This window comes from Metarhizium robertsii (assembly GCF_000187425.2).
Source record: "Metarhizium robertsii ARSEF 23 chromosome Unknown MAA_Scf_1, whole genome shotgun sequence".
NCBI lineage: Eukaryota > Fungi > Ascomycota > Sordariomycetes > Hypocreales > Clavicipitaceae > Metarhizium > Metarhizium robertsii.
Window position 1 is genome coordinate 1,818,623 of NW_011942149.1, and position 137,468 is coordinate 1,956,090.

The 137,468-nt window shown below is 52.3% G+C and overlaps 33 protein-coding genes across 33 annotated transcripts; 15 read left to right on the forward strand and 18 right to left on the reverse strand.

The window, feature by feature from the left end:
• Positions 1–440: 440 nt before the first annotated feature.
• On the forward strand, positions 441–2,473 carry MAA_04843 (Basic-leucine zipper (bZIP) transcription factor; the record flags this gene model as incomplete). Its single annotated transcript, XM_007822939.1, has 4 exons — positions 441–783; positions 947–1,513; positions 1,584–2,245; positions 2,312–2,473. 4 exons carry the CDS (start codon positions 441–443, stop codon positions 2,471–2,473), a joined length of 1,734 nt encoding a protein of 577 aa, XP_007821130.1.
• Positions 2,474–4,161: 1,688 nt separating this feature from the next.
• Positions 4,162–5,301, forward strand: MAA_04842 (Amt4; the record flags this gene model as incomplete). Its single annotated transcript, XM_007822938.2, has 2 exons — positions 4,162–4,429; positions 4,568–5,301. 2 exons carry the CDS (start codon positions 4,162–4,164, stop codon positions 5,299–5,301), a joined length of 1,002 nt encoding a protein of 333 aa, XP_007821129.2.
• Positions 5,302–9,385: 4,084 nt separating this feature from the next.
• On the forward strand, positions 9,386–10,041 carry MAA_04841 (uncharacterized protein; the record flags this gene model as incomplete). Its single annotated transcript, XM_007822937.2, has 2 exons — positions 9,386–9,902; positions 9,965–10,041. 2 exons carry the CDS (start codon positions 9,386–9,388, stop codon positions 10,039–10,041), a joined length of 594 nt encoding a protein of 197 aa, XP_007821128.2.
• Positions 10,042–10,357: 316 nt separating this feature from the next.
• Positions 10,358–11,355, reverse strand: MAA_04840 (uncharacterized protein; the record flags this gene model as incomplete). Its single annotated transcript, XM_007822936.1, has 2 exons — positions 10,358–11,105; positions 11,222–11,355. 2 exons carry the CDS (start codon positions 11,353–11,355, stop codon positions 10,358–10,360), a joined length of 882 nt encoding a protein of 293 aa, XP_007821127.1.
• A 695-nt stretch (positions 11,356–12,050) lies between these two features.
• On the forward strand, positions 12,051–12,962 carry MAA_04839 (Cadmium resistance transporter; the record flags this gene model as incomplete). The annotated part of the gene is made up of 1 exon (XM_007822935.1): positions 12,051–12,962. The coding sequence occupies one exon, from the start codon at positions 12,051–12,053 to the stop codon at positions 12,960–12,962; it is 912 nt and encodes a 303-aa protein (XP_007821126.1).
• Positions 12,963–13,042: 80 nt separating this feature from the next.
• On the reverse strand, positions 13,043–14,083 carry MAA_10645 (uncharacterized protein; the record flags this gene model as incomplete). Its single annotated transcript, XM_011412363.1, has 3 exons — positions 13,043–13,503; positions 13,569–13,656; positions 13,724–14,083. 3 exons carry the CDS (start codon positions 14,081–14,083, stop codon positions 13,043–13,045), a joined length of 909 nt encoding a protein of 302 aa, XP_011410665.1.
• A 569-nt stretch (positions 14,084–14,652) lies between these two features.
• Positions 14,653–19,023, reverse strand: MAA_04838 (non-repetitive nucleoporin; the record flags this gene model as incomplete). Its single annotated transcript, XM_007822934.1, has 3 exons — positions 14,653–15,360; positions 15,418–18,578; positions 18,633–19,023. The coding sequence occupies 3 exons, from the start codon at positions 19,021–19,023 to the stop codon at positions 14,653–14,655; spliced, it is 4,260 nt and encodes a 1,419-aa protein (XP_007821125.1).
• A 692-nt stretch (positions 19,024–19,715) lies between these two features.
• On the reverse strand, positions 19,716–21,447 carry MAA_04837 (histidyl-tRNA synthetase, mitochondrial precursor; the record flags this gene model as incomplete). The annotated part of the gene is made up of 3 exons (XM_007822933.1): positions 19,716–20,974; positions 21,031–21,116; positions 21,194–21,447. The coding sequence occupies 3 exons, from the start codon at positions 21,445–21,447 to the stop codon at positions 19,716–19,718; spliced, it is 1,599 nt and encodes a 532-aa protein (XP_007821124.1).
• Positions 21,448–22,017: 570 nt separating this feature from the next.
• MAA_04836 (uncharacterized protein) lies at positions 22,018–23,122 on the reverse strand (the record flags this gene model as incomplete). The annotated part of the gene is made up of 2 exons (XM_007822932.1): positions 22,018–22,878; positions 22,943–23,122. 2 exons carry the CDS (start codon positions 23,120–23,122, stop codon positions 22,018–22,020), a joined length of 1,041 nt encoding a protein of 346 aa, XP_007821123.1.
• Positions 23,123–24,009: 887 nt separating this feature from the next.
• Positions 24,010–24,589, forward strand: MAA_04835 (transmembrane domain-containing protein; the record flags this gene model as incomplete). The annotated part of the gene is made up of 2 exons (XM_007822931.1): positions 24,010–24,072; positions 24,140–24,589. The coding sequence occupies 2 exons, from the start codon at positions 24,010–24,012 to the stop codon at positions 24,587–24,589; spliced, it is 513 nt and encodes a 170-aa protein (XP_007821122.1).
• Positions 24,590–25,602: 1,013 nt separating this feature from the next.
• MAA_04834 (transcriptional adaptor-like protein) lies at positions 25,603–27,268 on the forward strand (the record flags this gene model as incomplete). Its single annotated transcript, XM_007822930.2, has 2 exons — positions 25,603–25,692; positions 25,799–27,268. 2 exons carry the CDS (start codon positions 25,603–25,605, stop codon positions 27,266–27,268), a joined length of 1,560 nt encoding a protein of 519 aa, XP_007821121.2.
• Positions 27,269–27,872: 604 nt separating this feature from the next.
• Positions 27,873–28,427, forward strand: MAA_04833 (Rhodanese-like protein; the record flags this gene model as incomplete). Its single annotated transcript, XM_007822929.1, has 2 exons — positions 27,873–27,987; positions 28,102–28,427. 2 exons carry the CDS (start codon positions 27,873–27,875, stop codon positions 28,425–28,427), a joined length of 441 nt encoding a protein of 146 aa, XP_007821120.1.
• Positions 28,428–32,292: 3,865 nt separating this feature from the next.
• Positions 32,293–33,239, forward strand: MAA_04832 (HD domain-containing protein; the record flags this gene model as incomplete). Its single annotated transcript, XM_007822928.1, has 3 exons — positions 32,293–32,341; positions 32,393–32,570; positions 32,663–33,239. The coding sequence occupies 3 exons, from the start codon at positions 32,293–32,295 to the stop codon at positions 33,237–33,239; spliced, it is 804 nt and encodes a 267-aa protein (XP_007821119.1).
• A 1,638-nt stretch (positions 33,240–34,877) lies between these two features.
• MAA_04831 (uncharacterized protein) lies at positions 34,878–36,350 on the forward strand (the record flags this gene model as incomplete). Its single annotated transcript, XM_007822927.1, has 1 exon — positions 34,878–36,350. The coding sequence occupies one exon, from the start codon at positions 34,878–34,880 to the stop codon at positions 36,348–36,350; it is 1,473 nt and encodes a 490-aa protein (XP_007821118.1).
• An 831-nt stretch (positions 36,351–37,181) lies between these two features.
• Positions 37,182–38,623, reverse strand: MAA_10646 (uncharacterized protein; the record flags this gene model as incomplete). The annotated part of the gene is made up of 3 exons (XM_011412364.1): positions 37,182–37,794; positions 37,864–38,342; positions 38,432–38,623. 3 exons carry the CDS (start codon positions 38,621–38,623, stop codon positions 37,182–37,184), a joined length of 1,284 nt encoding a protein of 427 aa, XP_011410666.1.
• A 3,077-nt stretch (positions 38,624–41,700) lies between these two features.
• On the reverse strand, positions 41,701–44,146 carry MAA_04829 (inorganic phosphate transporter; the record flags this gene model as incomplete). The annotated part of the gene is made up of 6 exons (XM_007822925.1): positions 41,701–42,762; positions 42,823–43,309; positions 43,362–43,411; positions 43,473–43,605; positions 43,655–43,886; positions 43,966–44,146. The coding sequence occupies 6 exons, from the start codon at positions 44,144–44,146 to the stop codon at positions 41,701–41,703; spliced, it is 2,145 nt and encodes a 714-aa protein (XP_007821116.1).
• A 4,191-nt stretch (positions 44,147–48,337) lies between these two features.
• MAA_04828 (homoserine o-acetyltransferase) lies at positions 48,338–50,116 on the reverse strand (the record flags this gene model as incomplete). The annotated part of the gene is made up of 3 exons (XM_007822924.1): positions 48,338–49,385; positions 49,493–49,835; positions 50,071–50,116. 3 exons carry the CDS (start codon positions 50,114–50,116, stop codon positions 48,338–48,340), a joined length of 1,437 nt encoding a protein of 478 aa, XP_007821115.1.
• A 1,008-nt stretch (positions 50,117–51,124) lies between these two features.
• On the forward strand, positions 51,125–58,481 carry MAA_04827 (tho2 protein; the record flags this gene model as incomplete). The annotated part of the gene is made up of 4 exons (XM_007822923.2): positions 51,125–54,718; positions 54,778–55,926; positions 55,981–56,066; positions 56,123–58,481. 4 exons carry the CDS (start codon positions 51,125–51,127, stop codon positions 58,479–58,481), a joined length of 7,188 nt encoding a protein of 2,395 aa, XP_007821114.2.
• A 4,517-nt stretch (positions 58,482–62,998) lies between these two features.
• Positions 62,999–64,869, forward strand: MAA_04826 (uncharacterized protein; the record flags this gene model as incomplete). The annotated part of the gene is made up of 4 exons (XM_007822922.1): positions 62,999–63,038; positions 63,182–63,338; positions 63,396–63,822; positions 63,883–64,869. The coding sequence occupies 4 exons, from the start codon at positions 62,999–63,001 to the stop codon at positions 64,867–64,869; spliced, it is 1,611 nt and encodes a 536-aa protein (XP_007821113.1).
• Positions 64,870–65,071: 202 nt separating this feature from the next.
• On the reverse strand, positions 65,072–67,125 carry MAA_04825 (Fungal transcriptional regulatory protein; the record flags this gene model as incomplete). The annotated part of the gene is made up of 5 exons (XM_007822921.2): positions 65,072–65,742; positions 65,847–66,124; positions 66,191–66,424; positions 66,508–67,002; positions 67,073–67,125. 5 exons carry the CDS (start codon positions 67,123–67,125, stop codon positions 65,072–65,074), a joined length of 1,731 nt encoding a protein of 576 aa, XP_007821112.2.
• A 4,657-nt stretch (positions 67,126–71,782) lies between these two features.
• MAA_04824 (non-ribosomal peptide synthetase) lies at positions 71,783–75,149 on the reverse strand (the record flags this gene model as incomplete). Its single annotated transcript, XM_007822920.2, has 6 exons — positions 71,783–73,498; positions 73,582–73,675; positions 73,744–74,132; positions 74,214–74,296; positions 74,377–74,511; positions 74,585–75,149. 6 exons carry the CDS (start codon positions 75,147–75,149, stop codon positions 71,783–71,785), a joined length of 2,982 nt encoding a protein of 993 aa, XP_007821111.2.
• A 3,982-nt stretch (positions 75,150–79,131) lies between these two features.
• Positions 79,132–80,583, forward strand: MAA_04823 (Crotonase, core; the record flags this gene model as incomplete). Its single annotated transcript, XM_007822919.2, has 6 exons — positions 79,132–79,324; positions 79,455–79,585; positions 79,705–79,734; positions 79,858–79,974; positions 80,118–80,295; positions 80,471–80,583. 6 exons carry the CDS (start codon positions 79,132–79,134, stop codon positions 80,581–80,583), a joined length of 762 nt encoding a protein of 253 aa, XP_007821110.2.
• Positions 80,584–86,846: 6,263 nt separating this feature from the next.
• Positions 86,847–88,729, reverse strand: MAA_04822 (Regulator of G protein signaling superfamily; the record flags this gene model as incomplete). Its single annotated transcript, XM_007822918.1, has 5 exons — positions 86,847–87,648; positions 87,703–87,786; positions 87,854–87,979; positions 88,048–88,172; positions 88,238–88,729. The coding sequence occupies 5 exons, from the start codon at positions 88,727–88,729 to the stop codon at positions 86,847–86,849; spliced, it is 1,629 nt and encodes a 542-aa protein (XP_007821109.1).
• A 5,259-nt stretch (positions 88,730–93,988) lies between these two features.
• MAA_04821 (uncharacterized protein) lies at positions 93,989–94,591 on the reverse strand (the record flags this gene model as incomplete). Its single annotated transcript, XM_007822917.1, has 1 exon — positions 93,989–94,591. One exon carries the CDS (start codon positions 94,589–94,591, stop codon positions 93,989–93,991), a length of 603 nt encoding a protein of 200 aa, XP_007821108.1.
• A 1,966-nt stretch (positions 94,592–96,557) lies between these two features.
• MAA_04820 (nuc153) lies at positions 96,558–98,663 on the reverse strand (the record flags this gene model as incomplete). The annotated part of the gene is made up of 1 exon (XM_007822916.1): positions 96,558–98,663. The coding sequence occupies one exon, from the start codon at positions 98,661–98,663 to the stop codon at positions 96,558–96,560; it is 2,106 nt and encodes a 701-aa protein (XP_007821107.1).
• A 4,399-nt stretch (positions 98,664–103,062) lies between these two features.
• Positions 103,063–103,848, forward strand: MAA_04819 (Zn(2)-C6 fungal-type DNA-binding domain protein; the record flags this gene model as incomplete). Its single annotated transcript, XM_007822915.1, has 2 exons — positions 103,063–103,182; positions 103,264–103,848. 2 exons carry the CDS (start codon positions 103,063–103,065, stop codon positions 103,846–103,848), a joined length of 705 nt encoding a protein of 234 aa, XP_007821106.1.
• Positions 103,849–104,074: 226 nt separating this feature from the next.
• Positions 104,075–107,104, reverse strand: MAA_04818 (uncharacterized protein; the record flags this gene model as incomplete). The annotated part of the gene is made up of 1 exon (XM_007822914.1): positions 104,075–107,104. One exon carries the CDS (start codon positions 107,102–107,104, stop codon positions 104,075–104,077), a length of 3,030 nt encoding a protein of 1,009 aa, XP_007821105.1.
• Positions 107,105–107,952: 848 nt separating this feature from the next.
• On the reverse strand, positions 107,953–109,624 carry MAA_04817 (Aminoglycoside phosphotransferase; the record flags this gene model as incomplete). Its single annotated transcript, XM_007822913.1, has 2 exons — positions 107,953–109,038; positions 109,112–109,624. The coding sequence occupies 2 exons, from the start codon at positions 109,622–109,624 to the stop codon at positions 107,953–107,955; spliced, it is 1,599 nt and encodes a 532-aa protein (XP_007821104.1).
• Positions 109,625–116,418: 6,794 nt separating this feature from the next.
• On the reverse strand, positions 116,419–119,640 carry MAA_04816 (cation transporting ATPase; the record flags this gene model as incomplete). Its single annotated transcript, XM_007822912.1, has 3 exons — positions 116,419–117,177; positions 117,235–119,125; positions 119,222–119,640. 3 exons carry the CDS (start codon positions 119,638–119,640, stop codon positions 116,419–116,421), a joined length of 3,069 nt encoding a protein of 1,022 aa, XP_007821103.1.
• Positions 119,641–122,105: 2,465 nt separating this feature from the next.
• Positions 122,106–125,597, reverse strand: MAA_04815 (mRNA cleavage and polyadenylation factor IA/II complex; the record flags this gene model as incomplete). The annotated part of the gene is made up of 5 exons (XM_007822911.2): positions 122,106–122,368; positions 122,532–122,798; positions 122,857–123,646; positions 124,439–125,414; positions 125,530–125,597. 5 exons carry the CDS (start codon positions 125,595–125,597, stop codon positions 122,106–122,108), a joined length of 2,364 nt encoding a protein of 787 aa, XP_007821102.2.
• A 2,849-nt stretch (positions 125,598–128,446) lies between these two features.
• On the forward strand, positions 128,447–130,074 carry MAA_04814 (Argonaute complex, subunit Arb1; the record flags this gene model as incomplete). The annotated part of the gene is made up of 4 exons (XM_007822910.2): positions 128,447–128,699; positions 128,761–128,827; positions 128,901–128,918; positions 128,973–130,074. The coding sequence occupies 4 exons, from the start codon at positions 128,447–128,449 to the stop codon at positions 130,072–130,074; spliced, it is 1,440 nt and encodes a 479-aa protein (XP_007821101.2).
• A 350-nt stretch (positions 130,075–130,424) lies between these two features.
• MAA_04813 (stress response RCI peptide) lies at positions 130,425–131,010 on the reverse strand (the record flags this gene model as incomplete). Its single annotated transcript, XM_007822909.1, has 2 exons — positions 130,425–130,849; positions 130,953–131,010. 2 exons carry the CDS (start codon positions 131,008–131,010, stop codon positions 130,425–130,427), a joined length of 483 nt encoding a protein of 160 aa, XP_007821100.1.
• A 2,348-nt stretch (positions 131,011–133,358) lies between these two features.
• Positions 133,359–136,949, forward strand: MAA_04812 (ATP-dependent RNA helicase DHX8; the record flags this gene model as incomplete). The annotated part of the gene is made up of 1 exon (XM_007822908.1): positions 133,359–136,949. One exon carries the CDS (start codon positions 133,359–133,361, stop codon positions 136,947–136,949), a length of 3,591 nt encoding a protein of 1,196 aa, XP_007821099.1.
• Positions 136,950–137,468: the final 519 nt, after the last annotated feature.

Below are 137,468 nucleotides of genomic sequence, written 5' to 3' on the forward strand. Positions count from 1 at the left end.
TACACCTGGGCCATGTAAAGGAGACCTCTCAAGAGTACCGAGTACTTCCCACCATGTTCGATATCCAAGTGAGAGGTCACGGAGATACTGCTTTGTACGTACCGAGTACTTCGTACAGCGTGACCAAACAAGAAACCGGGGTAGGCTCGAGACCACTACGGCCAGCTCGGCTTTGCCTCATACCAGGGTTCTGACTGGTTTACAGATATATACATATAGCACAGTCACAAAGACATCTCCAACGAGGCGCTTTCCTTTTATCTTCACCATCCTTGAATTCCTCAGACTTGGTCTACAGGCGTGGCTTCCCTGTTATATAATACAATCAATGAGTTTGAGGCGCCGGATATCAGGAATATCCTGTTGATTGGTCCCTTGGCCTACCTGACCTCCCTCTGCGGCCTCCCACCGATCACTCACATTGTCCAATTTAAAGAGCAATGTCTGTATTGACAGAGACGTGTTGGAATTATCCAGCTGGCTCCGCAACACTGTCCGGAAACGCGGTGGCATTTACACCCATCTCTTTCCCAGCCTCGCCAAGTTCGACATCTCCTCCAGCAGCTTCACCCCCGCCACCAACTTCCTTGTCGACAACCCATACAGGCGTGCCATATCCGCCCATCAACCGCATTCGAAATCGCCGAAATAGCTCTAGGATGCCTTCGACCTCGTCATCGTTACCCAATCCCAAGGATCTTAGTATCGAAGATGATTGGACTAGAGTCAAGGACCCAAAGGAAAAGAAGAGAATACAGAATCGGGTGGCGCAGAGGACATATCGTAAGTTGCTCATCATGCATGGCTACACGACTTCGCCTTGGTAATTTCAGATACTAGAAAGTGGGCGTGGCGTAGTGTTTCTGATTAGGTGCTCCAAGGGCCCTCTGGTGTCTGGTATTGAAACCTTCCCAGAAGGCCAGCTCGCTAACAACTTATGATTTAGGCCATCGAATGAAGGCAAGACTTGGGGAGCTTCAAGCCCGATTAGATAGCCACGAGAGACAGAGAATCCATGCAGTTTCCCACGGTGGGAATGAGATGGCACATGGGGTGACTGGCGTGCCCCTTGGGTATAACCCCAATGCTCTCACCACAAATAGCCATTCCAACGTCAACAGCCTCGCTAGTCTCAACTCGATCTTGGCGCCATCTCATGGTGGAGAGACGTCCCAATCGCGCTTGGGCAACGACCAGCACCCGCCTGCAATACGAATGCTCCAGGCCAATATATACGACCAAATTGCAGAAGAGTCAGATCCTTCGTTATTCTCGCACAATACGCAATTTCTGAGTAGCCCACCGAACTCTCACACATCTCCTCAGAATCAGAACGGATTGCCTTCTCCCCCTGGGAGACCAGATCCTGAGAAGCCAAACAAGGCATCTCAAGATTTTGTCCTGGACTGTCTCCATTTTCAGACGCGGCTCTTGAACAGACTCAATACCCTTGAACAGGACTCTGGCTGTTCGAGTCAAGGCACTTACAGTCAGGCTGATGGACTTTCACATTGTATGTTCACACGTCAATCTTTTAGACACAGGGAATTTGTAAATTCCTGTGCTAATCAAGTATGTGATAGATGGTATGAGCCAAGATCAACTTGCCTGCATGAGGACTTTTACCCCAACTCACACAGAAAGCGTGGAATTTGCGTTTGAGAGTGCAAACGATGGTTGGAAAGCTGATGGCTTTCCCCACAAGCTTCGCCAACCTTCTTCAACCGGATCCATAAGCTATTCTCCAATGTTGGAGGCACCAGGGTCAGGAGTTGAAACCGAAATTGGTCAAAATACTCACCATGGTACCAGCACCCCCCAAGCACCAACCGGAAGCGGTCCGATTCCAGCGCGGGATGCAGCCACGGATGAACGCGCGGAAAGCATAATACGGCATTTGCAGTCAATTGGCTTCGAGAGCTTCGACGACCTGGCGACGGCTTATTATAGCAGGACGTTCAGTGATCTGTCACCAATGACAGCTGGACAACACATCAGCAGAGACAGGCGGCTAGCGAAAGTAATCCTTAATGTTTTGCAGGCAGCTGATAACTGGACACACTGGGAGCGCCGTGGCTTCCACGAGGAGATTCTGAGAGTTGCCGAGTCAGTGGTGACTCCAGAGATATCAGCCACGGGCGATTCCCTCGTGTCTCAAATCAGGTCTCTTATAGAGACGCTGGATTTCCAAGATTTGAGCAAAGCAGAGTCTTTGGAGTCTATGAGGGACTTGATTCAACACGAGGTAAGCAGGCTCAAATATGACGCTGACAAGCCATGGACGAATTGCTAAGTACTTTGGGTGTGATAGATGCCAAACAGCTGGTCCTTGAACATGACCCTTGCCAGCGGGAAGGGGTCTATGCGGCACAACAATCCGTCGAACATTGCGCTAGCAACCACACTGCTCCAGAAGTTTGCTGGGAGACTACCAAAGCACGAATTAATGCAGTTTGTTGAAGCTTGCCTGTGAGGAAAGTCTTGAGCGTGGTTGGATGCCCCCTAGTGTCCGCATGGATGGGCATTACGGCAAGAGACACACGTCAGCTGCACTTTCCTTCTCTGTATCTCACTTTAGGTTTGTTTTGATTCTCGGGGAACGGCAGGGGAGTTATAAGTGGACATTGGATTACTCTTTTGTAGTGCATCTTTTGGGATATTGTCGGCCTAGGCTTTTATGGGAGTGGTGATGACAAGCCAGGGGTTTTTCTTCTTTGGCAGCGTATAGTAGGAGCTTGACTCATGTAGGATATTGACCGATGCTTCAGCAGCCGAGGCATACTTGGCCATACCTGTTACCAGGGCTTGCATTGGTGGAGCTGTTCGCCTGGTGATGGCGGCGATTGGAGTATAGCACGCGGCTGGCGTTATGGACACGGGACCGCCAAGCTTTTTGTTTCAAGCACAATTTATCATGTTGGGCAATTTTGAGTCGTTTGTTATTGAACTTGTAAATATGCAATATTTGGCCATGTTCAAATGGCATGTATCATGGGTGCGCACTGACATGAATCTGACCGGGGGGTTGGGAGGTAGAAAGGGTCATTCATTATGTGCCGGGGAGAAGAAGAAGAAAATATATCGAGTCGGCAGAGCAATGCAGCGAGTTACGGAGTACTGGGAGGCTCACATGAGCAAAAGTAGATGTAAGATGACGCGAGGAGGCTGGAGATGAAGCTTGAGCCTTACAAATTACACTTGAGTGAGTGAGACATGTTTGGTCTGGAATTGCGAGGGCGGCGGCGATGGCCAGCGGTGAATAATAGAACGCATGCCTGCCGCGGCCCATGTCCATGTCCACGTCAAGCGGGGAAATTTGGAGTAGTACCACCATGAAATGGCAATGTCGATGTCGATATCGATGCCGGTGATGCCAATTTGGAAATTGGATGATGGGGGCCCAAGTCGGGCGATGGACTGTGAATAAATTTAATTGGATTGTGGGGCTGGAAACAGCACGGAGCTCGAAGCGGGCAACTTGGCAAGGAAGGAACGGAAGTGAGGGGTCGCGCAGGCGAGAACCGCAGGCCATCTTCGGGATGGCCATCGACCTTGACACCTCCGCATACGCGATATTTGACGCTCGGCACTCGTGACTCGGCCTTGGACATCTTCAAGCACTTGCGCTCACATTGATTGTCCCTTTGTGTCGTGCATCCCGGGCCACCGTTGTTGTTGGGGGCGTACGGTTTAACGCCGCTGCCGTGTGTCGGACCCCCCTTTGGGACGCCCTTTGGCCTCCTCGCCTCTGCCTGCCGGATTTGCATCTCTGATCGCTGAGAAAAAGGGACGGGCCACGGCACCCTGGTTAGCCTGATGCCTGTTTTGGCATTGTGTTGAAGCCGTCTATTGTCCTTTGCTCCACGCGACGCCGCGGCACTCGAGCCGGGGCACGCCACCGACGAACAATCGTTGCCACGGGTATAAAGCACAGATCTCGCTGTTGGTTCCGGCGGCGGCATCTAGATCTTTCAGGACACCGAAGAGGGAACTCGGTAAACGAGAATACTACTGTGCATCGAGGCCTTGCATTTCTGGGCATTGGGTCCCCCCTTCCCCCAAGGCCTTTGTCCGCCCTCGTCTCCCGCATCGGACCCTCCGTCGCGAACCTCTTCGTTACCAGGCGTTCACCTTCACCAAGCAAGGGGCCCATCACGAACAATGTTCCCGGGTGGCCCGAACCCGACCCAAGTACAGTTCGTACCTCCCGGCAAGGCTCACAACTCGCCTCTGCCGCTCGTCTTGATTCACGATGGAGGCGGTACGACCTTTAGTTACTTTGTCTTGGGGAGCTTAGAACGCGATGTATGGGCCGTTCACAACCCCAACTACTTTGAAGGTTTGCCGTGGGAAGGAGGCATGGATGAAATGGCAAAGAAGTATCTTGATTTTATTGCGGGGGAGTTGGTTGGTCCCATAATGTTGGGAGGTAAGTCCTTTTTTTTTTTCCTTTCTTTGCCCGCTCCTCAATGGCCTTGCCGCAACAGCTTAGTCCGGGCCACCAAAGGGGGAGTATAATTTGCGGCAAGGAAATGAGGGCTAATTCTTTTTGTCCATTGTTGGACAGGATGGTCCCTTGGGGGGTATCTGTCTCTCGCCATGGCACGAGCCATTGCCGCCAACCCAGGGGCGTATCCCATCTCAGTGGCAGGGCTTCTCATCATAGACTCGCCGTATCATATTGCCAGGAGCAAGATCACGGTGCCGACGTCCAAGCCTGAGCTGGCCGGCATACCGCCGTTGGTGCAGAAGTCATTCGACAACTGCGACGTTATGCTTCAGCATTGGGACCTGCCTTGGTGGGATGCCTCGGACAGTGACGCCAGCACGGATGTCAAGTTCACCGTCGCAGGTGAGACATTCGCCGTCCGAAAAGGGGAGGTCCTCCACAAGCCCGTCGGCTCCGATGGCAAGTGGCAGACGACTACCGTGAAGACCTATGTCAAAGACGCACAAACCGACATATCGGGGCCCGTTGCAGGTGGCAGCCCGCCGCCAGCTGTGCTGCTACGCTGCATCAAACCTGCGAAACCAGCACCGAGCCATGTGAGCAGTGGCAAGAGTCAAGATGCCGCGCCTCCTTGTTTGGTTGATCTTTTCCGGGATGAGAAACTGCTTGGTTGGGAAGCGCGGTATCCCTCATTCATCAAGGCGGTTATTGATGTCGATGCGAACCATTACAACCTCTTTGATAGGAACAATACTGTGGGGGTGGAAACGGTCACGGCGCAGTTGGTACAGGGGCTGGAAGTTTTGGATGCCTTGCATGAAGAGAGGAAGAAATGTGTGGGGGGGCTTTAGTGGTGAGTGTCCCGGGATATAGACTGCATAAGAATATAGCGTGATAGACGACGTGGTAGAGTCCTTGGCTAGAATATTGTCATTAGATGAGATGAAATGAGACCAAAATGTATGTCGGAAGCCGGTCTTGATGCTCCCGGACGTCTCGACACTGAAAGAGAGACACCTCGTCGACAGTTTCTCGTTCCGCGACGAATTGATTGCCGACTCAGACAACCTCGGCCAACCTCTCCATTGTGTCTGCCTAGGGATCTGCACATTGTTTGCGCGGCGCCGTCAACCGTCTTGGTGGACCTCGGCGATTGTCTCATGCACACTCGGCCGAGTTGACCGCAAAGCGGAGGACGGTGTGTTGTATGTTTTGATAAAAATCTTGGCCAAGTCCTGATTGTCTGTTCAACCAATCAAAGAGATGTATTCTCCAGCTTTCTGTTCAATGGTCTGTTTCTGTATTGTATTTCGCGGTTGCTATTTTTGGAAGTTTTCACGTCGAGTAGACCACAAGATGCCGCGGGGATGTGCGCCCCAAAGCAGGCCATTATATGAAGCTGCATCCTGTGCGCGTCCAGTGCTTGAATGGCTACAGTGAAGATGTTGGGCGTGGTTCCATGAGAAAGATGAAGGTGCCCATCGGCGACTGATGGAGACATACATACGCGACCATTCACCATTCAAGCTGACATGGTGGGTTGGGCATATAACTTGGCATAACACGTTTGTTCAAAGCCCAGCTGCGCTGGCACACATTGTTCCCGAGTACTCTGCACCGAGGGATATGCCGTCCAATCTCTAGAGATAACGGCACATGCAGGCATTCGCCGTCTGCCTCGCGGGAACCGGCGGGCCGGAGAAATCGAGGACCTGTTACGCCAAAAGTATTCATCAAAGACAAGTGTTTGACAATACTACTCCGTACTCTGTACATGGAGTGGAAGCAAGTCTGGCTCGTTTTGGGCCATGCTCTGCCCCGTCCGGGCCTTGCAATTGCAATCCCCTCCCTCCAAAGCACGCCACCGTGACACGATGATGTATGACAGATCAGGCCGCAACAGACACCAATATCGGAGAATCCGCTCAGCCAGCTAATAGCCATGGACTGCGCCCTCGAGCCCTAAACCGATCTCATTGTAGCACGACCCCCCCCCCCCCCCCCCCTTCCTCCATGTCCCGTGCAGACGGGCATGGCAGCGGTGCCGAAACCACCATCCAATCTTTCTACTGGAGCAACGGCAACCATCATACGGAGTACATGGAAAGATTGGCGGCTGAAAGGCCATGTCCCCCTCCCACAAGAAATGTCAGGGACAGGGATGCCGTCGCTTGACGCCTTGCCAGGCGGCTGCAAGGCGGCCACACTCCAGGTCTTGCGCGAGGGTGGTTTTTTGGAAAATTACCACGGCCATGCTCTGTACTCTTGAAAACGCATAGCTTTTCGCGCAGGGCATGGCGGCGTACATTTGGCACAAAATATGCAAACAGTTTGGTGTGCAATGTCGCTCTTCTGCCTCGAGATACCGGGGGGTTTACGACTTGGCAATCACCTTATTCTCTGAGTGACGGCGTACTGCTCCGTGAGCGAGCACCTCATAGTTGGGGGTGGTTCAGCCATGGCATGCACGATCATGAGCTTCGACTTGGTTTCCAGCGATCCTGGACATGAGGCGGGGAAAGTCGTTACACGGCGTCGACGCACTAGCCGCGCTGCCTGGTAATTTTCTCCCATGGCATGTGATGCCAAAGGCTCAAATCATGGTTAAAAAGTCGGGAGCCTTTCAAAACAGCAATCCGGATGGAAAGCTGAAAGGAGAGCCACGATTCTGAAAGCCCGTGTGCGAGACTGACTGTACGCCGATACTTTGGGGCCCAAGGGGGGCACGTCTTCTGCCAGAAGCTGTCGAAAGAAACATGGAATCTCGCTTGCAGGGAGCACACTCGAGGAAGAGGGCTCCCAATGTCCCCGGGAGGTGGTTGTCGCGCGGCCATGTCTCTGGGCACCGAAGACGGGAGGACGGCACACGTCCCAGAAAGGGGGATTTGCCTCAGCGCGCACAAGAACGCCACTTTTGCTGCCTTTGCCTTCTCTCGATGGCAATAGTACCGGTACGGAGTGCTTATTTGGGTGAATCAGTTGCGTCCACGGGTCCGGCTTCCCGGCTTGCCATTGTTGATGCCAAATTCTCCGGTCGGGTATATGCATGTACATCACCTGCTGGGTTTCGACATACATATGCCCTCCAGGGCAAGGTCTCAGGGGAGCAAGCTGGGATATCATGGATGACGCTTTGAAAAGACTTGTCATTAGAAATGGCCTCATAGTTTCTGCATGATTCACATTGAAGCAGGGGCCAGCGGCTCGTGTAGGCCGTACAGTAGAAAACTGCATGATTCGTCATCTCGCACCGCAGGTTGGGTTTGTCTTGGTTGAATTTTCTATGTTTAAGAGCCTTGATGGGCATCTTGGTCATTTCAGGCTTCTATGCAGGTGTAGTTTGTGCACTTGGTAGAGCATGTATGGTTGGAAAGGGGTGGTATTCCGTCTGACTTTTGCCGGCATATTGGGTACGTGTAAGGTTGTAAGTCGATGTGAAGACACCAATAGCAAATTTGATGAAGCTGGCTGGGCCGCCGTCTTTTCCAGCGTTGAATACTCGACTCTGAGACGGGTTTATTCTGTTCTGGGGAAACCCATCTTGCTGTCGTGAACCAAACAGCCGCATCTATGAGATGGCGTGCCAAAAGGACGAATGCTTCTCAAGTTCCTGTTGCGCAGAGAATTATTACAACACCCCGTGAGAGGCTTCTCAGTCCTGACTGGTGTTTATATCTCGTGAAGGAGTCTGTAATCAAAACCTGACTGGCTAACAATAGCCAATGACAGTCTAGTTTGAGGGCCGGATTCTCGCAAGGTTCGTCCAATGGTATACCATTCTCAAGACAGTTATTCTATCACCAGAGACTGTTGACCGGCCGCTGCATCAGGAAAATTAAGGAACAAAGGCCGAGGCTTGTACATGTGTAGGGCAGCGTCAAGGAAACCCGTGAACAACTTTCCTTTGGGGGCGCTGAATTCTTTCCTTTCTTCCCACCAGTCGAGTTCCCATTGCCGGCCTTCTCCAGCTCCTTCGTTCCCACCGTTATCGCTTCCTCCAAAACTCCCCCCCGACTTGGCCGTGTAGGGGCCTGCCTTGTCACCAACAAGTTAGCCAGCAACGGCCGCCGGCGCACTCGTCTGTTCGTCTGCGCCAGTCTTGCCGTCAGAGGTCCCTCGAGTCCACGCTCGACGAGTTTGTTCACGCGAGTCTTCCACTTGGAGTCTCCGTTTGTCTAGGAGGCTCAGCAGCCGAGTTTCCCCACGAGACGAGGCCTATTTGAGGAGAAGGATGCGTCTGCACAATCGCATTGTTGTAGCTGGCGTCAGGAGGTGTAGGACCAGTAGTCGATGAGGAATTGCCACACGGTATACCGCCACCATCGCATACACGCCGAATCGATTGAGAAAGCTGGCTGCGCCGCGACTTATTCTGTTATCGACATGCCCGTGTGAAAAGGGAGTGTGTGGCGCATGCTGAAAGAACCTCGGTGACTGGATGTAAGTGTCTCCCAGAAAAAAGGGGGAGAATGAGAGAAATGAACGAATGACGGGACAGGTCCCAACGACGTGGGAGCCGTGTCTTGGGCGAGGAAGATGTAAAAGACAGAGTTTGAGAATGCGGCTGCAGTCAGGAATAAATCGACCTTGCCAGCCAAGGTAAAGGCTGGAGTGAGTGGTGTTGCGTCAATGTAAATGCAAGCTCCAGATCCCTCAGCGGCATCTTAACCACGTTATATGTCATGGTTTCTGTGCGCCATGAATTCTCAACAGCGTAACTTTTCGGCTGAAATCATGACATGTGCGTGAGCATCCAACTTGACTGAACATTTGAAAACCAAGGTTGGTGCAGATTGCAGAAGCGCCATTCGAGATGCAGCGTCCGTCGCCGCCCCACACTCTGCATCTCGCAACTCCATCTCTGCCCCATCTGCATTGCCGAGTTGGCAATACCAATTCAACACACAACCAGCCCCCTATACAGGCCAAGCCAGAATGTCGTCCGGAATTCGCGATAAACTCTACCTACCAGTTGTCGGCACCCAGCTCGTGGGCATGCTAAGTACACACCCCCAGCAAAATCCAGCTAGGCAGGGTACAACCAACACCAAGCTAACATCACCAGTCCTCGACCTCGTCCCCTTCTACCCCAAGTTCCTCTGGCAAAGTCCCTCGTCCCTTCTCCATCCCCTGGTCTCCCTCCGCAAATGGTGGACAATCCAATCCGGCGACCCTTATTTTGCGTCCTGCACCCACGAGCCCTGGTTCGAAGCCTTTCTTTACGTCGAGCTGCTGGTGCAGCTCCCACTGACGGCGTATCTTGCCTACAAGCTTGGCTCGATGAAGCCCACCTCTGGCGCCACTGAATTGGCCGCTTTGGCCTACGCGTGCGTGACGTTTATGGGAGCCACGGCATGTGCCTATGATATCTGGCACATGGGCGCGGACAAGGTCAGTGTCGAGCATAAACCACGGCTGTTTTGGGGCACATATCTCCCCTTTGCGGTTATTCGTAAGTTGCCATTTTATTCAGTATCTTGTCCCTGACACAGTAGGCTGACCTGTCTCTCCTAGCCGCGTTGATGGCCGTGGACATGTATCTCAGGCTGCTGGCGAGGGTCCAAGATTCGCGTCCAACCAAAAAGATCTAAGATGACGCGTGTAGGAATAGGCCTGGCCGCACCCAAATCAGTGTACGGCCCTAAACAAACAGAGGACCAACGTCTATTTGTATTAAACAAGTGAAAAAAAAAACCGTCATGGCTACAAGCCAACCGGAAATCCTCGTTAGACATGATACAAAAGTCATTCGACACCAGCCACCAGCCCAACTCCCCCATAACAAATAACAGTCGGCCAAAGAAACGCCAGGTATCCCACCCGTCATGTCATGTATGCAGAATGTACAACAACGAATAAGAACAAGAACAAGAAAAAAAAAGAAACCCGTCCAGCACATACACTCACTCAATCCTTCTTGGTATAACCCCAGCCGTTGCCAATGCCTCCGCTGCTGAGCCCGTACCCCAAGGGCGTGGCGCCGCCCATCGACCTCCCCTTCAATCTTCTCGGCAGCACGACGCCAAGAGTATACATGCCCGCGACGACAACACCGGCGCCAAACGACACGATGCTGTAAAACACAGTGGTCGCGTAGATGTGGCCCCCGAGGCCCCTCCACTCGACACGTCCCTCGGTCTTGGGCAGCGCGGGCGTGGGGAACCACCGCACAGAGAACGTGAGCGGCAGCGGCTCGCCGGGAATGATGCGCGCCGTCTCGGTGCCCTCCATGTGGCTCAGCGGGCTGGTGCTGTAGGCAATGGCCGAGTCGAGGACGCCGCTGTCGTGCGGCCGCTGGTGGTGCTTGGGCATGCTGTGCAGCAGGACGTTCATGTGCGTGCTGATGTGCATGTGGCTCATCTGCAGCGTGCCCGCCAGCGCAAACACCAGCGGCACGTACTCCTGCGCCGGCGGCTTCTCGCCGACGATTTCCACGTGCGCCGGCGGCCTGGCCGGGAGGCGGCACGACATGGGCGCGTCGCTGTGGATGTAGAACTCGAGCAGGTGGAAGAAGGGGTCCGAGATGAAGTCGAGCGTGCAGTTGAGCTCGCCCTCGTAGCCGTAGTGGAATTCGAGCGGCTTGCCCGTCTCGTTGCACACGGGGAACGGGACCCATTGTATCTCGTCGTTCTTCTCAATGTGCTCGCCGGTTTCTCTGCAGCATTTCCTTGTTAGCACCAAGCATATGCTGCACACTGCGCAAGTATGGGGGTGTTTTTTTTTTTCGTTTTCTCGTTTTTTCCCGGCCCAAAGATGTATCGCAAGACTCACGAGCTTCGGTTCATGCACTCGACCTTGATTGGCGCATTGTAATGATACGCTGGCAGTCCGTCGAGGTGCTCCTTGGCGGCGGCAACGCTGGCGGCGGCGATTGCGCCGAGCAGCGCAGCTGGTAGGGCTAGCATCTCGACCGTGTGCGAGGAGGTGATGTGCAAGTTTATAGTGCACGCTGCGGCTTGCTGTCGTTGAATCCGGCCGGCGTCGCGTGCGGTATGTCAACTGCAATAAGGGGTAACCTGAGATAGGTTTTCTGGGCGGCATGGTGTTGAAGCCATCTTGAAATCCGTTGTCCTGGACCAATCAGGCGCGGCTGTGACGTCTCTTCAACAGGGGTCTGGTCCCATTCCAGGGGCACATGCATTGGGCCAGATGGCTAGTGGTTTGGCAAAAGTCAAATGGCAAATCGGCATCTCAGGAGCAAGACAAATAAAAAAAATTAATGGCAAAGATGCTACTCATCAATCAAACCAAGTACTACTACCCTCCAACTTCTATTGTGCCGTTTTAGACGAGAATCCGGGTCGGGATCTGGTCCTGGCAACGCGACGCTGACGCCGCACTAAGGCGCATGCATGCGCACTGCCACAGCCGCAGCTCAATCAAACCAGTCTCACAAGGGATGACTTCCTCGACAGAATTCCTTCTGGCCAAAAGCCCATCATGGGACGGCTCGTTCTCCCTGTCGGGTCGGGCTCAGGACGCCCAACGTTGATTCTGCTCATCAACTAGGTCGCCAAACACGGCCCTTCCTTGGCCCAGAATCCCGTCTCATGAACCTCGACACATCGACGTCTGCGGCCACAGACACAACCCCAGCGCGATGCAGTTTGGCAAGGCCATCGGGACGGCATGCAGCTCCTTCGCCATCACCAACATCGACGACATCTTCGTCCTCGTCACCTTCATGGCCGAGGCGTCCACCACCAAAGTCCTCACGCCCTTCAAAGTCACCATTGGCCAATATGTCGGCTTCACCGTCATCATCGCCGTAAGCATGATTGGCTTTGGCATCTCGCTCGTGCTCCCCTCGGAGCCTATTGGATTCCTCGGCCTGCTCCCAATCCTCCTGGGGCTATGGAACGTGCTTGGTCTTTTCTTCCCCGACCATGAAGAAGAATCCGAGGGCTCGAGAATCGCGTCCATGAAGAGCATCTTCAAAGTGGCTCTGGTGACGGTCATGAATGGCGGCGATAACATCAGCACGTACATACCCCTGTTCTCGCAAACAAAGGGGGCAGAAATCGCCGTGTATGTTGTCGTGTATTACATCCTGGTTGGAGTGTGGTGTCTCGTCGCGTTCCTAGTCATGAGACAGAAGCATGTTTTGAGAGTGGCGGAGAAGTACGCCCATTACGTGGTGCCGTTCTTGTACGTGGGACTCGGCATATACATCATTGTCAAGTCGAATTGCTATCCGTGGACGATTCGCCGCATTGATGCCGAGAGGGGAGGGCATCCGGGGAGCATCATCATGGGCGTGGTGACGACGGGGCTGTTGCTGATGTGCATTGCGGCCATGCTTTGGGCGAGGATGCGAAAGAAGAGACGGTCGACGGCCGTGGACGCGGCAGGGACGGTGCTTGAGGAGGTGCCGGCTCCCTCGGCGCGGCAGTCAACGGAATCACAGCAGGCCCGTGAAGCTGCTGAGGCGGCTGGAGAGAAGAAGAGTGATGCGACGCCGAATGTGCAACGGCACGATACGCCGCAAGCAGGAGCCTCGGCAACGACTTGAATGGTGTAGATTCATACAATAATCTCAATTTACTGAACACCGAGAAACGTCATAAACACGTCCATGTACACCGAATAAACTCACTTTCTCACCAACCCCGTCATAGAAATAATCTCCCACTCAACATCCCACCCCTTGCCCTCATACTTGCTCTCCACAAACTCCTCAACCCCCTTTCTTACCACATCAACCGGATGCTCCCTCCTCAACTCCTCGCTCCACCACGTATTCATAATAAACGGGATCATCATCCCGAAAAACTGGACAAACTCGGCGGCATTCTCAACATGGTACCGCCCCGAAGTCACGGTAACTTGAACATCCCCAAACCCCTCCTCTTCAAGATGCCGCCTAATCCACTCACAATCATACCACCTCCCCGAATCATGAGTCTGCATGGGCAGTTCCTCCGGAAAGGGGGCGTCAAACGGCAACGACGCAAAAGCAGCACGCATATCCGGAATCCAAAACTTGGAGCCATTCCCACGCGGAAACGTGGTCGCGCCAAAGACTCCGCCGTCTTTGAGTATTCTCCAGCAGTCTACGCACAGAAATCCATCAGTCATCCCACCCCCACGTCAAAAGCATCGAGGAATAGACTCTTACCCTTGAGCACTTTATCCGGCTCGGGAATCAAGTGCAGCCCCAGCGCAACAGCAACATGGCTCAGCGAACTCTCCTCCAAGCCCGTATCCTGCCCAAAACATCAGCTCAGCCGTCTCGCGCACATCCGTCCATCCATCCACGGGGCAGACACGTACCCTGGCGTCCAGCACCTCGGCCTGGGTATTCACCCATGCCTCGTCTTGGATCCTGCCCGCAACCACATCCACCAACACCCGCGAGCTATCCGCACATATAAAGGTGCTCTTGTCAAGTACGTCTCTGGCCAGCATACCCTGCACCTCCTGCGTCACCACGCCCGTTCCGCATGCGCTATCGAGGAATTGAACGGGGGCAGTACGAGCACGGCTCATCCCCATCTGTTTCAGAAGCGGGGCGGCAGCATGCTTCATGAGTTTTTTAGAAGCTAGAATCATGGAGGCTTGCGACGAGGGGGCTTCGGCGTGTGCAGAGAGCACGGATGCACCGCCCGAGAGGTTGACGCTCGAGTTGGTCATCTCGGCCGTTTTTTTCTTTTCTTTTCCGAAAAAACAGACAAATAAAGGGACGATATTCCAAAAGTGCACTTTGGTAAAGAGGAACCACGCGTCGTTATTTGTCTATATGTATATATATCTATTTCCAGAAAGTTTCCGAAAAGTCGCCGTTTGCCGACACTACTCTCCACGCTGGCCATTCTCACCCACCAAGTATACGAAATCGCGGCAAGAAAAGAGTCCGCTCGAATACTACAATCAAGATGATTCGTAGACCAGCCAATTTCAAGCATACAACGCACACTCGCTCACTGGTCGGATGCCTCGCATTTACAACCTTGATGGTTCGATCGCGCCCTACAACATTGTAGTCCCGCCGCTCAACCACTATATCATTCTTACCAAGGAACTAGTAATCTATCATCCCACGTAATAAAAAAAAATTATGCTACATTGTTGGAAAAATTTCTTCTTGTACAACATGACCCTGTCATTTGAGCGCCCATAGCAACCATGCATTTCTTTGCTGCCCAGTGAACTATCAAGTTTGACAACACCTAAATTCCGCCTTGCGTCCCCGTCCCATTCAATCACATAAACCTCAAGCTCCCCGTGGGGACTCTCTCAATCAATCCTGAAATTTCTCTCCTCAACGCCCTCAATACCCTTCTAATGTCTGCCAAGTCCATGCCTCCGTTGTTGTTGCCCTGTCCTGGCGGAGGGAGAGCAGATTCGCATCGGCTGACAAGGTCGGCCACGGAGGGTCCAATAGAACCACCCTTACCGGCACCGCCTCGTCGACGGACGTCCGCCACCCAATCGTTAACCACGTACGCTATGATTTCGATGATGCGGTTGCGGGCCATGCCGCTGAAGCCGTAGTCCTGGGTGTCGAATATGTTCTCGAGGACTCGCACAATCATATCGTGCGATACGCCGAGGGTGAGGAATAATTGCACGGGCCAAGTAGGGTCGGCGCCAATGGTGGCGTCCTGCTGGTAGGCCACTGCATAGCGACACAGCTCGGGAATAAGGGTTTGGATGGGGAACACAAAGCTGTCGAGGGAGGTGTGGTGGGCAATATTCTGGATCTTGCTGGTGACTGCTTCGTACGGTAAGGGGGGCGTCGGCATGCCTGGCTCGGGGTTCTCTTGCCTCGCCATGACTTCGTCGTGTGTCTGCTGGATCAGATTGCTCCACGTTCCAGCAATGGTGGTGGGATTACGATAGTTGGCTGTGTGATAGATTAACAAGCATAAATCGTAATAGCCTGCTTGATCCGCGTAGTCATTGAACAACTAAGACTTGTTAGCACAGGAATCGACACATTCGCGACAAGACGAGTGAGAGCGTACCTCTGAGAGCCCCTGAATCTTACCGTCCAGGGCGAGTTCAATCTCGGCCTTTCGCTCGGGGTCAATTCTATCATCCGCCTTGAGCCGCTGCAGTAGGTCATCTTGAATGTTTGCTACGTCTAGGAGGTCGGTAACTTCGTGGTTGACCTGCTGCTGCTGCTGCCGGCTGACGCCAACCGTCGCAACGTTGGCATTAGCCTTGGCAAGAGACAGCAATTTGATGCGGTCCTTGATGCCAATTGGGAAATCAGAGTTGGCTAGCTGTGCTTGAACTTCTGCGGCATCGAAGAAACGACTGCGGTTGGTGTAGAAGCGGCAGAGGAGATCGGCATGCTCGACATTGGTACCCGCCAGGCGCTCCAAAAAGGTGATGACGTGAGGAGAGTCAATGGCCAAGATACGGTCAGTCCACCCTTGTTGAATGTACCACTCGTATAGATCAAAGTGGAAAACTTCATCATCTGACCCGTTCACCACATCATAGGCCTCCAGTCTCTTGGTGGCAATCAAAGTGAGCTTGCCGTCAACCATTTCTGGCTCAGTGCTCGACGCAGCATCCAAATGGCGAAGCACGTCGTGAATCATATCGTAGCATCGCTTTCGGTCATTGAACGCGTTTGCTCGAGGGTCGCCGGATGGCTTGCCGTCATTGACCCAAACAAGAGCCGTATTACCACGATCCTTCTCGCGAGCAACAACAAGACATAGTTGAATAGCCCCAGCGTAATATTTCATCTCAACATACTGTGTGACCGCAGCTTGCAAGTTGGCAAAGGTCAGACTTCCAGCAACCTTTTCGAAAAGCTTTAAACTTTCGTGTAAAAGATTTCTAAATTGGTTCGTATTCAGAGGCTGCTCTGAGGCTCGCTTGAGCTGCTCCTGGGCCTTGAAGATGACGACGTCGTCGGGGCTGCAGAAGCTGCCGCACCGTCTTCGTAGTGCGTCAGCCACAGTCTCAACGTTAGAGCCGCTCTCGATATTTCTGTTAACAATTGCCTTGACCAGGAGCTTGGCGAGATCCTTCCCATCGGCCTGTGAGAACAATTTCTCGTAGCTAAGCTCCTTCAGTTGTTGTCGCGAGACTTCATCTAGTCTGGTGAAAATATCAGCAACGCGCTCATCGAAGAGCATCAGCACAAAGGAGATGCCCTCTGAAATGCTTTCCATAATCTTCTGAAGAGCATGCAATGCTTGGTGTTCAGCCTGCAGCGCAACCTCTTCTTGCCTTGTAGACACTCTTTGGAGATCAGACGGGCCAGACATTCCCTGTATCAGACCACGGTTGGTCTCGATGAACCTCCTCAGCCTCTCCAAATTTTCTTGAGTGATGTTAAGCTTAGACAAAGGAACCGCAGAATCGACTGTGATGCCACCGGTAGGTGAAACCCCGGTTCTGATGACGGGGGATTTCCATAGCTTACGAATGAGACGAGATAGATACAGAGCGAGGGCGTCATGTCGAGAGGAGAGCTTGACAGATTCGGTGGTTAGTGCTGTACCATCGGTCTCGGCCATAGTAGGTTGGCCACCAAAGTCAACAAACAGAGCGCGAGCTCTATCCTCCGTCGCCTGATCGATGGCACGTGCAGCACCTGGCCTTCCATCTCCACCATGGCCACAGGCAATGGCAAGGGCTGTCGAGATGGTCTCAACCCGGCCATATAATTGAATCAACCGGCGGGTAATGCTATCCAAAACTTCATCGCCAGGAGCGTCGCGGATTGCAGCAGCAAAGGTGTCCACAAATCGGCGTCGGCGAATGACGTGAATTCCAGTATTCGTAAGAACAGCAAACTCGCTTGGGGGCTCGTCGAATTGCACCGCTAGTTCGTTGCCAAATCCGAGGGGCTGCGCGGCGGCAGCAAACGGCTTGGTGATAAGTCCAACGGCTTCCGCTCTGCTACCAATGTTAATCCAGCTCCCTTGCTCAAAGTATCGTAAAGGTGCCGTAGGTGATACGCGCTTAATTCGTCCTGTCTCCGGTCCAGAAACGAAAAGAGTATCTATGCTGGCATTGTTTCCGCTGCTCACAAAGTCCAAGAAGAAACCGGGAGCAAAGCGGATACCTTGTCGGCTTGCCGTGAGCATGGTAGATTCCAGATCGACCGCCGACTCTCCGGGCTGACCAGTCTGAGAAAACAGTCCCGACCGTCTCGAGGCCTGGCTCGGCGGGAATTTGATGAATTGTACTTGCATGCTTTGGGGTGCCAGGTTGGATTGTGATCCGTAGAGATATGATGACGCATTTGTAGCACTGAAGAACAGTCGGCAGCCGGAGTCGGTAAGAGCCATAAGGTGAAGTTTGGATGCTTCTTGCTTCGTAATCGGACTGATGGATACTATTCTCAATTTATCGGTGAGCAGTTTGGATTGTGTAATCATGTGAGCAATGTCACGCAGACAGTGAATCTTTTCCTTCTCAATGACCTTGTTCAAGCGGTCAGGAGCATCCATGTGATATGTTCGGATAGTCGACTTGCTTGATAGTGTATAAACAAGCTTTCTTGAGTCATCGATAACAATATCAACCAAGTGTTCAGGCTCCTTGTGAGACCAGAAAGTAGACTGCAATGAGACTACTGATGCCCATCCCGGGTTGGTGTGATTGATTCTGCCGCATCGGTTCGAAAACCACTTCTCTTCAGACTGATAGTATAACTCGTTGATATCGATGTCGCTGCTGCCGCCACAGAAGATGCGGCCATCAGCCGACCCGGAAATCACGCGGACGTCATTGCCACGCAGAGGTAAGTTCATCTTGGTTTGATACAATGCGACAGACTTGGTACCAGCAGGCGTATCCGTAGCTGAAAGACCCAGCAAAATCATCTCCGATGACGTAGCGACGACAAGAATGTGCGTGATCGTCTTGACGAAAATGCCGGGTTTCGGGGGGACCAACGCGACTGCGTGAATGGTATGTGGTTGTTCTTCGAATCCGATCAGCTCGGGGTCGGCGTGAGTGTAGTCCCATAGGTACAAGGAGTTGTCGATAACAACCCAGGCGTGGTTAATCTCAGCAAACAATCCCATCAAGGTTTGAAGCTCTCCCGCATTGTAGTGATCGAATACTTGGTTCGGAATCGGATACATGTGCGTCTTGTGGAAAGGGGCCCAAGATGAATCAGACCTCGAAAGCTCATAATCGGAAGAAGCGCCCTCTAATTTCTTTGAATTAGCATGTCTTTATCCACAAGGTTGGTCTAGTGTCTTACGCCTGCAATAAGAATCCAGGTCCGGGAAACTCTCATCCATTTGCAAAAAAGCATTGATGGCCTTTGCGGCCTTGACAACTGGAGGCACATTCTCAAGCCGCGGCGTCGGCAACGGATTGGCAGCAACCAAGCCAGCGTCACCAGTATTCACCGCCGTTAAGGCCGTTGAGGATCTGGATGAAGCCAAACCACCTCCCTGTGTCGCCGTTGTGCCCAAGCCACCAGAGGCTAAATTTCCACCAACCTGGCTGCCGGGTTGGTTATTGGAAGAAGCCGGGAAAAGCTGTCGTCGCACCGGATCAGAGCCAGACTGAAATCGCGAAGCCACCGCCGGCGTGTTCAGGAAGGCGCCTGGCACCGGCCGTAAAGGCGTGGTCTGAGGAAACGACATGTCGAGCAACAATCAACAGCTTCACCATGAGCTGAATCCTGCGCAAGACCAGCGATAAGGCTCCACCAATCGTCCAGTGTTGGTTTGGCTGGGTTGAGGAGCGATGCGAGAAAATGGGCTCGACGCGATATTATACCATTAAAAGATGTTGACGAGCTCGGTTCGCGCCAGCGTCTGGTGGGAGTCGCGTCGCACTCGCGTTCTTTTGGAATTGACAAGGTCTATCGATCGAAGGGCAAGCCCAGTAATGTCCTACGAGCGGAGTAGAGGAAGTAATGTGTGGTGGTCGGCGACGGTAGATACGTCCAAGTAGTTTCGAGGAACGACGGAAGGCAGAGCTGCGGAGGCTGGCAATTGAAGCTTGGATTTTTCGCGACAAGGGTGATTGTGGCGCTAGACCCAATAAGGTCGCACGCAGCCACAGCTCCCAGGCCAACACTGTGTTCGATGCAGATGCCCAATCTCCTTTGTTCAACCAGGCGGCCAGCCGTTGGTTGCTGTACAAAAGTATTGGTCTCGTAAGGTCTATAAACTTCTCACCGTGAATGATACTCTTTGTTCTTCACAGATTCATAGTTCCCGCTATACCGTGTGCATTACAACGCAAAAGGCACGTAATGCAACTTCTGCATACCACGTCTATCTTTTATGTTTATCTTATTTACTTTTACTTTTCTACTTCATCACGTCCCCTAGACAAGTAATCTTTTGACTTCATCGGCCAATTCGTCCAGTGATACCAGCTTTCCATCATCCTTTTCCGCAGGCTTATCATCCCCCTTGTTCTCTCCTTGTCCCAGGAGTTTGACTCGGACCTGGCCGGCATCGAGCTCCGTCTGACCCAAAATGACACCCAGAGGTACACCTTCGGCAGCCTTAAACTGCTGGGGCAGCTTAGGTTTGACCTTGGGGGAGAACTCTGCGCGGATTCCGGCGCTCCATAATCTCTGGGCCACTGACATGCGCTCAAGAAGGAGACCGTTGGACGACTTGTCTCCAAAAGCCATGACATACACGTCCACGTCTCGCCTTTGCTTGAGACCGTCCTTTCTGCGTCGTGCTTCCAAGATGGTGAAGATGCGGTCAACACCAAAAGAAATACCCACGCATGGGATCTGTCGCTTGCCGTACATGCCAACCAGGTTGTCGTAGCGGCCGCCAGCAGCAATGCTGCCAACTTGGCTGGCAGGATCGTCCTTCTTTGACTTCTTGCCGGAAGCCTGGCCCTCTTCAGCCTTGGGAGGCAGATTAATGACTTCGTAGATTAAGCCAGTGTAATAGTCGAGGCCGCGGGCAAGAGAGAGATCAAAGGAGATTTTATCGGCAATGCCGAAAGCCTCAACATATGAAGCAAGCAGGGTCATGTCATCGAGACCACGCTTGACTTGCTCATTAGCGACCAGCTCTTCTCTGGACTTGAGGAGCTGTAGCGTTTCGGAGATTGTTCCCGCATGACGGACATACTCGCCAATTCGGTCAGCAACCTCGCTAGCAAGGCCCTTCTCTTCCACCATCTCCTTCTTTACATCTTCCCAGGACATCTTGTCCAACTTGTCGACAGCCGAGCTAATTGTTCTAATCTTCTCGGGGGTCACGCCTGCCACGGCGAACATGCCGTCAAGAACTTGTCTGTGGTTGAGCTTGATAGTGACCCCAAGCTCCAGAGCTTCAAACACCTCAACGATAATCCGCAGCACCTCAGCATCGGGAATCATGGGATCGTACACGCCAGCGATATCGAAATCGCACTGGTGGAACTCGCGATATCGTCCCCGGGCAATGGCGGGCTGGTCTCTTCTGTAGACCTTGGCAATGTGGTAGCGCTTTACAGCTTGGATGTTGTTCATGGCGAGCCAACGGGCAAAGGGAACTGTCAGGTCGTATCGAAGAGAGCAGAGCTCGCCGCCCTGGTCTTGCAGGTCGTAGATGAGCTTGGAATCCTCGCCATATTCTACAGATGGTTAGACATTTCCCATTGCACAACGTAGATGCTCCAGGGTAACTCACTGCCAGCAAGAATCTCTTTCAGCTCAAATACAGGAGTATCCAGAGGAGTGCCACCATGCTTCTTGAAAACATCAGTGATCATTTTGCTAAAGCGTTCGGTTAGCCACCGCGCCTTGCTCCAATTCCTGTCAGAAGAAACCCAGGTCCTGATGACAGCACGTACAAGACTTCCTCACGCAGCAACATATCCTGCCCGCTCCAGTCCCGCGTACCCTTAGGGGTCTTCAGCGTAACCGCCGAGGCTTTCGGCACCTTGCCGTCTGGGGTCGCCATGTCGTCTTCGTCGTGCGCAGAGGCTGCGGCAAATCGTCGAGGGAGAGGGGACGCCGTAAAACTGCGAAGGAGCAATGTGCCAAGTGGATGGCCCGTTCGCACAACTGGTATTCGGTATATGCGTCTGTTCAGCGCAGGTAGCATGCCGGAGCCAACACACTTGTATAAGAGTGAAAAGAGTGTCTAGTGTGCGGTTTGTGGCTCCTTGAGTCATCCATCTGCAGCCAAACGCCGCTTGAGTGGGGTGGGGAGCAGTTGGGTCGCGACAAGGAATGGATTGAGCAGTTATGGCGGGCAATGCGGGCAGCTTTTTTTTTTTTTTTTCTCAGGCTCAGTCTGCGAAGTCGGCTCCAGGGTTAATCCGGATTCACTGTTCAGTATCACAACGCAATGCCTCACAAAAATACGGACTATTCACATGGGAGGCATTAAGACTTGATCAAAAGCGAATTGTTGATTGCGTGAACGATTAAGTTTACTATAGAAACATTCACTCGTATCTTCAGCTACCTTCCAATCCATCACCCATCCGTTTTAGCTCCATCTTGTCCGTGCCCAATCCACTGTTACATGAGACCTATACTGCCCATCCATTGCAATTACTCGCCTCAATACTATTTGTGTGCATTTTCCATGCACTTTCCCATCCCGTCGTGTATGCCAGAATCCCCAAAGCTGGCAGGTTTACCAACTTTAAGCCCAGTCATAAAGCATCTACTGCTTCTTAGCCTCGCGCGCCTGCTTGCGGAGGGCCCGTCTCCGAATATCCAAGTGCATTTTCTTGTTGTACCAGATAGTGACGGGACTGTTGACGCCGGGAACGTTCTCAATCAACCACAGCATGAAAGAGTGGCTCCACCAAGGAGTGTAAGTGTTGGGGGCAGTCTGATAACCACCAAGGCCAACCTTGCCAAGAGCAGCCTTGACAAAATTACGGGCATTGGGAATCAGGAGGCTAGGGCGGCGGACCTTGCTCATGGCAGTAGTAACTAGGTGGCTGAGAACCAGATAGACGTCCACGTGGTCATCAGCAAGTTCAGACGAAAGAGCATTGCTCCATTGCTGCAGGAAGGCCTTGCTGCCAGAGTAGGTAGCCAGGTAAGGAGTAGGTGTCCAGCCACCGAAGGAGCCCATGGTCAATATCAACCCATGCTTGCGCTGCTTGAGAATAGGGGCAACAATCTGAGTGACCTTTAGAGTACCCAGGCAATTGATTATAACAATGTTCTGCAGCTCGTCCTTGGGTGTCTCGAGGAAAGAGACGGGCATGCTGTGGCTCTGCCCGACATTGTTTATCAGGATAGCAACGTCGAGGCCACGAACGACCTCGGCAAGCTTCTCATAATCAGCATCGTCGTCCTTTGCGAAGTCCATGGCGTGAATCTTGATATCAAGGTCCTTGCCATGGTATTTCTCTTGTAGTTCCTTGGCGAGTGACTCGAGCTTGGATTTGGTTCGGGAAACGAGGACGAGATTGAAGCCCTTGGCAGCGAGTTGGGAAGCATACTCCTTACCAAGACCATCCGAGGCACCAGTGACGACGGCCCATGATCCAGCGCGGCCATACTTGCGAAGCTGCGACAACAAAAAAAAGTAAGTCAGGAGCCAGGGAACTGTCAAAGCTCTACGGGCGACTTACATTGTGACCGGAGAAGACGAATGCACTCAGGACGAGCTGGAGATAGCTAAAGAGCTTGTATGTGAGCCAAAGTGCGCCAACGCCAGCAAAGGCACCTAGCACAGGCTGGGGAATCGGGCCCAGCTGCTCGACGTGCGACTTGATGCCTGCCACGTAAGGATTCACCAAAATCTTATCCATGATGATGGAATTGTCGAGGCAATGCTTAGGCGGACGAGATTGTGTCTGTGGGAAGAAGCAGAAGCGTCAGATGGGTCAGCGTGCCGAGATGCGAAGGCCCGCGGTTCTCAAATATCAAGGTACCAGACGCAGGTGCTCCGTACTGTGGCGTAACGGAACGCGACAATCGTTGACCCCTTGCGGCCCTAGCAACTGAATGTACTACTACCTGGCCAGACGCCAAAAAAACAACGCCAAGGATAAATGGAAGTCCGTTTCTAGACAAGATGCACGAGACGTGATTCTGCGACTAGAATAGTTCTCGCAAGGGAGAAAATTTGACATGTAGCCATCCAATCTGCTGAATTAGTACGGAGTAAGAAGGAGAAAATTATTTCAACAAGTCTGGTCTGCCCGCATCTGCCGGCAGAGGCGCCGGGTAGAGCATGTGCCACCGAATTTGTTGAGCTATCCTCCACTCAAATCATTCAATGTTTAATCAGCCAACATTGAACCTTGGCTAAACGCAATGCCAACGGGATCTAGACTTGTGGATGTGCTCCAATAGAATACGCAGGATGTGCCTCCAGTCTGGTCTCTAAGCTCTCGACTCTTCATTCTACTTCCTAATGCAGCTATAGTTATTTCTTTGTGTGATGACTTCTAGTCTGATGTCTTGGATGTCAATTAGTATGTACATGTACGTATCGAAGATTGGACCTGCGCACAATCACAAAGGGATCACCACCCCTGGTGGGGCAGCCTGACCAAGCTGCTGGGGTGTCGTCTCCTTAATTGTGCGTCGTCCCTAAATTTGACTTCCCGCACATTTACTAGCTTCCACACCTTGCCAAGATCCCCGCCGTCATCAACAATCATCTAATTCTCCTCCAAGAGTTTGCTTCGTAATGGATTTCGTCAAGTCGTTCCTCCCAGAGGGCAAGGGTGTCCTGCCTTACTACATGCTCGTCGTATGTTCCCCTCTGCGCGAATATAAGCACCTGAAAGACAAAGCCTAATAACACCCGTCATCTACAGCTCTCCGTCGTCTCTATTGGCAACTGCTTACAGACATACTCAACCCTCCACTTCACAAGACGTGTGTACAATGGGCGCTTCATCCGAAACACCAGACTGCCTCCCGAAACAGCCGTCTTCAACCCTGAGGACTCGGTCGACAAGCTCGTGTCTGCCCAGAATGATCCGAAAGCAACTGATCAGGTAACCCCGCTGGCAGGTCGACTGTTTGGCACATGGACCCTCATCACGTCTATTGTCCGCTGCTACGCAGCTTACAACTTGCACATCGGGCCCGTGTACAACATGGCCTACTGGACGTACATTGTGGCCTTTGGCCATTTCGCTAGCGAGAAGTTTATGTTTAAGAGCATGACTTTTGGCCTCCCTCAGGTGTTTCCCTTTGCGCTTGCGACTTGTGCCTTGATTTGGATGCCTCTTGTTCGTGATCACTATGTCGAGATCAACTAGATCTCATTGTGTCGGTGAGAGCTCAACAGACAAATTTGAGAATGGAATGCGATGGATTGAACAGCTGGATGCTCGATCACATTCCGACTTTACGGAGTCCGCGCAGGCAATCAAATAACTACCTAGGTAGACTAGATAACTTACGCTAGTAGAGGGAGCGCTAGAGTTTTTTTAAGGAATATTACTCCGTACATGTATGGCGGAATCAAGGGTCAAGGTTATATTTACGTATATGCAGGAATAATCAGGACTTGATATTATAAAAAACAGATAATGAATAGTATTAGCATTTGACCCCTAGTATAAATATTTAATATCTCTTATACTTATTATACACTATTAGTAGGCCGGACGGCTTAATCCGTGGCGGACCTTCCAGCTCGGGCCAGTCTCCCGGCGTGGCCAAGACGTTTTGGTTCGGCTATCTGAGGCGTGGGTGGTAGACTGACTGTACAACTTACTCCATGCCGTGCAGCCAATTACGGCTCGCCAACACCGCAGCACCCCAATTGCCAACGTTGGACTGGATCTGCTCCACAGTGCATCAGGTGGGGCGCTGGTGATTGAGGTGGAGTCTCCACCAGGAGTAAACTGCACCCGCCACGACAGCGTTCTGCAGCTGGTATCACGTGATGTTTACGGCTCGGACGCTGACTAACACGGGCCTTTGGTTGTTGCGTTGCTCCTCACCGTCTGCAACTCAACCCATGCTCTCCCACCAAGGACTGGCCTGGCGCAATTGTAGGGATCCACGTCGCATCGCGACATCCACCCAATATCCAAACCTCACTCTCGCAGCGTGCATACAACAATTTCATCAAAGCGGCCGCGCATCGAACCAAATTTATCCAAATACACATCTTAGCAGGAAAAACGACACTTGATATCATTGATACTTTGTTTCTGGCGTCATCGGTGCTCTTCAACAACCGAAATTCGCTACGGAGTCACATCCATGGTTGCAGACGGGCACTCCGGAGAGTTTCTTGAATGCGCTATAGCTACGGTGACAAATGGGTGTCATTCGTAAGAAGACAGTCACTAGGGGAGAGGGTGGCGTGAAATATGTTTGCGACGTTTGCTCATCAGATATCACGTCTACGGTATGTAATTTCCACACCTAGTCAGCCAAGTGACATACGTCATCACGGTTTTGCGACTTCCACAATAAGATTTCCTTACTAACGCATATGCGTTTGCTTCGAATAGGTTCGCATTAGGTGTGCAGACCAATCATGCTCCGATTTCGACTTATGCGTCTCCTGCTTCGCCAAAGGAGAGTCTCGTAATAACCACGACCCCGGGACCCACGAGTTCCGGGTAATCGAACAGAACTCGTTTCCCATTTTCGAACGCGAATGGGGGGCCGACGAAGAACTCTTGCTGTTGGAAGGCGCCGAAATATACGGTCTCGGGTCCTGGGCAGACATTGCCGACCACATCGGCGGGTTCCGCGAGAAGGACGAGGTTCGCGATCACTATCTTGAGACCTACGTCAACTCCGCGAATTTCCCTCTTCCAAAACGATGCAGACCACATGATTGCGAACTCGCAAATCAAGTGCCCCGAGAAGAGTTTCAGGCGCAAAAGAAGCGAAGGATCGAGGAGCGGCGTGAAAAGTCCAAGAGTGCGCCAGCTTTGCAACCCAAAACCAAGCCGACTGCCAGTGTTCCTAGCTGTCACGAAATCCAGGGTTTCATGCCGGGTCGTCTTGAATTCGAAACTGAGTATGCCAACGAGGCCGAAGAGGCGGTCCAGCACATGCAGTTTGACCCTGGCGATGGCATAAACCCGCGCACCGGCGAACTCGAGCCGGAAATGGAGCTCAAGCTCACTGTCATGGATATTTACAATTGTCGGCTGACTCAACGTGTGGATCGCAAAAAGGTTATATTTGAACACGATTTATTAGAGTACAGGGAAAACACCAAGATTGAGAAGAAGCGATCAAAAGACGAGAAAGACATGTTACAAAAGGCCAAGCCTTTCGCCAGGATAATGAATCACAAAGACTTTGAAGACTTCAACCAGGGCATTATCGATGAGCAGAACCTGCGACAAGCTATCGCCCAGCTACAAGAATGGCGAAGCTTGAAGATCGGGGACCTAAGGAGCGGCGAGAAGTACGAAACAGAAAAGGCTGCCCGAATACAAAAGGCCATTCCTATGGGCTCGATGGACAGAGAGAGGCTCGCCAGTAGCCAGCGATCGAAGCAACAAGCCGCGCCGGAACCACCCAGTGGCGCGTCGCTTCTCGTTGCCCCGGAACTCGTCATTCGTCCAGCCCAGGCCAATGGCGAGGCCGTCAATGGTGATAGCAAGCCGCTTGTCAATGGCCAAGCGAACGGTGTGAACGGGATCAACGGAGTGAACGGTCACGCCTCGGCTAGACCAAAATACACGCCACAGCCTATTTCTGGCGTACAACCCCTTCAACTAAATCAAGATACCGCGGCGGACCTGCACCTGCTGACGCCTGATGAAGCCAAGTTGTGTGAGATTATTCGACTACAGCCCAAGCCCTATTTAATGATCAAGGAGCAGATTCTCAAGGAGGCGCTCAAGACCAACGGAACCCTGAAGAAGAAACAAGCTAAGGAGATTTGCCGACTCGACTCACAAAAAGGGGCTAGAATATTTGACTTTTTTATCAATGCCGGATGGCTAGGGAAAGCATGAGCTATCAGGTCGGTCTTGGGCTGCATCTTGTTGTCTTTTTGGCTACATTCTCGTAGGGTTGCGGGGCGTTGTACGTTATGACATGGTTATGATGCTTGGTTAGGTGATTTGTATTATATGTGTGCATTTGTGGAGTTTGGAGGAGCGTATGATATCCATTATACAAGAAACATATATTTGGAAACTTTTTCTTCGAGTATCAAGCGCATGGGCATCTCCAGTACCATGTGGAGGCGGGATGCTGTGACTGAGTCAACCTGCGTCTTGACACTATTCCCAGGCTGAGAAGAAGCAAAGCCTTGATCACTTGTCATAAACTTGGCTGGATAGTGAACTATATGAATCGCGGCAGTAGTGACACAATAGCCTATTGCGATGCTCGTAGATGTTTTCGAATGTTCCCAAATTGAACTCACTCGGAGCCCAAGTGGACCCCTGACACTCGCTGCCAATGGCCAACTCCATCTCCAAACTTCAAACTTACTACACCTCTTACTTGACATCTCAAGCAGCAACCACACTTTCTTTTGCGCCCCGTCACTGGATGAATTTTTCCAGATTCGCCATCCAGCCGCTATCACCGTCACTATCATTCATTCATACCATGACCACGATTGCCAGTCTGCGGCGCATGTCCGCCAAGTCTCTCTCCGAGAAGATCCTGGCCGAGAAGGACGCTGCCAACACCTCTTTTGCCATCATTGACGTACGAGATGACGGTACGTAAGCCCCAAGCAAGACCAGATGTCCCCCGGATCGCCACTCCTAGCATGCACCATGTATAATCATACATGTCTGGTCGGACAGACATTTGGTAGTGACACTCGTTGCAGACCACATAGGCGGCCACATCAGAGGTTCCACCAACATTCCCATCGGCCAGCTCGACGCCATGATGCCCACCCTCGTGCGCAGGCTGCAGGACAAGAAGACGGTCGTTTTCCATTGCGCACTCAGTCAGCAGCGTGGCCCGAGCGCCGCCCTCAAGTATCTGCGCGAAAAGGACGGGCTGCTGAGGAGTCTTGGGGGTGGGGAGGCGATCGCTGCAGAGCAGGAGGTGTATGTGTTGGACAGGGGGTTCGTCGGCTGGCAACAGGTCTATGGAGATGACGAGCGGCTGACGGAAGGGTATGTGAAGGATATTTGGGAGAATTACTGATTTACCGGCGTGGTGGTTCTTGGGGGATTCTTTGTTCTCGGAGGGCCAGTCAGTTTCGGGTGGGCCGTTTCAACTTGGGGTGCGATGAAGGCCTGGGACTCAAAGGGTCATGAATGAATGAATGACATGTATTTCTTTGCGGGCCGTTTCAGCATGGAGATGATAGAGATTTGTCTATGTGCCAAGTCGTCACTCATGGGGGTTGAAAGCAAAAGTGACGCCGGGGCCATCGGCACAAAGCGAGGGGGGAAGACTCCGAGTGTTTGATGCCCGTGGCTCGCTGATGATGAAGTGCAACTGATAATCCTTTGCTTCTGCGGTCATTCGTGATTCTCAAATTCACAACTGAATCCTCCGACACCATATCTCATCACTGCCGGGGCCTTTGTCCGTCGAAACAACACAGCCCGCTATACCGCAGGTAATATCCAACTGCCAATGGCTGGGTCTTGAAGTAGGCGCTGACGGATATCATAGCATATGCACACTTGTGTGAACACGAGCCTACGCACAATATGCCCGTCCTTGCGATATCTCGCTCCTCCACATTTCATGAACATGTCAAACGCTCCTTTGGTCTCTCATCATTTGGGATACTTTGTGCAGTTTTGGCTTTGATTTGCGGCGCGGTTTGTATCGGCGTATGGCTTTGTTTTAGGCGCAAAGACCAATGCAAATCTGCAAAGCCGGATCCGGTTCAGAGACCGTCTCGGACACAGACTTTGCCTCCGTCTTATGAAGAATCAGACTCAATGCAGAAGCATTAGGGGGGCGAGCACTCAAACTCGAATGGGGCGCGGCGTGCAACTGCTCAGGTGGCAAGTCTCTTGATGTCTATGTTGAACACCAAAAAAAAAAACTATTCATGGGCTGCAGCTTTTGTGTGATTGGGACAAAGAAAATCGGATTGTCTTTGTACGCTTGTTGCAGCGAAGGTTCCATGGATTCTTAGAGACAAGCCTTGTTTGTTGTGAAACGAAGGTCTTCAATCACACATACCAAGATGGAGAAGGAGCTGGGACTTGAAAGAATTTCGTATTATCATGTATGTAGACGACAAAAGATTGAATCCTATATCTACCACTTTCCCCGCCACTTCTAGCGTTGATCGATCAACAAGTTTTTTTACAATTTCGAATCTCATCTCTTTTCAGCCTTTTCATCTACTTTTACCCTTATATTCATAACCACCAGACAAGGTCCGCATACCCAACTCCTCCTTCGTTACCATTTGACATGACATCCATCTAATGCTGAACTCATAGTCAAAGTTGCCCAGCAGCAAAATGCCCGTGGTTGCGATTCGTTCCCTCGCACAAATCGATCACGGTTTATCCACCATTTACCGACGAGAGTTATCAACAAATACCATGAGTTTAATTGTTGCTCTCTCGGGTGGTTTCGTCATTTTCTTGTTTTACGTCTGCATTGCGTGTAGTAACCGACAGCGTTAAGAAGTCATACGAAAACTTTGGGTTATTGTATGCAGCGCAAGACGGCTTTCAAAGTTTATCGGTGTAGGAGCTATAGTATATGTTCAAGTATTTGTACCAACCTTGTTCCCCAACATGCGTGACTACTCGTCTGTTCCGACTTCTAATAGTCGGCACTGCGGATGGCATATAAGCCTATCCAACGTCAGGCGAAACTACTCTCTGAACACTTCTTCACGCAAGCTGAAATTTGAGCCACTTGAGCATCATTCACGGCAGCTCATCTGTCGGACTTTTCGAGAAATTTTAGCATTTTTACCCTTATTCATTTAACTGTTAGACTACATGAGCTGGGGCTTCTAGGTCCCCCGACGGCCCTGATATATTCCTTTTGTGCTCTTCCTAGTAGTCCTTTTGCTTTCTAGAATAAACTGCACTTCTTTGTTGTTCATTTGAAAGTCTCTGCGTTTAGAAACATGTAGATGTGTAAAAGATTATGTGGAACCTATGCATACGCAGCGCTTTTGTTGCCTTAAAACCATTCCATATAGTGAGAACACGAAGTCAGCACGATATAGAGGGAAGAAGTAGTGCAACAGGAACTCTAGAGTGATTCCCTGTTCAATAAGAGGTCCGAAATGAATGGTTGCCTGACTTCAAAACATATTTCTTACTTTCGTGTTCAATGCCTGTTCAAACTGACATCCTCAATGGAAAGTTACCTAATTTTAAAACCTTTGTCTTGACTTTCGTATTCACTCGTCTTATCCCTCTGTCTGCGATTAAGCGCCATGTCACTCACAGCTCGCGCTGGTATTCGCAGCCGATGCCAGCAGTGTTCAACGGCACTTCTTTGCTCCTTGGCAGCACGTCTTCGCCAGTGAAGGAACCGCACAGAGACAGGTGTTGCTATGTGTGGAGGGACATGCGGCTCTAGAAACTATAAAAACCAGCTTGATCTTGATACTCCCTCTCTTAGAGCCACCTTCAGCACTGTATCTACTCTGCATCAAAGCTGTACGGTCAAAACACTCGGCGCCGAAGTCCTTCCACGATGGCAATTCTCTTTACCGGACCAAATATATACAGAGTTGCAGTTCAAATCATCGGAGGTACGAACAGAAATGGCTACTCCTGACAGCGCTCATCGCTATCTGATCGATCTTGAAACGGTGTCATTCGCCTCGTTGCCAGCCGCTCAACATCAACGAATCATCCTGGCAAACGCGGCAATTTCACTTGCCAGCGCATTTGTCTTTCTGACTGCCGTGCTTTGCCTACGGTGGTGGAAAGATGGTTGCTGCGGCGAGAAAGAGAGGCTTTCTTCTTCACGAGGACAACCATTAGACGCTCCGAAAGGGATCACAAGGACATAGCTTCTAGATCTAGATCGGAAGATTTGAGATTTGGGTCAGAAGCTCCGGGAGCAAGCCGAAGCTTTGCCTGAGGGTACCGCCTTGCCACCAGGCGAGCCTCAGCGGTCACTTTCGGCGCGCGAGATGAGCGGAGATCGGGTTGGCGGCTAGAAAGTTCCTACACAGATCAGTTACAACTTGGCGATTGCGGTAAAGTTGTGAGACCTGAAAACGTAGAGGCCATGTATACTCTGGTCTTTGGCGGTAGGGATAACGGACGGGCATTGTGAGGCGGGTATTGTGACGCTACTTTCTGTTGCACTATCAGGGCGGAGGAACCTTCGGCAGAGATAGTTGTCATATGTCTTCATCCTCTACTCTTGTTCAATAGCAGCTCGATGGAACGGTAGAGTCTTGGTTTAGAGACAGATTGTATTTATAAGGAATATTACCTGCGCGCTGCATCTTTCGTGACGTTTTGTGTCATGTGTTTCCGGGAACGTGCTCCATAACAAAGGTCAACAAAATTGTCTTGCAGTGTGCGATTTCGAGAAACTCCAGCCACCAAGGCTGGGAAATAGTTCAGTTGTGATGCCTTCATCCAGATGTTTCGAGGTGTAGGGTAGGGTTATTGTCATGAAGAACGACTGGACCACCGACCGCCTGCCTGGGTACGGGGATGTGGGGCAAATGATGACTCCAGCGCTTTCCGCCTGACCACTCATCACACGGACCTGACATTGGATTGACCGGCATTGGTCACTCGATTTGCCAGACTCGGCAAGGATGCTGGACGGACTGCCGAACTGTGGCGCTTTCCGGTGACCAAGCAAACATTGAATGTTTTTGTTTGGCACGTGGATGAAACTTGTTTTTCTGTATATCCTTCGCTGCTGTTTCCCGTCCATTTCTTGTCATATCGTGACATCCAGCTTGCTTCATTCGTCCAACAAACCGTTGGTATTGGACCCCGCCCACCCCTCTTCACCCACCTGATAAGCCCCGCGATTCGGTTGGAGCAAAACAAAAAAAAACAAGGTACCACCAGACGACACATCACAGCAACCGCTCGCAAAGATGGGATCGCAAGCGGATCAGAAGAATAACGGCAAGCCGGACATTTCTAGTAGGTTTTGCAGCAGACACCAAGGAGAAACAAGGCAGCTGACAAGGCTAGACCTGGGCTTTACGCCAATGGTCAAGGTCTCTGGAGAATGGGAAGTGGAAAAGGTGGTCGATGCAATTCCCGGTGATGCCCCCAAGTCGGGAGGCCAGTCTCCCCTTGCCCTTTTCCACATGATTGAACGACTCAAGACGACGAAGCGCGAAGGCTGGAGACGATTTGGCATCGAGAGGTACGGCAGCACCCAGGACCCCATCTTGACCGCGAAGCAGCGTACCTTGGGTCAATACCTTTTTAACGCAGGCGACTGCTAACATGGCGCAGAGGCGAGTCCATCGCCGACCACATGTACCGCATGTCCATCATCTCCATGTTCGCTCCCCCGTCACTCGCCAAACGCATTGACCTCCACAAATGCATGAAGATGTGCCTTATTCACGACATGGCTGAACTCCTCGTCGGCGACATCACCCCCGTAGATGGCGTCCCTAAGCCTGAAAAGAGCCGACGGGAGAGTCTGACCATGCACTACCTCACCAAGAATTTGCTTGGCAACAAGGACGATGCTGCGGTCGGCGAGGATATCCGAGCCATTTGGGACGAGTACGAGGATTCCAAGACGCTCGAGAGCCAATATGTCCACGACATTGACAAGATGGAGCTGCTGCTGCAAATGATGGAATACGAGAAGCGCGCCGAGGGTGCCCTCGACCTGGGCGAATTTGCATACGTATCGAGCAAGATGGTGCTAGACGAGACCAAAGCATGGGCCGAGGACCTGCTAGAAGAGAGGGAGAAGTTTTGGGGCACCAAGCAGCATGTTGACGGGGTGAAGGGTGTGGAGGGGGGAGTTACTGAGGAGAAGACCAAGATGCAGGACGAGTACTACTCGAGGGATTAATGGATTGACGGACTACCAATGACATGACTGGGCTGGCGCACTTGATTGCGTTTATTTTGTTATTTTTGTCGGTTATGGGACCATGATGGGATGCTTTGCTTTTCTTTGAGCGGAGACGGATAGATTTGCGCAAGCATACTCGGCCGGCATGGTAAGGATGCGGGCTGACTTTTATTTTTCGCTTAGTGGTTTAGATTTGTACTTGGGAATAGAAGTTGAATACTTCAGCTGTGGTTTGTGGTGAGACAAGAGGGTTACTACCAAGTACTAGTAGTGGTGTACGGAGTAGTGGCTGCTCTGTCTTGGCCTCGATGAAACGACACACGACACATGGGAAACTTTGAACTCTATGTACCGGCAACGTGAAAAGCAAGGCTGCAAATGGTAAACGGATGGCCGGAGAGGACAGTTTCTGGGCAGGTAAATTACAGGCAATTATACGGAGTATGGACGGAGCACTTGTTGGCGAAACAGATCATCACCCCAGGCAACGGCGACGAGCCTAGCGAGCCAGCGCGGAGTATCCTTGTCTTCAGCTCTCGTTCTCCGTCGGTGGAGCGAATCGTTGTTGATTTCCCCAACAAACTACTCCGTAAACTTTCTAGTTCACACCCATCAACAAGGTACCTGGGTACATGTAGCTTTTGTGCCCCGCCAACAATGCAAGGTCAGCCGGCCGGGTCAACCACTTGGACAGTTAGTAGTTCACAGTCGCGTCTGGACACTTCATTCAGATTTGAATCATCGAGATAAAACAACCCCTATTATTTATTGCACCGTCTTTTCAACTATTCACTACTCCGTACGCAAAAGCGGCCAGGCCAATGACCCAAACCCCCATCTTGCCACCAACCTTCATCTCTGCCGTCTGTCGGCCCGCTCCTGCGGCTGATCATACCGGGCTCCTTGGTGTTTAACTTGGGGTTCTTCACCGCTTAGAAAAAAGGCCAATGCCTTTGCTTGCGCTGCAGGGACACCGCTCTACGAGTTGCAGTCTTTAATCAATTCATCCTTTTATTTAGGGGCATTGTTCGCTGGGCATTTTCATCCTCCACCGTCCGTCGTCGCCTGCCTTGCTGGAACGAGGCAGCCATTTGGCGATACAGACCATTTCCAATCTCGTGCCTGATTTGCTCCCAGGTCACGAGCACCACGGCGCTGCATACGCACCACCGCCACCTTGAACGAGGACGAATCTCCATCTCGGCAGGCTACGAAACCGACTGGTGCGACCGGCTGTGATTTGCTGGACATTTGTTGGACGACACACGACAACACGACGCACGACCGACGTGTGCCGACAAGCTTGTTTGCCCCGCGTGCAGCAAACAGAGGTCATCAAGTCGACGCCTTCACAGCTAGAGTGCTCCAGCATCCCAAGGTATTCCATCGCCGCCTTTGACCCCTGCACTGTTGAAGTCTTGGGACAGTCCTTCGCGGCAAAGAAAAACTTCCCTTCAGGCCGATGAGAATCGTTATCATGCGTGTTTGTTGCATGCTACTACACTGAAGCAAGCTCAGTCACAGACGCGACCTCGACTAGCAGCTTGGGTCACGGTCAGCTGCTGGCTATTCTCAAATTCGACACCCCACCTGGCTGAGCATTCTCGCCCAGCTTCTCTCAGCCTTATAGAAGTTATGACCTTCTCCTCTGGCTTCCACATGCCCGGGGGCTTTCACACCGACGGAATCCACCAGGGCCTCTTCCGGCCCCCGGTGTCTCCAGCATCGAGCTCCGGATATTTAACACAGAGTCGACCTTGCGGAGAGGGGCCTACTCCTAAGCGCAAGCGCATCCGCGACGATGCTAGACAATTTGATCATGCCCAACAACAAGAGGGCATCCACGACGATATCACCACCAACGCCAGCACTGTTCTGATAACGCCCGCGGGGAGACATGCTGCCCACAACGGCAGGGCCTACACACTTGCCGGACAGCTCGACACACCTGCCAGCGGACCGGGGGAAAGCGGAATTTTGGGCGACAGCACCTACTCCGAGTCTGACTACCGAAAAGCCCTTGGCTCCAAGCGCTCGCGACATGATAATGATTTTACGGACCCCACTGGGCATACTCCCTTATTCAACCTTCCTGCGCAGCCCTACCAATCTCCAGGATGGGGTACGCTGGCCTTTAGTACCATAGGTGGCGTCGTGGGGAAGGTATGGGAGTTTTGCAAAGCGGGTGCGTTCAAAGGATTTTATGCTGGTGGGGGAAGAGGCTTTGAGATGCAGCCCGGCGATGGCATCATTCCAGATGGATCAATACTGGACCCGGCCTGGCTGCAAAATGATGAGGACGACGAGCAACACCATCGAATACCAGGGCATTTCCCGCAAGCACATGCTTTTTACGATCAAGAAGCCACCGAGGACACGCTCATATCCAGCGGCGCCTCAACTCCATCTGCGCCGGCTGCCAAAAGACGACAGACGGCGCCGACGGATGAGTTGGGCAGAAATTGGGTCATGATTAAGGACCATGCTAGTGGAACGGACAGCACTCCTCGGCGGACCTCTGCTGCCTATAGGCAGTCTCCAAGAAATCGCAATCAAGGCCCTTCGCTCGCTACTGGTCGTCGGATAAGCACACCACATAATCGCCGCGTTTCCAGCAAGGTAGCCAGTCCAGCACCACCTCGAGGCACCCCCCGGAATGGCTTCAACCTCTCCCCCCCGGCCACCCTCGAGCCTGCTCGTCCTGCGTCATCCGCATCTTACGCCTCAACTCGCTCCCCGTCGCCGACGAAACTGACCAACATAGCACCCAGTATCGCGGCCTCACCCACACCGCATTCATCTCGAGGCCATGGACGGCGACGATCAGCCATTCCAGCACCCAGCCATGCGCCATTTACACACAGCCGCACACACAGCAGTGCGTCCACGGCATCCAGTCGCGGAGCCGTAGACGACCTAGACAATAGTCCGCGCCTCGACGCAGAAGCCAAGCACCTTGCTGCTCGACGACACCGCGAAGAACGCGACACAGACGTTCGCATTGCAGCGTTCAATAAACAGTTACAGGACATGATTCGCCAGGGAAAGGAAGCGCTGGGCACGACGATAGAAGTAGATGGCGAGGATGGCGGGTGGGAAGATTATTAAAATGCTTTTTCTCTCTGTCTGTCTCCTTCGGCTCTCTATTCTCTTCTGTTGTTTTGGACCAAGTTATGGCTACGATACCCGGATAGTTGGGGGGGATTGGCAAAACAGTCAAATGGACTCTGGACTCTTTAAAACGGTATATTTATTATTAAGGACATGGCTTCTCGTTTTATACTTCTTACTCTCTTTTGTTGGCGAGCGGCCCTGGGGTCTTGGGCTGGGGCCAAAAATTGACCACGGGGGATGGCTTGATGAAGGCGGACGGCTGTGGATGCCCGCCATGTGTATGTACATTGGTTTGCTGGGGGGGATTAGTATGAGCGCAGATATGATGAATGAGATTGACAATGAATAAATGGTCACACGTAAATCAGCGTGGAGTGCGTCTTGTTGCGGTTGTGAAGATGGATGGATGTTGTGCTCGTGTCGTTGAGGCAGTGCGGATAAAGGAGGCGCCTCGGCTGATGTGGCAGAATCACTCCATTCGGCAGTTTATTATAGGATCAGGAAGGCGCGATACAACCGCCGGGGTGATAGACAGAATCATATGATATTCTTTTGGTCTATGCTTAATTAAGAACCTTGTGATACGTGGAGACGGAACCGGTGGCGCGACCTGGTGGTCTGTGATTTTGCCCAGTTTGAGATGATACTTGGTTACACGTGCCTTGGTTACGCAAGATATGGCATGTGGTGCAGGGGCCGGTTGACTGTGGTAGCTCATTGGATAATCATGTATTTTATAAATCATCATGGCATGTTGCCCAATCTCCAGGCAGTGTGAGGCTTGTGCCAATTCAGATCGACGCCATGGAGCAGCAAATCGCACATCTACTGGCACCTCCGCATCGGAATCTCACTCTTGCTCGTGGCGGCACTCAGCCCGTCCATCATCTCGATGCTACTGCTGCTATCGTAGGCCGTCAGATTCCTTGTCGGCGCCTGCACCTCGGTGACCTCTGCGCCGGCGGCGGCTTTCCCTTCCGACTCCAGCCCCCATTCCAGGCTCGTTTCCACCAGGATCCCGCCGAACCGGCCAGACGGGGTGTCGTCGGGCAGCCTATAAAAGGCGCTGTTCCTGTCCCTCCTCCTGGTCGGCTCGGCCGTGACCCGCAGAGACTGCGGCGTGACGAAGCTAGGCAGCACGACGACCTCGCCGCGGCTCTGGCTCCCCTTGGGCGTCTTGCCGCCAGCGGTATTGGACTCCTCGCCCGACCCGTCTGCCCAGGAGCGCGTGAAGCGGGACAGCCTAAAGATGCTGGCGAGCCCGAGCCTGGCCGTGACGAGGCGGACGAGCGGCCGCATGGTGGGCAGGCAGGCGGAGATGATGCCGGCGGACATTTCAATGTCGGACCAGGCCAGCAGCGGCGCGAGTGTGTAGCTGATGTCGTGCTTGGAGTAGTTGAACAGGACCCAGGTGCGAAACGACGAGGCAAACACGGCGCTTTTTTTTTTTTCACGGGTCAGCCTACCTACACATTCATGTCTCGGGATGCAAAAAGAGAAAACTCACAAGAAGCCCAGACCAAACACCAGCGTCAGGCCAACCTTTTCCAACGTCTTGAGCTGCAGCCTCCAGACCTGCGGGATGGGCAGCAGCAAGATGACGACGTCGGAGAAGATGGTTGAGCTCGCGTTGGCCAGCCACACGCCCAGCTCGCTGACGCAGCGGCCCTCGACGGCCGGCCGCCACAGCTTCTCGACGGGCACGCAGATGAAGGTGAAGAGAAAGGACACGCACACGGCCCAGAGCACGACGAAGCCGCCCACGGCCACGACCTGCCTCTTGAACAGGGGGAACCGGAAGATGCGGTAGTACATGCACAGCAGGCTGAGCTTGGTCCAGCACAGGTTCCACACGTAGATGATTTCCGTGACCAGCAGCCACATGGAGATGTTGGCGACGGCGCGCTCGCCCACCTCGTCGGCGTGGTAGCCCACGCCCTCGATGAACATGGCGAACCCGACGCCCACGACGGCCCAGTTCCAGACCTTTTTGTACCGTCAGCCCTGTACGTTTCCTTGAGCAATCATGGTTTCAAAGTTTTTTCTTTTTAAAGGGGGTTGGAAGGGGCTATTACCGTCGAAAATATCATGAGGTAGTCGTCCCACCAGAAGGGCTGGTTGCGAATACGTCGACACCACAGGCGTGCCATGACGGCCAGGCCGGCCAGCGTCGTCATCCAGGCGACGACAAGGACGAGCCATTTCCGCTGCTCTGGGGGCTCGTACTGCGGCACGCCGGGGACGTGAGAGCCCTCGAGTTCCCCCATTCCTTAGGACATGGGGTCCGTCGTGCCATGAGCTGGGTGATGATGGGATGGGAAGAGTAAACCCGGTATCTCCAAATCGACGAGTTTTGTAAGACGAAGGGGTAGTATTTTGTGAGAAACCAAGAAAGCTACGGCCCATTCTTTTCCCTAGCCTCTTCAACACGACGGGGTCTGTTTCCATATGTAAATTGGTTTCCTTTCTTCAAGGTTCCGGCGGCTTTTTTTTTTTTTTAAGAAAAAAGGAACCCGGGGTGGGTTGGAGGAATTAACCTGCAAGGAGGTCATGTTGGGATGTAACCTCATTTAGCCGCATTTGACCACGGGCCGTGTTTTTTCGTCCTAGCCTGCATGCTTGACTGGCCTTAGCCGTTTGACATGTGCTCTAGTGCGGATTGGCGATGGTTTGTGGCAATTTGGTTTCGGGGGAGGTTCCTGTCAGAGTATGTACGTACGTGTGGATGGAGGAAAATTGACAGGCGGGGAAACAAGAGACAACATCGAAGTGGCTAGTCCACTTACTAGTTGCCAACGGCTATGTCCCGTCACCTGTCACTTGCGGGTTCTTGTGGGTATGACATTGCGGGGGTGGAGAGAAAATCATCGAGTCTTCACACATCGCATATAATTTCTGAATCGCGAGTCCGTACAGTCGGCTAGATTCTCGCCCTATTCAAGCCGCATGTCTTCGTCGGAACAAGCCTCCGTACGGACATGATGGGTTTGCCGTAATCCGTGGCGACGTGGTACCCGGAGAGGGAGCAGCCAAAAACAGCCACAGACCTGTCATCCGTCTCCCCACGCAGGCTTCACTTCCCAATGAGGAGGGTTGCTCCGTGCCGGGTTGCAGGTTGAACAAGACGGGACGGCTGGCCATCACGACTCGGCCATCATGGCAGGCTGGTTGGAGCAGTTGGCTTGGTTGCTGGGCTGTCCAACCCTGGACGGAAACGCCGTCTTTGGCAGAGAATTGGACGATACGACCTGATCCGGATCGGATCCCAAGGATACACCGTACGCCGTTACGACAACGTACTCCGTACAGTACCAAACAATACCAATTGTTCCTCAACAAGCCCCGGATTGGTTACAGAGAGACAGACACATCATCTCCTCGTAGCCCGCAGCATCACAACGTGTGTCGTATGATGTCGTCACCTCCAAATGCCTCATTCGGCGGCGTCACTGCAGGCCATGTTTAAAAACAAAAGCTCAGGACAACAGGTACGTAATGCTTGGCCGAAAGACCATGCGCCTTCAAACCGCAACGTACAAAATGTTTACTATTTTTGGCCCTTTGTCATAGGCCATGGGTCGGATACAAGTTGACACGCATGTACTCCGTGTCCAGTGACCAAGCCCGCGGGAGCAGCCAGTGCGAGGGAGGGACACAAAAACTCGTCATGATTGCCAGCAGGCCAAGGTCTCAGTTGGCCTCGGGGATGCCTGTGTCTGATCCAAGGAAAACCAGCCGATATCCAGAAAAGGACGCCGGGGCCTAAGAATGGCCACCAGCACAACAAGCGTGATACGTACTCCGTAGTACTATTACACTTGACACTTTGCACAAAGACGTGGAGTGGAAGAAGCCAACGGCAGTTCGTACCCGTGAGACATGAGCTTCTTTTTTGTTCGCGCCACCACGCCATGCTCTTTGTGTGACTCGCGTCCATGTCGAGCAGTTGGCCCTAGCACCGTGCAGCCCAGGTGAATTGTCAAATAGTATCAGAAGAAATTGCCCACAATACTAGTAGTACGAGTATTGAGCCAGCTGGTCCGTTTGCCTCAAGTGAGACATGGCCATCTCTCCCAAAATGCCCTCCACACCAGCGGAACCTTCTCTCGCAAACCGGAAAGAGAAAAAAAAGGGCCGCCCATCTCAGACACTCGCCAAAAAAAGAACCCTACAAACATGCAGTATTGTCGTCCCTCATGTTTGCGCCCGCGGCACAAAACCCTCCGCATCCGCCTTGATTAAAACCCCCATCCAGAGACATTGACTCTGGTTCCAACTTGCCCAATTCCCGGCTCTGTTCCATCCCATCTTCCATCTCCCGCCAACAGTCCACCAAACGGCCGTCTCACCACATCTCTACCCACCATGAAGGTCCGTAGCACTATTGGAATCGCCTCCCAAGACATGGATGGGACAAGGTTAACTAACACCCCAGCGCCGCAGTTCGTAGCCTCTCTGCTCGCCCTGGCGCTCGCCGCCCTGGCCGCGCCGACGCCGACGCCCGACACCGCAGTCTCGTGGAACCAAAACTTTAGCTGCGGCGCCGATTTCCGCACCAAGTTCTGCCACGCCGTCAATTTCCATTCGCGCTGTGTGAATGGCCGCTTTTACTCTGATGCCGGGGATAGCTGTGCCAACTGCTGGTGCACATGTACGTTGCTTCCTGTCCCGTCAAAAGGGGGGAGCCTGTCAAGAAGAAAAACAAGGACAAGACAAAGAGTAGGAGAGAGTTACAAGTGTAAATTCACTAACGCTGGAAATGTAGAGACCGAGGTGAGCGAGTGAATCGCGCGACTCCCATGTGGATCGCAAATCGGGGGTAATATGTCATGGCACATTCGGTACTTGAGCAACTTGCGAAATCCAAACGACGGGACTTGGATACCCAGACCTTGGGAAAGCATGCGGGCTGCAACCGGATTACAGACCGGAACACTCGTATGGCGGTGGCGCCAGCAGTTGTCGCCGCTATACTTCCAACATTAGAAATATTATACGCATCTTCAAGGCCTGTAATGTATATCTGTAATGAACTTACTTGCGCCTCAATACCATGCCTCGTGGCCTCTGGCCGTCACATCCAAACACTCGGCTGACACGCATCCAGGACGGGCGTCAGTATCTGTATCCCTCACCATCGTGAAATCGTCAGGGCAACATGCAGTAAAGGGCCAAATGCGCATTTTGTGTCGTATCTGACGTCATCATTTATTATACATACACGCTATATCTATGCAAAGAGTGCTTTCTAGCACAGGTATCTTGTCTAATGCACCCAACCAAAAACTCCCATGAAAAAAAGGATCAGAGCATTATCATCATAATGTCATGCCGTGTAACCCATCTAAGCCGGTTTCAACAGCATCCCCACGTCATTTAATTGCACACTATTCGTCGTAGGTGGTGGACCACGATCTATTCTGCCCCATCCCGCTCCCCATGTAGGCAATTGTTGCTGCGGGAGACCGGCATGGGTGGAAGATTCTGCGTCTGAAGAACCAGCCGTGGTTCCAGACGTTCGGTTCCGCAACGCAATCTCATTGGATCCATCACTGGCAATTCGGGCCTTTCGATTTCTTTTCCAGAATCGGGATCGCCTCTGACGCATATTTTCCGCTACCAGTTCTGGAGAGGCCAAGATATCGTCCCGTGGAGATCGGTGGTGCTTGCCAAAGTAGCCACCATGGGCTCGTGGGTATGCAAATCCTGCCGGTTGTCCGCCGTGGAACGGATTCCATGCTCGTAGTCGCGGTGATCCTAGACTGATACTGCCGTTGCAGCCAGCATTATAGCTCGTCCTAGACTCGCCGGATAATTCTTCCAAAGTGAGCCCTTTCGTCTCGGGGATGAGCAGCGACACAAAGGTGCCGAGGAGCATGAAAAGAGCAAAAAGTTTAAGCAACCGGTCAAGATAGGGAGAGCAGGCATTGCCAACACATCCAGCAACCTCGCCATTCTTCAACAATGGGATGCTAATACACTGGGCGACTATAGCCCCGATTTTGCCCATTGCTGCGGAAATGCCGTGACCTGTTGATCGGTATCGCGTGGGGAAGCATTCGCCCGGCACAACAAACGTGGTTGTGTTTGGGCCGGCGTTGAAAAGAAATTGTCCTATGATATACAGAGCCAACATTGACCCTTCGCTCAAATCATGAAGCCGAAAACCCTGAACGCCGAAGACAATGGTGAGCAGAAGAAACCCACAAATCTGCAGAGGCTTGCGCCCAACAGTATCAATGGTGAAGATGGCAGTCCAATATCCGGGCAAGGATCCAGCAGCAGTCAGGATGATCGTGCCCACGGCCTGATTATACAACTTGTCATACATATTGCTACCAGTTCCATATCCAATAGCGTGGAGAACAACGTTTTGATTCAAGCCAAGGCCGTAAAATGCCAAGTCCTGGAGATTGTCAGTCAGCGCACACATCAATACAACACAGACATCAGACATCAGACGTACCAGAAAGAACCATGACATGGTTGTACCGACCAATACCTTGAAATTCTTCCACTCCCCAAAGTATGCAAACACATCTGCCCATGAAGCACGCGGAAGATCCAGCGAATCCTCAGATATCTTTGACCGAGACTGCCGCCTCTCATAGTCACTGTTCGATTTGCTGGATACATAGGCCTTGATATCGGCATCAGCCTTTTCAACATCGTGCTGTATATCAAAAGTGTAGCGCGGAGTCTCAGGAATGGTGATTCGATAGTAGAGCGCAAGACAGGCTGGGATGGAGCCAACCCCGACAATGATCCTCCATGCACGATCAGCAGCGATTTGACATCCCGCATCGCAGTGTGCTTCGTCGGAGATACGGATAAACGACGACTTGAAGGCTACGGTTGTAACGAGCGCCACGATGGCAGACATGAGTTGGCCGATGCCTTGCATTGAAAAGACAGCAGAAATCATGGCACCTCGCCATCGAGTGGGTGCGAATCTAGCCACCAGTTAGGAAGACAACTAGTGAAACAAAGGTGGTAGACACATACTCAGATGTAATGACGGACGAAAGAGGATAGTCACCTCCAATCCCAATGCCCTGACAAAAAAAATATTAGACTGGTGTTCCCCGACATGTGTATGGCAGAGTGCGCACGTACCATAAGAACCCGCCAGAATAGCAATAGACCGGCTGAGCCAATGGACGGGCTGCTCGAAGCCAAGGCACAGCTAAAGGTTCCGAAGATGATAATTGCCAATTCCACACCATACATACGCCTGCGGCCCAGAGCACTGCACTACTCGTCAGCAACAATCTACCAATCGCAACAAAATGACCTACTCTGCGAGCCACCCAAACACAACCATGCCAATAATAATACCAGCACTGGTGGCAGCTTTCAAGGCCTGGTTAGTCGTGTCGGGCAAGACGCCATTGTTGCCGCCAAAGCCATTTACCACATCTTCGCCGCTCCAAAAGACCATACCCAAGAGTATAGTGATAAGGTTGATGGAGAATATGTCGTATGAGTCGAGAAGAAAGCCAACACCAGCAACCAATATAGCCCGGACATCTAACGTGAAAAGAGTTAGTTCCCAATATACTCCGTCACCGTCCACTGAATCCAATCTCGGGCAGCTGCCATTACGTACGGTACAATCCAAAAGGAACCTTGTCAATCTCGGACAATGCTAGTCGTCGACGTAAATTAGGGTCGGTTATATGAGAATAATCATTATAAAAGTTGTGAAATGCCCCATTGCCGCCATATGTGCGCTGGAGACCACTCGGGGCCATGGGAGGAGGAAGCATCTCGTCCACGGAGGCAGCCATCTTTTCGCGAGCCGAAGACGGATCAACGACGGAGGCTGCAAAATCTCAACAGAGAATACATGAGGCAACAGGCCAGAATATCTTTGGAGTAAGCGAAGTAGTAATGGCGGATCGAGGACCGATTCTATGGGCACTGGCGCCAGGGTCGACGGGATGCGACCAAGTTGCTGCAACGCTCACTCCCCACGACCTGTGGAAGCAATGCAAAAAGAGACGCTGTTTACCCCGAAATTTCCCAAATCAATGATAGCATTGAGCGTATGTCACCGAGTTGAATCTGCTGTCTTCCGGGGGGGGGTTAAATGGCGAATGTCCCTAATCGCCAGCGTAGGTCAGGGCTGTCGTAATCCAAACGCGGACTTTGGTCCGTCAGAGCCGGAACTATACGTGTTGGTGTTTCTTTGACAGATGTTTATTTGAGTCTGAGGCCGTGGCTTAGAAGAATACCATGTACGTATATGCACAATACAAAGGTGGCTTGTCGACGGCAGTGAAGGAAGATGAGAAGAGAGGACAAGAGAGGGGAGCAAACCGATCGAGTGAGAAAGATGTTTCGGGTCGCCAATCCAACGGCATAGACTCCGCTTGTGGCGACGACTCCGTAGTGGAGAGAAATCTCTTAGATGGGAGCACTACGGAGTAGCTGTGGAAGACTCTTTGCATTGCTTGGGCGCTCGGTTGTAGATTTGTAGTAGTCATGGAGTGGGAATACCCCAGTCATTCCAGAAGCCACGCTCCGCTTCGCGACAGGCAAACGAACACACAATGAATGACTAGTAGGGCGTCCGTTGCCCGGCCCAGGCACACAATCAGACACTATGTCCCAGGCCCCCATGCAGATAGCACTTGTCGGAAACTAGTCGGCAAGTTCGGGTGGCTCATGCCATGGCTGGCTTGAAGAGGTGAGGGAGCAAACAATAGACGGCTGATTCGACGCAATTTGGACAATGCACCTCAAAGCAAGTCCTTATTTCGCTCCAGACCAGGTTGACTGGGAACCAAACTTGGCACCAGAACCTTCAGAGTTGCAGATACGGGGAGACGTTGGAACCCGACCGTCAGGGTTGGCCATCCACATTGTGCCCGTGATATGGCTCGGACTCGGTGCTTTGGCCGAAGAGACCTGGTGCTGGCAAGGAGCTGTTTCTTCACACTTGCCTAGTCCTAGCACAACAAAAACGGCAAGAGTTACACGCGGATGGCAAAGAGGGGAACTTGGGCAATAGGATGTCAAGGATGCTGGCAAGCTGGCAACTGGGAAGGGGTGCGCGCCCAGGGGTGGTGGGGACTGCGTATCAATTACTGGCCGGCGAGGAAGGAAGGAAGCACACGTGCAGATTCTTGGGCCGAGAGAGACACTTCCATGTCCTTGATGGAACATGTTTCGAAAGGCCCAGGCGCGGCCCTAAGGAGTCTGCTAACTACAAAACCAAGCAAGTCGGCCAGCGTCACTGGCACCTTCCGTCACATTTCCGTGGAAGGTGCAACCGTTGACGCTTTGGGCAACGGTGTAGCATAAAGCCATGTCAGGGGTGCGCATTGGCAAAGGTGAAAAAAGAACACCAGAAAATGATTGCACCCGACCTCACCGGTCACTTGCCGACCTTCGGGCATAATCAGACGGTGTTTGCAACTGTCGTTCAGGGGCTGTGCAACTTGGCGGTCCACGCAGCTATTCACACACATGCACACGTGGTTGTCCAAATCCACGTTGACGTTGACTATGCGTACATGCCTACTCCGTAGATCAGTATGTGCTGTTGGTGCCTCAACCCCCTCCTTTGGAAGCTCGGTAGAAGACACAGAAGGCCGGCATTCCGCTTCAAGACCTGTCGAACGACCTTGCCACGCAATTCACTCCGCGGCATCTTACGGGCCTGTCGACCAACGCAGCGCGGTCGGTCTTAAGGGTTGTACTCCAGCTTCGAAGTTTGCATTGTGGCTGACACTGGCTTGGCACTGGGCGGGGACTGCGACAAGGGTTTTTTTCTCAAATGGCTTCTGTCAGCCTTCTAGAACATTGCGCGTTCTCGCATTATCCGCATCGTCGGAGTCATCGAATCATGCCGTGGGGCGGAATCCATTATGAATGACTTATGAAAGGTAAGGACACGACAGAAATCTCGCTCCCATGCTCTGCGGGCGCACCAAACGCCGTTTGCCTCAGCTCCATCCATGGATCTCTTGTCCGCTGTGGTTGCATCACCTTGACACCGGCATGACGTGACATGGCCATGTTCGTGGCAGAATCGAGAACCGCACAGAGTACTCCGTACATTTGGCGGCTGTTGTTGACGAAGTGCTGTTTGGCAGCCGGATTGCTTAGCTTGACGCAATCGCCATCAGCCGCCAGAATAAGCACCGAATCTTCTAATCTGGTTGGCCACGCAGGAAATAGTGACGGCGCTAATGAAGCATTCGAGCCATGCCCCCAGGATTCCGCGCATTGCCCGCATACGGACGAAAGCCTCATTTGTTGGATTTGAGTGGCTGTCGCCCCAAGACTCACGCCCTATGGTCAGCACTTGTCAGTCTTCTCCGTCGCCCGTGTGGCGTGTAATTGCCATATTGGACTTTCCGCCAACAAGTACGGAACATGCTTTCCTTTTTCCAGCTCGTAGTCCCTCGGTCAGGCTTTTGTGATGACTGATGACAGCCAAGCGGCTTCCCTGTCAGGGATGCATTCACCTTGACCCCTTTCATTATGCCTCACCATTTACGGACAAGAGCGAATAATGTTCAACGTTGGCCTTGCCGCCTCATTTACGGAGTACCATACGATGCTTGTTTCGGCTTTTCTCTGTGCAGGGGGTCGTTTACTAGTATCATTGACGCTGATGACAGGCATGAGTCGTGTTGTGGGTGGTTACCGGTTTGAGCCACGGCGATGATTATTAGCTTGCGGTAAAAAAAGGCTCTTTTTCTCCACAGAGGGCTTGATTCCTGACTGGATATGGAGCAAGGACCGGCTCGGAGGACGGTGACTGACCTGTCTTGGTGAAGGCAATTGACGATGCCATCCTGATGTATCCGACAAATCCATTACTCAGTACGGAGTACCCAAGACTTGGTTTCACGCCCTGTACTCCGTACTCTGATGTTCTAATGGCCAAGCTGAAATGTCCCTTCGTCACAGACTCTGATGAGTACGCGCTCGCTGCCCCACGTGTCCATTCTCAATGCTGGCAATGTTAACCGGTCGCTGTTATTATTTAGAAGGCAGGCGTGCATACGCCGGCGTCTCCAGCATCATTCCGTACTGCGTGATTGGGTGGGCTTTCCTTTCTTTAACACATCAAATATCTCTTAGCTAGACATCATTCAATGTATCAGCGTATAAACGTAAACTGCCTGGTGTCAAAGAGTTGACCGCCGTCAAATCGTACATGGTTTACCAGTAATTCTTCACCAAGTCACCATCCACAAACAACGCGGCTCAAGAGTGTTCAAAGTGCATAGGAAACCCGGAACTCTGAACACCACGGCACATAATCATGCCAAACATTCTGCATCATGAAATTTGTGCAACCCCAGCTCGGGAATCACGTACTGCTGCTGCCAAACGCCAAAGCCACCTGCTTGCCTGTGAATTCTACACGACTGAACAACACGTAAAGTCCGAATGGCTGGGGCAGTTTAAGTTACGTGTGAAATCGCTCCTTTGGGCCAGTTGCATACATACTGCAGTGGAGGGGGAGACGGAGTTGCAAGATGTGTGGATGCCGTCAGTTTGACGCTACATTGCTCCACAAGTTCCTCCAGCATACTCGCGTGGAGTGTATGTACTATGTACTCCGTGCTTCGTTGGATTATCTCAGAGACTTTTATCTGCTTTTGGAGTGGCACGTGTTGTGACTGGTCGTTGCTTGAGAAGACGTGTTTCCGTGATTCGCGCTATGGTGCGGGCGAAACGCATAAAGTGCTGGATTTAGCAAATGTCGGCAATACGGCAACGGAGGTATTTGACTCGTGCGGCCTCGGGTCTGGTGAATTTATTTATGCTACGTACGTAGGTATGTGGTGAAGGAGAAGAAAAAAAACCTTGTTGGAAGGTATCTGTATGTCTGTATGCACATCTCCAACTAAAATGTGCTCGTTGAGCCCCCTTTTCGTCATACAATGTACATGACGTTGATATGTTCTGCGCCTCACGTATCTAGACGAGTGTTTCTGTTTTTGCAAGTGTGTGGCCTACCATGCCGTAATATCTTCGACTTCCGCTTCGCCAAAGGTGCTGGACTTTGTCAGCTTGCCAACGCCGGTTTCCTCTGGCGCTTGGCCCTCTTTGTTCATGATGTCAGGCAGCACCTCTTTGAGGAAGCCCAAGATGTAGTTGTTGACCTGTTCGAACTGGAGAAGGAAGGCATCGTGGCCCTCGGGACTCTCAATCCGTTCTAGCCGGGCATTTTTGACGTGCTCGGCAATTTCTTCTTGCTCTGCAAATGTGAAGAGCCCATCGCTTTCTATGCCGAGAACCAAAGTGGGCTGCTCAATCATGGCCAAGGCATCGCCGATGGTCTCCGCGCGACCTCTTGACACGTCGTGCGTGTCTAGCTTGCGAGTCATTGCGATGTAGCAGTTGCTATCAAAACGCTTGACGAACTTGGTGCCTTGGTACCGCAGATATGACTGCGCCGAGAAATACTGAGACTGCGGGAGCGTCTCGCCTCCGGTCAAGCTGCTCTCGCTATTGACTCCCTCGTGTTTCCGAGGCCCGTGAAACTGCGGGTCTGGGGCATCTGCTGGAGGCGTTGTTGCTTTATTACTGCCGGGTGATCCACTACCCTGACGAGAGGTGCTCTTGCGCTTGATGTTGTGTCCGTCATTGTGAATATGAAAGTGTGCTTCCGAAGGCGTGCTAGGCCGCGGCCGCTCACGGATCGTTTGGACTTTGGATGGATCGGGAATGTTGCGGCCGAACCGAGATTCGAAGGAGTTTCGACTTCGATATGTCAATAGAGCGGCCATACGGGCGGCGCCCAGCCCGGTTGCTGGCGGGTCGTCGAATGGATAGTATCCATCATCGTATTTGGGGTCGGCATAGATACTTTGCCGTTGGGCTTCACCCCAACTGATGCCCCACGCACTGTGTCGGCTTGATGTGGCGATGGGGACAATACACCGAATATAGTCCTTGCCAAAGTACGCCCATTCCAGGACAAACATGCCACCCAAGGATCCCCCAATGACAGCAGCAACCTGGTTCACTCCCAATTCATCCAAAAGAAGTTTGTGGAGGCTAAAAACGAGTCAGCGTCCCTGATGCCTGGGTCTGTGGTCGAAGGACACCATTCCAACCTACAGGCAGGAAGAAGTCAATGTTTGGCAAGGATGATGGTTACTTACTTGACATCGTCACGGATGGTGGTTAGCGGGAATTCTGGCCCGTAATTTCCCCGTGATACATCGCCATGTTTTGCCGTGACCGGACTGGCTGTGCCATATGGACTGCCCAGACTGTTCATGCAAACGATGAAGAACCTTGAAGTATCAAACACTCGCCCTGGACCACCAAGTAAAGGACCCCACCAGTCGCTCACGTCGGCACTACCGGTCAGAGCGTGACATATAACCATGGCATTGTCTCCAGTGTCGTTGAGCTTGCCCCGTGTTGTGTAGGCGACGGGAACATTCTGGAGAGTGATGCCAGATTCCAAGGTGAACTCGGGAACGATTGCTATCTGCTGATCTGGAATCAAGCTAGCGAATGGGTTTTCGGGTTGTGACTGCGTTCTTTCTTCCAGGTATTCAGCAATTATTCTCGTCAAGCGTAGGAGGAGGTGGGGGCAGGGCAAATGGTAGCGCAGGAACATGAACATATATGCATCCGCCAACAACACATAGGGAACAGGGTTGCCAGATTGGAGACACAAGAGAAAGATGAAAATTAAAGTTAAAACGAAGAACCAAGAATAAAAACTGACCGTATTGTTTCCGTAAGCCGCCATTGGCAGCCCTTTCTTGCTGCATCGCCGTTTAGTGTCAATGAGAAACGTTTGGCAGACCTCCGACAACGGATCCCAAAGGTTCAACACCTCAGAGGTTGCTTATGCGCCGGGGCCGATTGCCGCATCCAACAGCGTAGAGAAAGATCCTCTTGAGAGTGACTTTGCCTTGAAGAATCAAGCCGCTTGATCAACGCAGCAGTAATTCAGGGAATGGAAATTGTTAGTCGAGAGTAACACGACTTGTCAGTGGAAGAAATGTGATTCTTGCTGAGTCAACCCGCTACTCCATTGGAGCAATTGCGCCATCCAACTACTTCTTGGGGAGCAACAGCCGCTGGTCCTTAAGTAAGTACTAGTACTAGTACTAGCTTGTCCGAGACCGCAGTAAGGCCAATCAAGTCGTAAAGCTTGCGACCACAATGCCATCTCCCTCTCGACGAGAGCACGTGGCATCTCACGTGAAGTCGCGATCCCTTTGTTGGCTCCTTTACCCACATGCACCAAAGCCCATTGCAACTCCGTGGTGGAGACCTGAGGTGTAAGGCTGTACTTTTGGCCACTGGAAGACTGCGACGTGTGCGGGAGCTCTGCATCTCCATCAGCATCGTGAATGCTCAGTCGTTTGACGCCAACCCCTTCAGCTCCTTTCTGGACGCGCACTCGGCTAAGAGACCAAGGCGTCTTGCCGAAGGGGCAAGCATTTGCTTCTGCGTCAATTGCTGCTTCACTCCTCACAGATTGCTGCAAAGTCTCTGTTCATTTTTTCTCTTCGGGGTGGCCGATTCGAGTATTTCTTTGTTCAAGCTCACTGCCCTTGTCTCCTTTATACGCTGTCAGGTATTGAATCGCATGGTCTTGCTCGAGCTACGGGGGTCACGTTGTCCAACGTTTGCTGCCAACACCCACGGGCCGTGACGTTTTTTCCCCACCGCTACACGCATCCCACCGTCACGTATCTTTTTATACCCATCCCCAGCGCAAATGATCTATCGAGTGCTTTACTGCCGACGAACCAGCTAGAGCATACCTCATGCCTCCGAAGCGAAAGAGGCCCGACCGGCCGAGCGGCGATGGAGGTCGGCCATCTCCTCACCGACCCGGGGACACAAATCTTGCCCAGCACGACGGCCCTCATGATGGTGCCTCCAGAGGACGAGGAACTCGCAGTGGCCATTTCGGACATGGCCAACGCGGGGGCGTTCATCGCCGAGACTCGTCTCAAGGCTACGGACGATCAGGAAGTAATCAACATTATAATCAACAACACAACACCCTGCAAAATCAACAAAGAAACCAAGGCCAGGCGCAACCTCCATCGCCTGCCAGACAGCCCATTTCTTCACCGTCTGCGCCCAGACAACCCCCTGCTGGTTCCGCCCAGTCACAATCTTCAAGGCAACCCAGTTCTCCCGTCATGACGAAGCCACACTCGGAACCAACACAACGACCAGTTTCTCCCGTAAAATCAAATTATCGGTACGAGAGCCTCACGGACGATATAGTACAAGCTTGGAATGAGCGAGGTCGTCAAGAGATAGTTCAGCATGGTGTGCAGGCCCGGGAAGACGTTGATGCCACTGAATTAGCAATGCTCTTCCAAGAATTCATCCAAGCCGTCGTTGAGAATAGGCTTGACGCCACTGATGCTGGGGCATGTCTCAAGGAGATCTTGGGGGAGGACAATGCGGATACCATCAAGGACGCGGATGCCTTTGCTCCTCACACTCTATTCCTCGACTCTCTTGATATCATTATGGATAGTGACTCCGAACTATATCGACCAACACTTCGGGACTTCCTGATGGCCACTGGCGTTTCGCCTGCTTTGATGCGTCGAGTCCTGAATGCCCCAATCCTTCAACAAATAGGATTGATTCGACAAAACTTTACTACACTAGGTGTTCGTCAAGCCACGAATTTTCTGTATCGGCAAGCAAACTACAACCTTCTTCGCGAAGACACTGAAGGCTACTCAAAGCTTATCACAGAGCTCTTTGCAACCAACAGTGTGACACCCACCCCTCCCGAATTAGCCCAGCAAACCTTTGAGAGAATAAAGGGTCTTATAGGTACTTTCGACTTGGACGTTGGGCGTGTGCTTGATGTTACACTTGATGTTGCCGCCGCTGTCCTGATCAAACAATACAAGTTCTTCGTCAAATTTCTGAGAGTGAGCTCATGGTGGCCGCGATCTCATTTCAGATACGATGCTACATATAACGGAGGGTTGCCACCATGGGCAAACCCAGGGTATTCACAATGGACTGCCACCATTGAGGACGAGGAGCTGATGGCTGAACAAAAATTATTGAGAGATGTAGCCTTCTGGGACCGCGCTAGAGAAATACACCTGGGTGCCTTTTTCGAATTGGGCGGTAGACGAGTCAACGATGTGGACCTGCAACAAGCTAAAATTACCAACGGCAGAGAAACGAAAGAAGAAGCTGATTTCGAACAACAATGGATGGAAGAAACGAAAACACTACCCCCTCCAGGAAACCGTGTCGCCGCACAGCTTCTTGGTTTCAAATTACTTTTTTACAACTCGGAATTACGCGACAAGACTGATGTCCTCCCCGCCAACCTGCTCTACCTGGCTGCCCTTCTGATCAAAGTTGGATTTCTGTCCCTTATCGACCTTTATCCCCATCTGTCCCCATCCGACGACGATATGGAAAAAGTTCGCAAAGAGGAAGCGGAGAAACTAGAAAGGGAGGAACGTGAAGCTCGAGGTGGAGGACAGATGAACGCACTATTGATGGCGGGCGTCCTCCCACAAGGCGATGATGACAACCCTAATGCATCGAATATACCAAAAAAGGAGGCTCCAAAGAAGGTTGATATGGAGGTGAAGCAGTCGGTGAAAGAAGAGAATGACACCAAGAACAGGCTCCCAGAACCACTGGAACAGAAAGTGTCACTGTTAACGCAACTACTGACAATTGGCGCTATACCTGAATCATTGTTCATCCTTGGTCGATTTCCTTGGATCCCGGAGGTCTTTCCTGATGTTCTTGAAAGAATACACCGCATCCTTCACGTCAGCCTTGAAAAGGTGTATAATGATACCCGGCCCATGGCAATGGCCTCAATTGACTGCCCCAACAAGCAGCTCCCAGATCTTGATCAGTCAGGGATGCCAAAAGGTAGTGTGAGACTCCACAGGCCGGCACCAAAGAAACAATGGCGGTGGCCATACCCAGAGAAATTCGATGTCAATGAGAACCAGAACTATCGGTTCTATTGGGACGAATGGGCAGACAACATTCCAGTTTGCCAGACAGTTGATGACATCTTTACACTTTGTAATACCTTTTTGAATCTGTCTGGTGTTAACATAGGCAAGGACGAGGCCCTGCTGGCTAAACTGGCTGTTATTGGTAGTAAAAGTATCGCAGACGACAAGTCCGAGTCTAACCTTGACCGATGGTATGATCTTCTGCGACGATTGATGCTGCCAGCCTTGAGCCACACGAAGGCCAACGCGTCTGTTGTCGACGCTATATGGTCCCTTCTCAAGCATTATCCCTTGACAACACGATATTCAGCGTATGCTGAGTGGTTTGAGGGGCAAATATCCAGGCTACCTGCCATGAAAACGGCCTTTGCGCGGGCTACTTCCGAAACTCGAGGCACGATGAAACGTGTTTCTTTGACGAATCTCGGGGAAATGGCTAAGCAACTCGCGAAAACTAGCTACTCATCTCCAGGCATTGTTTTCCGAGTCGCCTTTGAACAGCTGGAATCATACCCAAATCTCATCGAGGCGTTTGTCGAATGCGCCAAGTATTTTACAGATCTGTCATATGATGTGCTCATCTGGTCATTGTTGAACTCATTGGGCAAGTCACGAAGTCGAACCCAGGCTGAGCACGCTCTTACCACCAGTAAGTGGCTGCAGGCTTTATCGAGATTTTCCGGCAAAGTCTTCCGCCGCTATCCAGCCTTGAATCCGACCCCGGTTCTACAATACGTCAACGACCAGCTCTTTCGTGGCAATGCTACCGACCTAATTATCCTCAAGGAATTTGTCTCATCAATGGGTGGCATTGTCGATTCTGCGGACTTCAACGACTACCAAGTGCTATCAATGGCTGGGGGCGCATGGCTGAGAAGATATACCCTTATTCGGGCGCAGGATCGACGATTCGACAATGTCAAGAGCTCGAAGCGCCTCATACAGGCTCTTGTAGACTCCAAATTGGCAGCTAGCCTCTTGCTAAATCTAGCCCAGTATCGGCGGGCTGCAATTTTCCGTGTACCGGAAGATGAGGCACACATCAAGTACTTGTCTTCCGTTGTCGATGACTCTCACCAAATCCTGATTCAATATCTTGATCTTCTCTGGAGCAACCTCGACCCCAGTACTTTCGATGCCATTGTTCCGTCCATCTCTCAACTAATAACAACATATGGTCTTGATACTAGTTTGGCTTTCCTCATTGGCAGAACAAGCCTTGGTCATCGAATCTTCCCATGGAAAGAGGGCAAAGGCAAAAAGAAGGAGCCAGTTGCGAAACCCAGCACTGACAAGGAAGGTGATATTGATATGGCGGAGGCTAAGCCTCAGAGTGAGGAATCCAAGGAGCCGGGAACCCAAGGAGCTATAAGCAACGAGGAGCAGGTATGCATTGCTTTGCGCTGTTTTGAGGAAACCCGTGAATTACAGCTAACTGTAGGCAGAAGTCGGAAGATGTGTCGCTCACTCGCACAACTGTGAACGCATTGCAACCAATTATCGAGTCTGTTCGATCTACCGTTCGACCTGAGATTTGGCAAAAGATTACTCCCGAACTGTACGCCACGTTCTGGGCATTGCAGTTAGGAGACATCTGTTTCCCAGAAGAGACATATGTTCGTGAACGTCAGCGAATTATGAATGATTGGCAGATGCTCTCAAGCGACAGGTCGGATATGAGCCGCAAAGCGGTTGATAGAAGGAATGAGAAGCGAAAAGAGCTCATGGACCTGCAAGGCTATCTACTGGACGAACTTAGCGAGCATGGCCTCCGCAAAGCTAAGTGGAAGTATTACTTGACAAGGCAGTTCCAGTCGTCGTTCCCCGATGCAACTGCAAAGGCAGACATAATTTCCGACATCCTGCTTGAGCAATGCTTCCTTCCTCGTGTTCTCGTGTCACCAGCCGATGCGGAATACACATTCCGCTTCATCAAGGCTCTTCATGAGTGGAATGCCCCCGTCTTTAAACTCATGTCTCTTTACGATCGACTGTTCAACGCAAATCGGCTGAGATCGCTAATTTTTACATGCACTGTGCGAGAGGCCGAGTACTTGGGCCGGTTTTTGAAACTCATTTTGGAAGACCTATCACGCTGGCACAAGAATGACCCAATTCCTGGAGACAAGGACAACAAGGGAACAAAGGATATTCCGAAGCTCGGAGCATACGACAAAGAAGGAAAAGGGCCTTCTGAACAACCGCACTTTGGATTTTCTCTTACGGTGAATGATGAGGGCAAACCAGAAACCTTCGTCGAGCATGCACAATATAGAGATCTTTTGTTTAGGTGGCACAAGAACTTGAATATGGCACTCAAAAACTGCCTCGGGGGTTCCGAATGGATGCATATCCGGAACGGTATTACTGTGCTCAAAACTGTCTTGGACTTCTTCCCGGCCATAGACTTTATGGCAGCTCAGTTCACCACTCAGCTCCAGAACATCACAAAGCGGGAGGCCGCTGCCAAGACTTCACCCGATTGCGAAGAGGGCGAGCGTGTTGACCTGTCTGTTGCTGCGCAGGGTGCAATGTCCGAGCTGCAACGACGAAAGTCAAAATGGGTCATGGTCCAAGCTTTCCGCCAAAACGCTGTACGTTGGTTGTCATAACTGCATGCTTTTTGTATCAAACTAATTTGTGACTAGGTTACTGGATCTCGACTAGAAGGCAATAAATCATCTGTCCCCGCCTTGCGACCAACCGCTCCCGATTTCAAACCCCAGGGCGATAAGTATGTTCGAATTTTTGTTCTATCCTAAAGGACCAAACGCTAACCATAGACTCTAGAACATCTAGCACTAGGAATGCTGCTGCCGAAGAGGAAGATGGGGAAGTACAAGATAAAGAGGCTTCACGAGAAACTACCGGTAGTACGCTTCAAGAGCCTTTGCCTCCCAAGCCCACTGGGAGTGGTCGAGACTCGACAAAGCTCGGCGATACACCTGTGCAGTCAAGGTCCTCGACCCCGAAACCTGCGGCTGCCAAGAGTGAACCACGGGGTCATAAGCTGCCAGATCGTCCCTCTCACAATCTTCCCAGTCGCCCGGATGTACCCATCCCTGGGCACTTCACACCTGAGCGCTTCGGTCAGCCGCGTGGTCACGATCGCCGTGATGTTAGAGAATCTCGCGGCCATCGAGATGGACGCGATGTCCGAGATGGTAGGGATAGGGACACAAGAGACTCCCGCGACATCAAAGACCACAGGGAATCTCGACAGTCTGATTCGGAGCGCCCTGGACGCGGACGCGATTTTGGAGACCGCCGTGCAACTGACTACAAAGAAGATAATGGTCGTGCCGAGTTGCCACCACGACCAACACAGTCAGAGCGTGAGCGACCACATCGTGAGCAACGGGTTAGTACCAAAGCACATGATCGGCCCCTCGAAAGCTCTGGGGCAGAGCTTGCTATGCCCGTGGAACCGCGTGAGCCTGTCATGAATCCTGAAAGAGCAGCACTCTTTGCTCAGGATACACCAGAGCGACTACCGCGTGGTACTGACCCTGATCGCGCATTAAGGGGCCGTCGACAAGGAGGCAGTGCAGCTATGGACGGCATAAATCCCGAGCGAGCTGCTCTTATTACCGACAGAGACGACATGGCTCATAATGCTCCCGGCAGACTTAACCGAGACGACGGGCGTGAAAGACCTGCAAGGGGTCAGTCTCCACGGCGCAGCAGTCGTCATGGCAATGAGCAGGTCTCTGCTCCTGGGGCCTGGGAAGACCGTCAGGGTCGCAATGTTTCCCAAGATCAACGTCCCATTGGCCGTGAACCACGAGATCGGTCACCATTACCTGGCACTTTCAGAGGAGAGCGGCCGATCGATCGGGACGACGACAGACTTCACCCAGATACAATGCGTGATGGCTCCGGATTCCAAAGACCAGGGAACCGCCCGCAGGAGCTCGACAATCGCAAGCCATATCAGGACCAGAACTACGGACGACTTAACCCTGTCCCCCAACCTCCTAACTCTGAAATTCCGTCCGGTCCACGAGGCAGAGGTAGAAACGCAAGTCGAGGCGGACACGGGCAGCCGACGTTACCGGGTCGACCGGACAACCGATTCGGTCCTCCGGAAACACCACGCCCGCCGTCCCCCGAAAGAGCTGGTCCCCCGACTGGTCCATCTTCTGGTCGAAACCGACGCGGTTATGAACCCGGTGGTGGGCCGCAGACACCCGGTGGTACTCCTGCAGGACCCTTGGGGCGGGGTAGGAATTTCATCCAAGGTGGTGATAAGCCTTCACCAGCAAATGTAAACGCAACGACGACGTCTGGTGTGCATCCAGACCGCCTCGCTCAGCTTGGTGGCCCGCCTTCTGGACCTCAAGGTAACCAGCGCCACCAGGGCCAAGGGGTCAGTATTCCTGATCGACCACAGCCTAGCCCCAGGGGTGGCTCTGGACCTGACACCGACACGCCAACTGGTCCCTCTGCAGTTGACCGTCCAGGACGAGGCGGAGGCAGGAGACAACTTGCAGGAATTAACAATACTCTCCAACAGGCACAGGCAAAAATACCAGAACCACCTCGCACTACCGGACCCCGCAGCAACCAGCCGCGGCAAATGTTGGGCAATTCTGACATTCAAGTTCTTGCTGGTGGCTCATCAACATCAACACCCAATCAAGAGCGACATGACACAATGTGGGCATCTTCCAATGGGGTTGACAACCAAGCGCGACGCGATCACGATCGCTCCAGGAATGAGCGCGAAGGACGGTCCGATAGATCCAATCGCACGTCGCGCCGAAGCAGTCGTGAACGTGATCGAGATGGGAAGGATCCCAACGAAGGCAGAGAAAGACGATCCATGGGCGGCCCAGATGCCGGCGGCAACAGGGAGGAGCGCGAATCTCGTCGCCAACTGAGGGACTCAATGGGCCCACCTCCACCAGCTGGCGGACGGGACAGCCGACATCGGGGCGACGGTCAGCCTGCTGGAGGCAACTGGGGCGGCGAAGACCGAGGTGGTCATAGGGGTTCAAGCAGTGGTAGTCGGGGAACGGGGCCACGAGACGGCTCAAACCAGGCGAGTAACAGGAGAGATCACAGGGAAGACCGCGGACGCAAGAGACGAAGCGAGGAGGGTGTAGGCAATTTGACAAGCGACCGCGAGAAACGGCCCCGGCGATAAAGCGCAGGGAGTCTCAGAGGATGTCACAGGAAGTCAACGGTAGACAAGCGGTGTTGTTTCTCAAACCATGGTGGGCCGACAAGATCAGATCGCAAATGAATGAGCGGAAAACTATTTTGCAACATGTATTCAACGTGTACGCGAAGCAACGGGTGCCAAGAAAGCAAGGCAGGGGCGAAGGGAGGGGCGGCAAAGTCTTGAGCCAATATGCCATAATTTTGGGCGTTTATTTGGTCGACATCATCTCGCATTTTTGTTTCTTTTTATTTACGATTATTACAAAACAACTGCATTCAACTTCAACTGGCTCTATTTTATTGTCAACTTTTGCACAATACCCTGTGGAAGATGTCTCAGAAGACTATATATGCTGCCAACAGGGGCTCATTATCTCATGGTGTCCCAAGGCGTTGTTCTGGGTGTCGTCGATGGTATGCTGCATTGCACCTACCACTGTATAATTCGATGTGAAGTCATATATGTATTTCTAGTGTGTGTATGGGAAAATAGCGAGTTGGTTAAACGAAATGCTAGAAGGCTGGATGTAAGCGATGCATTGATAGGACTGTCGGATAGTTTGGGCCATTTAGAACAGCATTGGCATGGAGTTGGGGTGATTATTAATCTGGGGGGACTCATATGCTCTTCATGATGGAAATTGGCAATCATGTCCATTGCTACCAGGAATTTCCCGTATATAAGAATTTGTCCTGTACGGTCTGTAGATGATTGCACATGTGTTCCCGGACTATCACATTAGTTTGTAACTTGGATCTCCTCTATGGATTGATTGCAAAGGACGTTGCCCTTGAGTCATATTTGTATCCTCATAGCTTGGTTGTAGAAAAGTAGTCCGGCGAGCGTGAAAACTATATCACGCTTGTTACCACATGTCTTGGAGGGGGCAGTTGTATCGCCTTTTACAAGAAACGCCCTATGGATGCAAGAATTTGTGTACACTCATATATCACAATATACGTACATCTTAGATACAGATCTTCAGTTTGGTGAATCTGGTTCGAAATGTTCAAGTTCTAACTTAATGAAGCCCCTGATGACATGTACAGGTCAGCGTCTTAACTCGCCTGTAACCCTAAGCTAGCCAAGTAAGTTGTTCGACCCTCGAGTTCAACATTGGGGTGACCACTACAGTTTTACTCGTGATATCGCAGACTATCCTGAGGTCACTCATTCAAGTCTTATGCCTGAAGAATGTGAAGTTGTCGCTAGTTCGCCCATGGGGCAGAAAGTATTCTTAGAGGGATGTGGTATGCAGAGTGATGTTATCAATCACTAATAAATATACTACTATGACGCCATCTTATCTGATCCAAGGTATTGATCCCATCGGAGCATGATGTTGGCGGGTCTTAACTGAGTTGTTTCTAGAGGGGGGGGCCTCCAGGAAGATAGAATATGTGCAGAGTGTGGCTACATCGGAAAACAACAACCATTTCCTCTTCAGAACCCACGACAACGAGAAACCTCAGAAATTCAAGTTATAGCCTATCATCTTCAAAAATGGTGAGCATGATGAAAGCCTTGAAGCCAGGCCACCTTCGAGATACCTGCCAATTCACAGCCAAGTCCAGAAGAGAAACCCATCTCGTCCAGGTGGCCTGGCCGCTGAGCTGGAGCCAGGATCGAAAACCTGGAGAAGCTGACGATTCAGCATCTCTCGTGTGAGTCTCTCACGTTTCCCATTGAGCACCAAAGCTAAGTCTTCTTCTCTGACATCTTGTAGATGGCAATGAGTACTTCTTCGCCGCAGTCGACATTGCCAGCAGACTACACTTCGCTACTGATGGTTGTAAAGTCATTGTCTTTGGCGTCGGATATCCTCCGCGTTCGTGTGTGCACATTTTGTTGTGCCGCGAGCCTGATCTCGGAGCTCTATCTGAAGATGACTACTATAAGCCTTTGCTAAACAGCGAGTGTGACGCGGACCAGTTCCTGGAGTTCATTCGTGAAGATTTCATGGCATTCGTGGAAGATAAATTGCTCTCGCATCTGTTTCTAGCTGGACACCACACGCGGAGAGCTCTCTATGGTCATTCCCACGGCGGCCTCTTTTTGTTTTGTTCGTTGTACACAGATTGAACTCCCTTTGACACAATCATTGCCGTAAGTCCACGGTCTGGCAGGATGATTTCTCAATAGTGAAGTACCAGGAGAGGCTATTTCGGGAACGATCTCCGCCAGCAGGCAGTGGCCGCGCCTTCTTCTTGATTCTGGCGTGGGGATCAACCAAAGGGGTTTCCCTTCAAAGAAGAAGAGCCAATATTCGTCGCATAGGGAAACTGTGGTCCGGAAGAGGAGGACACGGAAGAGGAGGACACGGAAGACGGCATGTAAGGTCTGATTGATCGCCTTAAAGGTAGCACTGTAGCAGGCACATGAAAAGTATCCGGATTCCGGCCATGGAAGTCACTGGAGAGAACCATGACAGTGCAGCCGTTGACGGCCTCCAGCATGGTCTGTTGCAGTTTCTCTTGGGGCAAGGCTGGACAATGGGTAACCAAAAAAGCCTGTTGACAGGTCACATTAGTGAACAAAAAACAATGACATCTGGAGACCCCGAAGTGTGATCCCCCGTCTAAGGGTTCCTGGAGTTGGCATAGCCAGCTGACGGTGCACAAAGGAAAGAAAGAGAGAAATTTCTTCAGGTCGTGTCCCAAAACGAATCGCTCTGCCGGTTGAGAAGTTCACCTTTAAGTTGGATCGTGACGCCATCAGCAACTTACAGAGGAACGAGTCACGACCCCACTGTCGCTCGGTCCCGAGCCGCACGCAGAAGCAACCGTGTCACCGGGTTTCTCGGTCTCTTACAGAGCACACCCCCGATCTGTTCCCGCTAGGTAATTTGCTGTGCGTATTTCTCTCCAGCTTTCGGATGCGTATTCCGACGATCCAAACACAAAAAGCGTGGCTCAGTGAGCCTGAGCTGGCCAGTCTGGTCAAAGCCCCTACTTCCGTGCGACATGAGCATCTGCATCATCCCGGGCACCGCCACGTACAGCTAACACTACCGTGTTGAATGACCAACAAACAGCATTGTGTGCTTGGTGTGTTGCAACACAAACTTCGGACAAAAAGGGTCGCGGAACAACCGTACGTATTCGATAAATCTGCGATGCCCCCTGGGAGAGGCAGTCAGAGGCCCCGTGATGTAGCCCCGTTGAAATCACTATTCTTTGTCGTGCTAAAGATGATGCCTTGCTGAAACACGCTAGAAAGGGGTCAAGTAGGCGATTGCTGGAAGAGAGTCGAGTGTCCACAAAGTGGCGTGGCAGTTGGCAGGGTCCCAGCGGAGGAGGCTATGCTGGCCGTACGGAGTAGTAGATCGTTGCAAGTGAGACCTGAGACGTTGAAGTTTCCCACCAGATCCATTCCGTTGGTAGCACATCCCGCCATCCATTTTCACTCCACATCGAATTGAACCAGGCGACATGGGTCGCATTCTAGCCTAAGCACATGCAAGTCGGGTCCGTCTTGTAATTAATGTCGTGGCTTTTCAGGGGTGGCGAGGCAGAATTTGTTCCGCAAGCAACGGTGTTGGGCGCCAGAGAAGCACGCGCTGAACGTCATTTCAAACTCCCAACGAAGAAAGAGAATTTGGTCGTCGGTGGTGCTGCATGGAAATAAAGAAGATATAAAGAGGCCAAGCGGAGCGCCTTTGAACAAAAAGGCAACAACCAGCAGGAACGACCAGCCGCCGACCCTTCCAATCTGACAGGGACGCAGACAAGAAGGGAATAGGCCAGGAACAGGTGACGTCCTCGCACCGACCACCCCCAGGCCACCAATGGCACTTGCCTCTCCCCACCAGCATTCCGTCACTCTGTCGCGCCTTCCCGCCCTTCCAAGCGCCTTGGTCCGTTTTATCCCCCTGGGATTGCGGCAAACATCACCTTCTTTCATTCACCATTCACTGTGTGCATGACGTACTGCATTCATAACTCCTCGACCGAGAGTTTGCTCGCCTTGCGATTGTTTTCCTTTGTAGCCTGACTTTGCCCTTTCACATCGTTTTTAATGTGTATTTGACCCGATCCTAAACTGTATAGCGTGCGACCAAGACATTTCTGCGCCATTCCCGCAGGGTACATTCATATCCAGTCATTCGAAGCAAGCGAGCCCAGTCGAGAGTTCAAACACGGGAGCATCGAATAGAGCCGGCTACAACCAGCATAAAAACATACTTACTACATACTTAGGCGGACCCATCCGCCTCTACGAGCCATTTCGAGGATCCTTCGGTCGTCAGCAGCTCCGCTCGTTCCTTTGCGACAACCCCAGGAAAGATCCCCGACCTCGTGGGCGCAAGATATCCTTGGGCAGCCTTCAATGCCGAGAACATACAACCATATCACAACATTTAGATCTGAAGGTTGACTCGCCTTTTCATATCAGCTTACATCTCTACAATCGGCCGAGGTTGGATACTCGTTGCCCCTGGAGGGCCAAGACCAAGACGGTGCCAAGACAACGCACAGCCGTGAGCTGCAGCCACAACCATGAATCTGACTTGCAACACTACGCTGGAGGATATGAAAAGTATGTTTTTCTCTCTCTTGGGTTTGCGATATAGCTGTCGTTCATTTCTGAGGCGGCCATGCTCCCTGATGCCATGACTTTTGAGGCGACGTCTTGTCCATGCATGTAGCTACGGCATCCAATACTAACGCTACTCGACACAGTATCGCCTGGCTCGGAGCGCCTCATTGCCGGGCGCCTCAACTTCCATGACCTCGCTCGAGTCATCTCCGCATCGAGTACCCTCATTGCCACAGCGCTCAGTTTGTACCTTATTTGGATGCACGCTCTACACTACACCCAGCCTCGTGAGCAGCGATAGTAAGTGATTGAAGAGCCATTTTCTGCCGACTTCCACTTTAACCATGAGCCTTTTAGCATCATTCGTATTCTTTTCATGGTTCCCGTGTACTCCATCTCGTCATATTTGCAACTTGAGTGGTACTGGCATGCCATCTACTTTCAGGTCATCGCGGATTGTTACGAAGCTTTTGCTATTGCGTCCTTCTTCGCGCTGCTGTGTCACTACGTGGCACCGGATATACGCAGTCAAAAATCCTTCTTTCGCGAGTTGTACCCAATCAAGCCATGGGTTATGCCAGTCAATTGGTTTGCCAAATGCTGTGGCGGCGAGCGAGGTATTTGGAGGTTACCGAAGAGTGGTTTGACGTGGTTCAATATCATCTGGATTGGTGTATATCACTACTGCTTTATTCGTGTCGCCATGACCATATCTGCAGTTGTGTCCCAGTACTTCAAAAGATACTGCGAAAGTTCCAACAGCCCAGTATTTGGTCACATTTGGGTATGTAACATGGCTTGATTTATTCTTGCTATGGAGAGCTAATATCTTCATTTTTTACAGATCATTGTGATTAACGCAATAGCTGTTACAATCGCAATGTACTGCCTTATCCAATTCTACGTCCAACTCAAAGAGCCGTTAGCCGAGCACAAGCTTTTTGTCAAAATTGTTGCCATCAAATTGGTCGTTTTCTTGTCTTTCTGGCAGGCATCAGCCATCTCGGTTGGCACATCGACTCTCAGGATTGTTCATCCTAATGAGGTTATCGCATATCCAGATCTAAAAGTCGGCATCCCGGCTTTACTCCTTTGCGTCGAGATGGCCATGTTTGCGATACTCCACCTTTGGGCCTTTCCGTATGCGCCGTATACTGTCGGCGCACCCCGAACATATTATCCCAACCCCAACGCAGACGAGGCCTCTCCCGCCGTCGAAAACGAGCGCCAGGCGCCCTCGGGTGGTTCCATGGGACTCATGGCGTTGTATGATGCACTGAATCTATGGGATTTCATCAAAGCATTCGGCCGAGGCATGAGATGGCTCTGCTGTGGAGTCAAGCGCCGCAAGGAAGATATCAGTTACCGCCGGAATCGGGGCGACGGCCTTGACATGGATAACCTCCCTGACAATAAAGAAGGCGGTGGCTCCCACGAGCCTGGGCGATCCGGAGCCGGCGATCCAGGTCAGCACGACGAATATGGCTCAGTCACGCAAGCATACGGGCACCCCTCTCAGCAGGCAAACCCATATTACTCTTCTAGAGTTGAAGAAAGGGCTGGCTTGATGGATAACGCTCAGCCCAATCCGGAGGCTCGTGACCATTCCACAGCACCTCCGCAACTGCAACGAGATGCGTCGCCGTACGAGGCATTTGGGGCGAATCAGTCTCGCGAATTCCAACACCACGACACTCGGCAGCAGACTGGTGTAATGCAAGGGCGTTACAATCCGTATGACGGCACTGGCAGTGGGCTAGCCGCACCGACACGGGCACAGGCAGCCGTATCGCATAGTTTATGGGGTCCAGGACAGCAGCCTCAGCCATAAACTAAGGGGTAAAGGCTACACTGTGATGCGGCATTTGCAACTGTTTGGGCTTGGTTAGATTAGGCCAGAGGCAAGATTTTTCAGGATTACAGGCATGGTCATAAGCATTTTTTTGTCATGATACCACGAGGCGTAATGGATACAATCGTTGGAGAGATATTATTGCTATTCAAATATAGATATATTCCGAAACTAGTTTGACTCAACCATCGGTCCATGTGTTTCCCGAGAATGTCTGCACGGCCATGTCAGACATAGATATCAAATCTGGCCAAAAGTCAAAGTCGAGCGTGACATCATGGGGCCACGGCTCAGCATGTGCCGCCGGCATCAAAGTGCCCTCTTGGGCCCGCGCCCCGGCGGCCGGCTGCTGCTCCGCCTGCCCCGTCTTCGCCACGTACCACTGCCGGATCCACCCCAGCTTGCTCGTATACTGGTCCGGCCTGGTGTTTTCGGCGCCGCCGCCGTCCCCCGCGAGCCTCCTCCTGCGGGCATTCTCCGCCGCCCACTCGTCCGCGCGGGCAAAGTTGTCCTGGAGCCCCTCGAGGGCGGTTGCGAAGTCGAGCCTGGCCCGGGCCGCGTCGGGCCGCCAGTCGGGCGCGGCGTCGAGCAGCAGCAGCCGGCAGGTGGTTGCGACGGTGAAGGCGAGGGCGGCGGAGGCCGTCAGCGGCAGGCGGCACAGGTGGTCGGGGGCGATGGAGAGCAGCGCGGCGAGGGAGTCGCGCGACGAGTCGAGACACTTGGCTAGCGAGTCGGCGCGGAGGAAGGGCTCGCCGGGGAGGGCGTCGGGGTCGGTCGGGGCCGGGGCCGCCGTGGCCAGGGCCGGCTCGTAGAGGCGCGTTGTGAGCACGCGGTGGCAGGTGGTGAAGAGTCCTGCAGGGAAAGGGGAGGGGGCGTGAGCGGCGCGCTGGGGCTTTTTTGGTCTCCTTGAGATGCGGATTTCGGGGGAAAGGGGGGGAGGGGAGGGTGTTTCTTACTGTCTTGTTGGACGGTCTCGGGCTGCGCGCCGGCAAAGGCGTCGAGCTGGCGCCGGGCGTGGGCGACGGCCATGTCGAGGGGGGCGGTGTATGTGCGCGCCGTGCCGCCCGGCGTGGGGAGGATGCTGTACGCTCCGTCGGCGATGTGTTGGATTCGAACGAGCGCGGTGAGGAGGGCGTCTGATGGGTGCTCGCGGGCGCTGGTGAGCGCGTCGCAGCATTGGGAGAGGTAGGGCGTCCAGGGGAATCGGGGGCCGCGCTTGAACAGTGCCGAGATTCTGGCGAGGCGGGGTGTGTGAGCTTTGGTTCTCCTTTCAAGCATGCTTCAGCTTTGTTTTGCCTACAGTGAAGACAGGTGGTAGAGGCCCAAGACGGCTCTCTGGTCGTCGAGGGTGTGCGGGATGCCGAGTCTGCTTGGGCCCCCCTGATGGAGAGCCGTCCAGGCCTCGCCGAGCTGGGAGCGTATCGTGGCGGCGCTGGATTCGGGCGACTTGTCGAGCCGGAGGTCCGTGGCCAGCGCCAGGGCGAGGTGTAGGAGGTTTGTTGCTTCGGCGTTGATGTAGAAGTGGAAGTCGCCCCTATTTCAGCTGTTGGCCCTCCCCCCCGATGTCACAACTCCGGGGGCTGTACATGTATGCTTGAGGCGGCGGGGGGTACTGACCACGCGAGATGCACGAGAATGGCCTGCAGTAGCTGCAGGGTCTTTTCCTGCCGGACAATGACATGGTCTGCCACGTACTGCCGGAACCACGTCTTGACGCGCTGCTGGACGGCGAAGGACTGCGGCGCCACGGCGGTCATGATGGCCCAGAATAGGCCTGGGCTGCGGTCGTGTAGGCCGTGGGCGACGGCGGCGGAGGGGACCATGACGAAGGGAAAGTTGGGCGCGTATTCGGAGGCGTATATGGAGAGGAAGCGTGATGCTTCGCGGTCGGTTACCTGGAAGTCGGGGATGAGGCGGAAGAGAGTCTGGTTGCCGGACCCCGTTGAACGGGGCGGCTCGGTTTGAAGGACTTGGGGGATTGCAGGGCTGGTTTTGTGCGCGAGCTGGCTTTCGGGGGTCATTGGTGATGGACCTGGCTGCTGCTGTCCATGTTGGTTCTCGGCGAGCAAGGACATGATGCCGTCTATCTTTTGCTCGAGCAGGGCGACTCGACTGTGTTTGTGTTTTTTAGGCTCGTTAGTGTACCACACTTTGTATACCGAATGACTGGACTTGGGCGTACCTCGATTTGCCTCGTTTCCGCCGCTGTGACGGCGCGGGAACGTCGCACGTCATCTTCAGCCGCGCGCATCTAGACAACGCAGCCACTGTGAGTTTTGACGGCTCCTATTTCCGCAGGCGATGGGGGTTGACTACATGTTCACCTTGTACATGTTGTCGACAAACGGCCAGAGTCGTCCCTCGGCCAGGCGCACTTCATCTTTAGTCGAGCGCAATTGCTGCATGCGCGAGTCTTGGGAGCCGACGACGTACGCCGGGGTGGGCTTGATGCGCTCATCGTGGTCGGTGGAACAGCGAAGATGGCTACGGTCGCTTCTTCATGCTACTAGAGCCGTGCCGTTCTTCGGGGAGATTGTTCGTCTTGAGTGATGACAAGTTGCGAGGGTGCGTTGGCTGACATCGACCAAGGCGAGCTGTTGTCGAGCTGTCGTCGGGCATCGGAGGTTAATTGTGGCCGGAGCGCCGGGGTCCATTGCCGCATTTGGCGAGTTTCCGGGGCCGGATGGCATTTTTGCCGCCGGCGCCGAGTCGAGTCTCCGTCTATTGAATCCATTATTCCACTCGGTTTGTATGTTGTTTTTTGCTTATTTCTATTAAACCTTTTTTATTGTATGCTCGGTGGCACCAAAGATTCTCGCATGATTAGGACAACGGGTCAGTTCCACAGTCATCAATCCGCAACAACCGTGCATCACTGCATACTGTGTCATTCAACTCGAAACACATGTACACTCAACATGAGGGCATGAATTACAGTGCTGCAATTTACACAATATACTTGTGACAGATGTCACCCGTTTGAGACTCCACTTGGTGCGTTAACGAGTATGCATAAACCCCCGGGGGCGTGAGAAGGAAACGACTCCTAGGATCCCCTCGAGAATACATGTCCAGACAACAAGGCCGGAGTCCAAGCCACACATGTCGATGATATGGGCCGTCGAGGCAGCATGTCGACGCGATTCATGTCTCCCCACGCCATCCTCATCTGGCCGTGACGCTTATCCCGGGTCCGACTGGCGACAACCTTTCAGCCATGGTGAATTTGTGACCGCCATTTGAACCTGACTGGCTTCCCCCTCCGAACATGACCACATTGATGACCATATTGAAAACGCAGACGCAGCCACGCCCCCTCCCCCTCTTCTCCCTAAGCTTCTTGAGCACCTGCGGGCATTTCCTATTCTGTCCCAGGCGCATGAACCGCCCGCTGTGTGTCATGAACTAGGACCAGCCATGTGTCGGTGAAGGCGGCCTGCCTTGTTGGGCCTGGTGCACCGCGGCAAAAGAGGCCCAATGTCGACTAGACGCGAGAATTGACTTTGGCCGTTTGCCCAGATAGGCCAAAGGGGGGTGGCCGTTTCCCCATCTGCGTTGAAGACGACGTGTGTGGCGACGTGTAAGACGATAGATGTAGCTGTAGTTGGTCGACATGTGCAGTCAAGTATAATAGCAACATGTGCGTCCATGGCACCAAGCGCAGCCAGTACGCGGCCGTGTACGACGCCAGCAGTGTCTCCAGACATATTAATAGATACATCAATACTATACTCCGTACTCGGTAGTAAACCATACGTCCACACACGCAGAGCCGGTCGCACGCGCTGCAATGCCTCAGCCCGCAGCCGACATGGCCGGCAACGAGGGCGTAGTACGCGGCTCCTTGCATGTACATGGACACGAATCGATCCATCCATCCATCATCGGTAACACAAGCCGGTGCAGAAAGAAGCGCATCCGCCACACTCCCCCCATCTCCCCCCGAATCAACGCTTCCAACCAACCATCCAAGCAAACACAACATAACAAACGCACGCCGTTGGCAGCACGCGCGCCGGAGAAGCAAGCTTGGTTCCGACGGGCTGAATCCCAAGTCGACGAGCTCCAGATGTCGTCTTCTCCGCCCTGCGCCTCGCAACTGCCGACTTTCTCACCCGCAGCCCCGAAGCGGTCATGATGCAAATTCCAGATGGGACCATGCACACATGAGTCGTTTCTTTTTTCCTCATCTATCTTGTCATCTTGTTAGATAAATTACCCTCTCGGCAAGAGAGGAGTGCGCGTATTAGCCGAGAGGCCTGGTGTGCATTGCCTGGCAGCCGAGACGTGCCAGTGGCTCGACTCGACGAGCATGAGAGACAAGCCTTTTTAGCCTGTTGTCATGGTACCATAGGGAGGACAAATGGCGAATAGGCTCCTCTTTTGTAACGTGCAATCTCGAACCCTATTCTCTCACAATGCTCGGCAATGCTGCGACGTTACCCGGGCCCCGAGTCCATGACGCACAGCAAACCACACCAACTGCGGCGCATCCGGCTTGCCGTCAACTCACCATCCATTGGCGCGCCAGAGAAACACGGCTAAAACAGAGTTATTCCAATCTACACATGACGAGCGGCATGCCCGCGTTCCAGAAGCGCAGCCTGGTGCAAGCAACTCGACGCACCAATCAAGTCGGCGTCGCCACATGAAAATGACCACCAGAGTCGAAACGCAATGAAACGCACAAACAAACTCAATCTGTGGTAATGGCAACAGCTTGCATAAGCATTGCACGTGACAGGCAACGTCAACTCCTTGGACTACGTATCCCTTCCAGATGCGAGCAGCAACGTGCCACCGTTGAATGTTGCATATGACGTCGCTCGGCTCAGCAAATAAACAGTCTAATTAGAGTCCCCGGTTTCCCTCCAACCTCATTCTGACTTGGCATCCTTGATAAAAGTCCCCCAGGCCGCATGCAAGACATTCTACCGTCTTTGTCCTACCGCATCTTATTCCGTACGACACGTCCATGTATATATAGGGAGAAGGGGGCAAAAAGAAAAAGAAAAACCTTGTATAACCACAGCTAAGCTCTAAAGATTTGTCAAACTGTTTCCTTTTTCGCCCCCGGATACTACCACAACAGGACGGAGTAGCAAACAAACTACCCAGCATCCCAGCCACGCATGCCATCAAGAGAAAGAGCCAACTAACCCGCCCCCGAATCGTACAAAGCTTCATGTTGCAGCAAGACACGCTCAACGCTGCCCTTCCGCACAATGGCAAGAAATCTTGAAATTGGTTTGTGCAGGATCCCAAGTTCCCACTTCACAAATCATAATATACACACACTGAGAAACATTGCCATAGACGCACTCGTTCGTACAAAGCAACAAACTTGTGCCATCACTCGTAGGCTTATACACCCACCCGCCACACTTATTTCGACAGCATCCCAGGATTCAGGAACCGTTACCCGTTACCCGTTACCCCCCCTCAATGACCCAGATAGTAAAGCCATTCCCGTCATTCTACCCCGCGTACGTCGACGCACGTCTCAAGATCCAGACACGCATCCCGTCCCCAGACATCACACAGCACGACACAGCCAGCCCCCAGACGCGCACTACACCCCATTGACCGCAACATGCCGCGGACGCATCTCAACACCAGCCAACGTATAGCCCACCGCTGCCCCAAGGCACGCAAGCCCTCCCCTCCCACCCCACCAGAAGACGCCCGTCGCGAGAATGCACCAGGTCACAGAGCGCCGGGCCAGAAAAACCCCCTTCACCCAAAGGGAAAAAAAGGGGGGGGCGTATCCGCACCCCAGCCTCCAGTATCCCAAGTGTCACTCATCTCTTGACGGCCGGCTGTCCTCCCACTCTAGCAGCAAACATGTATGTGATGAGACCGGTCGAGGACTGACACAGACACAGCATGCGGCAAGGCAAGGCCGGCGCCGTACCTCGTCCTGGCAGCCCTATCACGGGCACCAGGTTGCGACATGGTACCACTACAACTCGGCGTACACAGCTCCCGTGCTATTCTGGTCCCAACTACACCGATGGACCCCCCCCCGTTGGACCCGCGTTAGACCCGTCGGAGCCTTCTTTGCTGCAAGCCACGTGCCATGGCGGCCTAGGGCAACGCATTCGTGCATGGGACAAGATCGATCCAGTTTGAAGCCACGCCCTCTCCGATGCAGCTAGCCGCCGCCAGATGCTAGAGAGCTTTCTTTTCCTGGGACCGGCGTGATGGGTGCGTGTGGATACTGGTTACTACGTACGCGTACCATGCGATATCATGCACAAAACGGGCCGCCGGTGTGGCAGGTCCACTAGCTTAGCACCGGGCCGGACAGAGCCGCACATCGCCGAAGAGTGGGGCCGCTTCAGATTTCCAGATTAGATCCAGATCTGATGGGACCCCAAATGCCGTCCCCGATACTTCTTGCGGCAAGGACAACACAAACGGCCAACAAACCAAAACGTAGCAATAACTGTCCGCCACCGTGGCAGGTTCATTGCATTGTAAATACTATACGCGCCTAAACAAAGAACAAAACGAAAGTTGCCACCATGCCGTAAAAATAAAAAATGAAAAAACGAAAAAGAGCACAAAGGAAAAAAAAAAAAGAGAGCAAAAGTTCTATATCAGATCAAATTTCCCTCCGTGCTCCATGTTCGCATGCTGTTGACTGTCGATGACAATGCCTCCAAAAACAATGAGAGAGAACAAAAAAATGACTAGACCGCCCATATTTCAACCGCCGTTGATATATGCAAAAATAGCATTGGGGCATTATACAGAGAGTGGTAGGGTATCAATTGGATAGAGTTTGTGGCCCGGAGATCTGCCTCTCGCAGGCCAGAATCGACAAAAAGAGAGAAAAAAAAAAGAGGGCGCAGGATGAGGGGTGCAACGACTGTTGAGCGACACCATTTCAACTATCCCAGATGGCTCCGTATGCGGGAAGTCCTCGAGTCTCGAGGCCGTAGACCACCTTTTTGGTGATCTTCTCGTTTGCAATAATAATAACAGCTTCGGCTCCAAAGTCTTTGGCTAGATTGTAGCCCATTTTGACCAGATCGGGGCGACCCAGCTTCTTGGTATCGTGAATGACGGCATCTGGGATAGAGTCGTAAATCGTGTCAAGAACCTTCTTGCCAAACGTCTTCTCAGGATTTGGAGTTGACCAGATGAGCTGAGTCGGGCAGCTGGGCTGGCCAATGTGTCCGAGCAGAGGGCCGATTCCGGAGCCCGTGGCGATAACAACAATGCGGTTGAACAAAGTAGCAATTCGCATAACACCACAAGTGGGAAGGCCACGCACCCATAGCTGAGTGGGCGGGTTCTGGATGCAATCCCTGGTCCAGTCACCGGCATTCGAAACAACGAGAGAATAACCAGGCTTCTCGGCAATAGCTGACGGCTTCGGAGCTGGAATCGTGGCAAATGAGTGCCATTCGAAAAGTGGGCGTTTTGAGATTCTCGTGAAGCTGCCATTCACGGGAACTGTATAGTCAAACGAGAGAACAACGGCGTGGTCCGAAAGCGGCACAGTATTGACGGGTACCTTGCGCAGCCAAAACCATGAGGATGCGACGCTGCAGGTGGCCACACCAAGCATCCAGAATCCTGGCGTTTTCACGAGTGCAAGTCCAAAGTCTTCACCAGCGGGCGTGACATCTCGCACCGAGAACATGGTGCGTACCCAAAACAGACCCAGCGCTGTCCAGCCAACAAACCGATGAATTCCCTCAAATTGGTCGTGGTACTTCTTCCGGAATGTAGGGTACGCAAATCCCACCAGACCACAGCACAATACACACAACATCCATGAAACCATGATGGTTGCAATTGAATCATTCGTCTTGTTCTGTGTATAAGCCACTGTTGATCGGAATGTGGACCCGAGAAGCCACGCGGTGGCACACACTCCAGCACCGGAATGAACACCTCCCAGGTGGTAGATCTTTGCAAAACGCTTTCGCATCCAGAGGGGAGCCGACTTGGGGAGAGAACAAGTAATAGTGTAGAGCGTGTTGATGACGACGTCCTGGCGGACCAGAACCGCAAGGACCAGGTTGGCCGCCGTGAGGGTGGCGAGCCACTCGGCTCCTGGGTTGACCAAGAGCAGGGCAATGAGCGCACCAACATTGAACAGGCCAATGAGACTAAAGAGAAATCGATAGACGATGGCAATACGGTGTCGGAACCCTCGCAAATGCTTGGGCAGTTTCTTGTCCGGAATCTCCTTGGAAATGTCGAGCTTGGGCTTCTCTAGTTCTGTCAGTGTGGACGAAGTCGATATGGACCTAACCTCGGCCAGAGTGCTCTGGTCGCTGCCGATGGCAGCCTCCTCGTCGTAATTCTGTGTCTCGTGCTTTGGTTCAGGCGCAAGAGCCATGAGACGGAGAGCGTTCTTGTCAATCTTGCCATTGGCTGTAGTGGGGAACGTTTGAAGCTGGTGAAGCTTGGACGGAATGGCATAGTACGGCTGCAATTTCTTCGTGTGGGCAAGGATCGATTGCTCGTCTTGACCCGAAGGCGTTGTGAACCCATGGATGTCTCCCTCGATGAGAAGGGCGGTTGCACGGGTAACTCCAGGTGCGGAAGCCAGCGAAGATGATATTCCATCAAGTTCCACTCGGAAACCCTGGAGTCGTTGGGAAGGGACCAAGTCAGTTTTTGAAACCAATCAATGGGAACGACGCTGGGCCGATATTCAGATTCGCATACCTTGACCTTGACCTGATCGTCCACTCTGCCCAAGATGTCAATGCTCCCGTCTTCTCTCCACCTGCCCAGGTCGCCCGTGCAGTACATGTTGGATCTGTATGTGAGACACCAATTAGCGGTCTTGCCTCATACCAACCGTGTGGGTGATTTTCGGTGACTTACCCGTCATTTACGAACGGATCTGGAATGTACGTTTCCTTTGTCTTGGATTCAAGCCCCACGTAGCCACGAGTTACGCCGTGGCCGCCAGCCCACATCACACCAGCCACACCCACGGGTACGGGTCTGCCGTCATTGTCTAAAATGTAAACCGAGTTGTTGGGAGTCGGCCGGCCAATGGAAATAGGGTCGCCAGCGACATGCTTCGACATTGTGTTGACAATGGTGGTTTCGGTGGGTCCACAACAGTTCCAATATGTTGCATGTGTTGCCCAGAGATCGGCCAGGTCCTGAGAGGTAGGTTCTCCAGCGGTTGCGACAACTTTGATGTTGGGATATAGTTTTGGGTGGTACTTTGACAAGATTGTGGGGGTGCAAATGAATACGTCAAGCTAGTAAGACACGACAAGTGTTGCCGTCAGTCAAAATTCTGGGTTTCAAGAATTGGCTACAATCAGCGCGGGAACTCTTACCTGTCGAACAGTAGGCTCCCACTTGGAGCCTCTGAGAACGAGCGTGCCGCCATTGCAAAGACAGGAGAAAATCTCCCACGCAGCTATGCAACCAGTTAGTACACGGACCGCCATTGAACAGGACAGTTTCAGTCCTCTACTGTAAAATAACGGCAGAACATACCCATATCGAAGCTGATGTTGAGCACTTGTCCAACAGACATTCCCGGCTGGACTCCCAGCCCACCGGGAGACAGGCACACAAGGTTGGTCACGTTTTTATGCGTAACATCCACGCCTTTTGGCTTTCCAGTGGTTCCTGAAAAGAAAGCTGTTAGCCTCGCACTATGTGAAAAAGCGACAAGGTTACAAAAAGAAGCGTTTGAACGAACCAGATGTATAGATGACGTAGCATCCACCGTCAGCAGACGCATGATCAACCCAAGACTCTGGAGCATCATATTCTTGATCCTCAATTGGAGTCTGCTCAATAACTACGGGGCTATGCGTAGGCAAGAGCTTTTTGATGCGGTCTTGGGTTGAAGTTATACAGACAACATTCTGTCCGCCGCACTGCTCCGCAACAAGCTTGATTGTAGAATCCGGGACGACTCCACCATCAAGCGGCACATACTGTGCACCACAGGACAATATGGCCAATATGCCAATTACCATCTCAGCCCCCCGCTTGACAACTAGTGGGACTGTTTGGTGAGGGCCCACGCCCAACCTTCGCAGCCGTGACGCAAGTGACTGCGCATGGATGGCTAGCTCCCGATATGTAAGCACCCTTTCTATATTAGCAGACAAGTCTCTAACAGCCTTGGCTGAGGGAATAGCCGCAGCATGGTGAAGGAAGGCTGCAGTGACGGTAGGGAAGGGACAATAAGATGCTTCACCATGGGTAAAGTCCCTAGTAGGCAAGACCATGGTGTGAGGTTTCCTAGAGTCGTTCATGATGAGGGCTGAGGTCAACTCCGAGGCCAACTCGCAGGTGAAAGACAGAGTAGTAGTTGGAGAAGAAAACTTGGGCTTCCAACTTCCATTGCGGCAAAGGAAGGGGAATGGCCCTTTAAATAGTTTTGCCAGTACATTCCCTGATCTCGTTTGCCATGCTTCTCCTCACCAAGTACACTGCGTCCCCGGGCAACTCGGCCATATCAACGGGGTCATTGGGGTAGGCTTGTGGGAAGCTTTGCATCGCACATCCTAGTCTGATACTAGGCCCGCCGACAAAGATGCCGGATGCTAACTACATGCTACATGCTACATTAGAGAACGCATGTTTGCTGGACCGGGGTACTTGAATTGGAGCCAATGCTGAACCACTTGAACTCAGGGAGCGTGAACACCTATGGGTCCCAACGACTACCGATGGTTCTTGGAGATGTGAGCATAGAGAACCGGCGCCGGGAAAATGGCCTGCCATACGCCTCACAATAATGCATACACTCGAGGCATATTGGGCCATGGGCCATGGGCCATGGGCCAAGTGCTTCAATGTTTAATGCAGACACACCCCTGTCAACTTTGGGGAGGGGTGAGGGCACCTGGGGGTGTGGGCGGGTCAAGTCGGCCTCTGGGCATATCATTCCGGGGTGTCGATGGTGTGAAATAATAGGCCATCGAAAAAGAAGAGTTTGCCCGTTGCGCATCAGCATGGAGGGAGCTGAGCAGGGTTTTGCGATGCTTTGGATGCTTGGCGCTCGGCGTGGAGTCATTATTTGCCATTTGGCCTTATAAAGTTTGCTATTGAGGCTTTCAATTCTGGTCGCCGCTCTCCAGATCCAGGCTCTGGCAGAGCGCAGTCTCCCGCTCCTTGGGCAGATGCAGGCACTCGCTCAGCACCAAAGGTTGGATAATACAACCGCGGACAATACCCTCTGTGTGTAGGCACGTTTGCCAAGTCCCATGTAGTCGCAACTTTGTCTAGAAAAGATTCAATAAATAAATGAATTGAAAAGCGCTTTCGCGGCAAGCAATAATAGCCCGGCCCGGGGCGTGTGTTCACGGCGGAAGGCGTGGGGTGACTTCAAGCAGGGTCGGGCCTGTATCGGATAGCAATACTATAGGCCGGAGCGCCATTCTCTTGTGGAATGCCGCCACGGGAGACGGGAGCGCCATAAAGGGCAAGAGAGATTGGTACTTTGGCCAGAAGTACAGTAGAGGGCTCATTGAGACTCGCCAAAACACAAGGGTTCTTGCCGAGCTGATAATTCACAAACTCGATCGCGCAGTCTCTCCTGGTGAGACAGCCCAGGTATCTTCAGGTGAGGATGGGAGGATTTTGAGGATGGGATGGCGGCCTTTGCCATCCGATGGAGAGGTGCGTCGAGGTAAGCTCAAGTGAGATGGAGACAGCTCTCATGCTGGCACTCTAGAGGAATCCATGCCAGATTGCACATGTGAGAAGAGGTCTAGGCCGGCTCCTTTCTGTTTCTTTGTGTGCAACATCTTCCTCGTCCTTGGCAGTTGTTCCGTTCATGTACTCGGCAGACAGAGAGAGAGTCTTCAAGTCTCAGTCAGTTGCACCTCGTCCCCACCACCACTCAATCAATGCTCCACGTCTCCGAGTAGACAGCAGACGCCGGGTGTGAGAGTGTGGCTTGTTGGAGGAGCCAGTGACAGAGAGGTCCACCCGGCCGGTAGCACCAGACGTAGCAGAAGTAAGTTTGTCACCATGGACGTTGGCCAAGGTAATTCGTAACTAGAGTTGACCGAAGAGGCGTGTGGCCTGAGGCGGGCGCACATGGGAAGCCCCCCATGGAAGCAGATTTCTGTAGCCACAGCATATGCAAATGTACGCAAGATGTGTGCACAATGTGCGTAGGACAAGAAGAAGCGCCATGTCATGTACCAAGGCACAGCTTACAGACGTCGAGGCGTGTGTGGCGCCCGGCCTGCATGATCTCTGCTCGTACTTGAAGAAAGTAGCCATGACAGGATCCATCGGGCGATCAAACGTGGCTTTCGCGCTGTCCCATACAGTCAGCGTGGGTTCTGACACACGGTGAGGCAATCAGACCAAAAACTGTTTCGGTTATCTAGATGATCCTGGAGTTGGCCCTTGCAACTTGGTTGACCCTTGGGTGACTGATTATGCGCTCGTGGCCTTGGCTTTTCTGGCCCGGTCTGGCTTTCCTTTTGCAGATACCCATGCAAAGTAAAGAAGCGGGATGAGACGACGCCATTGCTTAGGTATCAATAAGTGCCGGGTTGCTCGAGTTAAGGTCAAGCAATCCGAAGCAGTGCGAGGCCGTGCGTACGACGACGGACAACGGGCATAGGGCGTGGCGAGCATGATGCGGCTCTGCGTCAACGTTTCGAGATGCTCAAAATAACACACTCGAGATATTGTGCGTATTGTTTTGTTTTGTTCCTGCGGCGCGAACCCCTCCAGGAGAAAGAGATGTGGCCGGTGGAACAATCGATGCAGGTCCAGCCGATGCCAACTGAGATCAAAAGGTGATGCCAAACAAAGGTTGCCACACAGGTTGACACTTGGGGCGGACTACCGAGTACGTACCTGGGTCGTTCCAGGAAGAAGCCGTAACACCGCGTTTGCATTATTATACCAAGGCCCAAGAGCCAAAGGCAATGTTTGATGCCATGGCCATGTTCAAAAGGCTCGCATACGGAGATGGGCATGGACATGGACATGGGCATAGACCTGACACCCGAACGTCAGGCGTTAGACGCCAGATACCAGGCACCAGGTCCTGCCTTCTGAGACCAGACTGCACTGGTAGGCTCCTGCTCCTGCCATATTCAACAAAGATGCCATCCACACCCCACTTTGAGACTCGCACCTGTCCTTGTCGGTCTTCCCATTACGGCGGCACCTGCGAGCAGAGTACGTACTCGATGCGGCTAGTACTACTCCGTACGGAGCACTGCCCAACAGGACAATATCATATCATTAATGCCTGTTTGTCTGTGATTCCAGATAGACCCCGCAGTCGCAGTTACGAGCCTGCTCTCACGTGTAAGTGCAAACACAGAGGCAGGAGCGAACTGTTTCGTTGCATCCTTGGTTGGATCCTTGGTTGGATCTGTCCTCGCGTTTGATGGCCCAGGTTCAAATGTTGGACAGCTTACCCCAGGTGTTACCAGGCGCCGCCAAGCACCACCGGGCGTCACCCATTGATTCTCAATGTTCAACTTGTCTCTTGTCAATGTTCTCTCCTATTTCAGCTTCCATATTGTTTCACAGTTGCTGGCATTCATCAGCATCCTTGGCGTCAGCTGCTTGTCGTATGTACTCGTATACCGTAGTGAGTGGCATTAGACTTTTCCCCTTTCAGGCCCAGATGACCTGTGGCAGAAACAATTGTTCCTCTCTCCCGCATCGGTTCGCAGAAGCAGTCTGGTCGAGTATCGTTCACAGAGATGCTGGATCCCGGCCAATCGCCGTCCTGCAGGTGGCTGGTCCAATACCTGAACATGCTACATATAACCGCATCCTGTCGACTCCACCGCGCCTCACCACCGTTGACCTCTTGACGACGTCTCCAACAATTCAAGTCATTGACCCAACCCCATCACCAATCCCATCGTCTCCCGTCACACATTGCCCATTGCCCATTGTCCGCTCCCCGTTTCCCATTGCAAGCGCTATTGCTGCTGCTATTGACCATCCCTGCCCCCGTCCGTCTACATACAAAGCTACGTCTCCTCCCCCACGGTGCTGGTCATCCGTGTGTGCAACAGGACAGCTCATTGACGGCGTCATTCATCACCATCTCCCTGTCGCCTCGCTCTCCCTTTGCCTGCATCCAGGCAAGCAAAAACGAAGAGAGACCCAATCTACATCTTTTGACAAGGTAATTGGTTGTACCGATCCACCGGATCGCTGTTCATCATCCATTCATCGCTTCCGTCACCCTTCTAGGTTCAACGCCCACATCCATAACGGAGAAAGCATCCATCGCCAACCAACATGTCTGCGTCTGGTCTTGTCCAAGCCACGTCACCTGCCCAAGGTGTCAGGCTCATCACCTTCACTAGGCCCGAGAAGCGGAACGCCCTTTCCCGACAGCTTCTCGACGAGTTCCTTGTTGAGCTGGAGGCGGCCTCAACAGATCCGGCAGTTAAAGCCATCGTCATAACCGGCACCGGGACCTTCTTTTCAGGTGAGCCACTTGGCCAGGCGTCCTCACCACTGGCTTACCAGTCTCACTCCTGTTGCTCCACCCTGGCTACCTTGGCGTCCGAAGATTCCAACGACGACTAATGTTTTGGTGCTTCTTCTCTCTCTTGTAGCCGGCGCCGATCTCAAAGACATTGCCGACCTTGACTCCGCTGGTGCCCGATCATGTCGATACCTGGAGAATTTGTGCGTCGGCATGACCGCTGTTCGCAAACCATTGATCGCAGCCGTCAATGGACCAGCGGTGAGGACATGCCACCCCAGCCATGGCTTGTTAGCGCGGCCGACTACTCAACGGGATCGTCGGCCCGCTCCAAGCCTTCTTGGAGACTTTAACTTACATGAACTCTGCGTCTATCATAGCTTGGCGGCGGATTCGAGGTGGCCTTGATGGTGAGAGAGAAAAATACCTTTACCCCGTTCCCGATGCTGCAGCGAATCCGGCCATTTTGGGTCGTCTCCGCCGCGTTGGCAGTCAACCACCATGTGGCTAATGCAAGGAGCATCGATATCTAGTGTGACCTGATTTTCGCCGCAAAGTCTGCATATTTCGCGCTTCCAGAAACGAAACGCGGACTTATCCCCGGTGCGGGTGGCACCCAGCGACTAACCGCTGCGGTTGGCAAGTTTCGAGTAAGTAGTACTCTGTACTGTGCACCATTTGTATCAACCAGACGGATGCCTGTCCTTTGGTGGGGAGGCATCTCGTTCGAGCCCCAGCGATTGGGAGGCAGCCGAGAGTACTAAGCGCTGCTTCTTCTTGTTCACGTCTTTAGGCTATGCGAACCATTCTTACGGGCAAACCAATTACGAGCGAGGAGGCATTGTCATGGGGCCTGTTATGCGAACTCATGGAAGACGGTGTCTTGCTCCAGCAAACCATTGTAGCTGCGACGGCGCTGACGACGCATGGGTCAGAGGCGCTTGAATTGGCCAAGGAGGCCATCTGCAGAGGTAAGAATCAATCATTGCTAAGACGAGTTTTTGACCAAGTGCTGTATGGCACTGATTTTGATTTTGATTTCTTTTTTTTTTTAAAATATTTTTGGCCTCTTCCTTTTTGCCTTGTTTCCGCCTTGAGTCACCGAGTACTTGTGTAAAACTAATGGTTCTCTCGCCTGCCTTCCAGCCGACGGCTTATGCAGAGACGACCTATTTGAACGACAGCTGTACTACACCACGTTCGGCACGGAAGAGAAGCGGAAGGGTGTGGATGAGTTCCTGGCCAAGCGGGGCCGTTAACTCAGCAAGGAACAACGAGGGTTTGCGCTTGTCTGGTGTGGCTGGTTAAGCGTTAAGCGTTAAGCGTTAAGGATCTGAGAAAGGTCCAAAAAAAGCCGACATCAGGAGCCCGGTTTAGGCTGCATGCGAGTGGCTGGGGCGGTTACCAGGAAACCGGGGTGGGCTTGACAACAACGACATGCATCAGCTTACCATTGAAGAAAAACCCGCATGACGCTACGCGAGGCTGCATGTGCATAGAGCCATTGAAAGGCAATAGTCAAATCAACAAGACCGCTTGAACCCGCCTGCCCGTCCTGTCAGAGTGCACCGTGTATTGCGCCCCCCATTGCGCCGATGATGCAAGAAACGTCCAACCTCGCCGCGCGGCTCTGGCTCTGGCTCGTAAAACATGCCGTCGATATCTATTTATGTAAGCCGTGCTCGTATAGGGAGTTGCCGTCGCTGGGTACAGCAAGAAAGTTGGGAACCAACTGAGGCAACCAACTGAGGCAAGTGCTTGGCAACTCGTCCAACTCGTCCAACTCAGCTCAGGGTAATATGGAGCCAGTGTAACATGTGAACTTTGAATCCTGGACCGAACTCAGGAGGGCAACTCGTCCGAAGTGACAGATTTCCTGCCTTTGCTGTTGAAAGCACTCAGTCCCTCCCCCAAGTTACTCCGGATGGTAAGCGATGTTGCGCTGGCAAGGACGAGAAACCAACCCCAATGGTAGTCTGGTTCGGATCGTCAACTCGCGATGCAACACAATGGGACCATGCAACAGGCAGGAAAAGAGTCTTTTATATATGTTCACATGCACGTGGATATACACCAATAATAGTAGTAGTGGTAGTAGTAGTAGTAATAAAATAGAATAAACTTTTTTTTAGTTTTTTTTTAGAAAAAAGAAAGAAAGAAAGAAAGATGTTAGAAAAAACGCCTGCTCCATAGGTCTACGGCCGCACAGACGCAGCATGTCATACCAAGCAGTCAAGCAAGGGTCAGTGGCCGATGCTGGCATCGACGGAAAGTGTCGCATAGCCCCCCGTCCACGTGGCCGGGCGGCAGACAGGCAGATAGATGGATAGACTGGCCGCGGCGAATGACCAAGTCAAATGATGGCGTGTGAAGGGCGACTGGAAGAAAAAATGCCGCGGGACAAGGCCAAGCCGCCCTCTTCTGTGGTGGTGCACTGCGACCAGACCTTTTTCCCGGCCGGCATCCACGGCTCTGTCCGGGCTGGGCAGCAAACTCGAAGGGTTCTTCGGTTCGCACGAACCGGCTCGAGACCGGGGGGGGCCGGGACGCGAGCGCGAGTTTCTCTTTCCATCGACCCGTCCGTCCGTCCGTCACATGGGGCGGCGTGCGCGTGGTGAAGAGAAGGTGGCGGGAATCCGGACTCCAAAAAAGCGTCGAGGGACGAGAAGAAAAGGCCCTACAGCAGTTTGTGCGTCTGCGTCTGCGTCTGCGGCGGAAGACTGTGCAGGCTCCCCCCGTGTCCGCCAGGCAGTGAGAGTCTGGTTGCACGAGAAATCCACGCATGTACGGAGCACAACATGTGTCAACGGGGGGGGAGGGAGTGGGAACTTCTGGTCGTCTTCATGCAGCAAGACGACTGTGGCATGATTGCAGATCGAGGCTCAGAAGTTCGCCAACGCATGGCCACTCTAGAACCAAAGGGGGCAGGGCCCGGTTCAATTGCGCTGGCCGCAGCGTGCAGCCCATGCAGCCAGTACTACCTGTCTGGCTATTATTATCTACTTTATCGATCCCATGCTCCATGTCCGTCTTGGCCTGCTGGCATTGAGCGTTGCGTGTCGAGGTACCAACATCGTGGGGAACCGACGTGGGCATGCCAAACCTGCAACTGAAACGTCATGGCTTTGTCTTTACGCAGGCCATGCTTTGAAATGTCATCGAAATGTCATCGCCGTGCTTGGCCATTTACTTGAGGCAAGTAAAACCAGCCAAGGAAACGTGCAATAGGGTAGACAGCAGCAAATATGCAACCGAGCATTGTCCAAAAGCCTGGATCCGAGATGCTGTCCAGTGTCCAGTGCATCAGTGCTCGCACCCCTCCCCCCCCGGCTGGGTTACCATTTCGAAGAGACACAATCTTAGCACGACATTCCAACACAGTTTGCCACGGCGTAGCTGGGCCTTGCTCCCGTGCCTGAAATGTAATGCTCCCCAAAGGAAAATTGAAAAAGACAAAAGAAAAAAAGAAAAAAGATTGAGAAAATTTTTCAATGCCTTCTGGAATTGACGCAGATAGCCCCAAAAAAAAAATGTGAATGTGATAAAGACGGCTTGAAATGCATCAGCCCCAAGACGAACAAGAAGCTCTCGGTACAATTCTCCCAAGTACCAATGTAAACTGACATGTCAAATTCAGGGCGAACCGGCAGGACGGGCTGCTAGGTTTCGCCCTGGGGCAAACAAAGGGAAGCCAGAAACCGAAGACAAGAAAAAATAAATCCCCAATCCAGTACGGAGCTAGTATTCACATCCCGGCTCTCCCATTGCTGCGGAACTCGGTAGAAGCAAAACCCTGCAAGACAATGGCGGCACCAGTGGCGAAAACAAACAGGTACAATCAGGTACACACGCCGCTCGGGGATTCTGATTCTGCTTCACCACGTTGCCTCGTGTCCTCGAGCAAGCCAAGCCAAATCTCTCGTTTCTCTCGCCTCTCTCTGCCTCGCCGCCTTTCTGTCTCCCTTTTCCTTGAAACGCCCCCCGGGTTCTCAAGCCTCACGAGCCTCGCGACGTATGCCTTATTAGCCTGTAGTCCATGCCTTGCAAGTCATGGCCATGATTCCGTATCCACGTGCAAACGGCCAGGGTCTCTCCTGCTCGACGCACACGCCCTTGTCTTGGAATTCTGTAGCGGTAAACAAAAGGGATACATTCTTGTTTCTACTTACACGGTAAACGGCCTCAACAGCGAAACTCTATCGCCGCCGGCGCTGCTTCCTTTCTTTTTCTTGACATTTGAGTCCGCTCCCCTTCTCCCGTCGTTTCCCTTCTTGGAAGTCCTGCTGCCCGGGGGTTTTCCTCAAGGGCGGCTCCAAGGCCATAGGGTAGGCTACCCAAAGATCGGTATGCATGGTCTTGTCTCAGATGCAAAATGGTTGTATTCCTCCTGGTGACAGGCCGGGTGGGTGGACGGGACCGGAGGGAAGGGATTACGGGGAAGGGGGGAGATGGTGATGAGTAGGAGGATTGTGATGAGAAAGCCCGTTTAATTAGTGGGCGACCTTTGGGAAACAAAAGGGCGAGCATGAGAAAGAGAGAAGAGAGATTTGCCCAAGCGCACCCAGCGCACCCAGGATTACGGTACTCCGTACCGAGTACCAAGAGTTGAAGAATGTTTCAAAGGACGGGCTCCTCCGGGGACCTGCAAAAAGAGAAGCACACCAATATCGGAGATTTGCCTTTCATGTTTTTTTTTTCTCTCCTTTCAGCGAGGCAGGGATGCTCGTGATGCTGGGAATAGTATCTTCCATCTCATTTCGGCAGACGTCCAAACCCCGGACGGTCCAAACCCCGGATGGTCAAAGCCCCGGATTGTCAATCTTCCAGATCGCTGCTTGTGCGATCCGGGGCCGCCCTACACGTGATGATACCCTTTCCTTGCCTCTGGCATGACACAGCCAAGCCCGTGTTTGATGTCTGTCCTGCATCAACACACCAACAAACGAAATAAGAGCGAAGAAAAGAAGGAAAGAAGGAAAGAGAGAAAGAGAGAGAAGGTGACGTCGGTCATTGTGACGTGGTATCACGTACTCTCCTTCTCTGTCCACCTGGGCCTGTTCACGCGGAAACCCGTCACGCCGGTCGATGATACACAACCAGCCTGCCTCATTTGTCCCGGACTCCCGATTTTCATCCAAAATTCCCTCCTGAGCCGCGAGCCGTACTTCGTTTTCATCTGTGCGGTACGCCCTTTTTGTTTGGACGAAAAAAAAAAAAGCGACACAACTGATGAACCTGCCGCCCCCAACGGATACTTTGGCAGCTGTAGCGGGAAACAGAAACACGCGGGGGAAAAAGACTGAGCCTCCATGCAAATTACCCGTACCGTCTCAGCGACAACCAAAAAGAAAACTGAAACCGCATTCGTTCTATCAATATCACCCTTCTTTTTCACATTCGCACCCATCAGTCCACTTTCCTGTCTTTGCGCAACGTCGTACAGACAACGCGGGGAAAATGGAGGCACGCCGCCCGTGTCTTCGTCGTCACCAAAAAGTGGATTTTCCCGCTCTTGTTCTGGTGTCCCTGGATTTTTGTGTTAGTCTTCTTTCATGTTATTTCCCCCAATGGTCTGAGAGTCTGAGATTACCATATGCATGTTTGACCTTATTTGGTGCGGCGGCTGTTTTGGGGTCTTTTGTAGTCGCGTCAAGGGCATTGACTGGCCTTGTGTGATGTGCGACTAGGAACACGGCATGTTTGGGGTTTGGGGTTTGGGCTTCTCCGCGCGAGGAAATGCCGTGATAAAACGGGAAAGAGGAGCGGGACGGCGGCGATGATTGCGGGGGTTTCAAACTTGAAATGCTGTGCGATCGATTGTTGATCGTTGAGCGTGTTCGTACGCGTTTGTGGGGAGTGTTTTGCCCTTGCGAGGAGTCTCTATGCGAGTCTAATGATGTGTGATGCTGGTGTTGCTAGTTGGAGAGACAGGCGGGGGTGGGTTCGACGTAGCGTGGGGATTTCATCTACTCTCTCTCTCCTTCCTCAGTTGTGTTCTTTTCTCCCTCTTTTCTCCCTCTCTCTCTCTCTCTCTTTCTCCCCCCCGAAACTCCCTCTGCTTGTTTTGGTACACCGTCCAGCCATTGTAAAGACCGTTGACACTTGCATCTTTATTTAAAGTACGCTACGGGACACAGCATACATGGCCAGCAGTAGTGCCTTGGAACAATCAACATGGCTAGTTGAAAACTTGAAACTAGGCGTAACAACTACCGTCTTGGCTTCGCATGCCTGCCCATCCGCCGTTGATCCGTGTTTGCAATATTAAGCCTATTTTCGCACCTTATTGCTCCACGTCAGAATGAGCATGGGGAACATGGATTCGACTGTAGGGGCATTTCAGCCGAAACAACACCGGTACGTACGTCGACACTCTGCGGTGCTAAGAGCCGACTCTAGCATTGATTCCATTTACTGAAATGGAAACTAGGATGGTAATTCTGAAACTGACACTCTTCTCGGGGACTATTTCATCTCACCTAGCTATTGATTGCCGTCGCACGCCCTGGATCCTCACATCCCGTCAACACCACCGAACGTGGGCTCGTTTCAAATTCGCTACCCTACAGAAGCTGCCGAATGAGTACGGATGAAACCATGAACCATTGCCAAATATGCCTAGTAAGGAGAAGTATGATACAGACGCGAACAAAAAAGTCACCGTATCACTTACGGGTTAGTCGACAGACTGTGTCTATGAAAAACAGGACGGGTTTATTTCGTACATGCTTTTCCCACAATGGCCTCATGTTTGGCAGGTCTTCTTACCGATACCCTCTCGAGGGCTTCGATCAGTGATATGGAATGCCTCCTGCCTAAGCCGTCGGTCAATTGATGTGGCTGCTCAAGGATATCTGGGATTTGGCTTGTCTTTGGATGCAGGATGACTTCTATCGGTCTTATCAGCAAGCATCTCTTGGGTAAGTCAACAATTCTATATCGACATATGGCCCATGGTAAGATAATCTTCGCGCTCTGCCAAGAGTACACCAGGATACTGGTGTATGATATATAATATGGCTGTGTGCAGCGCGGCACCAATTGCGCTGAGACGGTCTACTTTTCTAGTCTCCTACTGTCCTTGGCCTGGTACAGCCCAGTACTGTTTTAGATTTTACGCTTGCACGATACTTGTATCATGCGTGTAATTTCATTTGACTACAGAGCGAAACAATCAAAAATTAATAATATGGCTGCGATGACAATGGACTTGGTCTGTTCGAGTGCAGCCCACACTTCACGGTTATGCTTTAATACGGGGCACGCTTACAGCAGAGGCAAGTACACACTTGATACAGAACATGATCCTGAGTCTGACTATTATATATATACATATACAACAAGAATTCTCGACCTCATACGAGGTTCGGGAAATGAAGTGGATATATTTCGCTTGTGGCGATTAAAGTAATAGATACTGTAGAAATATAAAACGCGTGCTCGTTTTCCCCTTACCCATATAGTAGTAATTGACACATCAGATACATAAACCTCGGATCAGTCGGGTGTTTTTTTGCATTCCTTATTTGCCAGCCTCCGCGCTGCTGGCACCGTCAAATGAGCGTCTCTCCCTGATAAACTTGGGCCATGTGTTGGTGAGCACAAGGTACTTGATGCTCATTTCGGAATCGTCGAAGACACCCTCATTGAAAGCTTCAGGAATGTCGCCCCAGTATCGAGCAGTCTCACCCGATTCACTCTGCGGTTTAGGGACGTCAGCAAAGGGAGTGGCGGGGTCTGGCGTGCTGCATTCGCCACAGACAACGCGGGCGGCCCCTTCGAAGATTGCTTTGAGGTTCTTGAAGTCGTGTGATGACAGGTTGACCTGAAATTCGGCACTGTTGCTGCTGATGAAGTCGATGTAAATGCGAAGGGCGCTCTCGAAGCACTCTCGCGACAGAGTCAAGGTTTTCTCGCTGTCCTTCTCGTCCCTAACCGGTTCCCTGAGGCTGGGGTTGACAATGTACTGGGCACGCCACTCACGAACCCGGGTGAGGAAGGCAATGTTCTCACCGGAGAAATCCCGAAGAGCAGAGAACTCCTGCAGGGGCTCGGGGTTCTTTGCCAACGTGTGCTCCAGGGCGTCCATGGTTAAGATACTGCCACCAGTGGTAGACACTGAACCAGCTTTGGTACGACCCATCCATGAAGATGAACTAGTGCCAGAGTGCAGAGATTTTCCACTGTGCTGAACGGACTTCTGTCGGGACTCCCAGCGCGCAATCGAGTCGAGGGTCTCCTGGCAAAGGGATTGTTGCCTCCGAACTTCCCAGACGGGGATGAACACGGTGAAAATTTCGAGCATCATGATTGCAATGGCGATCCTGAAGAAACAGATTAGCTACATGACATGCCGGCCAAACCGATGGCGTACCTACCATTGCGGAGGAATAAAGTAATTATTGACAGGAGCCATGCCGGGGACATAGAGCGCAATGAGCCACATTGGGGAGGCATGAAGACTATAATCACAGTTAGTACAATTTTGAAGATGATTGGGAGAGATTGCAATGAGACGAGTCTCCTTACCCGGACACGCAGCAAGCAATGGTCTGCGTTCGCCAACCCTGTGTGTCACGCAGGTTCCGAGAGCGCCATAGAATGACGGGAGCAACGACCCAAGCCCAGAATAGTTGCCAAAAGATAGATGGCCACCTTCATGATACCACCGGTTAGTCTCATCAAATGCCATTCGCCTTTGGGTAGAGGGAGGTGCAACATACCACTCCCAACCACGACCCTGCTCAGTCTTTTGCTCCATAGCAGTGCCAGTAACTTCAGTTCCAGAGATGCCCCAGCCAGAGTGAAATTTACGAGAAATAAGGAACATGAAGATGGTGAGGGAAAGCTACCACTTGTGAGCAATTGGTTGCGATGCATGCATGCGTTACTTTCTGCGATGGGGATACTTACGTGAGCTACCATGCCCAAGCCGACGAATATCAAAACTCTCTGCGTATAAGGGAGCATCTTCCATCTGGCGACAAGCGTCTTGCGGATCCGAGGACGCTGGCCATCCCACCCCAAGTCACCCGTCTTTTTGACGTATTGTTTTTGAGCGTTGGCGACGTACAAGAACCGACTGTTGGAGGCGTGGAACAGCGCGATACCAAAGGGGAACCAGATGCTCATGATCCAGAATTCGGCAACTTCTGGCATTAAAGGACCGTACACATAGCCTGTGGTGACGGCAACCCAGTAACAATGAAGAAATGCAATAGCTGTGAATGATAAGCCCAGGCCTCTGATTCGGAGAATGGGCATATCCCGCTTCGTCCACAAGAATGCCATGCCGCTAATAAGGATAACAGTCCATGTCACGGCGAAGACAATCCAAAAGATGCCTACGCCATCAAGCCGAACCTCCGGCTTGGTGTCGGGAGTGATACCAAACTCTGAACCCATTGTGTCTGTTGTGTTCTCACAGCTCGAGATATGTCTGAGGATAGGAACGGCACACGCCTCACGGCCAGAAGGGACGGGATGGAGGTCAAAGGATACGGGGAGCGAAAGGGCGTGCGTGTCGATGCCCGGAGTTTGTCAACACCAGAACGCACGAGTCCTGATGGTGGTATCCTGTCAAGCAAAGACACTGGACGACGGGATTGTTCAATGGGGAAATGGGGGGCTTGGCTTGATAAATATTCGAATCCATTCAACCGGCCGGCAAGCCACCCGGAAAGCTCTACCAGGTGTTGCAAAGACCGTGCAATGAGGATGGCACTGACTTGACAGCGGGGGTGGACATCAAGCCCAGTTGTTGAATGTGCCGATCTCCATCGCTGGGATTTCACCAGGAACTGCTTTTTCGGAGGAGGGAAAAGCAATCTTGCTGTTAAAAACGTGACGAGTGGGCATATCTTGGTTGGGGCCACTTAGTATCCGCATGTTCGTGGGACGACTTGGGGTGACGGTCCTAGTACTACAGCGAGTCAGGGGTGGCAACTCCATTTTTGCTTTTGGGCCCAGGAGAGGACGCAGGGCCCTGAAGCAATTACCTCTTCCAGGGAGCTGTAATGTAGATCATTGGCAGGTCGTGTGGCAACCAAGACAGGGCTGGGAGCCGTCCCGCATGTGCCATAGGGCACCGTCAACATGTTGTGCGAGATCAACTTGCCCTTACTTTGCGCGCTTGTTGGCCAGTCCAGAGCTGGTCCGGATATCCGGGTACTCGTTCTGGACAGAGGAGTCGAACGACGATTTCATGGGTGAGTTCGCATCGTTGCCTCCTTTCCCCCCAGAGTCGGCGATACCGAAGTCCACCATGATTTAGGGTTTCGTCAACGAAGGAAGCCAAGTAATCAAGGCGCCACGTGCAGTTACTTGTTCCTCTGGCCCGCCAACCACCGAGCCCAGACCTCGCCCAGAGCGGCCTGTCTTTGGACGAATTTTGCTTCCTGGGTCCGATTTAGGTGCCGCAAGGGATGGTGGATCCCGCTTTTGAAGACTGGGCTGGTTGGACGAGACGAAAGAGCTAGAGTCGCAGCTAGAGTCGCAGCTAGACGAAAAGATAGACAGATCCAAGCCCGTTTGGGTGTCGTCAATGCGGCGCCCCTCAACGGTTCAGCAGTTTTGCTGCGGCCGTTGAAACTTGAGGCTTGAAGCTTGAGGCGGGCCAAGTGAGGGAGGCCACATGCTTTTTCTTCCATGGCTGGTGTGGCGACTTACGCATGCTTCTCTATCGGCCGATTGGCAAACTATTGCGTTTTCCCTCTTCCTTTTCCAATTCGAGTATGAAGAGTAAACAAAACAAGTTTTGCGGCTGCGTGTTTAACCCGCCCGCTATCACCGTGCGCGAGGGTGGAGAGAACGGAGGCGACAGGCCCAGGGGACTATTCCACTTGACATCCGTACCCTGTGCGAGGTGACGAGCTCATGACATGACTGGCCCGTGACTTGGTGGCAGCTGAGACCCAGATTCATGGTTCATAACTTCATACTACTCGGTACAGGGTACGGAGTGTGGTTCGAAACGCAATGGGTGGGCAATACTAGTTGACGATGCCGATGGCGGCGGGGACCAGGATGGCGGCGGGCGGCAGCGAGGAACCCGTGGCTTGTTTGCCAGTGGCTTTCATTATTCAGCCTGAACTCGGAAGTGAGCCACACAGCAGTAGAAGCGAATACAAGTTGATCAGTTGTGATTTCTCACCTAGACAATTGAGACGACGACGGAGCATTCATCACTGTTCCCCTCCCCCTCGTAAATCCTCGTAAATCGTCTTTGCAGAGACGTGCCTATCGGTCCGTGCTGAAAGGCAAGAAGGATACATCTATGAGCAGGAGCCAATCGTCAGGCCCAGTGGAACGCTCTTTCCCAACTCCCAAGGCCGTTGGACCTTGACGGAGACATTGCATTCGACGAGTCCCGACCTTCAAAAATTGTTGGAACAAGCAATCTCAGCAGGGCCGGCGATGCTGTGTCATGCCATCATTGCATCTTCTCCGCTAAGCTCAGAGTTTGCCAAAGCCGGGCAAGGCAAAAGCAGCGAGCGCCAAGTCTGCTAGCCCGTCGGTTTGGGACCTGAGCCGCCGGCTTTTGCAGGTGACACCTGAGCCGTCACTTCAATCGACGAAAACACTGCATCAAGCTGCCGGCGGGCAGAGGCCCCGAATCAACGACACAACCTGCTGCATCACACCACTACTACTGTAGCATCAACATACTACTGAGTACTAGTTAGTGGCTTTTGGTCTTGTCGAACATTGTACTTTGCAAAGCAACTTGTTGGCAGTCCGAGCCCAGGACTAATATCATTGGAGTAGAAGCTAACAGGGCGGCAGCGAACATTCACGGGATCCGCCCAGACTCCCAAAATGCCAATGAGCGAGGTAGTAGTGGCGGCCGTATACTCCGTACCTCGTACTCGAGAGCTCCTTCGACTAGCAATCACACCTTTGCTCCGATGTGGGCGATGGTAACATTGTAGTATTCTACGCGGCTCATGTCAATGTTTGACGCCTTGTCTCGTTGCTACTCCTATTGCGGAGTGCTGTGCAGTACGGAGTACCTCATGCCGGCAATGAGTAACTTATTTTCTTCTGTCTCTGCAGCGGCGGTGGTTTATTACAGCAATGTCGACTGCCACAGTGCGTCGTTGACTTTGCTTTTTGTGGCTGGAAACGGGCGGCAATCATCGCACCCCGTACATTGTGACGCAGCATCAAAAATCAAAAAGCAATAAATGCTGGTGCGCGCGAATTCCTCTCCTTAATTTTATAATCCAAGGTTGGGCCATGAAAATGTCTCTCATAATCACAGCCTAGGCCACAGCCATGGGATTATAGTACAATATAAACCCGCCGCAGAAAATCGACACCAGTCCCGTTTGACAATACGCGCTGAAATCCATCACTAATCAGCATTGACACTGGGTACTTAAGTATGTTAGGGCGGCCCCAGCTTCGAAAGCTAATTAAGCTTGACGACACTGACACCGCTGATTGTGGGCACGGCACGGTTTTGCTGGGGGGCAAGCTATTCGGACGTGAGTCTTGCCGGCCCTTGCCGGCGCACGGACATGGGACGGTTGCCACAACCCCAGAAGAAAGTTGGGACGGTGATTTAGTCTCCTAGTGTTGCCAGTGAAGGGAGACCTTTCTTCTGCGATGTCGAAGGCCGTGCCACACACTTTTGGGTTGCGGTTGGAGGCGCCCTCGTTGGCTGCTCATAACTCATTTTCCACCTCTCACACAAGGAAAAGTACTGCATATCCCTTGCCTAAGAAGCAAGATCTTGCAGCAGTACTTCGTAGCAACATTCTACTAGTACTTGTTACTGGGATCTTGTGTGGGAGCCCACCAAGATCACTGCCAGGTTCAACGCGGAGAAGCGATAAGATCGGAATAGTATCACCCATCTCAACGGTCCATACTTGAATTAAAGCGATCTCTGGAAATTTGCCCTCACCTCAACTCACTTCCCGTTGCTTTTCGGATCGTCAGGCATGGCTCGAGTTCACAATCACTAGGTCCGGCGGCAACAAAGGAAATGAGCGCAAGCTCTATCTGCCAGGAACTCTGCTCGTTGTACTCCATAGTTGTTGGTAGAAGCTTCCATGGCCAGGCCTGTCTACTCCGTAATAGGCATGACGATGTCCCATCGCAGTGGTTCCCGGAAATTTGGAACTGGGTCTTTCCTAGGATGCGAATGGCCATGACAGTACTACTTCGCATGGAGTATGTAGTACTCCGTACTACCGGTACATGATCATCGCTTGATATGCAGCTCATGGGTAGGGTGCTCAGCTCTGAGGCTCGTCAGCTGGCAACCATGCTAATAAAGACGACTACGGTGGCGGCATTTCGGCCAAGCGCTGGGTTAGCTCATGATACTCTCAAATTCGACCGTTACTCCTCTGAGCCCCCCGAGTCTGAATATTATGATCTACGCGAACGAGAAGACTGGTACAGACTGACAGTTCCCTAGACGTTGCGAGATACTACAAACTCTGAAGCGGCGCTGTGGCTTACCAGATCATCTGATTTCATGACAAGCTGAGTCAATAGTGCTTCGGGTGCTCTCAAATTAACTTTCATCGTAACTTTTTTTCACCTTCTTTTGTGGAGGGAAAATGGTCTCCTCTGTTGTATCCACTACGTTTGAACCGGATAATTGCACAATTTACCGGCTTTACTCAGCTGCCCAGTTTTTGGTTCAGCTGAGGAGGCCCTTCTCGGCCCGGTTCGAAAGGAAGGAAGCGCGGGCCAGAGAGCATGGACAAATTGGGGAACAAGACATAATTTGGACGTTTCCTCACAAGAAAAGTCAGTACTACTACAGCAAAGTGAAGGCTGCTTAAAAGTGACAAGGCCCCTGGTGGGATGTATCAAATATTATCAATATTCTGACGCTGCTCCCGATAGACTCGGAACCATTCAACCAATCAATTGGATCTAAAACATCGGAAATTTGGCTTGTGTGAATCGTCATATTTCACCTGTCAATATTCTCGGCGTGCGTAATCTCTAGATTCCGATAATGACGTGCAAAATGCATTTATTCATCTGCCCTCGGTATCCTGTGGCGTTGTTATGCATCTGGTCAATATCTGTTACCGCTACTCCGTACTCCGTACTTGCTTCATGCATCCATAGTCACCCCAGACACTAAAGTTGGAGGAAGCAATAATGCTCAGAATGAGACTCGTTCTGGAAATGCAGATGGCAGGGCTCCGATTTCTGGGCTTGCTAGCTTGACTTTTGCGCCGTCTGCAACCCGATTGTTGGATGATACGGAATACGGCCCCTGACAGGTCACTGAAAGAAGCAATTCTTGAAGCTGAATCGGGACGAAGGCGTTGTTGGATCCACCGCGCATTACTGGAAGTTGAGTCTCGCATTTGCGACACAGCTGTCCCAAAGCCATTGTCGACTATTCCGCAGTCTCGACGTATTCGGTATTCTTTTTTTTCTTCAATTTGCAGCTTTTCCGGCCATACGTTGCGATCCTTCTGCTGCCTTTTTGTACGGAGTATGCAATAGTGGCTCTGCTTTCACATATTGTCTCAAACATGTGGCGGAGATGAAAGTGTTTGTACTATGCATGTCGAGGCGTTCCATGATAGTATGTGTTATACCCGTTTATCTGCTGCCAGTCGGGCAGAGCATCGTCCAGCCTCTTCAGTTAGTTGGATTGTTGCTCCCCAAAGCTCCGAACCACTCTTACGAGGCTGGCGATTCAGGGGTTGAGAGTGAATCCTCCTGCAGTGACTCTGCCTGTTTCAATTCTTCAAGCCACATGCCCAGTCTCAACCTCTTATCATCGAGTCTCGTGACCTGGATGGTTGCCTGCTGGGAAGGACTCAGACCATCGTCATCCTCCTCGTCAAAGCTCCACAAGGTCAGATGTTCAAGAACAGCCAGCAATACCACAGAAATGATCTCCGGAGCAGGATTTTTGAGATGGGCCGAGCAAGCCACCACAAATATCAAGACGAAAGTGTCCACGGAATCACTAAAGAGCGCGATGCCCAGTGCTCTGTGGATTTCATAACTTCGTCGAGGATCGGCCAGGGTCAACAAGCCCCCCAAGATAATATCGCGTACACCAAGCAAGCTTGTAAAGAAGAAAGCTGTGCTGGACGTCGGCTCTGCAAAACTTGACAATGCGACGGCTGGACAGACGAGAAGCGCAATGCCACGAACGATGTGCAGTGCCGCAATGACAGCCGTTGCGATATACTGCAGCCTCGTCACTGCAGGCAGGACCTGGGGTTTCGGCTCCTCTCGTCGGATGAGGGGAGTTGTCGGGGACGCTTCCTCCATGGTGAACGGGTTTTTCAGCCGGCTAGACTGCCCATTCGACGGTGGAAGAGGCTCGTGTTTTGGGGGGCAGAAGGAAAGGGGAGTTTCTTGCTCACGAATCAGCACACGAAGGTGCGATGCGAGCTAGATGAGAGCCAGCATCTCGCAAGCACGGATGAGAGATGAAAATTTATCCAGAAAAAAAAAACAAGACCGCCGCCGCCGACAAGAGGAAGACAAAGAAACAATATTCCGGCCCGGGCAATCCATGATGGTGCCACTCCCTGCCCTTTTATCATGGCCGTCGTGAGATGAAAAGGCGGTCTACAAAGATGTGGTGTGCGCAAGCAAACCACCATATACAGACCTTTGGCGCCTCTCCCGTAGACAAGCATGCGATTTTCCCCCTCCAAGTGTCATGAAATTCGCCTCCCTTCGCTCACACGCTCAGCAGCAAAGCTCAGAATGGGTGTGCGCCAAGGGCCACCAAAAAATGCAAATGTCGCGTCGATCGCCTCGGTAGCGTGCTATCTAGTCGACGATTGCGACTCTCCAAGCCGCGTGAGCGAATATCGACCCGGCCGGTATACGGGTGTCGTGTCGATCGGATGCAACACTTACATCATGCCACTCGGTCATGATTGCGATTGCAATGCCATTTCGACACCGTCATGGAGAAAATCAAACGTGCATGGGTGAAATAGTACCAGCGTTGTTGCCGCTTATCTCCACCCACTGAGCTTCCAATCCTCATCCGCATGAGCATTCTGCTGATCCGAGCTTCAGGACAGCCTCCGCCGGAGAGAAGTCATCTGGTACGCGAAATGAATGGCGGCCTTTTCTCTTTCCCTTTATTTTTCTTCGCCTTCCATAGCATCACCGAGTATGTACGAGATGGTGCAGACGCCTGTTGGTCGCCGACACCAATCAAACTTGACTTTGGTCTGGTTAGTCCTGATGTCACTGGCGTGCGGGGGTGGGTGACGCGCCAAACACCGTGATGCGTCGACCGTGCAACCACCCAGCCAGCTTTTTTTTTTCTTCGGTGTGCCAGCCGGAGTTTTCGATCCGTCGTGTTCTGCCAGTCACCGTCGATTTGTGTTGCCGGCAGGCCAGTCCATGCCGTGCGACGGGGAATGCGGAGTGTGGCAGACCTCTTCAGGTAGTGCAACCATCTGAGATTAGGTTGTGCAACGCGCGTATCTCGATGTGCAACCCGTGGGTGATGATAACGCGCATCACGGGCAACCAGCGGACGGCCAATTCGTTTATTCAATTGGCGGCGGGAGCTAGGGAATTTTTGACGCCCATCTCGGCTCCGAGTGTGACTGACTTGACCCCCCTTGGAATTAATAGGACACACAATCACCCCGACATCTCACGCGAGCCAGCGTACGACATGAATCTTCATGGCCTTGGGAGCTGCGCGCAATAACAACACGTGACATTTGCATGAGAAGCCGTCAATGCACTGCCCAGATTGTCCATTGATTGGGCCTTTATGTTTATGAGATGCAAGTTTCTACATTGAGAAGTGTCCTTGGGCGAGCAACCGTGGCTACACGATGCCTATACTAGAAACTTGCAGTCTCGTACGGCGTGCACGGGATGCTAAGACGTAGACGTAGACGTACGACGAAAAATTCAAATCCTCTTCCACGCCCATTTTGGATACGAAAAGCGTTACTCGGAACTCTCGCGTCAACCCCGAGCTTGACCGTCAAGGTGCACATGCCCAACTTCACCGAGACGTGCATCCCGCAAGTCGTTGGAACCCCCGTGCCTTTTATTTTCCCCGCGACCTGCTTGATATAGCAACTTTCTTACTACTCGCGCAGCGGTATGTGTTATCTACACAGATCGGTAGCTAAACGAGATTGCTTGTCCCTTCGTAGGAAATCATTAAGCCTTGAGATTCACATGAACCATAACGCCAATCAACTATGACATCTTAAACGTTTACAATATATACAATCCGTCCTCGACATCACCTCCGCCCCTTCTTCACCTTCTTCTTGCTCGGCTCGTCCTCCCCGTCCCCTACCTGCCTCTTCCTCCTGCCCACTTCTAGCAGTTGCTTCATACCAGCCGTCGCCTTGAATTTGGGATTGGATGGATCAATCGCAAACTCATGGCTGTCAAAGACGGCCTTGAACCGATCATCCTCCACATCCATGGTGAAGTCCTCTTGTAGTCCGCCTCTATCTTCGCTGTTGCCAGCCTCCTTCTTGCTCTTCTTTCCCTTCTTGTTCTTCTTCTTCTCAGCACGCATGATTTCATTCATGTCAAAGTGATCCAGGTGCTCGGCTTGGTTGTCGAGGGCATCTTGGGCCATGACCTTTGTGAGGCGGGCCTTTGCCGCGGCTGATTCCGCTTCGGCTGCCTCGCGGGCCTGACGCTTTTTGAGGCGCTCTTCCTTGCGGATGGAGGTTTTGGAAGGTGCGGACGTGCCTTCGGCCGTGAAGAAGGGGTCGTCGAAACCGAGGTCGTCGTCGGCGGTGGCGGTGGCGGCGGGATGCTCTTCTTCATTGTCCCGGGGTTCGCCTGAGGCGGCTTCGCGCTTGGCCTTGTGGGCTTGTCGTTTTTTCTCTTTGCGCTCCTTTTCTTTTCGCTTGTATTTTGCAATTGTCGTCTCCTCTTGGTCGACATCTTTGGGCTTGCTTTCGGATAGGGCTGAGGTGAATGTGATTTGCATATCGCCTACAGGGCCGTTCTTGGCCTCTTTAGGGATCGGTTCGTTTGCTAGTCCCAGAGCTTCCCGCATCTTCTTGCGGGCTAGTTCTTTCTTGGATAACTTGGGTTCATCCGCTGCATCTTCCCCGTCCTCGCCATTGACTTCTTCCGAGCCGTCTTTATCGTCTTCGCTGTCGCTGGCGAGATAAGCCTGGAGATCATTCTCTTCGATATTTGCTCGGCTGCCAGTGAATGCCCTATTAATGGATTCCTTGCGTGAAGCCTCCTCAGGGTGCATGTCCCAGGTCAATTTGACCTTTGAGCTCTGCAGGGCATTGGTCACGAATTCCACGGGTTTGTATGAATCAGGGACCTTGTCGCACTCATCACGGGGCTCGTCGTCAAAAGTGACATCATCCGGGACGAACCGCAAGTCAATGACATTTGAGGAAGACTGGTACTCTGTCCCATCCGTAGCCTCGTAAATCTTTTGGGCCGTCTCGGGACTTGAGCACACCATGACAGCGTAGTAGTATCTCAATCGGTCTAATTGATATGATCGTAGGGCATCGCTGTCGAAATCCTCGTCGTCGCCCTCCTGCATGAGCTCCTTTTTGATCTTCTCGTCCTCGCTGTCGCTTCCGTCGTCGCTCTCGTCGTCGGAATCTTGGGCCTTATTCTTGAACAAAGCCTTGGGAGGACCCTCTAGCTCTTCTTGTTGCATTCGCCCCTTGCCAAACTCACTGGGGTAGACGGAAATCTTGAGAATGCGGCCATTGTCATCGGCGGGCAGGAAACTGGAGAAGAGTGCCATGAGATCGGTGGATTTCACATGGTCCCAGTCCAAGTTTACAACGGCAATGCGATTCGTGACTTCGCCAGTTTCAACATCGGCCTGTTCGTCTTGGAGTCTTTGCATGTCGCCTTCTGAGGCAAGAGCGACACCACTTTCGTCTTCGTCTTCGTCTCCGTCCGAATCCTCATCGGAGTCGGAATCAGACTCTGAGGCGGAGAAGCCTCCATGTCGGGCTGGATCGTAGGCTTTTCGCCTTTCCTTCTCGTCGGCGGCTCGAAGCTCCCGTTGGACAAGCTCGTCATCGTCGACTTCATCGCCATTATCCTCCTCGCCCTCGCCCTCGCTCTCGTCCTCGTCCTTGGACTCGTCTTGGTCTTCTTCTTGCTGATACAATCGCTGGAGAGCTTTTTTTTTAGCGTCAGACTTGAGCTTGCGTCCGTAGCGATCGACTTTGGCAACGGCAGTAAAATCTTTGTCATCAAGCATGCCAGCAAATCGTTTGTCTAGTGTCGTCTTGGTGCGCTTCTTGGACGGAAGGCGAAACCGGGGGTCGGTTTCGAAGCTGGCAAATCGGGCATCGGTGATGCGGCCTGAAGAGCTGCTGCTCTTCTTTTGATTCTTCATGGCGAAGGTGGTGAATAGGTACGATCTTGCAGCAACCTTGGAAGGGGAGGGGCCTTCAACCTGAAGCTTTTTTAATTTTCAGAGTCGCAACTTTTTTACCGGGCGGTGAGAATTTTTGTCTGGGCAGGCGGTAAGCCAGAAGGTGGGGTGGTACTTGGTACTTGGTCTCTCGACTCCTGAACTTTGCCATGGATGAAAGTCGACTTTGAAAAGTGTCCAAAGTCACTCCCAGGAACAATGCAAAAGTGACAGCAGAATACCCAATCTCATTCAAAGCATTCTTCCATATACTCTACAGGAACCGGTCTCATCAAAGACTTGTCGGCTTGCAAAGATCTCACATTATTGTTTTGCACTGGATAATTGACTGATTACCAAATACAGAGACAACACTACCCTGTACGCCATGCTACACCGATTAGGATGATCGACTTTACAGAGGCCGTCATCCATTGGGCATCTGCTTTTATCTACAAGCATCTTGAACCTTGAGAAAAAAATTCTAGAAACATGTCAAATGCGCTATTATCGAAAGCCACGACACATGGTCGCATTTATCGAGTTGAGAGGAGAAGGGCGTTTGCGCTGCACATGCTAGATTGCCGCCTCTCATACAGACGCCAGTCCCAATGGAAGGAACAAGGAATGACGCTATGCCAACGAAGTTGATATGCTAGTTGGAGGACATGCTCAGTCACGGTGTTGGTGAGCTGAGCGAGGGCGGCGTTTGAAGATTCAAGCATTGCCTTTGGTCTGATGTGGTAATTTTATCTCTAGTTCCTATTTTCAGAACACAGAGAGGCCTGCAGAGCTGGGATTTCATTATATTCTTTGTCATCTGGATGAGAAAAGCTGAGTTAAGGGAATGTTGTGTGACGGGAAATGCCCTGTACATCGACTCTTGGCATTACCAAGCATTCATTCCTTTTGTTCATGGCGATGTTTCAAGAACGGCGCCGTATGATACGTACACGCATTCAAATTTCTAGCTGTTGGCGCCAAAGTTTCAAATCTTGATAATCCACCAAAACATCATGGGCTACGTGGACGCCGATGACGAAGCGGCAGCCAAGACAAGATTCAGCCATCAGCCTTACTACAACCCGCATCACCGGCAGCCTCCACGCATCGGAGCCCTGCCCCCGTCGTCGGGGCATCTGTTGGATGAAATCATTGATGCTATAACAGGAACGGACCGGCGTTTGTGGCGCTTTCGACCGCCGTCATTCCCCCCCCTTAGCCAGATCTTCAAACTCGCGCCGCAAATTCGTCTGGCAGCCACATAAAGCCCTGCCTCACCACCGTGCCAGTTACATGTTCTCCTGTTGATAACTCGTTTTCGGGGAGGGTGTGACACTATTAATTGTGCTTGCCTCGCGGCGCCTCGTCCACTCGATGCATCACAGTACAGGATCCCACCGTCCCCAAATTGTCAACAAAACAGATACGACCTTCTCGCCATACGGGGGCCTTTCTACATGAAGAGTGCCATACAATGCCACCTTGATCTAGAAAGGCGCGTTGCGTTGGAGTAGATTATCTCCAAAGGTCCTACAGACTGTCCACCTGCGTGTATGCGTCTCACCGTATTTCAGCTCCCAGCTCTGCAATCCGCTCGTATTTTTTCTGACTCACACCGTCATCTTCACCTACTGCCAGCGCCACAAGGCGCCCGTTGTACGACTTGTAACGATAGATGGCAAGAGACATGAACCCAAATGTAACCCGACGCCATCCGTACGTACCCGAGTACCAAACCATCAGTCTTATTACCGGGGCGACCTCCGCAAAAGCAGGGCCTGGAATTGAGGGCCATTGTATGGAGTACAGTCTCGGCCAAATACAGCCCTATCGGCCGAGTTCATGCAGCCAACGTGCTGAAGCTTATACGGAGTACACGCCCTCCATCCAGAGCGTGGCGGCCCTCTGTCAGTACACCGTTTTCTGGACTCTCAGGTTGTGCCGGAGGTGACGGCCAGCAAGATGGCCCGTCAGGCATCTGGAGAGGAAGGAAATTGTTTTGAGTATCACGGCGGCGGCACCTGGATGCGCCCGGACGGGAGTGAAATGAGACTACAACTCTGCAGCAGAGCAAGTAAACCAGACGCTTTCACTTCTTGTAAGCCCGACCCCTCTTTCGTGTATGTCTTCCAGCTTCGGGGTTTAGTTTACATACACGGGGCTCATGCCAAGACGTCCGCAAGTGCGGCTCTGCATGGCAAAGCAGCCAACGTCGCGGCTTATGTAGCCCCCTAGCGCTGATGGATCGTTTGTCACGAGAAACGTCCAACTTGAGCCTCCGCCAATGCCCGGTTATCATGGCGGACTTACCGGAGGCTGGTGTACGGCATTGGCAATACGGAGCCTCCTCGGCGCATTTTTACAGTAATCTCATGGAGGTGTGAGGCGGTTTTGAACCGGCTTACTTGCGAGCTGCGCCCTGCCCCGCGAAGAAACTCACTCTGGGGCAGGTATTTCTAAAATCTCATCTCGTAAACGGCTCCCTACAAAAAAAAAAAAAAAAAAAAAAAGAAAAAAAAAAAAAAAAAAAAAAAGAAAAAAAAAAAGAAAAGCAGCGAGCTGAGTGGATCTTGAAAAGCACATAGACAGACGGCCACGGTACACGCGATACTATAGTAAGATGCCCTTTCTCCCTGATTCTGACACACTTAGGACTGACGCAGGGTGATATTCTTGCATGTAGAGCTCCTCCGTTGGTGAATTGCCCCGGAGAATTTCTCCGTTGGGCGGCAGTTCAAGGTACGAACAGCCATACGCCGGTAGCCACTAGGTACTTTAGGTATTCTGTAGAATACGTACTTCTCGACTGTGGACCAATCAACCTACAGGTTCGCCGTGTAGGCCGGTAACATCTCGTCGTGTGCCATGCGTTTTCCACTTGCCCATATGGCAGGCATATAAGCGCAGGGCTGCCACGTTTTCTCCCATGTCCTGGGGAAGGGACCCCCTGTGCTGTTGGGGTGAGGGTTGAGAGGAGCTTCAGACTAATGTCCGAATTGACAAAGGAAAGAATGGCGGAATTAAGAATCGGTAAAGATGTTGGTAGCGGCGTTCGCGTTTCGAAGAATTGCCGATGGTATAGAACTTGACGCCCGAGGCCGGGAACAAAGCACGGGACTTCTGTTTGTTTTCCCAATTCGGATGACATCTGTTCGTACAAGGATGGGGGCCGAACTTCTTCAGGAGGAGAGTATTGCTCATGTTGCCCCTCGAGGGGGATGAATTGTGTACAAGCAACTCTGGTAGAGGTTGGCAGCTGACAGATGGTGATAATGGTTACAGTCGAGGTCAAAGTGTATATATGCCGCCCGTCTTGCGAGTTGCAAGCCACCACGCAGGTTACGAGAAACACAGCAGAGCAGAGTAGGGCGGAGGGCAGGCAAACCGGCGTTAATATCCCCCCCGGTGGACGACAGTCGGCGAGGCAATTGCGGGAGCCTGAAGCCGAGGTCGTCTTCAAAGGCGCAGCAATTGCATCAGTCGCTATAGTACTCCGTACCGAGTACCGGCTCTGGCCGTCACAGCAAGCTGCGGTCCGCCTTTTCAGCCCTGCTTAAAAGAAAAATCAAGAGTGATTTCATCCAGATCACCAAGACTACATCCCGGTTGGCCTTGACGGACCAGCTGAGTGCGACTTGCGGAGGCACGGAGCATGACAAACATCAAAGATCTCCATTCTCCATGCACTTCCCGTCGGTCCGTTCCCCATCGGGACTGGTCGCAGAACCCCACACCGCGTCCCAAAATACCCGCCAGCCAATGGCGTTATTGTATGAACGAGCCCCCACAGCCCCACTTAGTCACACCCCTGTCCCTTGGTAAGCCTCTCATCTTTTCGGGGTCTCGATCCAGCCAACCACGGCCCGGATCGCAGCTGCCCCGCACCACCTTCCGTGTTTGGGCCCCTATGTGCCGCCGCTCTCGTTCTCGTCATCGCCAAATGTCGCCCGTTTAGGCGCAAGTCGACACGCCAGTTGACAGCTCTTCTTCTCCCATTACCAGAAGCCCAGCCCTACGGCGCGTGGCTCATCCTGACAACATGTAGGACGGCGTGCACCACTTTCTTTGTTCTTTTTTTTTTTCCCTACCCCCAGCAGAACCCACCAAGTCCCCAGTCCGCCCATTCGGATGCTGATGGATCGCGAGGGGCCGTCAGACGGAGTGAGGCGAGGAGATAGGCGCGAGTTGGGGGCCGCCACATCGGCCAGAGTATATATATTTACATCGTCATCTTGTCGTCCTTTCCCCAGGGCGATGGAGATGCTTTCCCATCAAGATTTTCTTCTTGTTTGACCTTGCCCAGAGCTCAATTGCACACAACACAATCCGCTGCTTGACTAGTACTTGAAAACAACCAGCACCAGCACCAGCACCAGCCATGCTCAGCGCGTGGAGATACGACTCGGACACAAAGGAGGTCGTCGTCCCGCGGTCCTACGACCCTGCCAACGGCCGATCTAGCAAAATCCAAGCCTGCAAAATCTGCCGCGAGAAAAAGGTACGTCTGCCCCTGCCCTCCCCGACTCAGGCATCCCGCCCAAAGGTGCTGAGAAAATTGTCCTGACGCTTGACTCTTCAGACCCGCTGCGACGGCGACGGCTACAAAGCCTGCAATCGATGCCGCTGCAAAGGCCTCACCTGCGAATACACAAGCTGCGGCAGGTCCAAGAGGGCGCCGCGCCTCTCCAAGTCGAGCTCCTCGAGCCCGGGCTCGTCCTCGTCGTCGATATGCAAGCCCCGTCCCCAGCCTGGCCGAAAACACAGCCTTGTCCGCGCGAGCGCTGCCAGCAGCAGCGGCAGCAGCAGCAGCGCCGACGACGATTCCAGCGACACCCTCTCGGACAAGACTGTATCGCCGGTGCCGTGGCAAACGGGGCCGCAGGACGTGTTTGACGCCGCGGCTGCGAGCGCCGCGGCCAACTTCGCCATTGACCCCCTGCTGCTGCAGCACGTTCACGAGAGTGCCCAGCACTACGCGGGGCTGGAGCATTATGCCGGCGACGAGTTCCTGTTCGGCGTGGACGTCGATATGCAGTGTCCCGTTACGGGGACTGACATGTATCATGACATGCATGGAGACGCATTTCATGTACCCTTGGGGAATGGGGATGACGAGAGTCTATGGCAATGTGGACTGAGATGGTTGCCGAATGGACCGGCATGATAACACTTTGGATGTTCATGTTGCGGGCGAGTCCGGGATACACTGATAGATGGTGAAACGCAAGATTGATAGATGTATTAGAAATATTATGAGCTATTTTCAACTATTATTATTAATGAGATTTGTTCACGTCAGATTTTGGCCGTGTGACCATTTTTCTTTATATGTGAGTTTTTGTTCCCCCTTGCCCAATCTCCCAGGAAATCATACACCCAGTCAACTTTGCTTACACGGCCTCCTCCCATTGGTGTATGACGTGAGCCTCTCCCAAAGTCTCCTTCAGCGCGTCCACCAGGTCGTCGACTGTAGACAGGAAGGTCACGTAGCACGATACGGCAACACAATATCTCCTGTAGTCCTCGCTCTTAATAAGATCAATATTCAACTCGGCATGCTCATGCTGGGTATACCACGCCACAAAACAGCTGCGCACCAGTGGCGCTGGTAGTCTCTCCGGCAGTGGCGCACCCGTCCGCAAGGACGATTCGATAATCGTCAAGACGGACATGACATTCCCAACAACGCCGTCGTCAATCACGCCCACCGTCTTGGTGAGACGATCTTGCAGGCGTTTCGGCAATGTTGATGACAGAACCAGCAGCTTACCCAGGCATTGATTCATCCTGCTGCAGTGCTCCCTCGTGGTGAACAAAACCTTTTGGTCAAACGGCGTGGAGCTGACTTCCACCTTCAGCAGGCTAATAGCGTCGGTGAGATCCAGAAGCGTTTCCGAGACCTTGAGGGTGATTTTCTCAGCTGCGGCCGCGGCACCGAGGTTCTGTCCCTCGCGATCTGACTGGCTCCATTGTGATACGAGTAGGGCATAGTGGTCGGTGAGAGACCGAACAGTGTTGGCAAGCGTTTTGCAGACGTACCGGGTCGCCGAGGGAGGCCGGGGGAAGATTTGGACAATGAGGGCGGCCGCGAGACCGACGAGCACCGTGACGAGGCGTCTCCAGAACGCCACGTACCCGACGCCAGGCAGTCCGTACTGCGTGATGTGATTCTGGTCCCAGCTGAATCCGATAATCAGCACAAACGTTGAGGCAGTCATGATGCTGGCTTGGGCGAACGCTGGTGGCAGGTAGAGACGCCACCACATGAGGATGAATGAGACGACCGCAGTGGTGGCCCCGAGGCCGTATGGATTGCCGATGCCGTTGCCCGAACCTGCATACCAAGCTGCCAGGGCCAGGGCGCCGCCGAGAATGGTGCCTAGTCCTCGGGATACGAGGGAAAAGGTAAAGTCGGCCATGTACATGAGGAGGCACGTCTGTGCCATAATCACAGCCCAGATACCCTTCTCGCGGTAAAAGAAGCCAGCCGTGTTCGGGAGCACAGCCGGAACGGACAGAGCAACGGTCACAATGACCATGCGCAGAGCGTACATGCCTCCGGGGTTGGTAAGCCATTTGTATGTGCCAATCACCGCTCTCGTGATAAGTCCCCTTTGCTTCCTGGGCGCAGAATTGCCTTTGCGAACAAGACGCAGCCGCCTGTGCGTCTCCTCGGCCTGTTCTAAAATATCGTCAGGGTCTTCAGCGGGCACCGTAGAAGCGCCGGCAACCGGAGCTGCTACGCGGCCACTAAATAGCCAAGAAAACGCGTAACGAACCCGAGACGGGGCCCAAACGCGTGTTGTAGTTCGCAGTTCAAGAAGCTCCATGATGTAGTCCACAATAGCCTCCGTAGTAGCTGCCGTGGCAACAATGCGCTCCTCGAGCACCATGGAGAGAACAATACCGTTGAGAGACAGAGGGTTGGCGTCCTTTCGATTCTTCAACTGGCCTTGCTCGTCGAACAAGTCAGCATGGGCACCAACTACTGCATCATTAGTATTGATAACACACGAATCTCGGACAGACTGCAGCTCAGCCCGGAGCCCGGCCAGCTCTTCCTTGAGGCCGTCGAGCCGCTTCGTACGCGCGGTGCCAAGGTACCATCTTCCCGTGTTTATGATGTGGACTGTGTCCGCGGCGGCCTTGATAGCCCGCGAGTTGACTCGAAGGATTTCGGCTGTCGTATCCTTGAGCGTCTCTAGCAATCCGTGGCGGATGGAGCTTTGTTCCGGGCTTTTCAAGGCGTCAACGAGACCAGTGTCGAACGAAGTCTTTTCCTGGTCGCGAGCCTCCTTGTCGCTGGCATCGTCGGAGTCTTGTGCAGTGGGTGTCGGTCGAGCCATTCCAAGCCTTTCAGCCCTGGCAGCCGCTGACACGCGCGTGATGTGAAAATCCAAGAGAAAAACACCGGCGGCAATGGCGTCGCGGACCCGTCCCTGTAAACATTTGACGTCGTCGGCGTTCCACCTGCCCCGTGAAAGGTCCAGTGGAAGAAAGGCAAGCCCCGGCTCCATAGCCTTGAAGAGACTGATGATGGCGCCTTTGGATGCTCTTAATTGTGCATCATCCAACGTTTCATCGCCAGCAAAGTACCGCCGTGTCGAGTCCACGGGCGCTTCGAGCATACGGATCAACTGTTCCATTTGTCCCAAAACCACATACGACGTCGACTGGGGGAAAACAAAGAGGCAACACACTGCCCCCAAGCCAATCCCGATGGCTCCCGGTTTCACAAACACCTGGGCGAGCTTGGAATTGAATCTGGTCAGAATCGGGCCGGTCAGCAAGAAGATGTCGATGACAATGGTGCCGAACAGCTGCAACAAAATCATCTTGCCATTGGCATACCGCAGCCGGGCAAGAGCATAGATGAAGACGCAACACATGACGAAGTAAATGACGACCACGCGGGCGTCAAGCATGAAGCCGTCGTAGACGAGCTTCTGGACGACGGCGGCGGGCGGCTGGCCGGTCTGATTGGCAAGGATGCCGGCCTGCTGCTGGAGAGATTGCAAACGGGCCTGGGTCTCCTCGTCCGGCCGCACGGCCAGTGCCGCCTTCATGGACAAGAGGCCCCAAGCCCAAGCCAGGCACATGCCCAGGAGCAGCGACAGCGAGGCGAGCAGGTAGACCATCAGAATGCCCGCCGGCGGAACAATATACAGGACGATGGCGCCGAAGAAGGTGGCGATGCCGATGTTCTGCAGCACGGGGTCGATGAAGATGAGAATCGTGGCAACCCACACCGCGACCCAACAGCGGAAAGCGACCTTGAGGTCGTTGGCGTTGAAGTGATTCAGCCATCCCGGCAGCCTTGATCGAGTCGGTCGGCCAAGTTGCTGTTTCCGCTCCGCAACAGCCTCGTCAATGGCCTTGTCGGGGCCCGGCTGGCTGCCCGGCGAGTCGGCAGCAGACATGGCGCGCTGAATTGCAGAGGCGGCCGTCGCGGCGTGCTTGCGAGGGGTGGTTTGTGGCTGTTGTGATGTCAAATGTGCCCGAGATCAGCCGCGTTGAAGATGGTGTCGTTTTGCTTTTCTTTTTTTTGTGGACCAACCAGATTGGGTAACGATTATGGTCACTTGGCTTGTCGACTAGCGCACTTGGGCATAGTTGCCCGTGACGGTTACCTAGGTAGTTCCTTCCTTTCGGGTAGCCAGTAGCCTTGAGACTCAGAGAAAACTTGGGGTGAATCGACAATTGAATCGAGGGCGAAGGGGAAAAAAAAAGAGAAAAGAAACAAAAAGCACACACGCAAGGAAAGCCGCGGACTGTCGTCAAAGCAAGCATAAAAGGAGAACAGCCTCGGCGTCGGGAGAGTCTCCGGAGCCACCGACGCCAAAAAAGCCTCCCGACCTGCAGGGACGGGAAAAATCTCGAGCAGCCGATCCTTGTGGATAACCCAGCTCAATTAAGATGGGGAGCTGGCCAGGGCTAGCTCCAGTGGCTTGCTTCAGCAGGGGACAGTTAACATTGAAATGACGGGTGTCTGGTCGCATGGGATGATACGGACTAGTGGGATTATATATATATATATACGGAAATCCTATTAAATAATATAAATATTAATTGATTTGGTTGGTGTTTCCCTCTTAAGGTAAATGATAATACAAGCATGATACAAAATAATATAAATATACATATCAACAGATATCCTTATATTTTCAAGGCCAGAATCCGCAGTCCCATCACACGTAGCCTTCAGCTCACAACGCAATGGGCCAAGGTAGGGCCTGGCCAGATCAAAGTAGACTTCCGTTCGTCTTTTTCACGAGTCTTCCGCAAACGCCTCTCTCACGCTGGCCAGGTACTCTTTCTTATCTCCGAGCTTCTTGTCTATCAAACCCTGCGCGCCAAATCCCCAATACCAATAAAAGACAGTATCGAATATTTGCTTATCAGGATGCTCCTTGTTAAATAGTGGCTGGATGTGCCTATTGAACAGCGTGTACATGCCCTTTGGTATGCCGACGGCGTGAAAGTACCAAAAGCTCCCTCTTGCCCACATGTCACGCTGAAGTGGGACCTGGACGACGGTATCGTTGCGCTTCCTCTCCTCGGCTTCGTAAATTGCCCAGTATTCTTCCAGTACGGCCTCATAGTCGGTAATGGCAGCCTGGTCCACGAAACTGTCGACTGATACCCTTGACGAGAGCCAGTATGGGGGAAGCTGCATTTCCAAAGGCGCGGTATGCGCCCACTCAAGATCGATAATTGTCTCAATATTCCAATCTTGGTCAACAAAGATGTTTTGCTGGTGTAAATCTGTCAGGTGAAGGAAGAATGGTCCGTCGCGATGCTCTGGACGGATGAAGTGGTGCATGGTGGCGCGCAGGGCGGTAAGCGCAGCGAGTTGTCTCTCGCCATCCTCTTGATCATGGACTGCGTTGGGCTGATGACGAATTTTATTATCCTGGAAGGAGAGAAGATCGGAGAGGTACGATTCCACTTGGGCGTATGTACGATGGCGCGGGATGCCGGTCGGAATGCCCTCGTTCTCCAGCATCTGAAAATAGAGGCTAAGCGGCCGGTTGGACAAGGCGATAGATGCGTCCGGCTGAAGCTTCAACGATCCGATGCGCGCCAAGGGAACCGAATTTAGCGAGAGTGATATACGAGCAAGGCTGCGGAACAAGCGGTCTCGGTACGCCTTGTCTTGGAAGCGATCTAGCCACGACCAGGCTAGTTTTTCGCCGCACGCTTGGCTTATAATCAAAAAGCCAGGATTGATTGAGTGGCGAGTTTTCCGCTTGACATAATGGACAGGTACCGGGCGCCCGAGTAGTAAGCAAGCAAATCGCTTCAACGCCCACCAGGTTCGCTCCCAGATGGGTGTGCGGAGGGGATGTGAGAACTATCAATTGTTAGTCCTGGAGGACAGGAGCGTAATTGGTTAGCCAGGCTATGATTGGGCTTCATTGTTTTACCGCTGACCCGTCTGGCAGCCCAAAGGCGTGCAATTCGGGGATTGGGATATCGGGACAATTTTGACGCAGCCAGATATAGGTGGCAATCTCGGTCCGGAGCTTTTCTTCAACGTTGCCCGGGCACCGGTCTTCGCCAAGGCGATACGGGAATGGGATACGCATGAAGACAGACCAGCCGGCTGCAATATGGATTGGAAGGACGACGTTGAAGGAGCCAGATTGCCAGACCTCCCGGGCGCCCAGGTGACAATTCCGGACGCCTAGGCAGTGCCGAACTGTTGCCTCGATAACATGCTGCTGTTCTTCAAGGGATGTTAGGAATGCCTCTTTTAGAGCTGGGTAGTGGATTGGAACCAGAGCATTGTCGTCGCCGGCAAGAGCTCTTTGCAGCGATTGCGAGCCAGATGGGTTGGACCCGGAGCTGTGTGACTGCGACTGATCGGAGCCAAGCTCACGTGGCGGCGTAGGATGCAGCTTATCAGTGAGATTGTGTGGAATCGCCGAGGCTGGCATGGCGGAGGTGTTGCTGCATTGTGAGGGTTAGTGTGAGGGAGTTGGTTGTGTATCATTGGCACTCAGCTCATGTACTTAAGTACGTGACCGTTGTGACGCGTTGGGCGAAGATTGTCCATGTCAGGAGTCAGGAGTCAGGAGTCGTGACCCGCATAATTGAATATACATGTTACATGTATCGGGGCTCCAGGCGGCACGCCAGGACGCTCAACCGCCTTCGATCCAATTGGCATTACTTGAATGTATTGCAAGACTGTTTCTTTTTGCCTTCAATGTTGTATTTAATAGAACCCCACGACCGGGACACTGCGGCGCGCGTGATATAACCAAGCGGAATCACCTGTCAAAACCTCCACAATAGCGTACGTTTTTGATTCAAATAGCATTGACATGTCTATGGGCTGATTCCTGGCTGGGCATTGACCGCATTCCAGCTCTTGACACCTCTCAATTCGGTTTTCCTGAAGCTTCTGCCGTAGCCCGGATCCAAGTCTCCCTGTTCTCGAGGCCCCCGAGCCACTCGTCTACGTTGGGACACTTTTCAAACGTCAAGTGGTAACCAAACGCCTTCATCGCCGACGCGTTGGGCAGATGAAACAAGTCCGTCAGGAAAATGGTGTCTGCCCCTAGATATTTTTTCTTGGCCAGGATTGCATTGTACTCTGACTATACGTTATCCAAGTCAGTCCCGGCCTGGGCAACTTTGGCCACGTCAGGCCCCCCGAGGCTTTTTATTCTTTGCTCATTTTTTCCATCGACATGTCATGGCAAGGAAGCAAGCCCATCTAGGATCCCACAATGAACCTACTTTTTAATAGGGAGTTCTGTTTCAATTATCTCGGCCGCAGCGGCAAAATAGTTTTGCTCAATGGAGCAAGCTTGTTCGAAGCAGCCATAGACTTTTCGATGGCCCTCATGCAGCCACTTGGCCACCAGACAACTGCAAGGAACGGAGGCATTGAGAGGCCTGCAGCCGTCAAATATTATTTGACATCCATTTTCCCCGCCCGTCAATGGCCATCAGTATAGGATTTTGAGTCCTGTTCGAGTTAGGAGGGACTAGAAATGTTGGCATGGACAAGGAGATTCTCGTCAGCATACGTCATGTCTGCCTATCTTTGGTCTCCTGGAGGTTTAGTTCTTCTCCTTGTCCACAATTGCCTCATCCCAGCCGCCGGAGTCTTTGTTCCTGCCATCGTTTTGTTACACTTTACATGTGGTGATGATCGGCGTTGCCAAACTCCTTGTAATGGTCTGTTCTCGGGTACCTTGGCCTGGACCTCACGTCTGGAATCTGATCTCGCGCCACGCAATTTTGACCGGGAGCACCCCGGATCTATATACACATCTGCAACTGCCGACATTTCTAGAATCAGCTTGAATGACTGGCCCCCTCTTCCGCTGATCTGCTTCCTTGCACTGGCCTCCTCACCGCCAATGCAGATGCCTTTTTTGTGACCAACATGGGTTCTCTATTGGTTGGTCCGGACAAGGAAACCGATCTGGATCAAGACAACCTTGTTCTCCGACACTTTGCCACAAAAAGCAACAGCTGACGATGCCACCGACAGATGAGGCAGGTTGGTCGAAACGAGTTGTACAATGTCTTGGTTCGACATGGCATGGTGAGAAGAGCGATTGCGTGGGTTAAACGCACCTCTGGCCCCTATTCGTGCACTTGAAGCATAGAGTATATGAACAAGCGCAGTGCGTGCTGGGCGCCCCATGACTCGTTTGACCAGTCGTTTCTGCTCTTGGCACGCTACTCAAATCTCATGACAGTCATGGCCCATGGATAGTCATTGCCAAGCAAGCGGCTTCTACAAGACTTGCAACGACGCAGCAAGGCTATACAGCCTCCTTGACAGACGGAGCGGAGCCTTTCAGCTTGTATCAGCAGCCTGCTCCTGTCCAAGTATACCAGTCCCAAATCACAACAAGCCTTCACAATCAAAGCCAAGCAGCGGATGCACGGGCGTCCATCTCGTCTTACTCGACCCGGACCTCCGCGGCCCGGACCGAAACCCGGCAAGCCAGCAGCCGCCAGAGCCGAGGGATAAAAGTCCACAAAAACCCAAAACGCATGACTATTCGGGCATAAAAAAAAAGCCCAATATCGCAACCAAGAGTGCACATCCAACAATGCGGCAGCACTAACGCCCATGGCGGCCCAACCACGCATCGCCCTGCCGCGATTAAAAACAAAAAAATGCCTCATGACGACACCTCACCACCCAAGCCGGCCACGCACACCAGTTGACCAGCAGTTTTCGCACTCCGCATACAGCGGGCGCCGTGTGACCCCAGCAGCAGCGGCTACCTCGCCGGCTGCCACGTCACGGGCACAAGCACAAAACAGAGGTGCGGCACACCATCAGACGACTAGGCCCGTCCTCCGGGCACGACACGGCACAGTTGACAGTTCCCTCCATCTCTGCGGGCGGAGAAACACAAACGCCCATTCGAAGTCACGGCTTCACCAGCGAGGCCTAGGCTAGGCTGGGCTGTAGAGTCTAGACAAGACGTCACGGAGCAAGCGCCTCAGAGCGGCCATGGCACGGGTCAACGAAATGAGTTCTGTATTGACAAGTACGTAGTACGGTGTACCCCTAGGACTCAAAGCGCCGAGTTTATCAGTCCCACGCCTGCGCTTGGAATGTACCCGAGCCTCCCATCCAGCTCGCTACACCACTTGTCGTCGTCGGCTTTGTGGGCAGGAGCACGCCGGGCTTCTAGTTGGCGGCGCGCGGTCGCGGGCTCGTCTCGGAGGCACTTAGTGCTGCGCGTCGGGGGAGGGAACAAGGTCAGCCGTCGCGTCTGGGTAATAGCCGGACGGGGGACAGGGCAAAAACTTACGCCGCAGCTGGAGCAGGAGCATCCGTCGCAGGAGCCGGAGCAGGAGCAGGTGGAGCAGTTGCTATAGACTTGTTAGACGTCTTGCATCGCCAGTGACGGTTTTGGTGTTGAGGACACCGGGACGAGACGAGATGCGTCAAGTGCCTACCAGGGAGCCATTGTGAAATGATTTAAAAAAAGTAGTGGTTTCTCGTTGAGAAGATGGTTTGTAGTTGTGATACTGAAGCTTTTGTCTTGGTTGTTTACTGATACAGAAGAAGGGGGAGAAAGACCTGCATCTTGTCGGATCCTGAAGCCTCTACTTATACTTTTTTTCTTCCTCTTCTTCTTCTTCTTGATCCTTCCCCTTTCCCCCCCTTCTCGGCCTTGCCAACCCTTTCCCGCACGGAGCATATGCGCCAAGCTACGAACTACAAGTTGGAGACATCTCGCGACGGGAGACGACGGCTGCTTCAACCCCCCACTCTGGCAAGGTTGAGTGAGGGTGCAGCTCACCGAACCAGAAATGCTACCTGCTGCAATATCGGGTCATGGCTGGTCTGATGCTCCCTCAGCTGCAAGCGTGCGGGGATTATTTTTCCTGTACGGAGTACGGGGAGGCACCGACCACGTTCCATCCAAGTACAATATCTTGCTTGCAAACACGTATCGTAGGTTGGAAGCTGTCGAAACTTGAAAGTGCTGAACAGCCCGACAAGGGTAGCTGTCGCCTTTTCCCCGCTTAACCATGGACCATCGGCGTCATGTAGGGTTTAGAAAGGGCATGATTGGCTGGTGTGGGAGATGCTCTTCTTGCAAGACCGGGTTGCCAGATGGGGATGGCTTGTGGGAAGATGGAACATGTCATACGGGGAAATGGTTATCTGATGATAGTAGTATGATATTTTCATACATTAATAACCATGCGAGGGCATCAAAGTGACGCAAGGGCAAGATTCGGCATGTGACATGTCCCCTGTGTCCGCAACGCAAAAACAACAGGAAACGTGCGTGTCCCTCAACAGTCATACCCCGAGGAGAGCATCATGGTTTGGCGCCGGGCCAGTATTTCTCACGGCAACCGCGGCAGCTGGGAACACAACAGCGAACATGGCTTGCCTCTCGTCTCTCCGACGGGCAGACAGATCCGACAGAAGCCGGATGAGTCTTGGTGGCCACCAGCTTCCATGTAGCTTCCAGGCACCAGTAGCCTATCCCGGACAAGATCCGGGTCTGAAAGCCACGAGACGCGCTTGACGTCACGGCATATTGATATTTTGCCTCTAAACACGTAGACGTGTAGCTCTCGGCAGTGGCGACGACGTGGACGAGCGCGCCGCGATGGACGATTGCCCAGCAAGATCGTCAGTTGATCTCTGGCGATGGGAAACGCCAAAAAAGACATGGCCAACTCAGCTTGGACTCTTGGAGCAATGGGGAAACTCCAGCCGAGACTCACTTGACCCAGAGTAGCAACACTAAGCCGACGGGCCGCATGAGCATGAGCAATCCACCAGTGGCGAAGCCATGATTACGCACCGCGTGGACAGCAGAGGCAGAGATCGAGGCAGATGACAAAGGAGGACGTGCCTAGCCGCCCGTCACTGATAGGCAGAAAAAGACCGCAAGATGCGTACGATCATGTTGGCCGCCTTGGTCCGATCCCAGGCAAAGCCCGCCCCCAACAGCTGAATGGCGGGACAGAACCTGTGACCCAAAGCCATGGGTGTTTGGCAGCTGTTATCAAACACACGAGGCTGAGGATTCCATGCTATTGTCCCTGGGGGGCGCAAGTGATGTGTCAAAAAATTGAAAAGAGATATGCCGGCCGGGGGCTGAATACCACCGACTCGGCGGGGAAGAGAGTCAATCGAGGCAAAAATGCCGAGGCAAGCAACGTGAGCCATTGATGATATTGGTGCTTTGCCGCAGGAGGCGACGCCGAGGGCGCTCGCACTGGCGAGGCAACAAAGAGCGCAAAGGCGGGCTGACAAAGGGGGAAAGATAAAAAAAAAATACACCAGACTCAACTGTGTAGCTGCAGAGAGGAAACCGCCAAAGAGGCCCATGCGAGAGGAGAGCCGGCGATCTGTCCGTGAGGAGCAAGTCGAGCCGCTGAGGGCAGATACGAGGAGCAAAACAAAGCCAAGGACTTTTTTTTTTTGCATCGAGAGGGCGCCATCTGTGTGTTGGTTCCGGTCAACAAATGGAACAAGACTGCGAGTGCCTTCCTTCTTGCGTCGAGCTGCCGTAGTAAAACGGCCGTATGCCCCAGGTCAAGCCAGGTCAGACGGTAGTCGACAAAGTGAGGGTGCGCTTCAAGGCTTCTTCTTCTTTTTTTTTTCAAAACTCTTCACCACTCCTTGACCACGCACTGTCGGCCAGGCACAGAGGGGAGGCGAAAACACAGAATCAAATTCAAACGCCCGTCGACGTGGGGTCTCGCCGCCCTTATATCGTCGCCTCAAAACAGATTGCCATGCGTCGTTGATCCCGGCCCCATTCACCCATTCATGCTTGAGACATTTGTCGCCATGACGGCCTGGGGAGACGACGCTGTCGGCGATGGCAGTCCATCAAGGTCGATGACACCGCGAGGAGGGTGGCCATCAAGGTCCATGAGCCCGTGAGCCGGATTGTTCTGGAGCGAGGAGCGGAGGGAGTCGGGCAGCATTGCAATCTCGCCTCTTGAAAAAAAGAGTCCATGGCAAGTTGAGCTTTGTCACATTCGTCAGAGTGATTCACCGCCCGCCAACATGAGTGCTAATGTCACACCGGACGGCAAAGGGGCCAAGAGTCCTGGCCAGAGGAGGTATCACGAGAGTCCAGAAACGGGCCGTCGACCTTCAGCGAGGGCTGCCTCAGGCACTAGCCCTCACCGACTTCCATACATAGAGACCTCCGGTCCCTCGAGGCCTCGTGGAAAACCAAGGACCTTTGATGGCTTAAAGTCAATTATTATATTGATATTTGAACACACATTCGAGGCCCAGTTACCGTGCCCTTGTCACGGCTAATCACCCAGTGCTCAGTGAGCCTATTGACGATTACGACCCCGTGGGAATCCTTTGGTATCCCTCTATTTTCTTGCCAATTCACACATATCCATCCTCACACTATGAAAGATACCCCGCTCAGGGAGCTGTAGAATTTCAATACATTCTTGAATAAAACCTGGTGGGTGAAACTCTTCCACCTAGTGGTAATTTGAGTGTCCCATGTATTGTAATGTCATAATGAATTGGTAACTGCTGGTGCTCGAGTACATAACCTTTTAAAGCCACGGGGTGGACCATCTACCAACTACGGCTGTCTTTTTTTTCGGGGGCTTTTTTCTGGAATTGGCTAATACCTTCTCATTATGAGAAATCAAATAAACTATTCAATCATGAGAATACCTAGGTAATAAAACTGCAATTCATGGCTCAACTGGCTGGACAGGGGGAAACAGCCTCCAGCTACCTCATGGTCCTGTAAGTTAGCACTTTGGAGAACACAGGCAAACTGTCACACAAGTTTCTTAGCCCATCAAATATCTACAAGAAATCAGTTGATTCTGCTTATGTGCGAGTCCTGCCCGGCGACACATGCCACCAGACTGAACAGAATACCTCGAGCTACCCTACAGACAGGGCCTCGAACTGAAACCTCAAGTCTCCTTACGTCTGCTTGCTCGTTTCTTATTGTTTTTTATTTTATTTTTTTTATTTTTTTGGTTCACATCGTTTTGAGTTAAGGACTCTACAATAGTCAAAGTGTATTTGGTCCAGAGCTCATGTTAGCCGAGGGAGGATTCATTGACCGGACAGCTCGTCGGGTCATCTCCACAAGTGACAGGAAATTCTTGACATTGAGAGGATACTAATTATGCTGTAAGCTAGACATGATCATAACTATATTCAAAAACCTGTCCCCGCCGCCATCACACGCCACCCACCTCTTCGGATGAGCGCCAGACGTTAGACTTGTCCCGGGGTTGATGGATGCCTCGTAATCCCGAGCCCAAATCTTCGTTTGACAGCCTTCCACGATTCCACGAGCCCAATATACGTGACAACGCATCCCGCTACCACAGCCCACTCCCACGTAAGGCCTTTGTGCTTGAACACGGTAGTGTTGACATATGGAATGTAGATAACTGGGAATGTCGCCAGAAAACCGGCCACAACCGACCAAAACAAGAATGTGTTGTGATAGACAGTCTTGAATACCGAAAATGGGCCAGACCATCGCTTGTCCATATTGAACAAACTCCGATGGAAATGCTTCACTTCCCATGCGGTAACAAGAAGCAAGAAACTCAACGTTGCGAATGTTGCGGCCCTGGCGCGGAAAATTGCGGAGCAGATTCCGCCCGTACCGTCATTGCATCCATGAGTTAGGTTATGAAAACCCTTTCCTGATGCTGCATACGCTACCAACATGAATGCCGCTAGGCATAATGAACCCATGAAAGTACCGTACATGAGCTGGTCGCGCACGAGATCCAACGTAAAGACTCCAGAGTGTAGGCTCCGAGGTGGTCGTTGCAAAATATCCGGCTGAGCTTCCTCCAGGCCAAGACCAAGAGCTAAAGGAGAGGATGTGACGAGATTTGCCCACAGAATCTCGAGGGGAGACAGTGGGAACACGGGAACTCCTTCTTTGTCTTTAAACGCCAAGCCTATCAAAAGCAAAATAACTTGAGCCAGATTGGACGTAAGCAGATGCAGCAAGAACTAGACATCATGTGTGTTAGCGGAACGATTCGACAAGTGGTGCTAAGCTTTGCATACCTTTTGAATATTATCAGACAGTCTTCGACCTTCCTTGATCCCAGTAACGATAGAAGCAAAGTTATCGTCCGTGAGAACCATATCAGAGGCCTCCTTGGCAACGTCACTTCCACGATCACCCATAGCAATGCCAACGTCTGCCTGCTTTAAAGCCGGCGAATCATTGACACCATCCCCAGTCATAATGCAGAATGCTCTTCGACGATGAAGAGCCTGAATCACTCTGACCTTGGTCAAGGGACTGCACCTAGCAATTACCAGAGGAAGGGAGTCGAGTTCGTCGATTTGCTCATCAGTCATGCTGCCAAGTTCAGCAGCAGACATGACTGTGTTTGGGCCCAGTGGCATGTCTTTGGGCAGGATGCCGACTTCGTAGGCGATGGTGGTAGCGGTCTTGATATGGTCACCCGTGACCATGTGAACAGTGACTCCAGCTTCGCGACATTGTTTAACAGCTCCAGCGGTTTCAGACCTAGGCGGATCATAAAGTCCAGCGAGTCCGAGGAAACGTAAATCGCACTCGACCTTGGCACGATCTTGGAAATCCTCAGCCCCTCCTTCCATGAGCTTATCCGCGATACACAGCACTCGAAGACCTTCTCCAGCAAATTCTTCAGCCTTGGCACGAATGGCCTTTTTCATTCCATCATCCTCGGCTAAAATTGGAAGAAGAACTTCGAACGCGCCCTTGGTGTACACGTGGCGTTGCCGTTCCAAGCCATTACCGTAAACAACACTCATGAGTTTGCACGAGGAGTCGAACGGGTGCTCTGCTGTCAGGAGATCGCTCCCAGTCGTCTTTCCAAATCGCATGGCAAACACCTTTAGCGCTATTTCTGTGGGCTCGCCCATAGCTTTCCAGTCTGCTGGCTCCAAGGCCGTCGTAACGCTGCTGGAATCGGTTTCTGGCTCCTTTTTCCCATCTGAGACGGTGGCATTATTGCACAGAACAAGAGTATTGAGGAAGGGGTTGATGCAAGTTCCGACGAGAGAACCAGACCACGACACGGTCCCACTGCTTGGGTCGTAAGGATCGGATGTGCCATCAACCGTACCAGTGAGGCCATCACGAAGCCACACCTTACGGGCAATCATGCGGCCTTGGGTAAGCGTCCCCGTCTTGTCGGAGCAAATATTGGTTACGCCACCTACTGCCTCGAGGGATGGCATTTGGCGCACAATGACATGACCTTTGACCATTGCTTTTGTAGCAACAGCCATTGTCACCGTCAGCACAGCGAGAAGAGATTCAGGGATGACCGCAACACCGACGCAGATACCATAGAGAAGGACATCATCGTCAATTTCCCATAGATTGACGGAGAAGACAACGACGGCAAGGAGAATGGCTAAACCGAAAAGAAGCAGGGCAAACTTGCTAAGAGTCACTTGCAAGGGAGTTCCCTCAAGACCTAAGATACTACGAACAGTTTGGTAGAACGAGTAAAGGGCCTTGGCCACAGCATTACTGCCCTTGGCCTCCTTCTTTTTCTTGCGCAAGAGCTCGGCGATCTGGCCAACTTCTGTGTCCATTCCGGTCGATATGACAATGCCGGTGGCACGACCACGTGTGACGGAGCTACCACTGAAGGCCAAATTGATGCGGTCACCAACAGGCATGTCAGGATCAGTAAAGACCGCTTCGGGCTTTTTGCTAATAGCTATAGACTCGCCAGTCAGGTGTGCCTCGTCGGTTGACAAATTGATGCCCTGAACCAGGCGCAAATCTGCGGGCACTACATCACCAGTTGCAAGAGAGACCAAGTCGCCTTTGACAAGTGTTTCGGCTTTAACGGTGTCGCTGTGGCCATCCCGGATAACCTTGCATTTGGGTGTAGACAGCGCGTAGAGAGACTGGATGGTCTGCTCCGCACGGTAGTCTTGAATCAACCTGGGCCGTGTCAGTGAGAAAGAGAAGAGCCAAACTTTGATCCGCCAGCGCTGTGTCACTAGACAGAAGGCCAAAGTAGTGACAAGTCATTCTTACCCAACTACAATATTGAGCACAATTACAGCAACTACAACGCTGCCCTCGACATAGTCGCCGATAATGTAGGATATTGCGGCGACAGCAATGAGGACAACAGTTAGAGCATTGGCGACTTGCTGCAAAAAGATTTCTCCAATGGAGAGACCCTTGGCTCCTTTGATAGCATTGGGACCGTCCCGGGCTAGCCGGGCGGCCGCCTCTTCGTCGCTCAGTCCATGGTCTTGGTCGGTAGCGAGCAGTTCAGCGACGTGCTGGGCAGAATGCGTATGATGGCAATTTGGCTTTTCACTTGTATAGGGGATATCAGGGGGCTCCGCTATAGGTGGCTGGTCGTCGGGACCGGCAAGGGCCTCCGAGTCCGAAGAGGAGTTGGCGTGTTCTGCACCATTCGTACTGATAACAAGAGGTTCTCCCATCGAACGTGTATATCAAGCTGCTCTGAGCAGACTTAGCAAACAACAGATGCTGGGATGAGGGGGGAAAGTAAAAGAGCCTGTGAGGTCGAAAAGTCGAAGAGGACAAAGAGTTTACTGTCAGTGGGATGCTGGCGCTGAAGTCGACTTCCACACAGAGGCGAACCGGATGAGTGATGGATATAACTAGGAACTAAAATAATGAAGGCCCAAGGATGGCGATGGAAGAAAAGAAGGAGAAAAAGAAGAAGAAACCAAAACGACAGCGAACGAAAGACACGACACTTGGCAGCAGGGGATGAATCCACCCTGGTCACGAGCATGAGCAATCTGGGGGCTTGAAGCTGGGCAAATGGCCCAGATGTGCCAGGAAGTGGCTTGCTTGTCTTAAGCATGACCGGCAGTGGTGGTGATGATAACGGCGGAGAGAAGGAGCAAATGAGATTGTTGCGGGAGGGGAAAGAACAAGCCCACTGGCGCCTTCCGTTAGTAGAAAGTGCCATGGTCTCCACCACTACTGTTGAAGCTCAAGGCCTAAACTCGACCCGGCTTGCCATTTGTCTCGTCCTACAGCTTGTGAAAACCGTTTCGTACGATAGCATTTGGCACAAGGATTGTCGAGATTAGGTTTGGTGTGATGGCGGTGCTGGTTTGTAAAGGGTGGCCACCGACAACCTTGCTCGAAGGTGGCTGTGTCAGCCTGAGAGAAGAGGTTACTTCGTCTTCGACCAGACGAAATATGCGGCGTACCGTCTCTGAACTGCATCATCTATACCAGATAGATGTCGAATTCCGTCTCGAGATATGGTATCGAACCACTCCAGCATGTCTCTAATCCGCGATTGAACGGCACGATCTGAAGGATTACACAACAGTTGTCCCTGCAGTGTCCCACGAGTCCACGACACACCCGCATGTAGATCAAACTTCTGGTGCCTCCAATTTCGCCAATCAGCGACATGTTTCTTCCGTGGCGGTGCTGGCGGTCCTCGGCACTGTTTCCAAGTTCTTCAGCGTCATTATCCTGACACACTGTGACAAGGGCAGGCAGGGTAGCTGGGCCTGGAACATGTGTTGAAATATCAATTTAATATTCGACCTTGAGGTATCATAGGCCCTTGGATTTCCAAGAGGCCTGAGGCAGCCCTCGCTAAGGTTCGACTCTGGGCTCTCGTGATACCTTCGTTTGTTGTTGTGTCAATAACCTTTGATGTCCGATACCTTTGTGCAGGTCTTGACCGTGTGACACACACTGTCGAGGTGAACGTCTTTGGGAGCCTGTCTGGCAAGCTTGGACACAATCTGCTCACCTGGAATCGAAGTGCCACTCTACGGAGCAAGCACCTCTCAAACAACATGGTCCCATGACCCAGTTGACGCCTTTCTCCCCGTCCTCCGCGTGGCCCAATCGACTCTGCCAAGATCGGCCAACCGAATTGTATGCAGTACTAGCCGGTTTGTCGTGTGCCCCTCGCCTCGTCCACCCAGCGCTTGGCCCAGCGTGTCTTGGCACTTGTGGCGTCCAGAGTCCAGAGTCCAGACAATCGTAATCCTTACGTATTCTCATATTGCGCCAACGCTCAGCGGCCGGAGCATTGCCTCCATCCGCCGCGGTTGAATAGCCCTCCACATCCAAGCGTAGGCCAAGCCCTGGGCATGGCCACTAAAGCTTGAAGTTGCCAACTGTGGTTGCGCGGCTTTGCCTCACAGGACCACCGTTACTCGTTAGATGAATCTGATTCCCCCGCGGCATTGCCCCTCATTGACCCCCCCGCCAAACACCACGTTCGCACTAGCATTTTAAGCATAACCCAGCCCTTCGATCTCTGTTGCCAATTGTACCGGACCAGACTCACGCTGAGTCAAGCAGCCTGGAGGACTTGGCCAGGTCCCACCGTCCAGAGCCGCATCTGCAGGCACAACAAATGGGAAAGGAACCACGTCATTTAGGATTTAAGAGATCATGAATAATTTACCATGTCGTCCTAATAAACTGTCATGGACACCTGCTTAATCCGTAGTTGCTTGCGTGACACGGCATCTCATGCGAGTTGGTAGCCAATCAGATTGGGTGCCGAGAAATGCGCCCGCATCGCGTCTTATCCGAGTCAAGTGATGAGAACACACAACAAACCCTCAAGACAAACCTTGTGTGCGATGATGCCATATGGCTGCCCATGCAAATGTAGGCTGGTTTGTGCTAGACTGGCAACCTATTAGGTTCAAACGATGGCTTTAAGATCTAAAAATCAGATCTTGTTTCATATGGTGCGTTTATGATATATGTTGGGCATGTGCGTCCTCTGAACTGGCAAGATACATGCATATCTATTCATCGCCAAGGTATGTGTTATCCTAGCACTGTTTTTAGCATGCTACGCTGGTCCCATGTCAGGGCGGCCTGCCTCCTGCAAAATTCAATGACAACCGCACTTGCGTCCCAAACTCCAACATAACGAACCAGCTGGTTATCCCAAAAGATTGATATACGGCTCCGGCCAACTCCCCAAAATCAACGGCCTATCGCCCAGCCTACCACCCACCGGCGCCAACAACTTAATCTTTCTTCTGTCCTCGTCGACATCAGAAACATAGACAAATCCCATCACCGCCGCAGCCCTTACCACCTCGGGGGGGTCCTTGGGCGAAGCGTGCATGACGGCAAGGGTCCAGTGCTGCATGACGGATGAAGGTTCATCGCGGGACAGTGTTGCTTTTTCGTACGCCGAGTCTGTGAACAGTTAGCAATCGTAAACATGTGCTCCCTTCTCGCTGTGGAGTGTTCATGGCACTTGAGTCGCCTTTGGCCTAGTGATTCCACAAACGCAGACTGTGAAAGTCAAACCCAAAGCCATGATGCAACATAGCATAAAGGATACAAGGGAGAAACTCACAGTCAGAAGCTTTATAAATAACGAGCGCATCAAAGTCAGTCTGTTGAATCTGCGGACTCAACGCTCTCCTGGCGTCTCCGAAGAAATACTCCTTAATAGCCTGTTCTCTCGAATACTCCAAAAACCCTTCATCCCGCTCAACCACGCCTTCTGAGCGATCGAGCCCAACGATTTGGATCGGTTCGCCGAGGGAAGTCCTCTCGGTAGAAAAGCGTTTCGAGAGCTCGGCCGTCATTCTGTTGGAGCCCAGGACCACGATGATGTTGACTGGCGCCGTTAGTTTCCCCAGGCCATGGCGTCCAAGTCGGACGAAGCGACGACTTACTAGATAACTCGTCGACAATATGAGCGAGCAAGTCTTCTCCAATTTTACTCTTCTCACTGACGCCCATCGAGTCCACAATCACACCGGAGCTTCGGACAGCATCGTCCTCACTTAGCCGCCCACTCACAGTGCCGGCAATCTTGCTCGTCAACTCTCTATAGAATTCGGGGTCGTCATCCGGTAAATTTCTCCCGTAGTAGTACACCAGCGGCAATTTGACAGGAACAGTGCTCGGCCCGCTCGTCGGCGTGGTACCCCATCCATCAACAGCCTCAGGGTCCATCACCGTCGCGAAGACGCTGGCGCTCAGCGTCCCTGGCAGACTCAGCATGCCTTCCTTAGGGTCGGCATTCACGACAATTGGCTCGAAGCCTTGCCGCGTCGCATAGCTCGCGAGCGTCCTCACGAGCGTAGTTTTCCCCGTCGTCGGCGGGCCAGCAATCAGCACCCTCGGGCCTTCTCTCCGCTCGTACACAGCCGCAGTCCGCATCTCATTCAGTCTGGCGTGGAGATTCACATGTGCATTCGCGGGGTTCGCCGCGGGCGAAGCATATTCCGCTACGAACTCGTCGTCAGTCCGTCCATCGACTTCGAGCTCGCATCCGTGCCATGTCAGAATCTTGGATTTTATTGCACTGAAGGAGTAGGCATTCCGAAGAGCGAGCTCAACGCCATCTTTTTCAGCGGTGCCAGAGAGGGCTTTGACAGTGATTTTGCGGCCTGCAGGTACTTCGAAACGCCATTCCCAGGATGGTTTGAGGACGATGATGCGGGTCGACGAGTGAACGGTCTAAGGAAGCTGGCTTGTCAGTCATGTGTCGCGCGGAAGGCTTATGGCAATTCTAAGTGATTTGCGGCGTGGTGAGATACTACCTGCACCGGGATCTGGCCCAAGCCTGGAATTGACATGACGGGGCTACATGGACGAGACCAAGAAGCACCTGGTGACGCGAGAAGCAAAAAGTGCCAATGTTTACGGACATTTGTCTGGAAGCTTGCAGTTTTGGGCGAGGTGGCGTCGATTTGGATGTGGGGCGCAGTCAGGACACCAATACTTTCACGAGTCCTTCCATGTGAACGTTCGATTTCCGGCGCGGGCAGTACTATTAGAGTTATTTCGTCACATTACTAAAGTTACTCAAAGTAGTGTGCAGAATTCTTTTTTTTTTGGTCCTTGGAGCATCTAAATCTCCAGTGATGCGCTCCGCCATAAGCTGATTTATACTATACCCATTTACCAAACACACTTCCAACACCAAATAAACTCCATACGCTACTTCACGCAGTAGACCTAGATCTCGCCATGCCTCCATGTCCCGTTGTTTCTAATACACTCTACTGTGTAATGATACAAGTATGCTTTTCTCCATTGGCAAAGCTCCCTTGAATAACTCGAGCCCTAAACTGCTGATGGTTTGCCCCTGCTGATATTCATAACTCGCGGTGATAGGCCTTGAGCTCTTTAGTTCTGTTTTGCGTATACGTTCATCGCTCTGGCATTAAAAATCAAAGCGTCATAAATGGGAAGAGCAACATCGGCTCATTCTGCCATTTCTTTAAAGAACCCCTCCAAGCTGCTCACTCCCTTGATAGTATTTTCGTCTGGGCCTGATCCAGGCGTCCATGTCGCGTGGGCGAAATCGATGAGCTTGAGCTTAAGTACTGGTGGCGGCAACTGCTCCAGAGCCTGATCCTCGTCGTCCAAGCCAATGCCACTATCAATTCGCTTGGTAGCTGGAGGACCGGTCGAGCGTTTTGCGTATTCCGTGTTGAGTCGGATGGCGTCTTTAAGCGCTTCGCCATCGCCTTCATACACGAACAGAAGTGACGATGAGTACATGCGGATATTGTGATCAGACATGACATCGATTATTGTACCGAGTTCTCTAGCAAAAGTCGCACAGACGGCCTTGCCCAAGTCCTCGTCAATACCCGCAGCTTCGTTGAAGATGAATCGCCTCAATTCATTGACCACATTGTCATCGTTGACGGTGAATCGCCCATAGTCTTTGTCGTAGTTCTTGTACTCCCTAGCATCCAATTCGGAAGCATCTTGAGACCCGCGGAAAACACGCATGCCGGCGATGCGGAAACCAAGATTGTGGTGTGTCGTTTCTTTGCTAATCTGCTGAAATCGCTCCTGTTTTTGCTTGGGCGCGTCGTCTGCATACAGACGGGTCCCCAATTTGACGTCGAGAACATTGGGCCGCTTGAAACCATTGGTCTGGTTCTCAAGCACGACTGACATGTTTGTCTGAATCTTCTTTCCTTGAGAAGGCACCCACGTTATGGTATCCTCGGTTTGGCATTCTCGGGCGGCATTGGCGACTTGCTCTTGGATTGTTGCAAGGACTTGTTCGGGATCCGTTTGTAAGCTGTCCCCGATGTCTCCAATGTCCATCTCGCCGGGGCCACTTAACACTAGATTGCCGATATGCAAAGGCATAAGATCGGCAAAATCGGGATACTTCGACTTGGTCAATTCATAAAAGTCGATTTCAGCCTGAGTGCAGGGCTTGACAAAAACTTGGCCGTCGGAGTCGCACAAGGTCCCAGCACTGAGAGAAGGCGAGGTCAGCAACGCACCTAAGGTCGAAGGTCGCAAATTGGATTGCAATGCCACCACATGTAAAGCTACGGGGATCAAGGGTGAAAGACATGGAAATTACTTACTGTCCAGCCACAGCATGGGGATAGTCTTGAAGTTGGTCAAAGCGGGGGACATCTCTGGCTGGCTGCATCTTTGATATAATAGCCGCGAAGCCCAGAGGGTAGAGGCAGACAACCCTATCGTAGGGGTATGAGTATGATCTCGGCGAGACGATACGACACAGTTATGCCGTGGTTGACTTGTATATTGCGCTACTGGAAAGATGCAGCGCGCACAGGCGTGGGCGAGACGGAAGGTTCAGAGGGAGGTCTGCCAAGGTGGCAAAGTCGTCTCACGGGTGGGTAAAGCACTCGCAAGTGTAGTTTGAAGTCAAGAGGGTGGTGCTTGACACTGCTGGTTCGAGAGGTGGATGGTGTTGTTGCGTACTCGGTATCTCGAACGAAGGCGATGACTTGGCAGGGACCGAGGGAAATGGCGTTCCAGAATCGAGGTCTTTATATGTCGAGGTAGGGAGTTATGTCGCCAGGCAGAGAGGAACGCCATTAGTGCCTGCGCTGTTCAGTGCATCCTGCGAGAGTCGCCAAGTGGAAGAAGTGAAAATAAAAAAGGAATCTGTACAGGACTAGGACAAGGCAAGACGCAGCCACAAGCCCTTAGGCTTCGACTCAGGCAGTGCGAGACAGCCTGGCGCGAATGGTCCAAGTGCCAAGTGCCAAGTGCCAGATGCCAGTGCAGGTCTAGAGACATGACACAGGGGAAACAGGGGCTGCCAACGCTGACCGTGGCCGCAGGTCAGAGGGCTGTGGGCCGCTTGAGGTACCAGATTTCACACATGCAGTCATTACGTAGTATTACGCAGGTCCAGAGCATCCGGACTACGTCCGACATGACTTCACGTTCTATTCCACTCCAACTTTGCTGCTGCACGCGCTGCAGTGGACGAATTTTCACAGTAACCATGCACTTTCTACAGACAATGGTGGCACAACATGGCAGAAAGACCATGCAAATATTCACAGTCTACTCTGTAGTACATCCATAAACATCCAGAGGTTCCGGCAAAGTGGACCTCCAAGCGACAAACAGCCCCAGGGTGGAAAGCACTAGCCGAACAGGGCTTAGCGGCGGCACGGGCTGGTGCTGATTCGATCAGCCAGGGCGCGCGGGGATTCTTTGCCGACGTCACTGATCCTTCGAGGTGCCCGCATTTGAATGTTTGCGGGCAGCAGAGGTTGTGAAGACCCATGCTGGCCGTGGGCATCAGATGCAGATTACCATGGCTCCAGATGTCCTCATTCCAGTCGCCCAAGGCGCTGGGTCCAATGTTTGACTGCACCAGCACAATGCGCTGAGCCAACCATTGGCCAAGCACCAGCCTTTCGCACAGCCTAGCAGGCGTCGTGGGCCATCAAACAGCTTCATCCTCTCTTGTGCTAATCCGAGTATGTAGCATACGGACCTGCGAGCGGACTCGGGTTGGCCTGCAGTCGACCGCGCTTCCCCTCGCCAGGACAAACGTGAGGAGTTCTTGTGCTGTCCATCTTGGGGCGCTCAGCATTGGCATTCGCAGTCAGCCGAGCCACACGCCGACACCGTCCGTGGTGTCCAATCACTTGATCCCTGCCAGCTTCCAGACTGCGTACCATGACTGTGTGATGGAGGCTGAGTTGGTGCCAGTGCCACTCACCACGGTGTGATTGCTGCGAGGCAGACTTGATTGTGGGGGTCACTGGTCTCTGTTTTGTATCTGTTCATATGTCGCGTGTCTCTTGTCAAGGCTGGGCACGGTCAAACTGCCTGGCGCAACGACAGCAAGCCGATGCCTGGCCCTTGCTCATACATGTGGCATTCATTGCTGCTGCATGGAAAGAGGCGCCTGCAACCATCTTGAGGCAGCTGGGCGTCGCAGCGCAGCTCTTTGTGCACACCCAACGCTGTGAGTCCCTGATGCGGGCTTGTGCTCGCGATGCGTGTCCCGTCGCAATTCTTCTACTTCAGGTCGAGTTCAACGTGGCCGATGCGACTACTCAGGCTTCGTCATATTATGTCAACTTCGTATGCGATCTGACAAAAGGCGGACTCCCTGGTCTGACCCTGTTCCGCACAAACAGTCCAAATCAGAGAGCAAACATCTGTAAAACAACCGGTTGGTAGGTAGGCAGGCAGGCAGGCGAACGACAAACCCAGCCCTCAAACACCATGCCACCATCACTCTCCTTGCGAGATATTTGACAAGCTCGCCTACCACCCTTCGGCCAACCATCTCAGCCACCAGAGTCACGACATCAGCCGGTGCAGGTCATCGTCCGTGCTCTCATTGTCAAGCTAGCATGTAAACCCTTACACAGCTTCTGTACATCATCTTTGTGCACCGACGAACGCGTGTGCAGTGCACATTGGGCATTGGGCGAGCAAAAGGCACGCACAACGTGGGACAATGTGGTGCGACCGCGACTACTCGGTTGGCCAAAGCGTCAAAGATGCGGCGCGCAAATTTCGGTAACATTCAATTTGAACTTGAGAGCTTGTGACCATATGCATAGAACAGGGCTTGGATAGGTGTGGTGGTTGCTTCGACGTCGTCAAGTTGTGCTGACAGACCAGGGCACCTACAGGACGCCTGTAGATGGCTGTGCTGCTCGTCTTCTTTCTACTTGGGACTTTCTCATCGTGATGATTAGTAAAGTCAGAAACCTTGCCTGAGTCAAGCTCATTAATTCTTGTAATGAAGTGCTTGGGAATGTCACAATGGAGGGGGTGAAATGTGCGTTGAGTGTCGTTTACACATACCCGAGTGGATGCCTTGTGCGCAGCTTTGCCCTCTGGTTGAGTCCTCTTGCCGCTAGTTGGAACGGTCCGGCAACAGCTGGCAATCGTTTTGTCGGTCTTTGAATGTTCTGACGTGCTAATTCACTTCCTCTTCATCTTGATCTTGCATGGGTGATTGTTGCCCAAAAGGTCCCGAGATTTCTTGACAACATGTCGCCTCAGGTTGATGAAGGGCCTCTGATCAGTGATGCCGGTGGCATCACTGACCAAGCAGATAGTCACTATAATAGAGGGGATTCCGACAGTCAGCAGATTCACGATCAAGACGACACAACTTCGATGAACCCGGGTCACCAAGCGGCGTCAGTGAAGAAGAAGAAGAAGGGGAGGTCCAGGGGCAACAAGTCTACCGCCCACCGAGGTCCAACTGCATTACCACGAAATCATGGAACAGGTTTTGAAGGTACATTATAGGCTAATGGCTTCTTCTCGCTTCGTCTGGTAGATGATTAACCGTCCGTCAGAGTACTTTGCCGATCCGCCAATGACTCCAGACGAAGCGGCTGAAGAAAAACTCGAAATATACGCCGAGTACGTATGGGTTCAGAATTCCAATAGAGTTATCTGGATTTTTCTTTGCTAACGCTCGTGGATATTTCTTTAGTTGTCTTCCTTTCGAAGAGTACGTCCCTCCATTCACATTGTGGTTCTCATGATATTAACAACGACAAAATAGACGGATTCAGTCCTGTATTCGGCGTTTCCGGGCGCGGCGACGCATGCAGGGAGACCAAATTCGCTATTTCGACGAATATCTCTTCCTTGGCGGTATTGACACCAGCGGTAATGCTTTCTCTGGACTCGATACCAGTGACTTGAAAGACCTCACGCCTGCACAACGCCGCGAGGCAACAGTTACCGACACGGTGAATGGCGCCTGCGGAGCTGACGATCGGTTCTATAATGGGGACGACGAGCACTGGTCTGTAGACTTTGCTGGTGTGGCAGCTGGCCTATTTTCTACATCGCTAGGCCAATTAACTGGCTTCGAGCCAAAGAAGACTGAATCTCTTATTGGCCTCGTGGAGAACTTTCTGCGATACGTCCTCCTACACGAAGTCTGTCCCGAGTACAAAGACAACATTCAGTCCGCTTTGCAAGTTTGCAATCAAGCGCGGCAAGAGTGGCCGGCTCTGAATCAACTAACAGCTGAATTGCCTGGGTACTTCAATCTGGCCGCTACGGAGTTGTTCTCCTCGGTGGCCGTCGGGGATTGGTCGTTTCTTTCATTCTCCAAGCCATCTTCGTATGATCCCAAGACGGTGTTTCTTGCTGTCTGCGCATTGTGCGACGAGGATTTCACCCTGGATGAGTTCCATCAAGACCGCGTTGAGGCGTCCAAAGAGTGCACCTACACCCTAGAAGTTACTAGTGTTGAAGGACCCTGCTCACTTACTTTGGACAAGTTTGCTTCTCTTCTAATTGAAGGTAGCGACTGCGGGGTTTCACCCGTGGGCAAAGTCTTCTTCAAACCTGCAATCATCGAGGATGAGTGGGAGACACCAAGCATGCATATCTCGCCCCAGGACGCCAATATATGGGTCTACCTCGAAAGGTCGCTGCTCACACATGTTATGCCCAAGATGAAGATGGACATCACCCTCGTTGAGTTGAATACCGGGATCCGGTTTATCAAGACTATACACCGGATTGTGCCATCTTTCTACACGTTTTTGCCTCAGCAAATGATGAGGCATTACAAACAACCTCGTGATGACGATCGACCAGCGCCGTCAGTGCATGATACAGGCGCAGAAGAAGGGCAGTCTACCGAGTAAAGAAAGCAGGTTGTGGAGATCGCAGACGACGGCTCAGAGTAGCCATTTTGAGGCTTTTCGGGAAAGGGGAAAGGAGGTTCGGGTAAAATTTCACCAGCGTCCCTGATAAATAAGCAGAAAACGGTTGGTACGCTATTAAAACAGTAAATATACAGATATGATCAGGCCCAGTACTCCATAACCAGTTAAAGCGAATGGTTCTATAAGACTCCCAATGAGCTCCCAAAAGTGCCGGCACTATTTCAAATCGCAGACTAGCTCATGGCAACGATTGTCAAGCTACAACACCAATTACTAGTCTCCTTCCACGCCCATACTCTTGAATTCCCGTCTCTGAAAGAGGTCGCGTCTTAATCTTGGCTCTGAACCTTGTGGTCACCAGCAACAACCTCTGCATAACTGGGGGGCACACCACCCTGCTGATTCGAAGCGCTCTCTGCAGAAGCGGCACCGGTCTGGGCCCGCGGCTGTTGCGAACCTTGTGGCTGCGGCTGCTGCTGCTGCTGTTGCTGGTTTCTGTTACTCCCGTTCTGCTGCGTTCCATAGTTCATGCCCCCATTCGGCGCGGGCGGTCGGCATTGAGGTCCATGCGGAGTCTGGACGTAGACATATGTAACGTGGCCGCCTTCTTGGGGCAGCGACTCATACTCGTATGCCGGTTCGGGGTACTTGGCGATGATGTACCATGCGTGAATGAGGCCGGGGATGAAGCCAAGGCAGCAGAGGAGGATGTTGATGATGGAGTCGGCGCTGCAGATGCCGCATTTTACCCAGACTACAGAGTTTTGATGTTAGCGATTCACATCATTATGGAGTTGGGCTACAGCGAGGGTGCGTCGGAAGAAGACAAGGCTTGGGGTCGACGATGGTGGACGTACCAGGTAGTGGAGGGAAAAGGACGGCCAACAAGGCGAGAAAGATGTCGGCGGAGCACATTGTCACACAATATCGACAATGTAATACTTGGGAAATGGATTCTGTGATGGTTTGAAATAGCCGTGGGATACGAGCGCAAGGTTGGATCGGGAGAGATTGAGTTGAAAATATCAGGTGAGATCGGGTGTTGACGACGATAAAAGGTGGGACACAGCTTATACGGCGGGTAGCCAAAAACGTCACGGGCCTCGAAAACGGCCGCCAGTGTTCAGGCTGTTGCTGCAAGGAGGGGCAATGCAGGTGGGCTTGCGTGTGCACAGGTGGCACCCACGCTGTTTGATTGGATGACACGGGAGATAACCCCGCATTTTCTACACATGAGATGCATGGCATGGTACAGTACACGAACTGCCTGGGTAACTCGGTGGTTCAATGTCGGCTTGATTGGAGGCAACGTTCAATTTTGATTCACTGTTGCGACTTGATAGGTACCTGGGTAGGCAGCCATTCTTTCAGCGCATGCGAGGATGACGTTGCTGTGGGTTAGGCGTGTGCAAAATGACGGTGAATTTATTATTTTTCCTTGTCCTCTTTTTCTTCGAATGCGCCACCCCCCAGATACGTGGTAGTTCAATTTTGCAATGTGTCTGGTGTTACTGTGAGTCTGTGACAGCCAAATATAGTGTTGAGCCAATCCACTATGGCGCCGAAACCTACCTCGTCGACATAATCTGATCAAAAGTAAAGAAGCAAAAATATTAGCTCAAAATGCTAATACAATGAATGGCATTCGGGTGCTTAGGTAGGGAACCTTTATGCTCCCACAACGAGAGTTAATAGCAAAAAGAGTAAGCCCGCCGAGCAATTCACCGCGAATGCTACTCACCGTGTTAAGATGGCACATCCTCACAACCACCACCAGGCCTCTCTTAAAGGAGTCAGTCAATTCTCAAATGATACGCGTTTTCACGCGCGAGCCCGCTTCCATGAGATTATACAATATTATGAGAATGCAGGCATTTAAATTCGCTGACTTGTTGGTTCAAAACTTCTTCTTACCTAGTAAGCTCTCTCTTACCATTACCGGCATCCATTTACTTACCCCTATTAGTGAAGGCATCAACTAACAGAACTCCTGATCCGTCTCCAACATACTACGAAGCGATCCAACAAAACCAACGTGATACGGAGATATTTACAGGAACTTCATCTCGATTAGGATCGCTTCGAATAGAGTGCCTTAGACGTGACCGAAATCGCTGTGTGATTTCACACAGATTTAATCGAGATTAGTATTACAAGCGTGAAGTAGAAAGCTAGGGTTGGCCCCAAGATGATGATGGTAATCCCCTAGATGGTTGTTATGGTGAGCTAGAAGTCGCTCATATTTTACCACACTCCTTGATAAAGTCAAGAGGTAATAAGACCCTGGTATGCACCCCTGTTACCCCTTTTAAATTAATAGTTGGCGCATTAAGTATAATAGGACGACCCTAAACAAGCAGCTTGATAGATTTTAAATATGTTCGACACAGACGTTGTTCATCTTATTGATGGAACGGAAATCGACAGGCTGCGTAATGCCATAACCCTCGAGCGTGAGCTTCGTCGTCGTTTTGACAATTACGAAATTTATTTTGAGCCTGTGGATGGATCCCCAAATACATACAGAATCGACATATTTCTGGGGTATGGCGGCCTTAATGACATCATACGTTTACCTGTTACCTGCGCTGCCTTTCTACTGGTCCAACAATTGATCCGCCTTTACCTCGACTTCTTGCTGTGCATCGCGCTATTGTACACATTTTACATTTATCTGCAACTGGGGGTTATATAGATAAAATCCTTCAAGATAAAGTAAGGAGGAGTAAGTCATGCAAGTTAATGGTACAACCTCACTTGGCCAATTACTTAAGTAGTTAAGGATAGATGGTTGGTGGGATGGCCGCGTGGAAAGATGGTAGTTAACATGGACCAGTCGCTTGCTTAAAATTTTACATATAATAAGATTGGCTTTGCTCGAGCCATTTCGCAATATCTGAGATCAACGACTATTCTAGAGACTTTACTTGATGCCGGCCTCTATCATGATCAAGCCACTACATTCATGAATTTTGGATAGGAACTCTACAAGAGATAAAATGTCACAAGTACCAGGAATGACCACATTTTACACTACAAACCCCAAAACTGAAGGACACTACAGGGTGGTTGGCCGAATTGCAGGGTTAGGGTTACAGTGCGCCACCTACTTAAGTACTTAGTAGCCAGAACTCCGGCCTTTATCCGGCGCTGTCACTGGAGGATCCAACATTTTTTCTGGTTTAGTCCTATACGGCGACTCACTCTCGAATTCCAACTTGTCCCATTTAAATGTTCGCGCAGGACAACATCGTTCACCTGCCATGGATGACCTGCTGAACCTCGAGCTACTATCGCTCGTATCAAAGGTCACATCCGAACTACAGAACCATATCGGCATCAGCGACAAGACTCTTGCCGAGTTTCTCATCTCGCAACGCCTCGAAAGCTCCAGCACCGATGACTTCCGCAAGAGACTCGACAAGATTGGTGCGGACTTCCCGCCCAGTCTGGTGGACAGTCTGGATCGCCTGGTGCTTGCTATGCATCCAAAGTTCAAAGGAAACGGCGATCAAATCAACGGAGAGGAACACCACTCTCGAACACTCGAGGAGAAAGAAAAGGTCTTCAGTGGTCTCGCACTGGCAGACAAAGCTGTCGAATATGATGGTGGCGCAGATGCGATAGATGATACCCTTGCACTGCTAGAAGGTTTAGAAGGCAAAGCCAAAAAAGAAAAGGCGTCAAGAAAGCGCAGCAGAAGTCCCGAGTACGATGGCAAGGAGTCACGGAGGAGACGGCGGGACAGATCACGCTCGCGCGACCGACGCACAAGAGAACGATTCAGGTCACGATTCAAGTCACAAGACAGAGGTGACGAAGACTGGAGAGACGGGTTCAAAGAGTCGCGCAACGACAGAAGGGGCCGAAGAAGATACGATGAAGATGAAAGGGATGACCGGTTGCGTAAAGCGCCGTACCCTGAAATTGACGATGCGCCACAGCTGCACAAGGTTTACCAGGGACATGTGACTGGTGTAAGGGACTTTGGCGCCTTTGTCAATTTACACCACGTCCGAGGAAAGGTAGATGGTCTGGTGCATATCTCAAGAATAATCGCCGGACAACGGGTCAACCATCCTTCCGATCTATTATCCAAAGGTCAGGATGTGTGGGTCAAGGTCACCAGCGTTGAAGGAAATAGAATCGGGTTATCCATGAGGGACGTGGACCAAGAGACCGGAATGGATCTAGAACCGCAAGCGCGACTGACAACAGGAGCCAATATGGAGGCTCTTGGAGGCGGTGTCAAGAATGGCTTTGTCAACGATGCATCGGCCATGCCACGAGATGTACTTGGTCCACCTAGACGGCATAAGAAGCGCATGACGTCCCCTGAAAGATGGGAAATTCGGCAGCTTATTGCGTCGGGAGTTGCTAAAGCCTCCGATTACCCGGATTTGGAAGAGGACTACAATGCTACCCTCCAAGGCGATGGAGAGATGGCATTAGAAGAAGATGTGGATATCGAAGTTCGTGAAGAAGAACCGCCATTTTTGGTTGGCCAGACCAAACAGTCTCTGGAGCTGTCTCCTATCCGCGTCGTCAAGGCGCCTGATGGCTCGATGAACCGTGCCGCCATGTCTGGCACCTCCATTGCCAAGGAACGAAAGGAGCTGAAGCAGCAAGAAGCAGATGCCGCCGCCAAGGAGAAGAAATCCAACCAGAATCTCTCATCACAGTGGCAGGATCCCATGGCCGACCCTGACAAACGGACATTTGCTAGTGACTTGAGGAACGCGAGGATGCAAGCCGAGTCCGAGGATGTTCCAGAGTGGAAGAAGGCCGTCATACCCAAGGGCCAGTCTCTAGGCAAGCGAACCAACCTCAGCATCAAGGAGCAGCGAGAGTCCCTGCCTGTGTACGCTTTCCGCAGCCAACTTATCAAAGCTGTGCAAGAGAACCAGATTCTAATCGTCGTGGGGGAGACTGGCTCGGGAAAGACTACTCAGCTCACTCAGTACCTGGCAGAGGCAGGCTTTGCGGACAAGGGCATCATTGGCTGTACACAACCCCGAAGAGTCGCGGCCATGTCGGTTGCCAAGCGTGTTGCCGAAGAAGTCGGCTGCCAGATGGGAGAAGAAGTGGGCTACCTGGTTCGATTCGATGACTGTACCAGTCCCTCGACAAGAATCAAGTACATGACGGATGGTATGTTACAGCGAGAAATCTTAATGGACTCGGACCTGAAGAGATACTCGTGTATCATGTTGGACGAGGCGCACGAACGTACAATTGCAACAGATGTACTTTTCGCCTTGCTTAAGAAGGCTGTAATACGCCGGCCAGACCTCAAAATTATCGTCACCTCGGCAACTCTTGATGCGGACAAGTTCTCGTCATATTTTCATGAATGCCCAATTTTTACGATTCCTGGTCGAACCTTTCCGGTAGAGATTCTCTACTCAAGGGAACCGGAATCTGACTATCTGGATGCAGCCTTGGTGACAGTCATGCAAATCCACTTGACTGAGCCAAAGGGCGATATTCTACTGTTCCTGACAGGAAAAGAGGAAATTGACACAGCCTGCGAAATTTTGTATGAGCGGATGAAGGCTCTTGGACCATCGGTTCCAGAGCTTCTAATTCTGCCCGTCTATGCCAGTCTGCCTGCTGAGATGCAGAGCAAGATCTTTGATCCCGCGCCGCCGGGGACTAGAAAAGTCGTCATTGCCACAAACATTGCCGAGACATCTATTACTATTGATGAGATTTACTACGTTGTCGACCCTGGATTCGTCAAGCAAAGCGCCTACGACCCCAAATTAGGCATGGATTCGCTGGTCGTTACACCAGTATCTCAAGCCCAAGCAAATCAGAGAGCTGGCCGAGCCGGCCGAACAGGCCCCGGAAAGTGCTTCAGACTCTATACCGAAGCAGCGTATCAATCTGAAATGTTGCCCACGACCATTCCTGAAATCCAGCGGCAGAACCTCTCACACACGATTCTCATGCTAAAAGCCATGGGCATCAACGACCTCCTCCACTTTGACTTCATGGACCCCCCGCCCGTAAACACCATGTTAACGGCACTGGAAGAGCTCTACGCACTCAGTGCCCTTGACGACGAAGGTCTGCTAACGCGCCTTGGTCGCAAAATGGCAGACTTCCCCATGGACCCTGCCTCTGCCAAGGTACTGCTCTCCGCTGTGGACCACCAGTGCTCCGACGAAGCTCTCAGCATCATTGCCATGCTCTCCCTCCAAGGCGCAGTCTTTTATCGGCCCAAGGAAAAACAAACACAGGCCGACCAGAAAAAGTCCAAGTTCCACGACCCTCACGGCGACCACCTCACCCTCCTCAACGTCTACAACTCATGGAAACAAAACGCCTACTCCAATCCGTGGTGCTTTGAAAACTTCATCCAGGCGCGCTCCATGCGCCGCGCCAAGGACGTCCGAGACCAGCTTGTCAAAATCATGGAACGCTACAAGCACCCCATTGTCTCGTGCGGCCGCAACACGGACAAAGTCCGTCGCGCCATGTGCTCGGGGTTCTTCCGCAACGCAGCGCGCAAGGACCCCCAGGAGGGATACAAGACTCTCACAGAGGGGACGCCCGTGTATTTGCACCCTAGCTCGGCGCTCTTTGGCAAGCAGGCCGAGTGGGTGATTTACCACGATCTCGTCTTGACCACCAAGGAGTACATGCATTGCACGTCGTCCATTGAGCCCAAGTGGTTGGTGGAGGCGGCGCCCACCTTCTTCAAGGTCGCGCCGAGCGATAGACTGAGTAAGAGGAAGCAGGCCGAGAGGATTCAGCCGCTGTATAATAAGTTTGCGGGCGAGGATGACTGGAGATTGAGTGCGCAGAGGAGAGGCGGTAGGGGCGGCGGCGGCGGCACATGGGGTTAAACAACGGGATTATTACAGACGATGTGTTGCATTATGGCATTGCTTGGCGTTTCTGGGCGTTTGTTGTATGGGCGACTGTTTGCATGGGATATAGGTTGATGGTCTTGTACGGGATATACGACGAAGCTCATATACAATATGAAGATGGAGATGCACAAACAAATGTCTTTCGTCCGGGTCTAGATTTCATCACTTAGTAGGCGACTGAATCACCCTCTACCGTGAAATAACTTCTCCGGCGTGCCCATTTCACAATCCCGCCTTGATCCATGACCGTATCAAGATTGGGATCTAAACTCGTGCCAAGACGGTGCGCCATATATCTTGGTGCAGTCGACGAGATGGCCGTTAGGGGTGAGACGAAATCGGCGAGTACCAAGGATACATCCCAAAGGGCTCAGGACTCTTCCTCGAGGCGAAAAGGCAAAGTCAATGTCTCCGGATGCAAGTCAGCGAGGACCGGCAAGTTTACTTGAAATACTTTCAGTTCCACCACAAACACCTACTGTATGCCATGGT